Below are 119,435 nucleotides of genomic sequence, written 5' to 3'. Positions count from 1 at the left end.
TGCTAGTCGCTCATTCATGTCTGACTCTTCGCAGCACCATGGAGTGTAACCCACCAGACTCCTCTGTCCCTGGAATTCTCCAGGCAAGAATACTGGAGTAGGTTGCTAGGCCTCCATATCTAGACTACTTATAATACATAATACAATGTAAATGCCATGTAAATAGTTGTAAATATAATGTAAATAATATGTAAATAGTTGCTGGCCCACAACAAATTCCAAGTTTTTTTCTTTTTGAAACTTTCTGGAATTATCTTTTCTGAATATTTTCTCTGGTGGTGGTGGTGGTTTAGTTGCTAAGTCGTGTCCAACTCTTATGACCCCATGGACTGTAGTCTGCCAGGCTCCTCTGTCCATGGGATTCTCCAGGTAAGCATACTGGAGTGGGTGCCACTTCCTTCTCCAGGAAATTTTCCTGACCCAAGAATTGAACCCAGGTCTCCTGCATTGCAGCAGATTCTTTACCAACTGAGCTCCAAGGATGCAGAACCGGTGAATACAGAGCACCAGCTATATTTTTCATCTAAAATTTATTTTTAAATATATCTAAGAAAAACACTAAACTCTTGTTAGTAACAACTATACTAACAGTATAATTGCCTTTACAAAATGCTGTGACTACCTGAAAACTTGAGGAAATCCAAGGATTCTCAAAAGCATAGTCATGGGAGGTATATGGAAGTCTAAGTAATTGTTGAGCTGATATATGTTGTCTATTTAATAAACATTGGTTTGCATTAGGTATCTTCTTATTTCAAGGCATAGTAATGATATTTTTCATTTAAATTGTTTATCTACTTTGGAGGTTGATCTAATTTAATGTTTTAAATGTATGTGAGTCAAGTTTTTATCATTTCTTGCAGCAACTAATTCATCTGTGGGTTCATATTTTGTTGTCTATGTGTGGTAGGCTGAAAAATTGTCCCCCCCGAAGATGTCCACATCTTAATTCCCAGAACCAGTGAACATTATCCTTTATACAGCAAAATGGACTTTGCAGATGTGGTTAAGGCTATTGAAAAGCAGAAATTATTCTGGGTTATGTGAACCTGAACTAATCATATGGGTCTTTATAAGAGGGAGGCAAGAGAGTCAGAGAAGGAGATGTAACAGTGGACGCAGAGGTCAGAGTGATATGCGAAGGAATGCAGGCAGCCTCTAGAGGCTGAAAAAGGCAAGGAAACTGATTCCCTCCTGGAGCCTCCAGAAGGAATGCAGCCTTGCCAACCCATTTTAGATTTTCTACCTCCAAAACCATGAAATAATAAATTTGTGTTGTTTTAGGCCATCCTATCTGTGGTCATTTGAAACAGTAGGAAGAGAAAACCTATATAGATATGTTGATTTGAGGGCATATTATATTACTGCCAGTACATGATTTGTGTGTTAGTCACTCAGTTGTGTCTGACTCTTTTCGATCCATGGACTGTAGCTCACCAGGCTCCTCTGTCCATGGAATTCTCCAGGCAAAAATACTGGAGTAGGTCACCATTCCCTTCTCCAGAGAATCTTCCCAACCCAGGGATCGAACCCAGGTATCACACACTGCAGGCAGATTCTTTACCACCTGATCCACCAGGGAAGCCCACATGATAATTTTAAAAGTGTTCATTGTACAATAAACACAAGAGTCCATATTATGGTGTTTTCATATTAATATCCAATTATAATAATGAGGATTGTTGAATTAAAAATAGCTACTTATTGGTAGCAGCAACTGTAAATTAAGCTACAAATCTTTATAATGAGCAATATATGTTATCAACAGTAAGAAAAACATACTGATCCCCTACTGAATGCTAAGCATTACACTAGACACTAGCAGTCAACAAGACAAAAATGGTCCCTTCCCTTGTGGAGGTTAGCAGAGGAGTTAGGCATGTACATTAATCAGAGTCATGCCAGGTGTTATGTAAATCTACCAAAGGGAGTGTACTTAACCTAGTCTGGATGGCTAGGAAGGATTCATATATGAATGATGTTTAACTGGGACCTTAAAGATGACTTGGAATTGGCCAGGAGGGAAGATGAGGGAAAGAAAAAGAATATCTCAGAGAGCTGGAACACCAAATGTAAAAAGCCCAGCAGCGGTAAAGAATTCAAGGCATTTGAAGAACTAAAAATAAGAAGTGAAGAGTTTTCAATTCAAGGTAGTTGAGACCTTCCCCATACCACTTCTCTCAAAAATAAAAAGGAGGGCAAAAAACCCCCACAAATTTCATCTTTATTTAAAGTTGATAATCACCCCAAACTACACCACATGAAAATGGAAAATGGATGGAGGGCAGCAAAGGACTTAGAAGACCCAAGGAAGGTCAAATCTCAGTGGTGAAGAAGGAGAAACCACGGAGAAGCAAGGCACATCACCAGGAGGAACCCTGAAAAGCCTCCAGAATTGGAAGCAGGTAAAACGCAGGAGGAAGTTAGAGGAGTGGAGATGGAAGGACTGTAGCACTGGAGAGATTTGTTTGAAAATATGTTTAAGAAAGCGATCAGATCCCCAGGTCCTGACTCCCACCTGATATAATCAGACTACTACTTTTACCATCATGTGAAACAAGAAATGTCACCACTAATATAAGTAAACCAAAGGAGTTCTAATGTGGGGCATAGAACCAGGCATAGATCAGAGTGGGAGTGAGACATCGTAATGAAAAGAGAGGAGCTAAGTCTGAATTTGAAAATGAGACACCAGATCTCTTCTTATTCTCATAAAGAACATCACAGCCACATTCTAATCTCTAGCAGAAAATAAACAGTGCTTCTCAGGAGAAAACAACCATGCCAGAAAAAAGAACCACAGACACTGACATTTAAGGGACCCAGAGGAACAGCCTACAGTGAACCCCTTCAATTGACAAGACTCACACACACACTTGTGGCCCCCGATCAGCTCTGAGGCCATTTCTGAAAATATAAGTGGGCCACAATTCCCAGATACTGGATGTGTGTGTGTGTCAATCGCTCAGTCAGGTCCAACTCTTTGCAACCCCACGGACTGTAGCCCGCCAGGCTTCTCTGTCCATGGAATTCTCCAGGCAAGAATACTGGAGTGGATTGCCATTCCTTCTCCAGAGGAACTTCCCAACCCAGGGATTGAACCCTGGTCTGCTGCATCTCAGGCAGATTCTTTACCATTTGAGCTACAGGGAAGTCTATAAATCCTGGATTTATGTTGAAGATTAACTTCAACATAAAATAATTTAAAATCTCCAATACGTAAGAATCGGGGGAGAAAGGAATCGCAAGAAACAGAGAGGAAGCGAGGAGCATAAAAATACTTCAAAAAAAAATCATAGTATCATCAGAAAAGCATTACATCCATGAAACAAGAACAGGATGCTAGAAGAAGAAATCATCTAAGAGCAGCTGGAAATTACAAATAGCTTAAATAATTAAAATTCAGTAAAAAATCATGTACTGAAAGAGACAAAGAAATCCTCAAAGTATAATGGCCTTGGAAATTGTTATGAGTCTGAAAGAGTCATGAGAACATTCTGCAAGCTAACTGGCTGATCTCTTTTAAAAACTGGTATTATGGGAGATAAAATGGTGGGCAGATGTGGAGCATTGCCCTAGATTAGAAGATGCTAAAGAAGGAAAACAACCAGATACTGTGTGTGATCTTTGGATCCTGGTTTTAAAAAGGAAAAAAAAAACAAACCTGCTATAAAAAAGTGTTCTGATACAGTCAAATACATTCTTTGTGGAGGTCAAAGTAGTTAGAGAAGCAAGAGATGAGAAAGGGGCTTGGTGTTCATTGGAAGGTAGTTTTGCTTATTAATTGCTAGTTAAGTATGTGAAAAGCTGGGCTTCTTTATTATAGGACTTACTTTGGCCCTTAATATGCCAAATTAAATTTGGGGTCTGAAAATGGAAATTATATTACATTACACTAAACTTATTTGACTCTAGGATAGAATCATCTTTAACATCTCCTGCGATGTTCATGTTGAGCAGAACATTTTTGTGTGTGCAGCTTTCTTCAGAATAGAGACATTGTCACAATCATCATTTGGCATATAGTGTTTAGGGGCTCAATGAATGGTTATTGAATAGAAATGAATTATGAATTAGAGGCTTTTTAAAGCATTTGTCAGAGCCTGATAATTACATAGGTGTTTATTTTGTATTGGAAAAAGGATGGATGTTGCGTGTGAGTGATTTATTTAGTAACTTTGGGAAGGGAGCCTTGTAACTTGAACTTCCTGGGACTTTGCTGAGTACTGTCATAATTATTTCAAAGTCAGAATAATAAAGTTTTATCTGAAAATGAAAAAAAAAAAAAAGTGTTCTAGAGAATTCCCTGGTAGTCCAGTGGTTAGGACTCTGCACTTCCACTGTAGAGGGCACAAGTTCAATCCCTGGTCAGAGAACTAAGATGCTGCAAACTGCATGGTGCAGCCAAACAACAACAAAAACAAAAAAGTGTTGAGGAGAAGTGATTGTATAAATTGTATAAATTTAAATTTGCTGTACTTAGAAAGTTTTACCTTTTATATGATATAAAATTAGATGTATGTGATTAATGGTCTCGTTTCTTTACCCTGCATCCTACATCTCTTCCATGACTTCATGAGATGGAAGCAGGACTGACAGTGGATTGGTTCCTAGGCCGGAAGAGGCCTGGTGTGTCTCTGCTCTTCCTTTCGCACCTTGGCCATCCCCATGGAAGAGTTTTCCCTGGGGAACTGCTGCCCTTCAGACTAAGCATCAGAAAGAATGCAACACAAAAGGCAGCAAAATGTCAACAGGCTAGAATTAGACTCTCTTTTTACCCTGCCTTTCTCCCAGAGGAAGAAAATTAGAGCTTTATCATCCAAATCTTCTGAAGAACCATAAATTACTTTTATTCTGGCGGGGCGGGGGGGGGGGGGGGGGAGTACTAAAGAAATGAAATAATGAACTCTTTGTGCAATAAAGTAATTCATATTTGTTTCTCCCAAGAAATGACTATATCAGAATGCCTTGCACACAGTGGATAGGCAATAAATATTTGTAGAATGAAAAAAGGAACTCAACTCACTTCTCCTGGCTTCTGCTGCAATTCTTTGTTCTTTGTCTTTCCTTCCCTTCTAAGACCAGCTTCCTCCCTCTCCCACTCCCAGTTTCTCTCTGCCTTTCTGATTCCTCCTTTCCTTCCCTACCTCTTTGTCATTCTCTCTTTTCCTTCTCCCCAGCTCTTTTTGTTCCTATATTTCTCTCTTCTTTCTTCTTTCTTTTTTCCTTTTTAGTCTGATATTGCCTCCACATTTCCTTCTTTCTGCTCCCCTTCTATATCCTTGGGATTTCTCCCTCTTAGCTAAACATCCTAAACAGTTATGTGTTTGTTTTTCATTATAAAGTTTCTCAGACCACAAAGGGACCAGGATGCATGCTTTGGTAAATAAATTTTGTCCTTTTTTCATTTACTGAATGTTTGGGGAAAGGAGAAAGTGTGATCTGAGCAAAGAAAAGAACCTCAAGGTTTTATGTGGTGGCTCAGTGGGTGGCTAGAATCTATTTTGTGAGCCTAAATGTCACTGGTTCAAATCCTAGCTTGAAGAATGTATATTTGGGGTCTTGCCTTTTTGTTTTCTTTTCAAAATGCAGTTTATTTATAACCCATATAAGGTTAAAAAAAAAAAACTTCCCAGCATTCTCAGTATTGAGCTCAAGAATGAGACTTGTTTGTTGGTAAACAAGGACAGTGGTCAGAGCTGGTGGGTGAGATTGGAAGGTCAGAGTCTGTAAACTGGTAAAAAGGGTAATGAGAGATAAACATATCAATGGTTTACACACAGCCTCTGCTGAAGTCTGGGATAACATATATCTACATTTTTTGACTCTTCAGTCTGACTCCCCACAGGACTTCTGTTTAAGAGGTTTATTTGATTCTTGACTCTCAAGCTGAGCATTCTATTCTCTGTACTTTTTTTTTTTCCTCTGTACTTTTAAAAAGTCATAGAATTCTGAGATGAAATTATCTTCCCATGTAGGATAGGAAAGGGAGGGAATTCTTGCCCTCAACAAAATCTCAATGGAAAATGTTAATAGATACTCCCCTGACCTTTATTGGAATTTAACCATTAAGCATCAAGAAATTGTTCTAGTCTCCTTATGTTTCCTCATTCCATTTTACCCCTTTAACGTTCAAAATACACTCCTACCTACTTGTCCATTGCCTTCTAAAAACAGACAGTATCTAAATAAAATTCCCAAATTGTAATTCAATATGGAATATCTTTCAAAAGTTTTCTAAAAAGCGTTTTTCTTTTTAAAGTAATTTAACCTTAATATTTTCCCAGGATACCAAGTGGATACATTTGCAAATAGCTCATTGTGAAGAAAATATTATTTCTGCTCTTGGGTAGGACTGGCCTCTAGTTACAGTTTTTCTTTAAAAAAATTTTTATTATCATAAAATAAAACACAGAAACCAAAGACAAGACAAAGAAAATGTTTGCCTTAATCAGTAATTCTAAGGCAAACACCCTTGTAATCGCCATTGAGTCAAGAAACAGAACTTCAACACCTACCCTTAGGAGTCCCTTCTGTCTATCACTTCCGAGTCACAGCCGTTTCACCAACAACGAACAAGTAACCATTACAATAACCACTTTCACTTCCTTTCTAAAAATGGTTTGACACCCAAATGTTCTCCCCTAGACAGTACAGGTTTCCCCCTACACACATACACGCATTTTTGAAAAAACTGAACTTTTAAGTCTTGTTTTTTTTTTTTTTTTTAACTTTACAAGTTTTTTCTTGAAGAAAAGAGGACTTTTGACCTGTAGAGTCCTCTGCAGTCGGGACTTCACAGATTGTGTGATTCATGGTGCAGTTCAACATGTCCCTCTGTTCTCTGTTTCCTATAAATTGGCAACTATATCTCAAGTCTAGACCCACTTTAGGTTCCGTCCCTCTAGCAGCATTTTAGGTGGTGGGGTGGTCTTCCCTTAGGAGGCATATAATATCTAATTCTCTCTTTTTATAATCTTAGGACCTATTGATGCATAATGCCTATATCTATTAATTCACAGAGGACTGCAAAATTAGGATATTCTATCATTTCTTTTTTACTTCATAGTGGAATAGTCTGATGTAGATTCACTTACCTTTATCTCCTATTTGGTTACCCAAATAACCAAACTTAACTTTTTAAAAGTTCCCTTAGAGGAAAGACCCTGCGGTTGTCATCTTTGTAATTCTCTTGGGGTCCTACACCTTTGGACTATGGCTATGTGTTTGTTGAATTTGCAGATGAAACACAGTCCTATAAATGAGACTAAATGGCATACTGAAGTTGTATGTAAAGCATATGAACATTAATAAAGATATAGTAGCAAATTCTAGTCACCAAGAACTTATAATTCTTGCTTCTCTGGTTGATTATGTACTTAAGGTCCAATCTGTTTCCTGCTGGTCATAAGCCTTTGTGACTTTAATGAAGAGATTGTTAAATGAAGGTGAACAGATGAAAGTGAAGTAAAAAAGATTCTTGTGAATCTACTTTGGGTCAATATGCAGGGTTCTGTCCCCCTCTAAAAAGTCAGAAATTAAATAGTCATTTACATCTATATTTGAGCATAATTTTTTACTCCTAAATGAAAGTGATTATTCTTTCATAAAGTCTCATTTGATATGTCTGCAGATCTAGAGATTATACAACCTAAAGCATTTAAAGAAATTGTTTTTGCAAATGTAATTCTTTTGAATGAGTTAAAAAATCTTGGCATTTGGGGGATTGTTTTTATATTTACTACATACAATGTAGTATATAAAGGGGATAATTAGTTTCTTATATGATTATTTGATAATAGCTATTACTTTAAAATATTTTCATTCTAAGATAGAGTCAACCTTATTTGGTTTTAACAGTTGAAGGCATTTAGGGTGCCATCTAGAAGTGCTCAGGAGTTCACCTAGAAGCAGGTGGAGCTGCCACTCACTCAAGCAATATCAAGCAAGAACTTCGGGGTCAGCTGGTCTGAGTTTTCAGCCCACCAGAACCACTAAGTATAATGACCTTAGATACTTTACGTGTTTATGTCTTGTTTTCCTTGTTTGTGTATTTGAGTAGTAAAATCTATCTCCCAGGTGTCAACCAAAAAATTATGCAGGAGGCTACGAATAAGAAAAGTTTACTTAGGTCTTAAGAACTGTAACTGGAGACATAGATTTGGGTAACCCCAAAGGAGTGTTCCTGGTGAGAAAAAGAGTCAGAGGCTTATAAACACAAGAAGTCATGAGGTTGTTAAAAGCTGTCTGGCAAAAAATGGTGATTAACTCCAATGCAAGTCAAAAAATATTTGTCTTTAAGGAATCATGAGTTTTTTAGGATGAGAGTCCAATAAGTGGATACACTGTCAGCAGTTTCTGGCAAATGTTCTGAATTACTTCATCAGATCAAAAGGTCAGATTCCATCCAGACTGAGCATGCATAGTCACATCCTCAGTGGCCTCCTGGCTCCATTTTAGAGAGCTCTCTCAGCAATACCAGCTTCATTTTGATTTTTCTTTCACACAGGCTTTTGATAAGTTGTCATGAGAAATACTGTGGAAAGTGCTTTGTAATATTTACTGGTAGTAGATGTTATATTTAAGGAACTTAAATAACACAATCAAATAAACTGTATTGCCTTTTGAATTGGCCATTGTGACAATCGAAAATTTCTGGTTTAAAAAAAAAAAAAAGAAAATTTCTGGTCTGCCAGTTTGACCTTAGAAAGGTTTCAGCTCCAGATACAAACACATCTGAGAGATTCAGGTTTTGGAGATTCATTAAATTAGAAATAAATTGATAAAAATCAGTTTTCTGTGACCATACAGTTTTCATACTCCATCTCCTTAATGTCTTACCCCCAAAATATCAGATCTGATTTGCTATTCATTATATGAAATTTGTTTTTATTGTTGTTTACTCGCTCAGTCATGTCTGACTCTTTTTGACCCCATGGACACTCATTAACAGTATATGAAATTAGAAGCAAAAATAGAATAATTTACTCTTAACTCCTAATTAAAGGACGCAATAGTTAGCCTAATTCTCCAATGCTGGGGCCAGATTTTTGTAATATATTACAAATTTGCTGAGAGAAACCTTTCCAGAAAGGGAGAATCTGTTTCAGGAGCTGCCTTACATGAACATCAAAAAGTTCTTTCTTTTCACTCAAAGGACATGAGAAGTGAAATATTTCCTGCCATATCAGTAAACAAGGATGTCACAGTAATCAGCAATTGCAGCCCTCCAGTTAAGTCAGTGAGCTTGGAGGACACTCAGGAAGGAGAATCCCTGCTGTCTAGCAGCCATCACACAATGGCCACTTCCCACAAAGAGCCCTGAGGAAAGGAAGCTCGATGTGTGTAAACCTTGGATACTAGCCCCAGATGCTGAAGTGCATAGAAAAGGGATGATTTCAGTAAGCCCAGACTCTTGCATCTTCCCATACATAGAAAAGTGCTAAATTCCTTAACTTGGAATATTTGGTTTTCTTTAATTAACAATAATCATTTGATGTTCAGACTGCCTGCCCTTTTTGCAAACACTGTATAACCTGGCTCCTCTCCCTCACCTCCTCGATCAGCAGTAACCCTCACATCTCAGGGTTACTTGAGATGCTTGCTGTCTCCTGGGTTTCAAATCCTAAAACTTCTCACCAAGTAAAATATAACCCTCAACTTTTAGGTTGTGATTTTTTTTTTTTTAAAGTCAACAGACATAACACTGTACTTTATTTAGTTTGAACAATTCTCTATGTTACTCTGGTTGTAAAGCCTGGATCCTGTAACACTTTTAAATTGGTTTATATTTATCTTTACTATTGAACATTGTGAGAGAGGCAATGCTGTGTTTACCAAATCTTTTTTTCCTATTCCTTTTCCCTAGCACACAGGAAGTTGTATCTCCCAGCCTTCTTGGAGTCAGTCAGGTTTGGCCATGTGACTAGCTCAGGCCAATGAAAGGTCAGAGGAAATGAAAGGACCATATCCGGAGGAGGCAAGGAAAAGCCTCTGCAGGATCCTTCAGTCTAGCTCTTCTGCCATCTCTGATGTGAAACCTCAGGTTGGGTTGGCAGAGCCAGAGATGGAAGCAGCTGGAAATGCTGAGCCACCACGTGGAGGTGAGCTGCCCTATAGAGTCACCTGACCTACAGGTGACTAGTGCAGTACTATAACCTAGCCCATCCTGATTCAAACACAGTTGTTGTTCAGTTGCTAAGTCGTGCCCAACTCTTTGTGACCCCATGCCAGGGGACTGCAGCATGCCAGGCTCCTCTGTCCTTCACTATCTCCTAGAGTTCGCTCAAATTCATGTCCAGTGAATTGGTGATGCTATCTAACCACCTCATTCTCTGCCACCCTCTTCTCCTTTCGCCTTCAATCACTCCCAGCATCAAGGTCTTTTCCAATGAGTCAGCTCTTCGCTTCAGTTGGCCAAGTATTGGAGCTTCAGCTTCAGCATCAGTCCTTCCAATGAACTTTCAAGGTTGATTTCCTTCAGGATTGACCAGTTTGATCTCCTTGCTGTCCAAGGGATTCTCAAGAATCTTCTCCAACACCGCAGTTCAAAAGCATCTTTGGTGCTCAGCCTTCTTTATGGTCTAACTCTCACATCTGTATATGACTACTGGAAAAACCATAGCTTTGACTAGATGGACCTTTGTTGGCAAAGTATAGTTTCTGCTTTTTAACATGCTGTCTAGGTTTGTCATAGCTTTCCTTCCAAGGAGCAAACATCTTTTAATTTCATGGCTGCACTCACCCTCCGCAGTGATTTTGGAGCCCAAGAAAATAAAATCTGTCACTGCTTCTACATTTCCCCCTTCTATTTGCCCTGAAGTGATGGAACCAGATGCCATGATCTTAGTTTTTTGAATGTCAAACACAATGCTGGATGCTTTACAGTCATTATAAGTGAAGTGAAAGAAGAGAATTTGGTAATTATCCTCTCTACACCTCTAAGATAAAATTATAATGAATAAACTATAGCCTCAATTTTTTAAAGTCGTTGCCCTTAAGGAGGCAGTTTTGGTATACAGGTATCCAGCAACCACTGCAAGCTACTGGAATGAGATATTTTCTCTTATTCCTTCCATTGCAACTCTAATCCTAAACTAGTTCTTAGACTCTTAAGTAACAAAAAAGTGCACTCAAAATTTAAGAAATTGTGCTATTATTAATTTAATTGGTTTTTAAAACAATACTTTGCATAATAACTTTTATTAACTTTTAAAAGTGTAGAGCATGGGAACCCACTACAGTATTCTTGCCTGCATAATCCCACGGTCAGAGGAGCCTGGCGGGCTATATAGTCCACCGCGTCGCAGAATCGGACATGACCCAAGCGACTTAGCACACAGCATGCACTAAGTAGAAAGCACGACAGAAAGGACTGGCGCTATTTCTGTCCTTTTATATGCTTTATAGGTCACGGGGTATACATAGATTTTTTGAGTGTTGAAGTATTTTACTCATAACACAATTTTCCAATAATTTGCTTCAGGGTGATTAAACATTTGTAATTCAGCTGTTTGCCATAGTATGTAGTTTCATTAAAATCAAGATTTGAGAAAAACGTGGAGCTTTCCACCCTTCTTTCGGTCAGAATGCATATCCAGTATAGGGATTTACAAGCAAAACGTGCTTAAGGAACTCCATTATTCTTATAAACTTCTCCTTCCAGATGTATGTAAAAATCCGGGCTCCACAATTTTCTAAAAGTATTGGCTGTCCTGGGTTCGATCCCCGGGTTTGGGAAGGTCCCCTGGGGAAGGGACCGGCTGCCCACTCTAGTATTCAGGACCGGAGAATCCCAGGGACTGTATAGTCCCAAGAAAGAGTCGGACACGACTGAGCGACTTTCACACTCACTCACGCGTTGGCTGTCCCGGGGCTGCGCGCGCTTATTTCTCAATTCAAGTAACTACTAACTTATCCGTTTCAGACTTCCAATAATTGAAACAGGGCATCCACAGCTCAGAAATTGACCTCTCGTGGCTGTGCAAGTGGGGGAGCGCCCTCCTTGGCGCCGTGGGGCGTGTCGGGAAGGAAAGAGGACACCCGGTGGCCTGCGGCCCAGGGGGCGGGCCGGAGCCCGGCCTTCCCGGCGTGCCCTGCGCGGCGAGGGGGACTCTTAACGTGAAGCGCCGGGTGACTCAGCCGCGTGGCCGCGCGGGCCGGGCCGGGGGGTGCGGGGTGCGCGCCCTGCGGCACGGCCGGTCCCCGCGGCTGCTGCTGGCGGCGCCGTGAGCGCGCGCGCCTCCCGGGCGGATTCGGGCACCGGGCTCCGGAGCGCGGCGGGAGCGTCAGGTAAGTGGTCCGACGCGAAGAGCCGGCGGGGCGAGTGCGGCGGCGGCGGGCCTGGCCCCGGGAGGTGCCTTTGTGTCGAGGGGTAAGGGGACCCGCTCCTCTGGACGGCGCTCGGGCGGCAGCCCTCTGGGTCGTACCCCCATCGAAAGGCCGCGGCGCTGCAGTCATCTCGAGGAAAAACGTTGGCAAACGGGTTCCAGGCGCCGGTTTCCGTGCTGAGGGTAAAACCTGGTAATCCGGAGAAGAAGGGGGGGCGGGGGGCGCTTTGCGTGGACATTCGTCTACACAGTCGGGGGACAGCTGAAGTATAACTTGACTTTCCTACAGGCCTTTGGTGTTTTTATCCCACAGGAGGAGAAATAATGAGAGCCCGGGAGTGTTTATTGATAAAACACTTGCCTACTTGGTTTTGTTTTGTTTTGTTTTCTGTCAATTCATTGAATTCACTAAAAATTAGGTAGTTGGGTCGGACTTCTCGCTCTTCGCACCCCTTCTTCAAAGTTTTCCTTCTCTGCCACCCACAAATTATCAGCTTTCATCGGTGCTGAAGAGCTGGGGGAGACTGAACTGGTAATTTTCTTTTAAATAAAACCTTTTTATAGCGTTGAGTGTCTTCAGTTTGATTAGTTCTGCACTTTTCAAAAAAATCTCTTCTCTTTTGGAGTTTGTGATTCATTCTGAAAATTCCGGGATTGATCCCGATTTATTTTTAAACGACAAACCATTGAATAAACTAACAAGATAAACAGGCGGCAATAAACTGTTAAACCGGGTTATGAAAATGCATTTTTCAGGCCCTTTAATTGTCCCCCTGTTAGCTGTTAAACAACTATCAACAGCTGTTACCTGAGAAGAGTTTTTAATGGTCCCCAAACAGTGTTGTTATCGCAGCTGAATTTGATGAATCCAGTCAAAAGAACTTCATCCTCAACTTATTCTCACCCTCCCTGCAGAGTCTGGGACAGTTGTTAAACATGAATTTGTGCCTTGAAAATGGAAATACGCATCTCCCTATTTTTTGTATATATTAAAATTGTTTATATAATTTTAAAGATTACTTTCCACTTGCAGTTATTACAAAATATTGACTAGATTTCCTGTGTTGTACTGTACATCCTTCAACCTATCTTACACCTGGTAGTTTGTACTTCCCACTCCCCACCCCTTGGTTACCCCACTGCTACCCTGTGATCACTAGTTTTTTCTCTATATCTGTGAGTTGGCTTCTTTTTTGTTATATATTGGTTGTATTTTTTTTTTTTTTACATTCCACATGTCAGTGATACCATACAGTATTTATCTTTCTTTGTCAGACTTTTCACTTAGCATAAAGCCCTCCGAGTCCATTCATGTTGTTGCAAATGGCAAAATTTTGTTTTTCATTTTTAGTTGAGTATTAGTCCATGGCATATATTTACTACCTCTCTATCCATTCACCTGTTGATTGACATTTAGGCTCCTTCCATATCTTAGCAATTGTAAATTATGCTGCTATGAACATTAGGGTACATGTATCTTTTCCAATTAGTGATTTTGTTGTTTTTTTTTTTCAGATGTATAGCCAGGAGTGGAGTTGCTGGGTCACATAGTTAGATCTGATTTTCGTTTTTGAGAAACTTCCATACTGTTTTCCATAGTGGGTGCACCAATTTACATTCTGACCAATAGTGTAAGAAGATTCTCTTTTCTCCACATCCTTGCCAGCATTTGTTTGTGTTCTTTTTGATAATAGCCGTTCTGAGAGGTGTGCAGTGATAACTCATGTGGTTTTTATTTGTACTACTCTTAGAAAATTGATTCTGGAAATCACTGATGGGTCCTGAGTCTGCATGTTAAGCAAGCACCCGCTTTCTGGGTCTGTTATTGGTGATCCAGGGACCATACTTAGCAAAACTGCAAAATAGACTGGCCTGAGAATTTTTAGAACTGGCCAACTTCCTTATCCTTTTGTTGATTTTTATTCTCCTTTGCCCCCTAACCAATGATAAGCCAAGAAGTTCTGAGTCTTTAGAAGGAAACTAAAGAGTGCTTTCTTGGGCTCTGCCATCAGGGTGAGTGAGTGAAAGTCATTCAGTAGTGTCTGACTCTCTGCGAACCCATGGACTATATAGTCCATGGAATTCTCCAGGCCAAAATACTGGAGTGGGTAGCTCTTTCTTCTCAAGGGGATCTTTCCAACCCAGGTCTCCCGAATTTCAGGCGGATTCTCTACCATCTGAGCTACCAGGACATTGGGGTAGGAAATACATATTCTAATGCCTTAGAGATGCGTACTGTGTGCTAAGTTGCTTCAGTCATGTCCAACTCTGTGACCCGATGGCCATAACCCGCCAGGCTCCTCTTGTTCATGGGATTCTCCAGGCAAGAATACTGGAATGGGTTGCTGTGCCTTCCAGGGGATCTTCCCAACCCAGGGATCGAACCTGCTTCTCTGATGTCTCCTGCATTGGCAGGTAGGTTCTTTACCACTAGCCCCACATTGGAAGCCTGCCTTGGAGATAGTCTGTGCCTGTTAATCTGTCCTTTTATCTTTCGGGGGCCTGCTTCCAGTATCATCAGCTCATTAGAAATGCCATTAGGCTAAATCTCCCCCCTCCCAACTAGTTTCAGTCTTCTTCCCTTTAGAACCAGGACAGCTAATGCTGTGTAATTCCCGTGGCCTTGAACTCAGATTTCCTGTTATATAGCAGTACCAGTAGCATTTACGAGGGCTTTCAGTTCATCTGAACATTAATTCAGTTATCAGATACCCCAGTAATGCCTATTTTGTAGTAGGCCATTTTAGCAACACCATTACAAGGATGTCACAGAGTTGCATTGCTCCCTTGAGGCAAATATGAAGGCTGGATAACCTCTGCTGCCAAAAGCTTTTTCTGTTTCTTAGCCCTTCAAATATTAATAGATATATAGGGATGAGGTTAGAGTTAGGCTATGTTGTTCTCTGACATTTTTTTGTCTTTGGTTTCTTCTTAGTGTCTCACTTTTCTTACTAACCTATTTCTGTTGATTCACAAAATGCTGTTGTCTTTCCTTCTATAACCCTGGGCTTCCTGATTATCGCGTCTTCCTCTGCCCTTGAATCTGTACATGCCTAACCCTTTTTGGCTAACTGGAGTAAAAAGTGTAGGGAAATTGTTGGAATGCTGAATGATTTCTAGTGGGAAGACCCACAGTCATGGAACTATGAGGCTTAGAGATATAAGGGAACCTATTACAAATTTATATGGTGCAGTCCTCTTGCTTTTTTTCCCCCTGCCTGTTGCCTTTTAAGATGAGGAATCTAAGAGATGAGATGGCAGTGAGGACCCCTGGCTCCTAGCCCAGTGTTCTTCCCACTAAATCATCTCAAGACAAATGCTTCAAAAATGGAAAAGGTTTAGAGAAATTCAGTTATAAGTAGATGAAGACAACTGAGACTTTCATATGAATACAAAAGCAGTATTTGGAAAAATGGAGATGGAAGAAGAGTGTGTTCTAACCACATAAATCAGGAAGAGTGGGAATACTAAAATAAGGAATTCTGAAGCTTGAAATAATGAGCAAAGAGTTATCTTGTAAGAAATGTTATAAAGTTGGTATTTTTTAAAATTCAGTAAAGGTTAAGATAAGTACATTGAATTTTTATTAAATGTTGGATGTTCGAGCAAAGTCCAGAATTTTTGAACTTGCCATGTAACTATACTGTTGTCCTTACTCAAATTATGAGGTATCTCTGTTGGAGACAGAAAGTAAGACTGATCTAACTGCTAATCTGATTCTGTATACCTCTTAGGAGAAATGAGATTATTGGAATAGTATATGCATTTCTGGAATGGTAGGAACGAAAGAAGTACAGATGAAAGAAGAGAACCCCGTGCTATTTTTTCTTAGAGTCCCCAAAGTAGACGTTTTTGGATGGTTCTTGTATAGTCATGAAAGTAGAATTAGAAATAGTAAGGATTTGGAACTTTCCTGGCAGTCGAGTGGTTAAGACTCTTCACTTCCCTAGCAGTGAGTGAGGGTTTCATCCCTGGTGGGGAAACTTAAGATTCAGCTCTCACTGGGGTGTGGCCAAAAAAAGAAATAATAAGGACTTATTAATTAGTAGACACTGTTGTGTACCGGATTGGTTAGTAGACATTGTTATGTACCCGATTAATTAGTAGACATTGTTTTGTACCAGACAATTTGCTCAACGTGTCTACATCTCTCATTTAATTACCTCCATTTTAAATAGCCAACGAATCTAAGACATAAAGAGCTTCAGTTCAGTTGTTCAGTCATGTCCAATTCTTTGCGACCCCATGAACCGAAGCACGCCAGGCCTCCCTGTCCATCACAAACTCCCGGAATCTACCCAAACCCATGTTCATTGAGTCGGTGATGCCATCTAACCATCTCATCCTCTGTCATCCCCTTCTCCTCCTACCCCCAATCCCTCCCAGCATTAGGGTCTTTTCCAGTGAGTCAACTCTTTGCATGAGGTGGCCAAAGTACTGGAGTTTCAGCTTCAGCATCAGTCCTTCCAATGAACACCCAGGACTGATCTCCTTTAGGATGGACTGGTTGGATCTTCTTGCAGTTCATGGGACTCTCAAGGGTCTTCTCCAACACCACAGTTCAAAAGCATCAATTCTCCGGTGCTCAGCTTTCTTTATAGTCCAACTCTTACATCCATACATGACCACTGGAAAAACCATAGCCTTGAGTTTGCCCAAAGTCATAAACCTTGTAAGTGGCTAAGCCAGCGTTCAAACTTTGACTCCATCAATTAATATTTATGCTCAATAGTGCCCTCCTTATTCTTCACTGGGCAGTGGTTAAGAATGTGGGCTTTGGAGCCAGTTTTTCCTGAGTTTAAATCCTAGCTGTTTCGTTTACTAGCTTGGATATTCATCAGTTTCTTTCTCTGAAATAGAGGTTGTAATGGTAGCTACCTCAGAGGGTTATTACGATTGAGTTAATTCATGTAAAATGCTTTGTTCTGCACTTGATTATTATGAGTTCTCTGTTGTGAGGAGATGCTGACTGTTAATTGGCTTTTTAAAAATAAGATACTGTTGATATTTTCTTTAGATTTAGATTGTCCTTTTGAGTGTTGAAATGTTAAGGCTTTTGTAGTGTAGATATAAATTAAACTTTATCTCTTTTCTTACTGTAACATGGGGGAGGCAGGGCTTACTAAAATTTTGGAAAGCCCTGGGGTGTTGTAGAAAGATCTGTGACATGATCTGGTTAAGGTTACTAGAGAAAGTTCAACTCTCTTAGAATAAAACAACCAATGATCTATACTTCTATAGGAAGGCTACAGTATATACCTTAAAACCATGTATAAGATTCCTTATACAGTGTATTTGCCTTAAATCTCTTTTGGTGGGAAAGGATAACATTTTAATTTCTGCAGTTATATCTGTGTATTAGTTTGCTGCTGCTTCTGCTAAGTCACTTCAGTCATGTCCGACTCTGTGTGATCCCATAGACGGCAGCCCACCAGGCTCCCCCGTCCCTGGGATTCTCCAGGCAAGAACACTGGAGTGGGTTGCCACTTCCTTCTCCAATGCATGAAAGTGAAAAGTGAAAGTGAAGTTGCTCAGTTGTGTCCGACTCTTAGCAACCCCATGGACCACAGCCTACCAGGCTCCTCCATCCATGGGATTTTCCAGGCAAGAGTACTGGAGTGGGGTGCCATTGCCTTCTCCAGTATTAGTTTGCTGGGACTGTCATAACAAAGTACCAAAAACTGTGTGGCTTAAACAGAATTTCTGGAGGCTGGAAGCTCAAGTTCAAGGTGTTGGTGAGGTTGGTTTCTTCTTAGGACTTGCTCCTTCGCTTGTAGGTGGCTGCTTTCTCCCTGTGTCTTTACATGGTCTCTCTTCCCTCTGTGCCTCTCTTGTCCTCATCTCTACTTAAAAGGACACCAGTTGTATTGGATTAGGGTCCACTAATGACTTCATCAGGGCTTCCCTAGTGGCTTAGAGGGTAAAGCGTCTGCCTGCAATGCGGGAGACCTGGGTTCAATCCCTGAGTCGGGAAGATCCCCTGAAGAAGGAAATGGCACCCCACTCCAGTACTCTTGCCTGGAAAACCCCATGGACGGAGGAGCCTGGGAGGCTGCAGTCCATGGGGTCGCAAAGAGTCGGACACGACTGAGAGACTTCACTTCAGTGACTTCATTTAATCTTGAAAAGTGTTAGTCGCTCAGTCGTGTCCACTCTTATTTTTTATTTATTTCTTTTTTTTTAGGGACCAAAATAGTTTTTTATTAGCATCATAAGAGGATTATTTATGAAAAGAGCTTATTATTTTTACAATATATATAAATTATAATAATAAAGCACACTCATTTGATGCATACAGTTTGAGTTTTAACAAATCTGTACCCTTCTCTAAATACTGCCACAAGTAAGATGTAAACATTTCCACCACCGCCAAATACATTTTTAATATTGAGCTTTCTTAGAATTTCATCATAAGGCTACTACTTTACATCATTTGGTCTTACCCCTTATGATCCAGAACTAGCCAGGGGCCAATAAACAATAATGTGTCTGGGTATATTATTTTCTGAGATGTTTTCTGCCTATAACTCTAACAAGATTGTTTTTCTGTTTTGTGTTTGATCTACTGATGTTTCTGTAGCTTGTGGCGCTGGCACAAGAAACATGGATGAGCACCAACAAGGGAGTCTACATTGGAATCTCTGTTACTATTTTGGCATTGTTGCTCATGTTTGTGGCTTTCTGGATTAGGAGAAGTAAGTCACCTCAGTATTGAAATATTCAGGAATATTTTTGAGCCCACAGGAGTATTCTTGAGCCACATGATTTCAGTTTCACATAACTTCCTTGGTTCTTACCATGTTCTTTTTCTATTTTTCATTTATCTTAAATTTATTGTTCCATAAGCATGAGAATTTATATACGGAGAAATAAGCACTGGTTGTGTAAAGCTGATATTTGGAAGTCAAAAGCCACTGTAATATACAAAATTTGTTCCCTCCCATTTTGTTCTTTTCCCATTCCCTCAATAACAAATTTTTATCCCTATTGGGGGTAAAACTGTTGATGGTTTTATAACACCCACTTAATAGAAGAAGCACAAGAGACATTAGGAGGGTACATGATTTCAGAGCTAGGAAAGAACAAAGGGTTTCACATGACAGTCATCCGACACCTCCTGGTCTCCTTCCACCAGTTGTGTGTGTATGTGTGTGTAAAACCTGTCATCTATGGGTGAAGCGCAATATTCAGGGGTTTGTTTGTTTTTTTTTTTTTTTTTTTTCAGTGAAATATAATGGCATTAAAGTAAGCTAGGGTATGTAGGTCAATACACTAAACCTATGAATCACAAGATACTTTACACCAGGGGACTTACTTGGCTCTTAGAGATTCAAGAGAAATTACCTGGAGTTATCAGGTTAGGGTCCAGATTGATTTTTTTTCTCCTTCTTTTTAAAAATATTCTTTCTTCTAAATTAATCTTTTTTAGACTCTGAGAGCTGTACTGATTTTGCTCATATTAAAGTAATAATCATAATAATATACTGGTTTGGAAAAAAATCTCATGAACTCTTTGGCTTGCATGTTTAATTTTCTCTTCATTTTCCCTTCAATTTAGGATATTTTTGCCTGGGTAGCAAGGCGGAGCTACTACGGTAAGTTTGAAATGGTTTGTGTTAGTAATGCCTTTTGATGTTCTTACTCTAGTAAACATAAGGAAAATTTCTCTGTCCCTCTCCTCTTTTCCTTCCGAGTTCTCCATTTTATACTCTGGATCATGAAAAATCTAGTATATAGAGCACCTCCATTGCTGTTCAACCTTCCAGTGATGAGTTTAGCATGTCTATGCTGCTGTTCCTGCTAAGTCGCTTCAGTCGTGTCTGACTCTGTGCGACCCCATAGAAGGCAGCCCACCAGGCTCCTCCCTCCCTGGGATTCTCCAGGCAAGAACACTGGAGTGGGTTGCCATTTCCTTCTCCGTGTCCACTCTTTTAAAGAGCCACCACCTCTTTAAAGGAGGATTTAAGGTAACAGACTTCAACATACAGATTTTTAGGGAAACACAGTTTAATTTAGCTCATAACAGTCTGTTTGGGGAATTAAATGCTAGGTAATTTAAATGCCAGGTAATCCGTCCCTGGTGGCTCCGTCAGTAAAGACTCTGCCTGCAGTGCACACCTGGGTTTGATCTCTGGGTAGGGGAGATCCCCTGGAGAAGGGAATGGCAACCCACTCCAATATTCTTGCCTGGAGAATTCCATGGAGAATTCCAGAGGAACCTGGTGGACTACAGTCCATGGGGTCACAGAGAGTTGGACACAACTGAGCAACTAACACCATCTGAACGTTCTGTTGTCCTTATTGTTGAGCGCCCTCTGTCTTGGGACTTGAACGTCATCCTTTATCCTGTGCCTACTCACCTGTCCTACCTTCCACCTGTTCCTTAGAACTTGCTGTTGAGTACCCTAAGAAGCACATCACGCCTCCACTTAAGTCCTTGTGTTGAATTTAAAGCTGTCAAGATTATTCTGTCATCCTATTGCTTAATCTGCTTGAGGAACTGTTTCATGTATTTAACCTAAATTCCTAATTTGTCTGGTATTCCTAATATTTCCTCTTGAATCTAGATGGGAAAAAAATGTCAAGATCTCTTAAGTAGTGATGTGTCACTTTCTTCTTAAACTTTAAAAAATTTAAAGTATTCTAAGATTTTTTTAAAAAATTCCACCATTTTCTTGAAGAGTTCCCTGTTTTTAGAGGTACATTTTCATTTTTCTTTTTCTCATTTTAAAAGTAGTTAACACATTCATTTTAGAGACTTTGGCATATTCAATAAAACAGTTTTTTAAAAATCTCATATAATAAGCCTGTAGTTTAGGAAGAATGTTAATATTTTTAATCTTTTTCTATGACTAGATTGTTTCAACTTGCCTTTTTAAAATCTAGTTTGTCAATACTATTTCATGCTATTTTAGTTATTATAAAACATTTTTTAGTCTTTTCATGTGATGAATTAATTTTTAGAATGTTAAGCTGACCTTTGTAATAATGTATTATCCTTTTTTATGTATCTGGGTTTGATTTTGGGGGGGGGTGGATTTTTAAAAAAAATAATTTGTGTAGATTTTTGTGCTTATGAGAAGAAGTGGTCCATCATGCTTTTTGGTAATGACCTAGTGAAGTTTTGAGCCAGTGTTACATGCTGGCCTCAGAAAATGAATTGGGATGTATGCCCTCTTTTCCTGTTCTCTGGAACAGTTTATATTGATAAGATTGATATAATTTCTTCCTTTAAAGATGTGGAAGAATTTGCTAGTCAAGCCACTTGGTCCTGGAATTTTTCTCTAAAGGATGGTTTTAATTGTGTATTATGGTTCTATGTATTATTTATATACCATCAAAATAATCCATATCATCTATTTGTATATAAATACAGGCACATATATATATATTAAGCTATCTGTTGAAGGGTGTTGGTATAGTATATACCATGTGGAGATTGGACTAGGACATCAAGAAGGGCAGGCTTGGGACTCTGGGCAGGAGTTGAAGCAGCATTCCAGTCAAATTTTTTCTTCCTCAGAGAACCTCAGTTCTGCTCTTAAAGCCTTGGAATTGGTTGGATCAGGCTCACCCACATTACCTAGGATAATCTTCCTTATTTAACCTAAAATGATTAAGTACTTTACAGTAACAGCTAGATTAGCGTTTGCCTGAATAACTAGGACTGTAGTCTGTGGGTTGCCATATAAAACTGACCATCACAGCTCCTCCACAGTCTTGGCTCTCTTGCTAGTTGTCTGATGCCTTCAAACGGATGTGGGTTTTTTATGTTTTTTTTTTTTCCTTTTTTGGTTTCACCCATCCCATTCTGATGGATGCATTATTCTAGGCGATAGGACTTACCAGTGCATGGAAGTCAAGGTGGGAGCAGGGAGGAAGGCAGACTTCAGCTTGGCACAAAGGGAAAAAAAAATCCCCCCCCCCCCCCAAGCATTAGTGGCCAACAATAGGGTGAGCTAATAATAAGCAAGAGATTCTTATTTTGGAATATTTTTAGCTAGACTGGACTGAGCTAATAGTGTTTTTGTAGTCCTAGATGGAAGGTGATTTGGACCCCAGGTTTTTTTGAGATTTATGATTATGGGGGTAAAATTAGCCCATCATCAGGTGACCAGCATTTAAAAACAAAACACCTATCATTTTTTGCCACCATTATTTTATAAAAGAAAAGACATTTAATATAAAAAATGAAGTAAAACTTAGTTTAGGTACCAAGAAAGCGTTAAACTAACATCTGCCACAATTCTTTAGTTCACATTTTAATATTTTTAAAATCAGGCCATGTCTTAAAGTCATGTATGTATTAATATGATAGTACTTTCTTGAATCACTTGTTATTAGGTTAATGTCTTAGTCAACGTCAGCTGTCTTAGAATTAGGATAATAATTGTGTTTGTATGTTTGTGTGCATGTGTTACATTATCTCCGTTGCCCTCATTTTTGCTGTCAGTGAAAACTTGCAACATTGATTAATACTGGTCCTTGAATCATCTTCTGACACAGTGACTGTGGATTGTCTCCAGAATTTTCAACATTTGTTCTACTGCTACAGTACTGCTTCATAGATCTGTCCTCTAAGACCGTCAGATCTTGTTGTACAAGAACTCAGCCTTTCTTATCAAATGGCCTACTATATTGAATAATACATTTAAAAATTTTAAAATTGTACTCCCTTGTACTGTTTTAAGACGTTACTGCTAAGAGTATAGCTCTTGGAAATTTCCTGGAAGTTTGCCATTGAGTAATCTTAACTTCAGTGTCTCTTCCTGTTATATACCTTGGATTGTTCCTAGCTTAAAGTTGTCATTAGAATGAGCATAACGAGTTGAATCCATCAGAAGATAGAAGCACCCTGTGTGGAAATTACAGAATTTGATCTACTCTGTTTTTAGATAATAAATTTGAGAGTTATAGCAGAATTAAGTAAGGTCTTAAACTCAGGAACTCAAGACTGTAAAATCAACTGCTGTCTGGAGTTAATTGATTTAGAGGTTGTTTCGAAGCAACTATTTAAACAGAAAAGGTGCTAGGAGTGTTCATTACTGGCACAGAAAGATCGTATGTCTTGGCTCCAGATCTTTGGCTTGAGATCATATCTCCAAACTTGGGAAACTTAACATAGAATTCATGAAGTAAATCAGAAGTAAATCTCCAATAGGCAGAGATAACACAGCTTAAAAGTACCATGCGTTTGACTCTGAAGCCAGAAGCCTGTGTTTGAAGCCTAGCTGTACTTTTTATTAGCTGTGTGACTGTGAGAACTTTTCTTAACTTCTTTATTCCTCAGTTTCCTCATCTGTAAATGAGGATAATAATAGCAGCTACTTCATAAAGGTTTTTTGTTGTTTTTGTTAGTTTTAATTTCAATGACATTTATAAAGTACTTAGAATAACATGTAGCAAATGATATATGTTAAAATCAACAAAGGTTAGACTTAAGATGGACTGTGGTAATTTGGCATATTGAATCTCAACTGATTAATTAGTGATTCTAATGTAAAATGTGTTCTTGAGTAATTGGGTTTAGATTTGGTTATTTAAGGATGTAAGAAAACTTTGCATCTTGAAAGGGGTTGCAGTATTTAAAAACTTCTTCAGATAAATTAATGAATCTAAGTTTAAGGATTTACGAAGGTTTTTTGAGTACTTTAAGATTGGCTTGGTAGGCAGTTGAAGTATTAAAACAAAAAACATGTTAAAAGGTTAAAGGCCTTTAGACAGTTACAAATTGAATGTAAGGTCTTTAAGTCTTAATTTAAATTCAGGTAACTGTGATATAGTCTCTTCTGGCACAAAAGCTGTTTTTAGACCTAAGTTTATTGACAGAAAGGTTATAAGAGCAGTAAGTTAGGAATGTCAAGTAGAGAAGACAGGGAAATAGATCTAGGCAGTTATAATCTTGTCACTACTGTCCTTGTGCTTCTGTCTCCCAGTCTGCTAGCCTGGCCTCTGCTAGCAGTTCATACACGAAAATGGAGGAGAGGCTGTGGCATCAGAGGCGCTCTGCCTTTCTCTCCTGCATCTCCTAGGTACTACCCTTCTTGCTGTCAACCCACTGAGCTCCTTTCACAACTAGACCGTTCCAGTAACCTCTTACTCTGCTTGTCCATCTGTGGTTTTATTTATTTTAAAGCAACATGTTGAATATGAAACTTCTCTATGTATAAACTTCACCTACAGGACAAAGTCCTTAACTCTATTTTACATTATAATTCAAGGCCTCTGTAAATTAGCTGCAACTTGTTTCTCAACCTGTGTTCTCCTAGGGCTGTTCTATACAGCCATCTAAGTTGTGTGTTGTATAGCTCCTTAAATGATGGTACGCATGAGGTTCCCTGAAGTTCTTTGGTATGATGGTTACTCTTGTTTTCTCCCACCCTTTTGTATTAATCCTTCACTCTAACCTGGCTGGTCTACCCCTCCACTCTTTTCTTATAGTAATAAAGTGCCTTTTCATTCTTACTTTTCTACCTGTTATACATCATTCACCCTGTTTTATACCCTTTCTTTTCTTTAATAGGTAGAATGTAAAACTTTATTAACATCTAAGAGTGGAGTATTAAAATTAAAAGAATGAGGAAGATTTCTAATCACTCCTGTGGGGTGAATTTGAGATATATTATAAAGAAAAATAGCAGAGTACAGAACTGGATATGGTATTCTGTCTTTTGTATGAAAAACAGAAGAATTAAGAATTTATATGTATGTACACACATTATCTATAAAGAGAAACACGAAGGATAAACAAATTAATAAAACTAGTTATGTGTAGGGAATAGATAGGAAAATAATGGAGGGGAAGGGAGAGACATCTCTGAGCATTCCTTTTTTGTAACACTAACTTTTGAACCATGTAAATGTTTTACATAATCAAAAATTTAAAAAATGAAAAAAAATAAGCTGTAATTGAGTGATTAAAAAACAAAAATGAACCTAGATTACAGGACATACAGAATAAAATAATATAACTAAAAATAAACATAGTATGCTGACTATACATAGTGAAATGTAATTCAAGGACAAAACAAATTAGCCCCCAAAAGACACTTAAACTTAGTGGGTTTAAATGTTAGTAACATTAATGTTATAGTTTTAAAACTGAATTATGAACCAGGATTTTAATTGTGAGAGAAAAGATGTAGTACTAAGGTAAAATAAGTAAAGAAAAACCATAATGTCGAATTTGAAGTGAAAATATCAGTTTGTGTTTTAAAAAATCTCCAGGTTTGCTTCTAAACCATTTCAGTAGACTGTGACACCCCAATAAATAAGACACCTGGTGATCAGATCTTGATTTATAAATGCTTTTGTCCACTAAAAAGAAGAAAGGCTTCTGGAGAATTGGCTGATTGTAAGTCAGGGTCAGAGATGGTGAAAGATGAGCTTAGAGAACTTATATAGGAAGTAGCCTCAAAAAACCAGTAGAATTGTGTTTAAATGACAGATGAAGGCTTGAAGGGAATCCCACTAGCCATACCTGGGATAATTTGAACCCATAATTGGAGAAGTTTAAAAAAAAAAAGAAAGATGGTAATAGATCATTTTAATACATTAGATTAAAATAAATCTTTGAGTTCATAATTATACTTAAAAAGGGAGAGTGAGGTAGTAGTTCTACTTAACAGAAGAATGCTAGACAGTAAATGTAGGAAGAATGATAAAATTAGAAAGTCATCATTTTGTAGTCCCAGGTATTAAAATTGGTTCAAGCAAGAATCATCAATAGATGCTGAAACCACTGGGTGGAAAGTTCTTGGGAAATAGGATATCAAATCTCTCTTTACAACAGAAAGACCTGTTGTCACCGCTTTAACCACATAATCAGACATTCCCTGTCGTGGCATTATGTGCCTCTGATGTGTTGGCAGTTTGAAGGACACAACTGTATTCTTGTTTAAAGAAAATTTAACTTGTACCTCATCACATGGAAACAATGAGATGGATGTTAGAACTAACCTAGACTTTTTAATTTAAAATAATTTTTATTGAAGTATAGTTGATTTATAATATTTTATTTGTGCACAGCAAAGTGATTCAGTTATGTATTTTTTCAGATTATTTTCCATTGTGATTATTATCAGCTATTGAATGTAGTTATGTGTTAAATAGTGAATCCTTGTTGCTTATCTATTTTATGTAGTTTCTATTTGTTAATCCCGTTCTCCTAATTTGTCACCCCTCCTCTTTCCGCTTCGATAATCAAAGTTTGTTTTCCATGTCTGGCAGTAACCAAGTTTGTTTTCCATGTCTGGCAGTCATTTCTGTTTTGTATATAGGTTCATTTGTATTATTTTTCAGATTCCACACATAAGTGGTATCATAATTGTCTTTCTCTGACTTAGTATGAAATTCTCTAGGTCTATCCTCCATGTTGCTGCAGATGGTAATATTTCATTCTTTTTTATGGTTGCGTAGTACTCGGTGTGTGTGTGTATCTGTATCTATATATCATATTTTCTTAAACCAGTCATCTGTTGATAGGCCCTTGGGTTGTTTTCATGTCTTTGCTATTGTACATAGTGCTGCTGTGAACATTGGGGTATGTGTATGTTTTTGAATTAGTGTTTTTGTCTTTTCTGGATATGTGCTCAGGAGTGGGATTCCGAGATCATGTGATAACTCTATTTTTAGTTGAAGGAGCCTCCATACTGTTTTTCGTAGTTGGCTGCACTAATTTATATTCCCACCAACAGTGTAGGAGGGTTCCCTTAGTCAATTTCATGTAAAACAACAGTCCCTCAAATTGTGGGGGTAGGGACAGCAGGGTGCAGAATATGAAAGATTAAGAACAGCCAAATATAAGGAATGAGCCTTGATTGAATTATGGATCCCCAAAAAGATTATGCAGGAAAATATTAGGCCAATTGAGTAAATTTGATTATTGATTATATATTAGTATTATACAACTATTCATTTTCTTAGATGTGAGAGCAGTACTGCTGTGTGTTTTTTTTAAGAGAATGTTCTCATTCTTAGAACGTGCTTGCTAAAGTAACTTGGGTAAAGTGTTGTAATGTTAAATTTTAAGTGATTCAGAAAAACTTGTGTGGTAGGGGGAGCAGATGATCATTGGTAAATCTGAAGGATATATAAGATTTTACTGGTTATAATGATTTTTTCAACTTTCTGTAGATTTGAAAAGTTTCAAAATAAAAAGTTAAGGAGAAAATCTTTGCTTCAGAGCCCAGCTCAGATTTTATCTCATATGAAGACTTCCTTTTCCCAACCACACTGTCTAGAGGGGATTTGCTCTCCAACTTTTGTGTTTATTTTATAATCCCCAAACCTGAGTGCCACATAAGAGCTGCCTAAGAAGTTGACTTTTTAATTTTTAATTACAAATTCCAGATGCATTGTAAGACTAGGCCCGAGAATCTGGAACCACTGGTTTGAACCCGTATTCTGTATTTATTACCTAGAGTTGCTTGTCTTTTTCACATAGCCCCACCTACTCAGTGGGAGCCTAGGGCCAGCCCTTGAGAACGTGGCTCAGTCGTTTGTGTTGCTCAGTGCTGGCGCACAGTACGGTGTGCCTTCCACACACTAGGGTTTGGTAAATATATGCTGACTATAACACATATGTTGGGACTAATCTGCTGATAATCTGAAGAGACTACCAGAAACTTCTCCATGGTTTTGAGAGATTTAAAAAAAGAAGAAACCTAGCTGATAAAAGTGCTTAGTCAGTACAAAAGTCCATTAGAAAGATGTATAGTTTTTAATTCTAAAACTATAGGTTTGGTTTATAGAAATAACATGATTGTTACCAGCAAATGTTTGGATTTTAGAGTTAACAGTGATATCATAGTTGAGTTTTATTACCTCTGCGAATGGATGTATAAGGACTCTAGTACTTGATCTCTATAAAAATACAGATACCCAGAGATACAGTTTTTTCCCTTCTACATTTATTGATATGACTGACACATGGCACTGTATATGTTTAAGATGTAAAACATAATTTGACTTACATACATAATGATATGATGACAGTAGGTTTAGTGAACATAAATCTCATATAGAAACAGTACAAAAATAGAAAAAAAGAGTTTTTTCCCTTGTGATAAGAACTCTTAGAATTTACTCCCTTAACAACCTTCATAGGTAAGGTAAAGAAAGCAGTGTTAAATATCTGTATCATGTTGTACATCTCCAATACTTATTTATCTTATAACTCTAAATGTGTACCTTTTTTTTTTAATGCTAAGATGATTTTTTTTTAATTGGATAATTGAGAGTTTTTGGTATTGGAATTGAGATAATGAATGACGGTTGAGGTTAGGTGTTAATGCAAGAAAGAAGAAACAATTAGAGATTTAAAAAATAAGGTCTTTGAAGATTTTTATAGGCTTGAAGCTGGTTTTGAGTATATAAAAAGTAATAATGGCTAACATTTTTGATTTTAGTGTTTATACAAGCCATAGATTGCTTTAGCTGAAGTATTCGTAATCCCTAAAACAGGTCTTCCAAGTAGATATTGATGTATAGATGAGAAAATTGATTCTCAGAAACGTCTGTCATGTCCCTAGATTCACACAGCTAGTACATGGTGGAATCAAGAGCCAAACCAGGCGGTGTGGGTTCCAAAGCACTTGCTGGTAAATATGGGAAGCAGAATAGCTTGTGACTAAATGTAGCTTACCTTAATTTGAGACTTAGTGAGGAAATGGTATGGGAAATGGGAGAACATTTCATAGCATTAGTTCTTTGAGAAGAAAAAAAAAAAAACAGAGAAAGGAATTAGGGGAAGGGAATTGATCTTTACCAGGGATTAATTATACAGTTGCTTAGACCCACAGGAAGAGTATATAAAAAAGGCAGGTGTATGAACCTTGACCAGTATTCAAGAAAAGCAAAATCTTGCACAGAAAAGTATTCTAGTATAGCTGCAATATTAACCTAACCTATCTTTAAAGTATATAATGTATTTATGTATATTAAAATAGCTGAAATAAACATTTTCACTTTGAATTAAAAACTTGATTTAACACTCTTAAAAATAAATAGAAAAAATGCTCTAGTATTAATACGTCTAATTATCCACACATTTAAAAAATATTTCATTGGAATGAATTATGGCAGTAATATTTTTAGGTAAAGCAAATTTTTACGTCCATATAGTAAGACAGCAAACAAGGCTACATTATGAGTAATAAACCGGTATGTGTGCAACTGCCATCTCCATTAAATTTAATGCTTTATGAAACTTCATAATTCTAAACTAGCAGTCACTGCAGGAAAAAAATGAGTGGTTAAGATATAATTTTAAAGATTAAAGAAAAAATTTCCCTGTTGACAACTTAAAACCATTCTAGAAATTCTAGATAAATGACATAGAGAAATGATGTCAAGATTGTTAAATTAGACATTGTATTGACAAAGAAATAAGATTAATCAGTGGAACAGAGTTGAAAAACCAGACCAAGCATAAATTATGTTAGTATTTGAATAAAGTGCTGTCTCAAATCAGGGGAAAAAACGGACTCTTCAGAATATATTAAGGCAGTTAGTTGGTTAGCCATTTGGATTTTGTTAGATCTGCACTAACTGGGCTTCCCTGCTGGCTCAGCGGTAAAGAATCTGCCTGCCGATGGTAAGAGACAACAGTTTGATCCCTGTGTCGAGGAGATCCCTTGGAGAAGGAAATGGCAACCCAATCCAGTATTCTTGCCTGGAAAATCCCATGGACAGAGAGGAGCCTGGTGGGCTATAGTCCATGGGGTCACAAAGAGTTGGACAGGATTTAGCAACTAAACAATAACAAATTCCTGAGGGGAAAGTGGAAAGACATAAAAAGGTCAGGTTCAAAAGGCAAGTTAGGCAACTGAGGCAAAAAATAATTCAGAGAATTCTAAAAGTAGTAGTTGTTTAATCTATGTCATGTCCAGCTCTTGCGACTCCACGGGCTGTAGACTGCCAGGCTCCTCCCGTGTCCATGGGATTTCCCAGGCAAGAATACTAGAATGGGTTGCCATTTTCTTCCCTAGGGGATCTTCCCAACCAGGGGATCAAACCCACATCCTGCATTCCAGGGGGATTCTTTTCTGTGAGCCACTGGGGAAGCCCTGAAAGCAGTACCATGTGTCATTTCGCTGAATCAAAAGGAGAAATGTAGCTGAAATCAGTAGAACCATACAATAGAACATAAAAAGTATATTCAAAAGTGGAGGATGGGCATGATGTGCTTAAACAGCCCAAAAAATGGTAACTAAGCAGTTTTATAAGGGAGATTCATATAACAAATGTGTCTCTTGCTTTTGTGTAGCACTTCATGCTTTTTTCCCCATACATTTTAATTGAGAGAGGATTATCTAGCTTTGTAGTGGCTGATATCATCCCATTTTTATGGATGAAAACACTGACGCTTAAAGAACATTTTCTTGGTTGTGAGGCTTAATTATCAATAGTAATAACACCAAAGCCAGAGACTGCTTTGCCTCAATCAAGTGGGTGGTCTTGTCATCATACTTTGTCATTTATACTTCCAGGGAGATGAGAGCTAGCCATGGAAAGAAACATCCTGTGATTCTCGTCAAGCCTGACAAACTTGACATGAATAAATCACTATTACCCAATGTTTACCCAGCATGGGATTTTTTCCCCCTGCCTACTGAAATCTTTTAAGGCTCTTCAAGGTGAAAATTTCCAAGTGTTGATGAAAATGAATGACTTTTTGCTTTGTGACAACCTAGAGGGGTGGAATGGGGTGGGAGGTGGGAGGGAAGTTCAGGAGGGAGGGGATATATGTATACCTCTGGCTGATTTATGTTGATGTATGGCAGAAGCCAGCACAATATTGTAAAGCAGTTATCTTCCAATTAAAAATTTTTAAAAAAATGAGTTTTAAATGACCACACTAAAATGAGCTATCATATTTCACTCTAACTAGCAAAGATGAGGAAGATTGATATACTGTTAGCCAGAGTTCTGGAGAATGGATGTTCCATGCTGCCAGAAGGAGTATAAATTGTTATGTTTATAAAGGACAGTCTGGCAGTATACATCAAAACTTATTTACCTTTTTCCATAGCAATTTTATTTCTAGGAGTTTATTCTAAGGATATAATGGAATATGTGCCCAAAGATATATGTGCATGTATTTTACCACAGCTTTGATTTTTAAAGTATTTATATCTTTCTATATTGACTTTATTGAGCGTAGATTGCTTTTATAAGCAGTAAAACACTAATGCTATTTTATTTATGGAAAAATATAATCTTTCTATCACAGGATTCTTGCATTATGACTATAACTCCTATTTGATAAGAACTACAGCCAATAATGACCCTGGAAACTACTGATTTTCTCTTTAATCTCTGACAAGCAATAGAAGGAAAAACTTCTAGAATCATTACTGGATGAAAGGCGGGATGATTTGGGGGAAGCAGTATGATTAGATGAAAAGAATATGGGAATCAAAAGACCTAGATTTGGAATCTATCCCTGCTTCTTAGCTGCAGTTGTGATTTAGGCAAAGCTGCTAACTTTTCTAAAGCCTTTTGTTGTTTTATTTCCAGCAGTGAAGTGAAGATAATTGCTGTCTTTCTCCGAGGGTTGTTTCAGTTTCAAATAAGATTAGATTTCTGAAAGTTTCTTTGCAGATTCTATGGCTTGGGAATAACGATAGTCAACTTTATTGAGTACTGTGTGCCGTGCATTGTACTAAGCACTATGAGAAATTGCCTCATTTCATGCCTTGTATCAGCCCTGTGTGGTTAATGGTTATCATCCTCTCCTACAAGTGAGGAAATTGAGACATAGACCTAGAAGCCTGCCCAGGGCAACAGCTGTAAGAAGCGGAGCCATGAGAGAGAATCATATTTGGGGAGCAGTGTAGCAAGAGGTCTCTAAGAAGTGTTCATCTCAGCAGTCTGCTAGGCTTCTTTGATGAAGACAGCAAGTATGAGGGAAGGGAGAACCCAGTGGAAATAACTTAGCAACAAAGGTCTGTTTTCTTTGTTAAACTATTATGGGTTTGGGAACATACTGTAGGGAAACTATAGGATTTAGAAATCATACAGATAGATTTTATATGGGCTTATTAATACTGGAGTGGTCTTAATATTTTTAGAAATAATCTAGAAAAAGAAAAACCATAAAACAGAATTTCTTCTGAGATTTGAACATTAAGAATACACATGCAGAGGAAGTGAACAGAAAATCTTCAGTGGAGTTGGGTTAAACATATATCTACCCAGAGTCCATCTTGAAGATGGCAGGCTCTTAGCCATCAGTAACATCCTAGAAGGAGATCATGTGGATATTTTAGATCGTTCTCTGTCACTTCTGTTGTCTCTCCTCTCACCTTCACCCCTTTTTAACCTATTCCCAGAGATCCTGGGTATCATCACCAGAAAGCATATGTGAAGCAAGACTGGAAAACCTATTCCCCTTTAATAGAACACATTAGCAGAGTTCTCCTTACTGTGAAGTAAGAAAAAAGCATAATGGAACTAGAACAAAGTCAGTGATAAGCAGTTAACATAGTTAAACAAATGTAGTGGTTTTCACCTAAGAGCAGACTGAAAGGACTAGGATTTGTCAGTCTGGAATGAAGGTTTGGCAAAGATATAATTACTTTCTGAATTTAAGTGTGGAGTATAGATGAAGGGTGGATTGGTTCATTTACCAAATTCTGTGGCATCTTGCCTCATCTTTACTATCCAGCTTTTACACAGAGAGGAGGCATGATCCTGAAATATAAAAGGATCCTACTTTGTAAAAGATCATACCCTTGTATCATTAGCAGTCTGAAAGCATTATGCTTTTGAGATATATCCATGTGAAATTTGGCCCCATAGGCATTGCAACTACATATTCAAAATCTGAATAGTTCAGTTGCAAGATCTGAACTCAGTACACAAATCACGTTTCCATAATCTTGTTTTCTTCATAAATCATTGATTAGAGGGAATTGCAAGTAAAAAGAAGAAAATACATACTTTATTATGGATTAATACTTGAGATGACTTTGTTCTAGGGAGAAACCAACATGTCATTTTTTTATGTGCAAAGACTATATGGAGAAAATTTGACTATCAAAGATTGTACGCAAATTTTCCAAGGTGGGGAGATTATAATAAAGGTTTTGCTGTTCCGGGTCAGCTAGAGCAACACTTAACAAAATAGGGGCCTTCACAGGAGCCTGTGAAATAGATAAATAATAAAATATATATATTTGTGTAGCTCTTTAGAGTGTTTAAAAAATGCTTTCACATACTGTGTGGAAGTGATGCTTGAGCTGGCTTGCTGGATGTTGGTTTTGTTTCATAGGTATACAGGCAGAGTTCCATTACTTATGTATCTCTGATTCCTAGTAGTTCTTTTCTGAAGCCGTCTCCTCAGTTTGTTAGGTGTGCCAGGGGTGTGTCCTGATCCTTTCGTTCTTGTCGTTGTAGTGCTATGACTTTTAGATCTGTGTTGGCCACAAGTAGTTTTGTAGCAATGGAGAACTATATTGTTCAAGTGCTTTGCTTATTTCTTTCTTTCTTTTCTTTTTTTCTTAGATCTGTTCTGAGGACCAAGATGCATTTGGGGGATGGTTACAGAAATGAGCCATGGTAGGCAATAAAAATATACATTCAAAGTTGAATGAAACATCCATCCTGGAAGGGGAGCAGACCCTTACCATAATGTTGAAACTCATTGCCCCATTATTTGTTGAAGAATTCAGTGTCTGTCTGTTTGCTTCTTAGGTTTCATAGATCAACAGTTTTCTTCTGTCATTCTAGGATTATAGAAGAATTAGTTTATAAGGGACTTTGAGAAATGATGGTGGTTTCTTAAAGTACATACCATTTAGCATTAATCCTGAGATGGTTTCTTGGGGGGAAAAATGTTTCTAGGCCAAATTCTTCTGGGGAAGCTGCAAATTAGGTCCTCTCTTAGAATTCCATGGTACACTCTGATCCTATTTATTGAAACATTGTAATGGTTAGAAACAACTTAATTCATAGATAGGAGAGCAGAATCATAGGATATTACACAACAGTTAAAAAGAGTAAACTAGATAGATGTGTCTTCTAACATGGATGGATTTTTAGAATGTTAATTTCAAAAAGCATATTACAGAGTGAGAATGTATAGTTTGTATGTTTTTTACAAATGATATGCTTTTATAGTATACATGTATAAGGCTTGAATTTTTTTAAGAGGGAAAATTTTCATGTTTTATTTATAATAAAAATTAACTAAAGATGCTTACTCCTTGGAAGGAAAGTTATGACCAACCTAGACCGCATACTAAAAACCAGAGACATTACTTTGCCAACAAAGGTCCATCTAGTCAAGGCTTTGGTTTTTCCAGTGGTCATGTATGGATGTGAGAGTTGGACTATAAAGAAAGCTGAGCGCAGAAGAATTAATGCTTTTGAACTGTGGTGTTGGATAAGACTCTTGAGAGTCCCTTGGACTGCAAGGAGACCCAACCAGTCCATCCTAAAGGAGATCAGTCCTGGGTGTTCATTGGAGGGACTGATGTTAAACCTGAAACGCCAATACTTTGGCCACCTCATGCGAAGAGCTGACTCATTTGAAAAGACCCTGATGCTGGGAAAGATTGAGAGCAGGAGGAGAAGGGGACAACAGAGGATGAGATGGTTGGATGTCATCACCGACTCAATGAACATGGGTTTGGGTAGATTCCGGGAGTTAGTAATGGACAGGGAGGCCTGGCGTGCTGCGGTTCATGGGGTCACAAAGAGTCGGACACAACTGAACTGAACTGAAATACAAATAAAATGCTTGTTGAGTGCTTAGCAGGTTACTTTCTTTTTCCTCATTGGAGATATCTGCCCCTGATAATTTTCAAGCATATCTTTCTGTTTATTAATTCATTGTTGTAAGTTAAACTGAATTTTGAGCCCTGGTATTTACAGACTGGGAAGAAAATATTTTCATTATAGTCTATTATAATGAAACTTTTTCACACATTGTAAGGAATAAATGAAGTAACTTAAGTAATGGTCTAGTCTGTGCAAATTCTCAAGAAATCAGGTTATTCAAAGTGGTTCTGTTCCAAGAGCTATTTTGAAGAGCAACAGGAAGAAGTTTGAACTTGGTTCTGGAGCAGCTAATGAAGAGTTAAGGAGCGCAAGTAGACAGAGTGGAACAGGGTTCAAAACCAGTTAAGCTGACAGAAGCAGACCGCCTTTTGGTCCTTCCGGCATTACGAATGCTTTTTCCACTTTCATGGATCTTCTTTATCCTATTCTCTAGACTTGATTTTCATTTTGACATCTTCTGAGTCAAACTTGAAGGCAGTGGTGATTCTGTTTGACTTTACCAGTTGCTAGGGATCAATTTTAAGGGGCCACATTTTTTGTGTGAATACACAAATACATTTTTCTTTAAGAAAGGGTAATCTGGAAAAAGCTGTAGCCATATGTCAGGTTTTCCAACAGAACGTTCACTTTATCTCCTCAGTGTGCCTTACGTTGTAAGAGCTTTTGTCTGAGAATTTTAAGATTTCATAAACTGTGAAAGTGTCTCTTTAAAATTATTTGCTTTCAGGCATCTGTATTGGCTCCTTTTTTAAAAAGGGCTCATTATTATATTGATATTTCTTGCAAGTTAAAACAGGACTAAATGATCAATCAACTTTTTGCTCAAAAATGTACTAATATAGATTATGAAGTTATTCAAAATTGAATAACTTCAATTGGCACCTCTACATGCTTGCATGTCAGGAAATTCAGAGTATTATTAAGACATGTTCCTGATCTTAGTGACAAAACTTCTTCCTAAAACATATCTTCTTCCTCCTGTATTGTTTTCATGCAATCCATATGCATAAAAATTGCTAGTAATATGTTTCTTCTACTAGAATACCTGGTGGAACCTAGTATAGTATAAACTGTGAAAGTGCTAAGTAGGGTGAATTTCAGGACTGTTTTCAGCAGTTGGGCAGCCCCAGAGAATGGAAAGGCTGCAGGGCAGGGTGATTACCTAGAAGAGAGATGTGAGGCAGCCATTCTGCCTAAGCAGCGAATGCGTGGCACACGGCATTCCCTCAGGAGGTGGTGTTCACGATGGCTGTGCACTGCTTGGGAGAGTTATCTTCTAACCAGTGACATCTTGGTGTAATTTTGAGATGGGGTCAAGCATAAGGTACAGAAAGTGAAAGAGAGAACTTATAAAGAAGAACTTGAGCACCATACGTAAATTTATTATTTCAAAAAAATTATTTTTAGTGCCCATGACTTCCGATTTCAACTGTCATACTAGCATTGTAGTTGTGATTCTCATTTCCTAGTGCTTAACTGTTGCGGGAATGTATGTCTCAAGTTTTTGAGACATATGGGCTAGTTTTCTTTAATTAACAAATTGAACTCTCTGTCCCTTATGTGAATCTGTGGTATAAACACCACCAAGTTATTTTGCCACCAGTTAATATGCAGAAAATTATTCCCTAGTAACAAGTTTATCAGTATTCTTAGTGATTTGGTAAAGATAACTTAAGTCAGCCCAGTTCCTCTCAGTATAATGTTTAAGATGTCAGAAATGTTTAAGATGTCATTTCTTCTCAAAACAAGAACTGTCTGAGAGTTCTCTAGTTCTAAATCATGCATATTCCTGTCTTCCAGGATTTCTCTTTGATCAAGCAAACAGTTCGGGATACACAGTCCAAGGATGAATGTTCACCGCGGCACTGAGAACGACAGGTTATTGCGGCAGGAGGCCAGCTGCCTGATGGATGAAGCTTCAGCTGCAGCTCAAGAAAAAGAAGCAAATAGTCCAGCTTCCTCTGGTCTTCAAAATCTTACTTATCCTCTAGGTCCCAGGAATGATGGTATGATGATTAGCTTCTGATTTTGTCTGGTGGGCTTTCTGACCCCTGAGCACCTATTCTCCTAGAAGGCATAAATGTTCTTACTCTAAATAATATATCCAGTCAATTGGCTTAGCTTACATATCACAATTATATAAAGCTATTACCAAAAAAATCTCCACTTTAAAAAAAAAATTTTATTTATTTGGCTGTGCCATGTGGCACATGGAATCTTAGTTCCCTAACCAGGGATGGAACCTGTGTCCCCTGGATTGGAAGCACAGAGTCATAACCCCTGGACAGCCAGAGAAGTGCTTTTTTAAATTGGAATATAGTTGCTTTAAAATCTCCATTTACTTAATCAGTTTAGTACATCTAACTTGGTGATAATAGTATAAGAAAAATAGTTTCGGGTTTGGAGATTCACATTCTAGCTGTAACCATGAATGAGCGCCTTACTCTTTCTGAGACCTGCTTTCTTAGTCTAGACAACAAGGATGTTTATATTCTCCTTACCTTGCAAAACTAGAAGACTAGTGAGTTAATAGATGTCAAGGCTCTTGATAAATTGTTAGGTTCTTTTTAACTTTTAATAAAAACAGTAGCAACAATAATAATAGCAGTTGCCATTTATTGAGCACTCACTGTGCTAAAAGTTTATTTTTTTTAGATCAAGGGTGGCAAACTGATCAACTCTGAACCACTGCCTATTTTTATAAATAAAATTTGAAACAGCCATCATGCCCATTTGTTTACATGCTATCTATGGCTACTTTTCTGCTTGTGGAAGAGTCTGACCCACAAAGCCAAACATAATTACTTTTTAGCTCTTCACAGAAAGTTTGCTGATCCCTGCTTAGATTAATCTTTTTACAGATGGGGAAGCTGAGGCTTCAGAGGTTATTAGTAACTTGCTCAGGTTCACACTGCTAAAGGCAGGGGGACTGGGAGTTAAACCTGTCTTTCTGGCCAGCCCTTGCTGACAGAAAAGCGGAGTGTGCCTGCCACCCTCGAGTGCCCGTCACAGAGAATTTAGGCGGCGAACCTCCTCCTGCTCACCCAGTTAAGGCGGACGGAGCCTGAGGCACCCTTCAGGAATCAGTCCGATTTAATTGCCTCTTCGCTGGGAAACCAGTGTTCCGCAGAACTGAGTCAAATTGGGTACCTAGTTTCATTTTTAAAAACAGTACTTACACTGTTGAAAGCCTGTCTTGGTGATTAAAGTTTTTCTTGCTACAAGCTTGCCCAAGGATTGTGTAGAAACTTAACTCTTGGTATCCAGAGGGCCACATTGAAAATTTACCAGAGGCTGTAGGATGTGAACCTTAAACAGGTTTTTGGTCTAAATTTTGGTTTCCTTTTCTCTAGAAGCAAATGGGGAAAAATCAAGTATACTCTAGCTAACAGTTTATTTGGTTATCTTCAGTGCCTGAAATAAAACTAATTTCTCAGAGGTCATGGGCAGTAATTCTGTTCATGAATTATTGTAAACAAATTTACAAGACATGAAGTGGGAGTGAGACATTAAATTCTACCTATAACATAACATTTCTTTCTAAAAAAGGTTGAAGAAAATTTAGGAAAATGTTAACTAGCCAAATCCCAAGTGATGTATACATACTGTATTAACTCTAGGTTTTGATATATTTGAAATTTTTCATTAAAAAACACATTATTTTTCATTAACATAAAACATACTAGGAGAGCTCCCTATTTAAAAGAATTTTCTGGGACTTCCCCAGCCATCCAGTGGTTAAAACTCCACACCCCCACTGCAGGGACTGTGGGTTCAATACCTGGTCAGAAAACTAAGATCTCAAATGCTGCATGGTGTCACCAAAAAATTTTTTAAAAGAATCTTCTGGTAATCCTTTTGAAAATATTTTCTCAAAAAAAAAAAAGAAAAATATTTTCTCCTTATCGTCTTCTGTATACAGCCAGATTTCAGATATCTAGTTTTCAGCCTGTTTGCATGATGTGGTATTATACATTTTTAAGTGCTGTTGCATACTTTATTTCAGTTGATAGTCAAACCAATCCTCTGAGGTAGATGGAGTGAACGTTATTTCCACTTTACAGATAATGAATCAGGTTTAGAAAAGTCAAATTCTTTAAGGAAATGGCTCTTTGGTGACACGAGAACAAAAACTTTGATTCCATGAATGAATTCTAATCCAAGACCATTTGCATTGGAACTTTTCCATTGAGAGCAAGATCTGTCTGTTCATAAAATGGTGTTGGTAATATTAGGATTCCCCTATGCATAATGAAAATGCATTTTTCAATGAATTTCTAGGAAAAGTGGGGCAATTAGAGACTATCACTATCCTTTTTGGAAAATAAAACTTAGAAATGTTTTTTTAAGAATGTGGGAAACTAATAGTGTTGGCTAATGAAGTTATCAAGTTTCTTAAATAAAATGCAGTAAATATGGGTGGTATTTAGAGATAGAAGTGAAAATGAAAATAAAGTGCCTCTGAAACAAGACTAGCTGAGGTTTAAAAATATGGCAGAGGATTGCTTGCTTCCCACAGAAATTCTTCTCCAGTGTTCAATGATTTTATTTTTTAGCCATGCCCCATGGCTTGCAAGATCTTCCTTCCCCAACCGGGGATCAAACTTGGGGCCCCCAGCAGTGGAAGCAGCGAGTCCTAACCACTGGACCTCCAGGGAATTCTCTAATAGTTACATTTTTAGAGGGTAGGCATTACTGCCTTCATTTCCCTCTCCCCAGCACACAGAAACACACACAACACAGAAGAAGCAGCTCATGGGCATCCAGTATGAGTCTCTAGTTTGTTTTTTCTTTATGTGCTCTAGACAAGAGTTTTTGTGTTTGGATACCTAAAGTTTGGGGATTTTTTTGTTTAATGTTTTTTGTTCTTGTTGTTTTAAAAGGAACAAGGTTTATTCTTCTCCCAAGGCTTTTTGCTGGCTGTCAAGTTATTTTGGTTTGTTTGTATCCTGTGATCTTTCAGACCTTCCACTTGACTCTGCCTCTCAGCCAGCAAATCTTCCGTTCCCTCACATGATGTCACTTCCCGAAGATGTCAAAGGCTCTTGCTTCCAAAGTGGGAATAAACGGAACCATGAACCCTTCATTGCTCCAGAGCGATTTGGAAATAGCGCTGTGGGCTTTGGCTGTAACGTTCACTCTCAGGCGCCAGAGAAAGTGACACTTCTTGTAGACGGCACACGTTTTGTTGTCAACCCACAAATTTTCACTGCTCATCCGGATACCATGTTGGGCAGGTAATTGATGATAATTTCCTTCCAAATTCACACTGTTCTCTATGAATAGAAATACCTGCTGTTTGCTTTGCATTAGATGTGAGAATGAAAACACTGAATTGCTTGCTTTTCTACCTTGATACTTTTGTGAAACAGCATAAAAACCTTACATGTGTTGGTGATTTTCGGGGGTAGGTACTTTCATTTACAAAGCCAATATAGAGAAATGAGCCCCCACAAAGGAAGTGCAAAAGGTCCAGGTGGCATCAATTTCTAAGACCTCCGTCACTAATCAAGCTTTCTAAAAGTAGACCTTTGTAGCTGGCTGTTTTGTGTGATGACGGCTCTCTCCCTTCTTCATGTTCCATTCTCTGTGCTGCTTCATTCAGAGTGTAGTCTTATTCTCCCCTCAGCATCTCCTGCCTCCAGCTAGCTTTTTATGACCCGAGTTTAAGAAAGGAAAGCATCTGTTGAGGATTACCATCCCACAAGTATTCTTAGAGCCTGGGCTGGGAGTGAGGAGCTCTCCTTCTAGCCAGCTGTACACACCTTAGCGTGTAGAGCAGACTGGGATAAGAGTGAAATAATTTGTGTATATGCACACAAACATTTGGCTTTTCATCTAGTACTTACTAGTGGATCTTATCTAAAGATTTAACCTCTCTCCAGACTTTGAACTGATTTTAACTGAATTAGAAATCAGAATGGACCACACCATTTGCTGAATTTTAGGCTAAGTGAAATCTAGCTATTAAAATATGTGTCTACTTACATATATACAAATTCATGATGAACCAGCCAGTTTTAACTGGAGCCAAACCTATGTATTTCTTAAACACATGACTTAAGATTAAGCAGAGACATTACTTTGCCAACAAAGGTCCGTCTGGTCAAGGCTATGGTTTTTCCAGTGGTCATGTATGGATGTGAGAGTTGGACTGTGAAGAAAGCTGAGCGCCGAAAAATTGATGCTTTTGAACTGTGGTGTTGGAGAAGACTCTTGAGAGTCCCTTGGACTGCAAGGAGATCTAACTAGTCTATCCTGAAGGAGATCAGTCCTAGGTGTTCATTGGAAGGACTGATGCTGAAGCTGAAACTCCAATACTTTGGCCACCTGATGCGAATAGTTGACTCATTGGAAAAGACCCTGATGCTGGGAGGGATTGGGGGCAGGAGGAGAAAGGGACGACAGAGGATGAGATGGCTGGATGGCATCACCGACTTGATGGGCATGAATTTGAGTAAACTCCGAGAGTCTGTGATGGACAGGGAGGCCTGGCGTGCTGCGATTCATGGGGTCGCAAAGAGTCGGACACGACAGAGCGACTGAACTGAACTGAAGATTAAGCTAGAACATTAAAACATTTTCTAAATTGGCCCTGTTTTATCAGACTTGACTTCATGTCTTCAGTCTTGGTATCTCCACCACCACTTCTCCCCAGGCCCCCCAAAAAAGGTGCTCCTTGGGGTAGGCTGGCCGTCTGAAGTGGGCTGCCTCCAAAAGTAGTGCTCAAGAAAAGAAAGGCAAGCATTTTCTGGGTAATAGATGCCTTTATCTAGGTGGCTCATCAGTGAGTCAGCCGAGGTCATGAGTTCTGAGTTTCTTGGGTTTGTTCTGTCCTGTGGCTAGCTACATCGAGCATTCATATCCCTGGCCGCTGAGCATCAGATGTGGGCCACTAGTCACAGGGGCTGAGAAACAGAATGATTAATGGAGATTCACGCCACTCCTGGATGAATGGCTCTGAGGGGGGGTTATATTTACGGCATGTTGTTCACTATTTTGATTCATTGCTGTCTCAGCTACACTTCACCCAAAACATTTGAGAAAAAAGTCAGCATTCTTTGAAGACTACTTATCAGATGGATTTTTTATGTACAGTTTAGAGATTTGGAGAGCATGTGACTTTTTTTCAGACCTTGGAAAGCAGCCAGTTCAGGGTGGAGCATAACAGTTTTGAACAGCCGGAGAGCAGGGCTTCCCAACAGGTTAAGGAAGGAAAAGGCAGTGAGTCCCCATGGGCAGACTGACGATCCTGCCCGCCCGCCCGCCCTGTCCTTTGTGCTGGCTTCTTCCACGGCCCCTGCGCAGACATTCAGCAGGGGCAGGAGGAGTCATGGGGCCAGTTTTTCTGGAAGGGATCTGAGAGACGGAGGAGGGATGGGACAGATGAGTATAAAAGCAGGGTTTCCTCCCCGTGCCTCCATGGCCTCTGAAGTCAGCCCAGAGCAGGCCTGCCTCTCTAAAACATGTCAAACTGTTGATGATCCAGTTCTTCCTCTCCTTTTCGGCTTGACCTGAAATTCCCATCATGAGTTACTCCTTGGATTGAAGAAGGGTGTTTTTTTCCAGAGCTCGGCTGTTAAAATGCACCAGGAAAGGGGAAGCACTAACATCTGCATGTACTAATACAGATTTGTCTATCAGATTAGATGTTGAAAAGCAAAACTCGGAAACGTCGAGGATGGTGTGCTGGATGGGTGCATGCTGGTGGGTGAGGAGGAGGTGACGCTGTCACCCGGGAGCCCGGTGCTCCGGAGACTTTCCAGGCGCCAGCTCCACAGGTGCCGCTGTGTGTCAGAAGCTCACTGCTGGTGACCTGTGGAGGCCGCTTTGTTCCTCGTTGCAGGCAAACACTAAAAGCAATTGCTGCCTTTTTCTGTCTAAAGGGAGTTTCCTAAGACTTAAGTGGGCCTTACAGGGGTTGAGTCCTGGTGCTCTGTTTTAAAGTTATATTGTAAGAGGGGAATGGAGTCGTCCAGGATAGGTGAAGAAGGGAGAAGTTTCATCTGTGGAGAGTCCTGCTGGAGAGGGTAACACTGTTGCCTGGGTATCTTTCAGGATGTTTGGACCAGGAAGAGAGTACAACTTCACACGTCCCAACGAGAAGGGCGAGTATGAGATTGCAGAAGGAATCAGCGCAACTGTATTCAGGACGGTGCTGGTGCGTAGTGACCTCTTGTTCCATCCCCTTCCCTGGGGGCTGTGTAGTCAGAAGCCTTCAGAGTTCCATCAGGCTGTGCTCTGACTTCAGGGTTTGTCATTTCTAGTTATTGCCTTTCCTGCTTTATTTTCTCTTCCTGTAATTCTTAAGTCCTTCTTGCGTGTGTGAGCTCAGTCAGGTATCAAGTTGTGATTAAACATGTCAAGATGGCCGGGAGCCACTTTACTGTCTCATGAATCACCAACTTGGTGGTAGGTCTAGTAACCCAGCACTTTACCTGAACCAGGAGTGAATGAGTCAGGGTTGAAGAGGGACGCTTTCATCTTGTTCTTTGACTATATTTCCTCTTTTTTCTCTTTATAGGATTATTATAAAACTGGTATCATCAATTGTCCTGATGGCATCTCTATACCAGACCTTAGAGATACGTGTGATTATCTCTGCATTAACTTTGACTTCAACACTATCCGATGTCAAGATCTGAGTGAGTACAGGAGAAGCTGCCAACTGCATTTGAGCACCTAAACTTTGAATTTGCTTAGAGTTGACATTTTTATTACTAAACAGAAAGCATTTCAAGTGTGGGTTGGAGATCATCTGCAGAGAAGAGACATGGTGCTAACCATTCCCTCTCTTCCTTCAAAACTGTGAGGAAGTAGAGTAAACACAAGAACATGAGGGGGTTCTAAGGCTAGCTTGACCCCGTGAGTCACCAAGCTAATTGCTTCGTCTCTTCGGACCTTGGTATCTCAACTCTTTAACAAATAAGGATGCTCATCTTCAGATGTGAGGGAAGGTTCACTAATAGTCACAGGACATAAATTGGCTGGTACTTCTTACAGTTTATCATTAACTTAGTGTTTGTTAAGTGCTTTATAGATGTGAACTTGCATTAATTTTCACAATTAACCCTTGAAAGATGGGTGATAATCTCACTTAACAAATGAAAAGATGGAGAAATTGGCTTGTTCAAAGCTGTAAACTTCAAAGCTGGGATAACTGATTGAGTGCTCTTACCATTATCTAAGCTTTGTAAAATGATTTTAAAATTCTTTAAAATTCATGATACATTTTCCTTCATATTCCATGACATTCTCTGGATGTGTGGTTTCTCTACTGAGTCTAGTACCCACTTAGAGAAAGTCCTTTGGTGTCCTCAAATCTTAGATTATGCCTCTCCTGTGGTACTCTAAATTGTAGTCCAGAGCATCTTCAGAAGAGGTGCTATAAAGAGTCATCCCCAAATGATGGTTCTATCTCTTATAGAATTAATGTTTATGTTCTGACATTGCATGTTGAAAAAACCCTCAACTGTTCAGAATGCTCAGGGTTTATTAAACAGAAGATTGGTAGAATGTGTAAAGCATGTAACAAATTCAGCTTAATTATCACCTCAGAGCAGGAAACATTCTCTGCCTTGAAATGAGCCACTTTTCTGGACCTTACCAATGATAATAGCCGTTACCTCATAATCTTTTCACTCCAGTAATACCTGCATTTGAGCAGAGAGGATGTTCACTTTGCATTTTGTCTCCCAGGTGCTTTACTGCATGAACTGTCTAATGATGGTGCTCACAAGCAGTTTGATCACTACCTCGAAGAGCTGATCCTGCCCATCATGGTGGGCTGTGCCAAGAAAGGGGAGAGAGAATGCCACATTGTCGTGCTGACGGATGAGGATTCTGTGGACTGGGACGAAGATCACCCCCCACCCATGGGAGAGGAATATTCTCAAAGTAGGAGCCCCCTGCATGATGTCGATGTTTTCAGCAAGAAACGTGCTGCCCAGAGTCAGAGCTAGATCTTAGAACCAGTGGGCTGTCACTGGGGAGCTGGTGATCAGCACACTCACCTGGATGGTCAGTCTGGTGATGCAGGTCTTCCATGCTGGGGAGTGTGTGAGCATGCCTGTGCTTCCCACGCCTGCCCCTGGTGTCCCTGCTGGGTCAGCACCGAGGCCACAGGTTAAGTGGTGCTGTCATTCCTTTCTCCACTTGTTTCATTTTTAAATCCTTTTGAATTGGTAGTGATTCAAAATTCAGAAAATACAAAAGGATATACATTGAGAAGTTTTCTTCCCACCCTGCCTCATCCACGTAGTTTTCCTCTTCAGTTTCTTTTATATCCTTCCAGATTTATTCAGTGCACATACATAAGCAATTATGTACATGTTTTTTTCCCCAAAAGATACCATATTGTAGAGGCTATTCTATATCATGTCTTATATTAAAAAGCTTCTACCATCTCTTTAATGACTGTATAGTATTCCATTGCATGATTGCCATAATTGATTTAACCAGCCCTCTTGATGACCATTTAAGCTATAAATTATGACTGATGCTCCAGTGAATTATCTTTTTAAAGAAAGTCTTTTCACACATGTATATCTCTGTAGAATAATATTCCTAGAAATAGAATTTCTGTGTCAAAACCTTTGTGCTTTTATGATTTTAATAAAATTTGCCAAATTATCTTCTCTAAAGGTTGAGCCAGTTTATAACTCACAAAACAATATATGATGAGTTTATTTCCCATTTTTCACCAAGACACAGTTTTACTGAAATTTTATATTTACCACTCTGGTACGTGAAAGACGGCATCTTGCTGGAGTTTTAATTTGCATTTCTTAGTCCATGAATGAGACGGAACATCTTTTTAAAAGCCATGTTAATTTCCTTTTCTGTTAACTGTAATCATGCCTTTTGCCCATTACAAAGTTGGATTGTTAGTCTTTTACTTAGTGGTTTGTAAAAGCTCTCTTTGTGACTACTCTCTTTATAGATATCAAGGAAATTAGCCCTTTGTAATAAGAGTGGCAGATATTTTTCTCAGTTCGTTGTCTTCTTAGCTTTGTTTGGTTTTGGGTAAGCAGAGATTTTTTAGTTTTTCCTTTATGACTTCTAGGTTTTATGTCATATCCAGAAAGCCTTCCCTACCCCTGAGGCTATAAAAATTTCTTAACATGATTTCTTATGGTTGATTTATTATTTAACATTTACTCTGTGATCCATATGAATTTTTTGGCATCATGGTTCAGGTCATTCATCAGTCTGAATCTGTTAGCTCATCTCCTTTTTCTTACAGAGGTATTCACTGCATGACCTTACAGAGGTATTCACTGCATGACTAACCCCAGACTTATTTTTTCTTTTCCAGTTCTTTATAGCTCTAAGCTCTACAGATTTTTCAAATACATTGAGAATCGGGATGTTGCTAAAACAGTGTTAAAGGAACGGGGCCTGAAAAACATTCGCATTGGAATTGAAGGTAAAGAACAATCCCGTCAGTATCCAACTTGCATGGCTTGTGGATATAGTTGGATATGTGGCTATCTTATGTCATTAAAACCTGGTTTCTGAGGGCCTAGAGAATAGACACACATGGAAACCACATTCCTACCCAAGTTTGAAATTCCTGTTTTTGTTTTGCCCATACATTTTCATTTCCATTTGAAAATGCTTTAAAGCAGCTGTAGGAATAAGTTCCAGTTGACTGCCTCAAGATACAGAGCAGTCAGGGCGAAGGACACTGGAGGGAAATGCAGGGCTCGTGGGCTCACCACGTGGGAGGGTATCTGTTTAGTCAGCAGTCCTAGTGAGGACCTTTCTGGGATCTGAAAGGGTCCTTCTGAAAACTAACTTAGAGACTCGTTTTATTCTACTGCATACCCCTGAGGAATGTCTGGGTATATTGACAGACCTGCTTTAAGTGATTGGAGCAGTGGCTCCCAACCTGTGATCTCCATGGAAGCATATTGGAGACGGACTTGAGAGAGTGCGGAAACCATTCTGATCTCCCCTCCGTGGGTCTTTGACACTTGTTTTGCTGTTGTAGCTGTCTCGGTGTTGCCCTCAGAACCTGTCACTGTGTCTGACTTCGGTTGGAACTTAAAGTTGGAAGAGATTTTTGAGATCATCTATTAAACCTCTTTCTACTACGTCCTCCTTTATCTCTTTGATAACTATAGGGACAGAGGGAGAGGGGTCACTCCATTTCGCAGAGTAGCCCATCATACTGTCCTACCATGAGAACACTCTTCCACTGTTAGTAGATGACCTCCTCCCTCTTCCGTCTTCCTTCTAGTTCTAGTCTGTGAAGTTGAATAAGATTTCTCCCATTTCCATGTGACAGCCTTTTAGATACTGTAGGCAGCATCCCAGTTTTTCCTTTAGATTTAAACATTTCACATTTCCTTACCTATTCATACAGGATGCCCTCTAGGCCATAGAATGAGAGGGCCATAGTAGCCATGTCACAGTAGGATTTTTGTTCTATAGTGTTCAAGCCAGTAAAAGAAAGACTTCTGAAATTAGTAAGAGGCTTCTCCCCCTTCCATTAGGAAGAATATAGTTTTTGTTATTTCTCTTTCAGGGACAAGACCTACTTAACCTGGGCAGCTGGGGCTGGGGAATATGGTCTCCTCCCTGTGGTTTTCACATGGTCTTGAGACTTGGGAGGAAACTGATGTGGTTAGAAAGAAGGAAGTATGGGAACTCGAGTGAGTGATTTTCTGGGGTTATGATGGCCTTTTTTCCCCCCGTTTCAGGTTATCCTACCTGTAAAGAAAAAATTAAGAGGAGACCTGGCGGCCGGTCTGAAGTAATCTATAATTATGTGCAGCGCCCCTTTATCCAGATGTCATGGGAAAAAGAAGAAGGAAAGAGTCGCCATGTGGATTTCCAGTGTGTTAGAAGCAAATCCCTCACAAATCTAGTAGCTGCTGGAGAAGATGTCTTGGAGGACCAAGAAATCTTAATGCACCATCCACCCCAAGTGGATGAACTTGACCGGCTGAATGCCCCACTTTCTCAGATGGCTTCTAATGACTTTCAGGATTAGGGCCGGCTGTGGGTCTGTCCCTCTGCAGGCCTTGTCTCTGTGTGGGATGCCCAGCCAGTACTCCCCTGTTTGTCTCACATGCTTCTCCCCCATCCTTTCCTCTTTCCCCATAATTAACCTGTATCCTTTTCAGTAAGCCTGTGCCTCCGGCAGAGGATGAAAAAGCATTCGCTGGTAATTCAACTACCAGCTTTGCAGCAGCCCTGGAAACTTGAAAATTTGGGGTCTGGTGCTGTTCACCAAGTCTGCATAACTGTGGAAGCAGAAAAGGAAGTCAGGACTCCTGTTGCCTCATATTTGGCAAAGCAGTTCTCGTCCTTCACACTCTGTTCTTGGTTGTTGTTTGTTTTGTTTAATACCAGGCGAATTACTTAGCAGCAAGGGACCAAACTTAAAAGGAGACAATCTGTACCTTCTACAAACACACACTGATGGGATGCCCATTAGAGGTTAGTGAAGGTACCATCCTGGTGGCATCTGTGCCCAGGCTGCATCTGGGAAGAAATAGGCTCTTAACACAAAATGTTCAAAAGGAAATTCTTTTTTTTTTTTTTTTTAATATTTATTTATTTGGCTGTACCAGGTCTTAGCTGCAGCATGTGGGATCTTCAGTGTGAAGTCTTAGTTGTGGCACGTGGGATCTGGTTCCCTGAGCAGGGATCGAACCCAGAGCCCCTGCATTGGGAGCCAGGAGTCTTAGCCACTGGGCCACCAGGGAAGTCCCGAGGAAATTCTTAAGAGCTTCAATTCAGTTTTGTTTTTCATTATAGCAGTGAACAATCTAAAACCTCACAGATTCTTTGACAGGAAGGATAATGCGTAACAGTGTTTATGAAACCTTTTTAGCTGCAAGGTTTTTGAGTCTAAACAGATTATTATTGGAATGAAATTCACAACCCAAGTTGAAGAAGCTCTCCAGATCAGACCACTTTGATTCTCCTGGCTTGGAATCTGGTGTGAAGCTGTAGCCTTCACCCTAGGCTAGCATGTTGCTGTGGGTGTGTCTCGGAGACCTCAGATATGACCTAACAGGCTTTTAAGATGTGAGCAGTAAGTTTCCAAAAGTGCTCAGTTTCTCAACAGGAAGACTAGTAAGAGCTTGGGAAGAAAGATTGGGGGTGAATCTGAGTGGGGAAACGTCACCTGGTTAGGCTTTGTCCCAGCGTAGGATTTTTTGTTGTATGTTCATTTCATACCATGGAATATTTTAGGTATCAAGGTATTTTGATTTTTTAAACAGTCTGTCAGTTGCTCACACACTAGGTAGGAAAACCATACTAGTGTCAACCCCAAAGGAAGAATGGGTAGAAGGGAATCCAGCTCAGTGATCTGATTGCTGTCGGCTCTGTGTTAACAGAGCGTGGTCACTCCTCTCTGTACTGATGTCCCCGTGGCTGTGAACTGTAGAGCTTGGTTCAGAGTTTACAGCCAGACACGTCTTGAGACTTTCTCCCATTTTGTGGTAGAGGCTGGCCTTCCAGTCACTGAGCCTGAGCATTTAAGAAGGGACACAGTTTCCTTCAAGTTATTTAAGAACAGCCCTTTTTTAAAATTCCATATGATACTGTGTCTCATTTCCATAAGATACTAGTAGGGAAGCTACTCAATGCCATTTTATGACTGCCCTAGTCACAGTCCTCCAAAGGTAAAGTCAGGAGTGTGCTGACAGCTACTTTTTCCAGGCTTGATGAACAAGAGTGTTCTTAAGGCGTGTGTTCTGTGCATGTGACCACACATCAATGCTCTGTTGTTATTCAGAAAAATTAGTAGCAAGGGGTTAAACTGAGCCATCCCCCAGCTACATAGTCACTCTGATGAACACTGGCATCCATTTGTATGGCTGATGGCCAGGATTGCTGTTGAGGGTTAGTGTTACTTTGTAGCCCAGAGGGTAGTTTTAATTCTGTGAAAAGAACTGGCTCATGTGTGAGGTCAGGCTTGGCTTTGACCTTCCTGGGACTGCATTTACACGTGTGAGTAGTTGACCAGCCCAGATTGTTTAATGGTGCTTCCTTTACAGTTGACTTCCATGCCATCACAAAGGAAACTGGAGTTAAACTTTCGTGTAGTCTGTAGTAATTATGTGTAATTTGTTTTATAGCTTACATATTAACATTTAGGGGCAAACATGTCTTAGCTAACACAATTATTCCTTGCTTAGGTAAAAGGCTAGGTATGAAAGTATGGCTTGTACTTAACACTCTGCTCTGTGTAAATAATTTAATTTCCTCAGGCTTTTAAAAACTAGGTCTTTTTTCCCCCAGAATTGGGTTGACGTGCTTTTGGACCCAGCGCTTCAGGTGTGAGCTGGAAATGTGTGGCGGTGTCACCAGGGGGTGGTGGCCGGGGGGCAAGCTGGGCCTGCAGGCTCCCTCTGGTGGAGAGGGTATCTTCGGTGGCCCTCCCCTCCGGCCTGGAGGGAAGCATCGCTGATTTGGTGGCTCCTCTCAGCCACAGCTGCTGTCCCCAGGGCCAGGACATTCCGCAGTGGCAGGACCTCACAGTCTCGCAGGGCCAAGAGCTGGGTTACAGTCACTCTCGTCAGGAGTCAGCTACTGGCCAGCTGGGCAAGAGGTGTTTCTCATGAAAAAGGTAGCACTCAGGTTTGTTGTTTTTTTTCCTAAGTGCCTAAATAAGAAAGCCAGACAGTTTGTACAGAAACATTTTCATAAGAAGATGGTTTTGCCCAGACTGTCTTACTCAGAGGTATCTGTGTCAGCACGCAGATAAACCTGAATGGAGGCTGAGGATCTGAGTCTGTGTGTGCACCCGGTCATACTCAGCCGATGCGGAAACAGTCGCCATTAAGGAACTGGGTGCAGGTTTGGAGACTGTTGACCTGTGTCTGAGATGACTTAGTGGTTTCTCCAAAGTGGAGAAGAGGTACTAGAAGAGTGACAGAAAGAAGGGTAAGGGTGCTAGAAAGTAGCTTAATTTATTGCACAACATGCAGTAGCCAATGCTGTTTTGAACTAAATTCTGCGTGGTAACCTAATGTATGCAGGTCTGTGAAAGCACTGTGGAATAAGCCCAGGAAGGATGGACAGTGTTCCAGCTGATCCTCCTCTGAGGAAACACAGCCAGAGTGTGATGGGAGCCTTTACTGAGTAGTAGTCAATAGAAAGTTAAGAGTCAGTCTTGGTGATTTACTCAGTGCCACTTCTTGCCATCATTTTGAAATTGTTAAACTGGGCATAGTTCAGCAAGCAGACCTGAGGCCTTTGTGGGAGATGGAGCCACGTTTGTGCTCTGGCGGGATACCCTCTGCAGGAGAACATGACATTTCCTCTTTAAGGCAAAATGCTCATAGGTTTTGCCTCTTTACTTTGTATTTATGTTTAAAGTTGCACTTGTTCACCTACCAGTGTTTACGAAATCCTTATATTTGGGATGCTTTTTCTATAATAAAATGTTATCCTTTGTGTCCATGTTGTTTTTGTTGTTGCTGTTTTTAGCAAAGACTAGGTTTGGAGCTGACAGTAGCAGCACACAGGCTGTCCTGGAGGGTCTCTTCCTTTCCTGCGGCAGCTGGGAGCTCACTTGCAGCCCATGTCTGCTTCCCCACCCTGCGGTTCCTTGTAATTCGTAGGTTCCAGAGCCCTAACAGTCTGCCTTCTCAAGTGTTTGGTTAACTTGCATTCAAGACCACTTGAACCCTCAAATCCAACTAAGGACCCCACAAAGCCAAATGTAAAATAAGGTAAGACAGCTCATACCTCTATGCTCTAATTTTGGTTTAGAGCAAGTGAGGAAACACAGCAGGAGTGAAAGGTAAGTAAGAGGCTGGGTCCCTGGAAAGCACTGCTGTGGGCATCTTGCTCCTCCTCTGCTCTGTCTCGGCCTCTTCCACTCGGGTGCCTCCTGGACTCCCGCTCACTTCGCCTGGGAGCTTATTGGTGATAGTGATGACTTAAAGGGTGCTAAGCAAGCTGGCCTCCCTGACAGGCCTGCCCTTAGCAGCACAGAGGTTCAGAACATGCTCTGAAGACATGGCCTGTTAAGTATGTTCAAGGGCAAACACTGCTTAATCATGGGGACACATTGCCTAGGACACAATTCCTCCCTTCAGAGGGCTTTTATAATTGCGTGAAGACAGATCCATAAATAGTTGAGGTCACTTGGGAATCCCAAAAGGGTAGAGTAGCCAGTTCTTACTATGAGGATTAGAGGAGAGTTCAGGAGAGGATTCTATACATGACGTGAACCAAACTGTGAAAGACAAACATAGTGGTTTTGGATCCATGAATCTAAAAGGAAGAATTCCAGACCAGCTCAACTGTGTAATCAAAGATGTGAAGGTTGAAATAGTTGCCTACTGTCATGAGGGAAGAGGACGGGGGCATGCAGAAATGAGGCCAGAGTAAGGAAGGACCCCTGTACCTCAGACAAGGTGTTTGGTCTCACTGCATAAGCTATTTGGGACCCTTAAGGGTTTTATCAATAACCTCAGATATGCAGATAACACCACCCTTAAGGAAGAAAGTGAAGAGGAACTAAAGAGCCTTCTTTGATGAAGGTGAAAAGAGGAATGAAAAAGCTGGCTTAAAACTCAACATTCAAAAACCTAAGATCATGGTGTCCTGTCTCACCGCTTCATGGAAGATAGATGGGGAAACAATGGAATCAGTGACAGACTTTATTTTCTTGGGCTCCAAAATCACTCCAGATGGTGACTGCAGTCATAAAAGATGCTCCTGGGAAGAAAAGCTACGACAAACCTAGACAGCATATTAAAAGGCAGAGACATTACTTTGCCAACAAAGGTCTGTATGGTTTTTCCAGTAGTCATGTATGGATGTGAGAGGTGGACCATAAAGAAGGCTGAGCACTGAAGAATTAGTGGTTTTGAACTGTGGTGTTGGAGAAGACTCTTGAGAGTCCCCTTGGACTGCAAGATCAAACCAGTCAATTCTAAAAGGAATCAATCCTGAATATTCACTGGAAGGACTGAAGCTGAAGCTCCAATACTTTGGCCACCTGATGCGAAGAGCCAACTCATTGGAAAAGACCTTGATGCTGGGAAAGACTGAAGGCAGGAGGAGAAGGGGATGACAGAGGATGAGACAGTTGGATGGCATCACTGACTGGACGGACCTGAGTTTGAGCAAGCTCTGGAGTTGGTCATGGACAGGGAGCCTGGCATGCTGATGTCCATGGGGTCACAAAGAGTTGGACAACAAAGAATGAGTGAACAACAATGGGTTTTATGCAGGAGAATGACATGACCAGATCTGAAATTTAAAAGAATTTCTTTGGCATCAGGGAGAACAACAGACTTGAAAGGGGAAGGAATAGGAACAAAGAGGCCAGCTAAGAGACCACAACAATGGATTCGGCAAGGAATGATGAAGACTGGCTGGATGGATGATCACGTTCAAGAATTATACATGTTCACTGATGGGAGTTGTGTAAGAAATTTCTGGCATGGACAGCAGGAAGAATGAGCTAGAAAGACGCCAGTGGAAGCAAGAAAATCTCCCTAAACAGTTTGTGCTTGTAAGAGGGCTTCCAGATGGTAGTTTCTGATAGGGACTTGTTATGTGGGATCTAGAGTTCTGGGGAGATATTCTGGGCAGGATGGTCATTTTGAAGATCTCATCACAAAAATGGCAGTTGAAGCCACAGTATGGAGGAAGTCACAGGAGTGAAAAGAAGGCAAAGGCACTGTTCTGAGGAGACCCAGCACTTAGGCAGAAGTAGAACTACAAACGGTAAGTCAAAGAGGTGAAGCAGTTGTTTTTAAATCAGCAGTGAAAGGGCCGCAGAGTGGTCAGGTAGATGGGGGCTGAAGAGAAGCCAGTGCCTAAGGCAGTTAGGACACCAGTGACCAGAGGAATGATTTTAAAAAGTAGTAGCATGTTTTGCACATGGGATAATTAATACTAACACATTTCATACAACTGGAAGAAACCAGAAGCAAGAGGGAAATGCAGTAACACTGAGAAGTGTTCTTTAGAAAGTAATACTTATTCGTAGCTCCATGCCTCAGTCACTGCAGGGGAGCATACCTACCAGCCTCCCAAATCCTGGCCTGCACTTTCCCCTCTGCTAAATCACTGCTACTTAAAAACATCTCTGAAAGTGTCCTCAACCTTCCCAGGAACTCAGGGTTGGCTTAACGGTACTGTTACAGCAACACTAATATAGTAGTAACTTTATAGTTGATGCCACAATTCTCTTAAGCCAATTTGCTGGCTGGGAACTCTTTCCTCACACTGATCTGTGGTTCAGAACCATCGTGGGCTCCCTATTGCTCCCCTGTGTGCCTGGGACTGAGCTCTCTTATGTTATGGATGCTTAAGTATTATGTGGGCAAGATGTTTATCTCTGAAAATATGCCTGAAAAGCATTGTAGAGCCTAAGTCAGTGTTGGCTTTGATAGACGATTCCAGGGAAATGTTGCTAACTAGGAAAGGAAAATACCATTCACTGAATCCTTTTTGCATTCACTTAAAAACACCATTTGGGTGACACACAAGAGGCCCAGCAGAGAGTAACACAAGGTGATCCAAGAAATATATTTTCCAGATGATTCAGAGAAAGAGTATTCACAATCAGTGGCAGAGGATTCTTATGTTATATAGATGAGCACTAAAATCAGCCATCTGCTAGTCAGTGCCTATTAATCCCAAAGGAATTTGCCTCTTACTTTTGAAAGTAATTCTTAAACAGGCACTGAAGAAAACTCTGCTGTACTCCTGAATCAAGGAGACTGACTGACATCAGTATTCGGTTCTACTTTAATACGTGGTACAGTTAAGGTCTATTATTTTCTAACTCCCCCTAAGAGACAGAACCCAGAAACAATGGTTCCCGATATTTCTTGAAACTCCTGAGCCATGGGAAGACAACACATTCTGTTGAAGCTGCATTTAAACATGCCTGCAGATCCCACCCTGCTTGCTCTTTGCCCCTGGCTCCTTTCCTGGACCCAGAGAAGACTCCTCACTTACAGGTCTCGAGCAGAGAGCCCTGCACTGGTGGACCCCAGGAGCTGAGGTGTCCATCTTGGGAGCTTGTGGGAAAAACGGGGCTGGGCTGAGCTACAAACAGCTGTACAGAGAGTCCTTTGGTCAGCGGGTCTCCCCTCGGCCTTGCTGCACTGAACTGCAGGAGTGCCCGCCGCCCTGCGACCGAGCCAGGTGCAAGGAGCAGAGGCTGGGGCCAGCAGACGTCTCTTCACACGAGCTCCAGTTCAGAAGGGCAGGCTCCCATCTTCCCTGAGGCAGTAAAGCATTCCGCCTAAAGATGTTCACTGTTCCAATGCTTTGCAGACAAAGGGGTTTAGAAGCCACCAGCACTCTGCCTCGGTATTAACGAGCCATGTTTGCTTTAAAACACACAAATTTATACAGCTGTTTTCACGCAGTTTATTCAGGAGTTTAGAAGTTAAATTGTGGGCATCCCCCACCCCCAGCCCAGGAAAAATCATTCCATGCCGGTTTCCAACAAACAGACTCACGCCCCTATTCTCATTACCCATGCTTACCACGCACTTGCAAAACACATGAGGGTCAAGACCCCAACTATTCGGTGATCCAAAGAAACTACACAGTTACACAAAAGACTCTCACTTCCTCTTCACCAGCAAACCATGAATGAAAGAATAAGGGGCAAACACAGGATCTTCATCCAGAGTTAATATTTCCCTAAAATTCTTTTTCCTTCCTCTAAAGCAGTTTCACTTACTACTGTCACTTTGATATTCCTTTTTTTTTTTTTTCCTGAATGGCTAGCCTAGAACATACTTTCCTTTCATAGCTGATGTTTACAACCTCAAGACTGGCAGGAAGCAGTCTCCCAGTTGTGACTTGGCCACGACACTCTGCAATATGCAAAGTTACCACATAGGTGCAAACGACGCTTTAAGAGTCATCAAAATTTTTTAAAGCAATAATGCATTAATATGGAGCCTCCACATTTTTCTGATGCAGCAAAAGTTCTCTAAAGGTGGTGGCAGCTGTGAAAGAAAAGGCACTTCATGCTAAAATTCAGAGGGTCTCTCTTCAGAGACCACCCCAGCAGAGAGGCCGGGTCAGCCCAGGCCTGCAGGTGACCCTTTAGGGTGGAGAGGACCATCCCCCAGGAAGGCATCTGCAAAAGAAAAATTTGTAATCATGATTCCAAGGCAAAATGGTTCCTTAAAGTTGGGAGAGGAGAAACACTGAGAATACAAATACGGTCACACCAGGGACAGAGGAGTGAACTGTACAAGCATCTGCAGGCTGGCTCTGCACTGTGTACTGGGCTGGTTCCCTCACAGCTTGCAAGGAGGTCCTGGAGACAGAACAGGAGCAGCACCTTAGCCAAGAGGGTTCCAGGCCGCCTGCTTCTGCCCAGGCTGCCCCTGATGTGTTCCCAGGAAGGAGCTGAGGTCCTGTTGGCAGCACTTGTGGGTATTGCTGGGCCATGACAATATCCAAAGGGATTTTCTGATACAGTCGTGAAGAGGTGAAAATTTTCCACATGATCTGTGACTCCTTGGTGATGCCCAGCAGCCTTTGGCCTTCTAAGAGCAATGATGGATCAAGCTGGCCTCCTCCATCAACACTCAGAAAAGCAGCAGGAGTATTTTAGATGGGCAGGAGCAAATAAATCAAAATGGATTGAGAGTCTTTATCCTAGTACCATAAATAAAGTGCACCATGATTGAAGGCTATAAAAAGCCATTTGCCAGAGGCTGAGGTCTGGGGAGAAACCACCATAACCATCCATTCAGAATGGTGGATCATTTCCTTCAGCCAGAATGCTGGCTGCTGACGCTCTTTATTGCTTTATTTCCTTTAGTACTACGAACTTTTAGCCGTAAAGAAAAAAAAAACACTTGGTGGGCTTGACAGGAAGCATGTCACAGAAACCCAGAACTGGCTGATAATAAGTTTATGTTACAGTCTCAAAGTTAGATGATGGCTGTTTTTCCCCCTTCATTCTGATGAACTTGGGAAAATTTGAGGTTTTTTAAAACATCAGATTGGCTCATGATGCTTCTAAAGAAGGACAGCCGTTCATGGCCAACACAGTAGAAACGGTTGTCTTTGTTCTACCGGTCATCAGATGTGTTATGGAAGAGAATCCACTTACTATCACCATGTTCACCACGTTGGTGGGTTCCATAAGCTTCCTGGAAACTCTTTCAAAAGTAGGTGAGAAGAAAACCATGATGTTGTACAAAGAACTCTGCTCGATTTAGGATCCCTTTTCAAGGAACACTATTTTGCTGCTTTCATGTAGGAAGGTATCGCCCCCCGGGCGGTCAGGCCCTCAAAGCGCTTGTAGGTGTAATTGATGAAGACCCAGTCTTTGTTCTTGTAGTCTGTCTCAGGGTGATTACTTGTTGCCACTGGGGAAGAAACAGATGTGAGAGTTGATTCACGGCCTTACCCTGACAGACTACTCAGTACTGAAGACGTGACATTCTGGAGAACATTCTGCAGATTGTCTACATTTGCTTGCCTATGTTCCTTGAACCTCATATTTTTCACAATACTTTTAAAGTTTTATTTTCCCATTTCTGTCATTTCAGGTTACCTAGCCTTTAATTTAATAAAGAGAGCAAATCTGTGTGGTTGAGCCGTCTAAACGTGGGCGTTCGTATTCACTTTCCATTTGGCAAGGTCTCACTTGCTGCCCAGCATTAACACTGGAAAAATACTTACAAAGCGTCTGAAGAACTGAAGTTCCTCTCCGTGTTCTCTACTCAGATTTGTAAACATCATCGCTTCTCGGCCTTTTGGCTAAGATCAAGTGTGATTTGTAAACATCACACCCAAATTTGGGGGAAATAATACACTGATAAGGCAGCCTGAGGTGGTGGTGGTATTACCTGTTGGCTTAAGAATATCAGATTCTGGAAACTCATCGAAGTTTGAGGTATCATCAATGCTTTTGATTTCAATAGATATTGCAGCAGGTCTCTCTCTGCCAAGAACAGATGCCAAAAATTACCATGGTTAGTAATCATATGGGTCACAACTAACAAGTCCGGGAAAGACCCCTGATCTGACTGGCAGGGAAACACTGTCCACTGACAGGCAGCCTTTATTTCCTTTGAAAAGCTATGACCACTGACAACCACACTAGCTGACTAAATCCAAACAAAATTGTGATGAAAAAATATAAGTTATCCATAGCTAGGAAGAAAGACAAGAAAAATAAAGTGCAATTAAAATTCAAAGTTAGCATACTCCTGACAGCCTGCCCTGTCTGCTGAAAAGGGAAACCCAACCTCTACACATCCCTTCGTGCAGGGCTCTGCCCTCTTCTACCAGAAGTGCCACCAAGTAGGCTAAAAGGCAAAGGTTAAAAATCACAAGCATGCACATTAGGGACAATGATGAAACAGATACAACTTCATCTTCTGTTTAGCAACCAGGGAATGCTGGCTATGGCGGTGTGGGCAGATACTGGCAGCGCTCTACGACCCACCCCCCACAGCAGTTTCATGCTCCTCTTCCTCCCCTCTGTGCCTCCCGGCCCCCCATTCCTTTCTTCCTTCTCTACCCCCCAACAACAGCCTCCACCTGTGGGCACAGACTGGCTGGCTGGTGGCCCCCAACACTAGAGACTGGTGTGTCCGAGGTAAAAAGCAAGTGGAACACGATGCTCAGGCAGTCCTTTCACCATGGAATCCAAAGTTGTTTCACTTTGGAAACAACTGCTGGCTTCAACGAATCCTGTGGCACATGGCCGACACGAAGTCCCAACTCCCAATCCTTAACAGGAATAAAAATCAGGACAAGACCCTGAATTTCTAAGAAGCTCTCTTCCCATATTTGGCATGCCAGTAATGGCTTCTAAATTAGTATTAAGTAAACTATAGACTCAAATTATCCTGAAAGCTTTTATATGGATATACCTGATATGTTCCCAGTCAACACCTTCAAAAAAAGAATTATTTTTGATTTCCTCAACTCCAGGGGCTCCAATTCTATGTTCCCATTCACAGCAGAATCTGGAAAAGAGAGGCCTTTCAGCACACCTCAAGTAGTCTTCTCAGAAAAAGAAAGGAATAACCTCCCCCTTTTTTAAAAAAAGAGAGAAATGGGAGGAAGCAGAGGGCAGGCAGACCTAGAAAATGATGAAATTTCTTAAAAAAAAAAAAAAAATGGATTCATTCATCTCAAAAGGCCTAGGTGGGGGACAGGGGAAATGTTCTCTGATACCTCAAAATTAGATCCTTGGCTTTCTCAGAAATAGGAACTTCTGGAGGAAAAGTCAAAGTTTCTTTCCAGTTCATCACCTTCTTATATGTCTCTTGAGGGGTCTCAGAACAGAAAGGTGGGTAGCCTGTAATGAAAAGGGAACTTCGGAGCTTTCACATCCCAGAACTCTGAATCTGAGTGAGATTATTCCACTTAATTTGATTCTAATAGAATTTTAATGATCCTATGTATCCTTTCCTATGTGACATGGACAGGATTCCCACTCATCCCAGAAAACAACTAAACCAATTGTTCATTTCCTCCCAAATCCAAAGTGAAGTTGTGCTTCTGATACCATGAGGGAGCCAGCTAGGCTCAAGAGGAGGGAGGACAGAAGCCGAGCTGTAGACACAGGGCTCCCTGTGCCCCAAGAGGGAAAAGAAAGGATGTGACACTAAGAAACGACCCCTTCTAGGAACATCCTTATTTGGGAAAAGTGACCCCACGCCTGAGAACTGCAGGGGAGAGGGCAGTCACAGCGTGTTACTCCACCTGCCCCTCACACAGATCACATCCCCCTCCACAGGCAACCATCCCACGTTCCGAAGACAACAGCCAGACGCTGCCACACCATCATTCACACGGACTCGCTCTAGGCCACCACTGACAGGGCTCTCCTAGGGCTCAGGCATATGGCAGCCCCATGGACATGTCCCCTAAATACAGATACACCAAGCAAGAGGGAGAGAGGTCAGAGGGGTCCATGCTTTGAAGGCTTTGAGAGAGAAGGGGGACAGCAAGTAAGAGCTTCTAATACTGCCCAGTGAAGGCTCTCTGAATACAGTGGGTGTTTAATAAATGTCAGTGAATGAAAGAGCTGCCAGATGGAGAGGATGGAAAAGTCAGAGAAAACCATGATAAATGATCAGCAAAGCCATGACAGGGTGCCCATGGGCCCAAATACAGTGGGATTCATTTGATGACCCAGAGTTTTCTACCTGGGAAACTTCTCAGTGAAAGACAAGGGGGGAGAAGTGCTCACTTAGTACCCCAACTGAAACAGTCTTATCAATGCAGGGCTCTTTCCTGACCCCACAGAAAAAGTTCCTGAAAGCACGCGACTTACCAATGAGCATTTCATACATGATCACCCCCAGCGACCACCAATCACAGAGCTTGTTGTACCCGGTCTGCATGAACACTTCAGGAGCAATGTAGTCAGGAGTACCTACTGTGGAGAAGGCCTGAAACACGCACCACATGTCAGGGAGGCCTGGCAGGAAGGCAGACGCCCAGAGTTCTGTCCTAGAGACCAGAGGCTTTGAGACCACCTAGAGCTACTACCCACAGACTAAATAAGCAACAGCCCTTCCAAAATGGAAATAAAGCCTTGTCAGTGAAGTGAGAGGCCATTCACTAAAGGCAGAGGTCAGAGGCATCTGTCAGGTGTAACACTACCGAAACAGACTGGGCACCCAGTGTGTGCCAGGCTCTGATACTTTTATGCTTATGAGCCCATGACAAAACTCAGCAAAGAGGACTCTGAAGATAAAACTCTGACGCCCAAAACGACTTTGCCTAAGGCCTCAGAACTAATCAGGTGGTAGATCCCCGTTTGAAAAGTAAAGGTCAAGTTATAAACTATTGGTCAAAGGTTTACAAATGTCTACTTACCAAACTGAAACATGTATGTAATAGTTCTTAGGTGGTCATTTTCTAAATTCAAGCAATCTACTCTCACACCAGGACTGCACTACCAGGTGAAGCGCAATCACAGCCTTCCTGTGCTCAGCGTTTGAGGGCTTACCAGTGGGGAAAGCTCAGATCTAAGCGCTGTCAAGTTATACAACTTGTAAAGTTAAAAGCCACAGTTGTGTGGGGTTTTAAAAAATATTATGAAACACTGCAAACGTATAGAAAAAAAAACCGCGGACAATACAACATCCATATACCCATTACCTATATTAAAGAAAGGTTAATAACCTGTGATATGTTTCTCTCAGGTCATTTGTCTTTTTAAAAAAACTATGTAAACGATTGAAGTGAGACTCCTTCCCTCTTCACTGAAGTCATAACGACGTGAAGTTGCTGTGTTATGATTCTATAGAAATCGCATAAATGACGTATTACTCCTTGTATATTTCAACTCTTAAAAAAGGGTTTCATACTATGCTGTATTATTCTACAATACTACAACTTGCTTTTTTTATTCCACATTATGACTTTGAGATTTATTCATGTAGCTCTTAGTTCACCCATTTCACTGCTATACACTGCTGTGACATTATACAAGAGTCACAATGTTTTTTATCCATTCTTCTGTAAATGGACACTTATGCTGCCCCAGTGTTTCACTCTAACAAGTATAAATACCTGAATAAACATTGTTGTAACACCTCCTGAGCACTGGGAGTACTGCTGGGTCTTCCATTATGAGCATCTTCAACTCAATGGGATATCTTTCAGTTGTCCTCCAAGGTGGACAAGTTGTCCTCTTTAAACATGCCCAGTGGGGACAGCTCTTGGTGATCCATTTTCACCAACACTTGGCTTTGCCAGACTCTTCAATTTTTACCAATCTGATGAATATGAAATAGGATCTTGCTGTTTTCATTTGCAAGATCTCTAGTAAGGCTGAGTGCATATTCATCTGTTAATCAAACATTCAGTTTTCTTTTTTTTGGTGAACTATTGTTTAGATCCTTTGACTATTAGCTTTTTTTCTAGTTGCATCACCTTTTATCATTGATTCACTGGAATTCTTTTTAACTTAAAAAAAAAAACAAAACTTTTTTTGGCCTCACAGTTAGTGGAATCTTAGTTCCCCGACCAGGGATTAAACTCTTGAGTCTGGCAGTGAAAGCTCAGAATCCTAACCACTGAACTGACACAGAATTCCATTCCTCTGATTTTAAAAAGTAATTTTGCCACGAGTCTCTCAAAATGAGATCTTAGTTTTGAGCTTTGTAAAAATGGTATCATCCTACACGCAATCTTCTGCTTGCTACTTGATTTTTCCTCTAGTTTATTTTTAAATTTGATCCATAATGTCACATGTGGCTGTTGTTCAATTATTTTCACTGCTATAAACAATATTCTGTTCCAGAATGTAACCATTTTCCTACTGATGGACATGGTTATTTCCAGTTTTTTGCTATCATGAAAATGCAATAAACATTCTTATACATGTCTCCTGGTTCAGAGGTGCAGGAGTTTCTCCAGGGCATCTGACTAAGGGTAGGTACGCACATGAACATATTTCTCAGTATGTTACTTAAGAAACTTCCTTACTGAAGTCATACACATATTGCCCCGTATTTTCTTCTAAAATCTGTAAAGTTCTATTGTCCATCTATAATTTTTTTGTGTACACTGTAAGGTAGGAATTCATTTTTTCCAAATGAATAACTGTACATTGTTTTCTTTCAAATATCCATGTTAAATAACATAAATGCCACTTCTTTTTTTAATCTTTCAAGTTTGAAATATGGATTGGGCTTTCCCCAAGAAGCATTAATATTTTAATTCTAATTATAAAAGTTAAGAAACTATAGAAACCCTTCAATTTAGACTAAATATATTCCAGCAAAGCTGGATGTTAAGTAAATCCTATTTGTCTGAAGATTTCCATTGTAAAACTGAGATCTCTTGCTACAAAAAAATAACTTCAAGATACTAAGGTACAAAAAGAAATCCTGGAGTTCCAGGATGCAGGCAACAGCAGGTTCCAAACTGATGTAACGGTCTCACCTGGCAGCCAGACAGAGCCCCTCCTCGAGAGCCCACACTCACTGCCCCACCTGCTAAGTACAGGCAATCAGGGACCGCCCCCTTCCCAACCTCTGTTTTCCATGCTGACGTGTCCTCCAACTTCAAGCTCTTAATACCTCAAATCTATACTCTTCTTTTTCCTTTTGTTGTCTGAGTGTTGTTTACAGTGTCAATTGCAGCTGTGCTCTAAAAAGTTTTGTTCATTGTTAAGAGTAATTTCAGATGTGTTCCAGCTTACTATTTCATTTAGGATTTTAAGGGAAATAGCAATTTAATTTCTTTCTTAATCACTTCTGTAAATTTTACACTTAAAAAAAATTTATTGACAAAGGTTAGACGCATAGACGTACTTCAACTTTTACCTCTGTTTAATAAATAAAGGTTGACTCATACCTTGTGGCTCAGTTGGTAAAGAATAAGCCTGCAATATGGGAGACCTGGGTTTGATCTCTGGGTTGGGAACAGCCCCTGGAGAAGGGAAAGGCTACCCACTCCAGTATTCTGGCCTGGAGAATTCCATGGACTGTATAGTCCATGTGATCGCAAAGAGTTGGACACGACTGAGCGACTTTCACCCATACCTATGTCCTAATCGGTTACTGGCCTAACAGTCGCCCAGGACCATGCTGGCACTACAAACATCAGAGTGGAATTTCAGCGGCCAGAGAGGAAGGTGCAGCCTCCACTTGTTTCCTGTGATTTTCAACAGACTGAAGAGGAACAGACTGGGTGAACAATTACATATGTCAGGCTTACCCTAGAGTAATAAATTTATACTAAGCATTAACTTATATTAACCTTCTATTAGCAGAACGGGATCACTTATGAAAGGTCAAAAGCGCACGGTTAAATGACCTTGTGAAGACTAAAGGTAGCTTTATTTTCAAGTTATCAAAGGAGGTAATATGAGGATGACCACTTCCACTGTAGATAAAAAGGCAAGAACCTTAACCAGAGCATGAGAACCTAAGTTTATTCAAATTAAAGAATAGCAAATATTAAAAGACATTTAACTCCAAATGTAGAACTTGTGGAACCTCCTTCCTTATAAACCTATAAGGCATTCCTAGTAAGTTTGACATGACTCTCTGGTGTATGTCAAAGGGCATAAAGCTTCTCAGAGTATGAGGATAATTTAAGGTATTTAAGATTAATTACCCCCAAAATAAAAGTGGCCAAAGATTAAATCTTAGTTTGCTTTAAAAAAAAATTTTTTTAATCATAGAAGATTCCTTACCTTTTGTTACCTTCCAAAACACAGATAAGTATCAGTCTCCCAGGATTGCAGGAGCTACTGTCTAAGAAACAGTTTCCTAGGTAGACGGTCTCAACTTTGACTGCACAGCAGAATCACCCAGAGCCCCATTAAAAAACCGGGTACCCAGACTATATACCCCAAACCAGCTGCATGACAATCTCCTGGGGTGGGACCCAGACATCAGTATATTCTGAAGTTTCCCAGGTGATTCTGGCGAGCAGCCAAGGCTAAGATCTACCGCTCTATGACAGACAACAGAAGCATCTGAGAAGATTTGTTCCCAATGTTCCCTAATCCTTAACAACCTATGTAAACGGTGTTCAACCACCTATAAAATTTAAACATTTAAAGAGTATCAGAGTTCCTAAGAAGGCTATGATGTGATTAGGTATACCAAACTTTAGTATCCTGAAATTAATGTTAGAAAAGATATCAAAGATTAATTTCATTTATTATATTTCCAAAAGTGTTTGGTTTAGGTTAATGCCTTTCCCAGGGCCCAGGTTTAACATAAAAATCATAATATTCAAAACATGGTCTTGAATGGGCCTCAAATGAATCCAAAAAATGCAAGCTTTTCTTTGATTCTTTCTTAATCCTAAGGCTTCCAACTTTCACATATGACTAACAGGTACTTACTAGCAACATATTAAATGAATTATTAGAAATACCATAGAGAACCCTAATTCAGTATTTTACTAAGGACTCTGGCCAAAACACAGTATTTGGCAAACCTGCCAAGTTACAACTGTGTACACCAACAAGCAGAAATGCCACCATTTCTAGAAATACACACACATGATCATCATTCCAAGTTAGTCACAGTTTTCCATCCTTGCCATTCTTGCTTTCTAATGACCCACTGCCAGTTTAGCTTTACTATTTTCAATTTGCTGTTGGGTTTCTTGCAAAGCCTAGTATGTAGGGATATACATTCCTATTACATCTGGTCAATAATTTCCCGATAACTAGACACTGGGATATGTGCATTGCAATTTATGAACCAATGAATCAGAATAAAAGTTTGCCTAGACAGAACATTTCACTGGTAAATTTGCACTATTTAAATAAGTTCCACCATGCTACTGAGGTAAATGCAATAACGTTACTTATTTTTAAGCTTATGGGGCATGATTTTATGTGTATATACATGAACTATTAAAGTAAGCATTTCCCTTAAATTTCTCTCCAATTTTTAATCACCAAGTTCTTTTTTCTGCCATAACATAGGAAAGGGTGGGGCAGGTGAATTGACTAAGTCAATCACAAGTTTGAGAACCACAGCCTTGAAGTTCTGGGTAGATATTTGTACTTAGTTTCAGTTTGAGAGAACTCCACCTCAAATATAACCCTTTACCACCATAAATAGAGGGAAAACATAGAAGAGGAAGGAAAGCAGTTGTCACCAATGTAAAAGGTCAGAATGAGGTCATCCACTGAAAATGTCACAACCAAAACAACCTCATTTTATACCTGCGATCCTTCAAAATACCACTTTTGGTGCTACCAATATGACAGGCTTCTCTTAAGGTAATTTAAAACAAGGAATAGGTAAGCTGCAAACATTTATCAAATGCAAATTTATGTGCATATTTCTAAACTGATTCATAGTTGGTTTGTAGCATTTAAGAAGCCACAGATATTACTTACTAGCTGACGTCTATTTCTTTTCCAGGTTTCTGCTTTCCTTTTGGAATTCATGTTCTGAAAAGCTGAAAGTAGAGAAAAGAAGTTCTACTAAGCAAAGCTCAGGAATGTTTACTCCTTTTTTAGGCTCTGGTTCAAGCCACAGGAGACCCTCAAGTCTCGCTTTTCTGTCCACACACCAAGAACGCTACAAGATACATTTTCCACCAAATCCGTAAGCCCCAGTCAGAGGCGCTAAAGCATTAATTCAAAGTATCACACAGAGAGTTGTAAGCTGCACTTCCCTGGAGATAATATGACCAGAGAGGAGGACAGGCCTTAAACAGAATTACAGGGAATTGAATCAGAATCACAGGGAATCCAGTCTCATCAGAGAGAGGCGAAGGTCCCAAAGTGGACCTAAAACACGCACAACTTTTCAAATTACTATCAAATTCCCCCCAAGAGTAGTAACTCTACATAATCAGAGACTTCTGTATAGTATACATTATATACTATAGACATAGCTTCCCAAGGATGAAATGTAATTTTACTACATAGTTTCAATGGTTTGGGGCTTCCCTGGTGGCTCAGATGGTAAAGAATCTACCTGCAATGCAGGAGACCTGGGTTCAATCCCTGGATTGGGAAGATCCCCTGAAGAAAGGAATGGCAACCTACTCCAGTATTCTTGTCTGGAGAAATCCATGAACAGAGGAGCCTGGTAAGCTACAGTCCATGGGGTCACAGAGAGTTGGACACGACTGAGTGACTAACCCTCTCACTTTCAATTTTCAACAGTCTGACAGAGTGAAAGTAACTCGCAAGCTTCTTTCTGCCTTGACAGCACCAATGGTGAATCTAACCTGGAGTTGTTCCCAGGATTTTTTCCTCTACTACTTTTGTTTGCCTGCTCCTTGTTCATCCCTTGTAACTTTCTCAGGAGAGCTCCAAAGAATGCTTGTTGGGACATCTGCCTTAACACATTTGGTGGCCTTCATCTTCTCTCACCACATAGTACAAATCACAGGCAAATCTGGGAAGGTATTTTTATTCTCGAAAGACTTGAACTGTGAGAATCTCCTACTCCATGCTGCATATTCTGGTTACCAGGGGGAATAGCTCTTCCAGGGATAAAAAGGCTACCATCACTGTTAACACTTACTGAAATCACTGGGGAGGCTGTGGTTCAGATTCCTATAAAATTCTGTCCTATGTGCTTTTTTCAGTCCTGTGCAAAGGCCAAAGTCAGAAAGCTTCACGTGGCCCTATGGAGAGGAGACAAGGGCAAGAACAGATGAGCATTTACGATGTGGAAGAGAACACTATCATCTCCAGCTTTGTGCATTACCCGTTACAGCTCCACAACCAAAGGATGCTGCTGCTGCTTTTATTATGGGGAGAAATATATACCAGCAAACGAATTAAAGATCACTCCAAATCCTATTATACAAATATTATATGTTTTGGGTGTATCCACAGCATCTAATTTTACCTCTTAAACTACCTCAATCAATATTCTGTGTTTCTTCAAAGATTTTTTTAACGTCTATATAATATTCAAATGACTCAGTACATCATTGTCTACCTATCCCCCCAATGCTACTTAATCCAATCTCAAGTCATGTGGATTACAATAAGCATCCCTGAGCCAGAGAGAGCCCGTGTTCCCAACCCTAGTCAGGCATGATACATAGAATGGTCTTTACAAAAGGCTGTTTGAGCAAGTCTTTATTCACATAGCTTTTTCTCCACTTGAATTATTTCACTGGGATAAATTCCAAGGAGTAAACTATTCCAAAGACAAAGAGAATCAACTTCATTGTACAGTTCTTGATAAGTGTTGCCATACTGTATTCCAATCATAAGTCTCTGACTTCACCATTCTCTTCAAAGAAAACTCATACCTCCTATGAGCCAGGCACCACGCCTTTAAATGTGTTGTCTCATTTATAATTCTTAAGCCACCTTTCATAGACTCAGAGTCATTAAACGACTTGCTGGTGAAATGGCAGCACCAAAGCCAGAAGTCAAAGCTCTTTCTCTCCAACCCCTGATCTTATCTGGAAAATGCGAATCATGGTATCTTCCTGGCACAAATGGTGAGAATTAAGGCTTGTAAGGCTCCTTCCCTGATTCTCTAAGGTAGAAGAGGGTGTTCGAGGGGTGGTGAGATTTTCCACTACAGGACATTTGATCCACACCAAAAGGTCCTTGGTATTTAGTTCTGTCTAAAATGCATGTTTTGGATTGGACCAAATTTCAAGGAACTTTTGTCATGAACCAAATGGCCATAGTCAGGACCAAATGTTCACCTACCAAAATTTTAGGTTAGATAAGGAGGTAAAACCAAAACTAGGGGAGCAACTCTTGCTGCTGGGAGCAACTCTATAGTGCTCAAGGTCACACAGTCAGAAGTGATGTGGCCAAGGACTGAGCCCTAGTGACTTCCCCATCTGTGGTCTTTGGTCCCTAACATATAAACATCCCAGGGTACAAGGCTACAGAAGCTGTGCTTAAGAGCAGCTTTCTGTGCTGTTGTTTCTTTTTAATCTCATTAGGTTTGGCTCTCTGTGTGTGTGTATACACACACGCAGGCTTAAGCATAAAAGGTAAACTACCAAAGATGGCTTTGAGCCTACTAACCTGCTATTTCCCTTTCAGATTTGCAAATAACCTGTTCCACAAGCCAGGGAAGTGTTTCACAGCTTTAACTACATGTTTTACCTAGACAACTCCAGAACAGTCTTAAAAAACAGTGCCTGGAGCAAATGCTGTTCAAACCTAGATTTTCAGAGAATTCTGTAGCTCTTCTCATTTATACAGCAAGAACTTAAAATGTCTACATTTTCACTTTTACAACCAATATGGCTAAACACATAAATGAGCCCTCCTCTACAAGTCTGGGCTGGCATATTGTAGAGAGCATGTCTGCACCAAACAGGTGTCCCCGGTCCTCCTCAGCTAGACTGAGTCCCCAGCTCTTGGCCTTCAGTATGTTTGCTGGCCTTGAACACAGACTTAGCCTACAATGAGGCCAGCAGTAAGGCACTGGGTACAGGACCAAGGCATCTGAACCCAGGACAACACAAAGTAGAGCTACTACTTTATTAAAATATACATGAACTTAAGGACAGAAAAATAATCTCATACACGTTACCATTTTAAAAGCAGAATACCAAGCTATTTTACTTTGAGGATGCTAACTGTACATAAATTGACACAAAGAGAAAGCTACTGAAGCTATTATACTAAAACAGCTGTTACTGGGACTCCCCTGGTGGTCCAGTGGTTAAGAGTCTGCCTACCAATGTAGGGGACACGAGTTCAGTCCCTAGTCGGGGAAGATTCCACATGTCATGGGGCAGCTAAGCCTGTGTGCCACAACTACCAGGCCTGCGTGCTGCAACTGCTGAAGTCCGCCCGCAGAGAGCCTGTGCTCCGCAAGAAGAGAAGCCTCCACAATGAGGAGCCCACACATTCCAAGTGGGGAACAGACTCCACTTGCCGCAACTAGAGAAAGCCTGAGCACAGGAACGAACACCCAGCACAGCCAAAACTACTTTATTTATTTAAATAAAAAATAATAATAATAATTTGAACAATGACATTACATTTTCTTCTTTATAGCTCTCTGTATTCAAATTTTCCACTATGTATGTATGTTATTCTTATAATGAAGAAAAAAACTATTAACCAGAAAAAATTACTGGACAAATCTCCTACTCTCTCGAAACAGAAAGATTAAGGTTTTCAAAGAAAGTAGACTAAAACTTCAGATTTTTTCCAAAGACTGTTATCAAAAGACAGTAAGAAAGGAAAATACCCTATGAATTAAATTTACTTTCCTACTTAAAAGAAGAATTCAATCTAGACAACAATTCTATGTACCAGAACACAACAATCTAGAATTTTAAAGCTGGAAGGGACTTTGGAGCGTCTCCCAATTAATATATTCACTTCACAGATGAGTGAGGTCCAGACGGTGGAGGAACTTGTCAAGCAGCATCAATAACATAGCAGCACAGGGATTCTCCTCTGATTTGTCAAGAGTTTAAGAATCAGGCAACTCAGTTCATGAGCATATGTAAAGATAACTACAAAGAGGCCATCAGCGAGGCTGAGCAGGGCTCTGCTTTAAGCACAGGGCACAGGGTTTGGAAGCTGAGCTTTGTACAGATTACTGCTGCTGTCACCGTACTTCCTAGTTCTGAGCTGGGATCCTCAACAGAGGGGTTCTTGACATGGGATGCGTTAGTGTAGTTAATCATCTGAGAAGATGACTATCTTTGGCTTCATTACAAAATAACTTAAATCAATTTTATGCTTAATAATTTTTCAAAATGTTCTTTAAGAGGAAAATTTAATCAAATTATGGAATTCATAAGCCTTTCTTACCTTTAAAAAAGAAAAGAAGAAAATACCCTAGGGAGCTCACAGCTCCCCGACTGATTAAGGTCATGCGGGTGTTAGGCAGAGGCTGCTCAGGGAGGTAAGGACACACTGGTCAGCCTGCACTCCTCACAGTACCTTGCTGTCCAGGAGAAGGTTGTCTGGTTTGATGTCTCTGTGGATGAATCCAAGCTGGTGAATAGAGTCTATGGCTAACACTGTTTCTGCTATATAAAACTGAGTCTCCTCTTCTGTCAGCGTGTCTTTTTTCATCAACAGGGTCATCATGTCCCCTGGAAACAAAAAGATACAAAGTACATACACGCACACACACAAACACACAAAACAATGTGAGTAACAGCCAGTTTTCAGATATGTCCTCCCTACCTGCCACCATAAGGCGGTGCTAAATAGGTCTCTGCTATATCCCAGAGATGACCTACTATGGGCGGAAATGCCTGATATGAGCAGAAATGGTAAGCAGTTTCTAACATTTAAAAGATAAAATTCACAGCCATGGATGGCAAAACACTTTCACTAAGCTAACTGATGCTGACCCCTGAGCGGTGATTTCCACTTAACTTTGGAGAAAGGAAATGTCTCTCACACTAAAATAATAAACCAATCAATCAATAAATTTGCTTAAGACAATTTTTTGGACTGGGGAAAGAGCTACTTTACTTTTCACTTGGCACAAATACCTGCAAACTTCTCTAAGGCGTTTCCACATTCTAACAATGGCTGTACTGCCATTATTAGAGAGGCTGAGTGAAGTGAAAGTCACTCAGTCGTGTCCAACTCTTTGCGATCCCATGGACTATACAATCCATGGAATTCCCTAGGCCAGAATACTGGAGTGGGTAGCCTTTCCCTTCTCCAGGGGATCTTCCCAACCCAGGGATTGAACCCAGGTCTCCTGCATTGCATGTGGATTCTTTACCAGCTGAGCCACAAGGGAAGCCCAAAAATATTGGAGTGGGTAGCCTATCCCTTCTCCAGCAGATCTTCCCGACCCCGGAATATAACAGAGGTCTCCTGCAATGCAGGCAGATTCTTTACCAACTGAGCTATCAGGGAAGCCCAAACAAAAACATAAACATCTGGGGAGGCTGAAAACAAGCTTTCCAATGTCTATTCACAGAACACTAGAACATATATAAAAAGGTAGGATTTAGGAAGCAAAGTGTTAGTCAACAAAAGCTGTTGTAAATATGAAAAGAAAGTGCTACAGACTAGGATGTGTAATAACTGCCTCCCAAACGTGCATAGTGAACACCTCCCAAGATCAGTGGGGTTTTTTTCTCCAGTGCTTATTGTGGGTACTTAAATATATACCAAACTTTTACAACACAATGTCAGTATTTTAGCAGTTAAGCAGTAACTTCCTTAGTTTTCTGCAAAGTCAAAATTTAAGTATTTCTGCTTAATACCATCAACATACAATGGTGAAAAAAAAGATTCTGATCCAATTCAACAGTCAGATGAAAGCAAAGCAAATATGAATAAACATTATAAAGGTAAAAGAAACAGGAAAGATTCAGTTCACATCGCATAGAAAGCAATCTATGTTAGAAAACGGAAAAGAGACAGAAACCTCAGATTTTAATAGTGTGTCATGCTGCTTATTTCTAACTTTGAGGGAAGGAGAAAAGTGGGTATTTTACCCTTGGGCAAAAATTAAGCCACTTATTAAGATGCTCCCTTTTTTGCCCCAAAACTTGAAAAACATGATTTCCTAATCACTCCTGGCCGCCAAAGATTCAATCTGGAGGCACATCAGTGGGGCCGGCTCTGAGGTACCTGTGTGGCCGTAACACAGTGGCCCAGGAGAGCAGCCAGTGGCCTCACCTGTGCAAGCGCGCCCAGATGATCAGAGCGCTCAGGCCAGAGGGTCTGGGCTGTGCAGGCCAGCCCCACCGAGTACAAAGGGCAGGGTCCAGGGAACACGGGAAGCTACAGAAGACAGTGCAGGTAAAGCTTGTGGAGACGCACGTCAGGGGGCTGGCTGGTTCTCACTCCTATTTAACTGACACCTAAATGTTATAAGTTTCTCCTCATTCTGTGATATAGATTCTTTTCTAATCTTCATCAACTGTTAATAAAAAGTACTGATGACCCTAGATATAACTAAAAGTTGTCACCAGATCAAATATTATGCCTCAATTATATTAGCTTTGATATAAAAGCATAAAAAGAGAAAGCTTTCTTTTTTTCCCTACCAGTGTGCTCACAGTTTATCTGCTCATTGGGAAACAGACTGTGTTCCCCAGAACAGACGCATGTTCTATTCTGGGTTTACTTTGGAGCAGTCTTACAAGATGTACATGCCGAGTTACCAAAAACATGAAATTTCAGAAATAAGAAACAGATTGTGACTACTAATATATGTAATGAGAAATTCACTCTTTATAATTTACGGGGGGGGGGGGGGAGTTGAAGCAAGGAATGTAATAGCTTCAATCAATCTTGTCACTTAGGTAAAGACTTATTCCCAGGGACAGGAAGACAGGCAATGCTCCTAGTATATTTCTATATATTTAAAAAGAAAAGAAATATCCATCTGAAATCATGAGAATGAATGAGAAGGTTATTTTTATGGCCCTAAAACTGTAAAAAGGCACCCAGCACAGACAGATTACTGACCTCCTTTACAGACCTAAAAAGATACAGAAAGCAACTTTGTGAGCACGGTTAAAAGTAGAAAGGAGGGTTAATCCATGTAAGAGAGAAACCACAAAACAAAAAGGAAAAATGACCTTTCATCGTCAAGTAATTACCTCCAGGCAGGAACTCCATGATTAGGTAGAGGTTTAGCTTATCCTGAAAACTATAGAACATTTTCACAACCCACAAACTGTCTGCCTCCACTAGAATGTCACGCTCCGCACGAATGTGGCCAACCTGGAGGTACACGCATTGGATTAATGACAAGCCTTGCTCTGCTTTATCAGACTGCATATTTGCTTAAACAATTTAAATACTGTTGAGTATTAAATTGTGATGATGCAAAAGATACAGCTTATGCTTAGGCAAACCTACGAACTCAAAATTTGACAACATTTGACTTGAAGGTATTCGGTAATAAAAACTTGAGTGATGAAAGACTTGAAAGTGGCAAAATTCAATGGTTTTAATGCAAATGGAAACTTTAACAGTACTATAAAGTGAACCTCTGATTAGTTAAAATTACCATTCTTTTGCATATCTTTTTGATCTAATAATCCTTTTTTAACAAAAGTAAGTCCCCAAGATGAGACTCTCTATAAGCAAATCCTGCCTCGGGTCTTCAGTGACATCTGCCAAGACGGTGCCTGCTTGACAATCCCAGATACTGTGATGCCACAGTACTCGGCCACGGCTGTGCACACAGGAGGTGCTCAGTTCTTACTGAACTGAAACACGAGAACAGCTAAGAAGAGTTGTCTACTCATTTATGACACTGCCAGTTTTCTATTTTTACTGAAATATTTAGCTAGGGAGACCAAGTTGCCAAAGGTTTGGGAGGATTTCTTTATTAATTTATTAACATCAAGTTGACTTCATCTACTTTAAATATACAATAATAATCAAAACACTGTTGCATATCACCAAGTCCCACCCCTTTTCTTCTTGTATAAGTGCTGTTAAGTTGCAAGACTGTGTTGAATCAGCTCTAAATTTATTAAGACTCAGGCTGATCCTTGAGTAGAGGTTTTTATTTTAACATGCGCTCCAGCCCGGGACCTCCTACAATGTTTGGAGGTGAAGATATACCAAGTTCACAAACTGGCACTTCTACTGGCAAACTCAGCCCCTGGTTGTTGTTTTGTTTGATAGGATGTTCTGCGTGCTTGTCTTAATGGAATGTCTTCAGCAAAGCCAGGCGCTCTCCATTCCATTCGGACACAGACCCCAAAGCCTTCTCTCCTGTCTTACACCTAACCTGCCTCATCCTTCCATGCTCACTCCTATGGGCCTAAAACTCCTATTGAGTTTTCAGTTTCTACGAAAACTGTTTTCAAGAAAATTTTTAAGTAACTTCAGTGTTTTAGAAATTTTACATTTTTACATCTCTACTTATGGCATGAGGGTGGGAAAAATGGCAGAAGGTAACGGTGATAAGGAATGGTGTTATAAAATTAGAATGAAGCCCAGTAAAGATGTGAGGAAATGCTCATGCCACTTGCTGGCTCTGACCCAGTCAGTTACTACACAAAGACTGCACGGAGCTGACTTCACCCGCCTGTTTCCCTTGGCTCCTGTGAAGGCCTCTGCCTACTGCAGGGACGCACGGTAAAGGACAGGCATGACCACCATCACCTGTCACTCACCTTAGAGGGCAGGACTGTGACTGCAACATTCCCGGTTTGTCACAGGGCAAGCTGTAGGCACGGTGACCACACCCTGCCCTTCTCTCCCAGGGCTGAGACAGCAAGTCAAGAACTCAAGGTCTAGGAGTCAGGCAATTTTACAGGAGGGGTGGGCTCTAGACTCCCTTCCCCTGCTCCTTAAACACTGAGTGGGGTGTGGATTATGTGCCAGCTGTGAGCCAGGGTACTAGGAGAGCAGAGGGAACAGTCGGTCTTTGGGCCCATCCTAACCCTACATGGGCATCACAACCAGAGGCTGTCCTTTTGCACAGGAAGAGAAATGGGAAGAGATTAGCTAAACATTGGTCTCTTATCCTCTAAAATTCATTTTCCAGGTAGCAGAAACTTCCATCTTGTGAGGAATAACAACCGGAACTCTAAATGGGTAGCTGTAATTCCTGCTCAGTTTTGTAAAAGCAAATAAGAAGTTTTCCTCTGGAGAGGGCACCTATACCTACAAGAAGTCAGACTATGAATCTGTACTTTGTCAGCCCACTCAGAAGTGATGGATTTGCCCCATAAAGCTGCTGCCGGCTTCCTCAGGACAGCTGCCCCAGGTCAAGTCTGTGGCCGGAAACTTTAACTGGACCATGCTGAGATCAAACCTAGGGAGCTGAGTCCATCAGCAAGAGGAGCTAACGATTTAAGTTAATTCATTTAAAATTCTAATTCGAACAGAGACTTCCTTTATCTTTACGTAGGAAGTCTTTAGAAACTGATTTTGAAGAAGGTACAGTACTTGAGAGAATGTCTTTAAACAGTATGTTTGGATCATCCTCTGTTACCACCTGTTACCTCTATGAAGGATTAGTAAGTGGAAGTTATGACATGTACTTCTTTTTACAATTTTACTCTACTATTCATTTGATAAAGAAATACTGTGAGTCTTGGTTAAAACTATAGGAAATATATCTTGTAAAAATAAAATTTACTTGTGACATACAAACTATATGGACTAATCAATACAGCTTCACATTCTCCTTTCTAAGATTAACTGAAGCTCCTTCAGTGTCAATACCCATATCACACTGATTTTTAGATACATTAATAGTGCTGGTGTGCATTTTGAGTAAGGTTGGTGTTAACATATAATGTCTGAAGATCTACTGCCAGGGTATTTGCTACTTCTGACCAAAATTCCTGGGAGTCTAAAGCTTTAAAGAGAAAATTAAAATCCCAAATTTTGAGCTAGCACTTAAATGAAGGGCAGAAAAGCCTCAGTGATTATAGCTCCTCTCAAGCGGCTGGAAGGACTGGGTATGGGGCCAGCCTCCATCCTGGCTCTGGGTTTTGTATCTGGAGCTCTCCTTTCCAGGGGGCATCTCTCTGCCCTCCTGTAATAACTGGTATTTTATAGGATATTTGCAGGCATCGCCCACTACAATCTGTTCTGCTAAATTAAACCAGATTTATAGAAAATCTGCATTCTCACTTTTAATATATACTAATATTTAAAATCTTACTTATTCTGCATAAAGTACTGAATGCAGCTTATAAATCTATTTGCAAAGTGGATTTGAAGTTTGAGAAAATATTCTTAATCATTAAATGAAGCGTCTGCAATGCTGTGCCACCTTCATTTTATTTTTTCAAATTCATTCCCAAACAAGACTGGCCTCTCTCACATAGTGACAAGCCACTCAGAAGATCCAAACTGGGTCTGCGTGAATTTACAGAATGAAGCGTATTAACACCTATTTTAGATCAAACTCCAAATTCTAATTCCTAAATCTCAGTTCCAAGGTATAATACACAACTTTCCTCAACATTCTGTAAGGAACATGCTACTACAGTAAGTACCACCTCAAAAAACAGCGCCTAATGACAAGGACAGCTTGTGATCAACTGCGAAACACAAATATCAGACGTTTCTCTAGTAGATTTTCAACTTTAAAAAAGACTGCACATAATGTCTTAGGTATTATTTGTACCTAAAATATATATAACTGCTTCTACGGGGGAGGGTGGGGGGTGCAAGAAAGCAAAGTAATATTATATGACAGGGCTAAAGAAAACTAAAAGAGGAATATACACTTCAATTAAGCAAAAAGAACAGTTTTAGAAGACAAAAATTCATAAGATGACTAAAATCACTGCTACAATTGTGCTTTACCTGCTCTTTTTCAAGCATATCTGCTTTACGAAGTATTTTCATTGCATACACATGGCCCGTATCTTTCTTCTGAACAAGCCGCACCTAAATATTGTAAGAGAAACGCCAAGAGTTTATGATGCCAAATTAATGGTTTCATGTGTAACAGGAAATCATATTTAAACTGAAAAAGTACTGCAATTTTTATATAAACAATAACAAAGCAGAAGAAAATGCTTTTCAGTGTTTCAAAATGGATATATTATACACAGGTCAGTGCCGAAACATTCTCAGATATCTCCACCTCTGAATAGCTCTGGCTCCCGAGTTGAACAGATCAAGCTAATTCAAAACCCTCACTTTGGACTCATTAAACCCATGACATATGTCACCCAGTCAGCTCAAAAAAATCTAAGGAAATGTTTACAACAATGTCTAAAACAACAGCAAAAGCTAAGGCACATGAAAAAAATGCCTGGAAGTGGGTGAGGAACTAAAATGTATACTTAGGGAAATAGAGTTTTCTGCAGCTCTCCTTTCTCTTTTTTACTTTCCTTTTTTTTTTTGAGAGAGAGAACAGATAATTTGTGATGAAAAGAAATGGTCTGCAAACCCAAACACAACTACTCGGCAAGTCCCTGCACATCCTCTCCTCCTCCCCCAAGACAAGTATGCTTTCTTCTCCCTGAAACATTCCTATTTTCCTCGAGTCCCACGTCCCCCCTCTCAATGAACATAAAGCTCTTTTAGACGTGGTCCTGTACCTTTTCCTGTCTCAAGAGGCCAACAGGGATTCTGAACACTGAGGGATCAATTTAATCTTTCACCTATGCCTTTGAATATGTACTCACATTTCCCCTAGGTGCTGGTTTTTTATAATGTGCTGCTCCTTTTGTATTTATAATGATAGTGAAACTATTGCATCAGTAGGTCGTCCACTTCGGGTGTTTTCCACAAATGGGGAGGATCTTGCACAGGCTCATTCAAACCCTTCCCAGCAGACTGCTCTCTCTTGTGATCAAGCAGGACGCATTTGACCAACCAGCTGGGACAAAGCTGCAAATACTTTCATTCTCTACCACCACTCACATTAACTTATTTCTAGAAATTGTTTCCCAGGGCCTCTTTTCAGAGCTGTACCAATCTGGCAGGAAGAAATAAAGGGTGGAAATATGCTGGAAGTTTGCTCTTGGAAAGGCAGTGTAATGGGAAAAGCAACAGCTTTGAGATCAGGAAGACCTAGGCCCTGCTTTGATACCATTGCCCAATGGATGTGTGACACTGGAACATTATCTATCCCCTCAGGTTTAACCACATCATGTATAAAATATTAGTCATGATTCTAGGAAAGAAGCACTAAGTAATAAATATTGACTTATTTCTACCTATCAACTCTCCCTCTAGATGAATATTTAAAGCATCAACATCATCTCTAGCAAAACAGAGAAGAACAACCAGATCCCTGGGACAGTGAGAGGGCAAGAAAACGAGGACAGAGAGCAGGTAAGACGTGGGGCTCAAAGAAGGGCCCACCCACGCCCTGCTACAGTTCTATCAGCCAGCACAAGCTCATGTTACGTTAGAAGCTTCGATGTGCTGTGGCATTCCTGTATTTGATAAGTAGCTGTGGTGTTTTTACCTCACCAAAGGCTCCTCTGCCTATTACTTTTAAGGACTCAAAATCTTCCAGTCCAAGTCTTGTTCTCTTCAAGCGAAGAAATTCTGTTTCCTTCCGAGCATGCGCTGATCTCCGGAGTCGTTTCTAATGTTTAAACAGAGAGGGAGAGAGGTGGGAAGGGACTCTGTAACAAGTCTTATTTGTGGTTTATCCCACCCAGAAAGCAGGGCCCCGCCAGACTAAACACCATCTGTTCACACAGGAAAGCACCGCAGAAGGACCCTAAGGAGGTCAGCCCTGCCTCCCCGTTCTCAGACACAATAACCACCCTGAACAGAGGACGAGGATGAACCTGCTTCACAGCCCGCTACTCTAATGTTCCTAAAGTGGAAGGATAAACAATCAACATTTCCCTTTAACTTTTCTTATATACAAGTATGGTTTTTATTTTTTTATTTTTTTCTCATATACAAATATGGTTTTTAAATTTCTCTCTGAATTTTTTACACATTATGGTTCATTCTATTCATTAACTTCCTATTGTTCCTACAAGTCTTGGGTATTTTTCACCATTTTCCTGGGTTCTATGATTCATTTCTCCTTTTGAGAACACCTCCACAGCCATTTCAGTTCTTTCCGTAGTTTCTTATTAATTATATTTTCTGCCACATCTGTGGGCACTGGGGGGAAAAGGCTGATTCGAGAGGTATTTCACCTTGACAAAAATTTCAGAAATTTGCTCCACTTCTATGGAGCGTTTTCAGTGAATTAAAAATGCTTATTTGCTTTTTAAAATTTTATTTCATGTCTTTCTTTTCTTGGAATTCTAAAGCTAATTAATTTACTACTACAGAGCCTAGAAGCCATCCTTTCCTGGTATTTAATAATCAACTTCTCCCTCTGCATGAGTACCTAAATCCAGAAGCACACCTGCCCTCATAATTTCCTGTTATAAGTCAAAACCCTTCCTCCATGCACCAATGCTAACAACTTGCTACACAAGACGTGATCTGTCAGGCTTGGTTTCAAGGAAAATTTTTCCAATATTAATTACCTCTTCATCCTTGAGGCCTTCTTCTTCCATCACTTTTTCTAACTTCTTTTGTCTAAAAATAAAGACATATGAAATTAACATTTGAATGATAACTTTCTGTTAATCTATGTATAATTTTTTTTTTAACTGATAGAAACAGGTAAAACTCAAAATGCTTCATTAAAACAACAAATTACAGTTACTAAGGCAAGTGAAAAGATTCTCATCCTTTGTTAGTTCTACATTTTGACAAAAATTGTTTAAGATGTTAATGCAACAAAGAACCTAATTTCGAAATGTAAAGTTCTCACTCTTTGTGTGTGGTAGTTCCTCCTCAACAAACCACCAACAGCTGGTATCTGATAACCTCTTCTATCAGGGTGTTTCTCTCCCTGCCCCAGACTGAAATCTACTTCCTTTATTTTCACATCTTCCTCCTCCTCCCTGCCACAAGCACAGTAATAACAAAGGTAAACACAGAATTTGAAGATTTAAGGGGGGGGGAATGTTGGAAAAAGGTGATTAGCAAGCACTGATAAAACTTAAAAGCCACATGGACCAGCCAAAACAACAAAACAATACCAAAAAAGCACCAAGGAAAAAAAACCCAAAAACAAAAAACTTGAGATTCTAAATCCTTGGAGTACTATACATTAGAAACTGCATTCAAGAATATTTCTGACCTACACTCTTATACTGATTTGATAAAACTAAGAGAAACAAGCAAAATTTCCTTGTAACTAGTTCCACACATCTGTTATTTATTCTGCATAATAAATCAAAGCACAGGGGCTAGAGTCTCCTCTATCCCTGTCAGCATGCCCAGCTGAGCAGGGCAGAGAAGAACAGACATATAGGGTACATGAAGCACATCATGTGGTCTAGCCCAGTCGAGGCACCCTGCACTTCGAACGCCACACAAGGATGGCTGACTCAGTCTGTAATTAGGAACTACTAGAGACTTATGCACAACGGAATGGTGTGATGAGGTTTCTCTTTTGAGAATGGCAACCTGTAGTAATGAGCTGATGGACTATCAGGAAAAGCAACAGACAGAAGAGAGAGGAGACAGGAGACAGAAGTAGGAAGGGACTCTGGAACAAGAAAAGTTATCATGAGTCAGATGGATAATAAAGATGGAACTAGGGCTGGAAACTCAAAATGTGACCACAGTCACTGCAAAGATGACCAGCTGACAGAAGGAATCAAGCGAACAGTCCTGGAATTTCTTGTGTGGGAGGATGATGGTGCCACTAACCACGACAGGAACACACAGAGAGGAACCTGGGACAATAAGAGTTTTATTTTACTCAGTGAATATTTACTGCAATACCAGTATTTAGTGAAAATGAGTATTTTTATTTAATTATATTTATTTACTATTAGAAATCATATTACAGTACAAATCCACAGGCTCAGATGATAAACAAGAATGTGTGTCCAAACTCCCAGGAAGTGAAAGGATCCACTCCAACTCTGAAGGAAGAAGAAAGCATTTCCATGACTCCCAGTCTGCCCACTCCTCTTCTCCTAGTTCCCAGAATGTCTGGGGATATGCGTCTATGTGTGCACACAAACTGGAGAAGGCTGTACCACTGGTAACTTCAGGAGTGAAAATTAATTTCATTTTTTTGGTTAAATAATTGAAGTTGGGAAGAGTAAGAAGAGTAAACACATGGTAAGAACTATCAGAACTCAACCCTGGTCAGCTACTTCTGGGCTCTGAGTATCAAACACCATCATACTTTCTGACTACATGTTCTCTGAATGATCACACCAGACTGTGACAGCAGTCTAACATGCTATCGCACAATGTGTGTTACAGAGATGGCTCCCTCTGAATTTTAAATCTAAATTCAAACTGGAAAGTATTCTACACTGCCGCTGCAAGTGTAATTAAACTGGTCTCAGTAGATAATCTGCCTGAGAGTAAAGTATTCAGCAGCATCAGCATCTTGAACACAACCAGATTCTTTTCTTTTCTGGCCACTGCGTGCAATTTGTGAAATATGAAATCTTAGGTCCCCGACCAGGGATCAAACTTTTGGGCCCTCAGGCAGTGAGAGCTCGGAGTCCTAAAACTGGAATGCCAAGGAATTCCCCTCAGATTCTTTTATTAGAGAAAAACTCCATAAAAAACCTACCATGCAAAATGATCCATGGTAATGATTCACCGGGACCAAGTCAAAGATCTTGAAGACACCAAAAATGGCAAAACACAGTGACATCTTACAAAAGGCGTGTGAATCACATCCTCTGTGAAACAACACCACAGAGCTACTGACTTGTCAGACTCGTGTCGGCACTGTGATGACAAGAAAATGGCCATGCTTTTGGAGATGCATATTGAAGCAGACAGGACTCAAAAGACAGATGTTTCAAATTTGCTTTAAAACACAATAGCACGAAAAAATAAAATGGAATAGATGAAACAAATTTAGCAAAGTCTTGACAATCACTGAACCTAAGGGGCTGACTGTATGGGGCTGACTATATTAGTCTTTCTACGCGTGTGTTTGGAAGTGTCCACAGTGATGAACAAAGGCGGGCTCCCTCCACTGCACGTCTCTGGTGGCAGAGCCAGGTAGCTTAACACCCCAGCCTCTGATGAGGTCACTCCAGCTCAGCTCCAAAGTTTCAAACCAGGACCCTGGGGGGGAGAGGCACTTCCATACATAGAGGCCACACCCAACCCCACCCAGCAGGGCTTCCATGAGCTCCCTTTATTAGCATGTGAGACCATTTCCCACATGAGACAGTAAGTTCTTTTGAAGACAAGGACCACATCTGAATCCTCCTTCTCCACTAAGAATAGTGCTTTGTACACAGCAACTTTTTTAAGATATCTCTTGTATGTCAGTCACTTAGTTGTGTCCAACTCTTTGTGACCCCATGGGCTGTAGTTCACCAGTAGCCTTTGCCCATGAAGTTTTCCAGGAAAGAATATAGGAGTGGGTTGCCATTTCCTTCTCTGGATCTTCCCAACCCAGGGATTGAACTTGAGTCATTGCTGGCAGATTCTATACTCTGAGCCACCAGGAAAGCCCAAGATGTATTTACTAAATTTAAAAAAAAAAGTGTCAATGTACACACACATTCATGACTACTTCTTGTAATTAGCCCCCCTTACTATACCTAATTTAGACTCGCCTCAAACACAGCTTGATTCAAAGGCAACAGGGATGGGAGGAAAGGCTAGTCCACTATACAAGCAAGTTGAGTGGACAATATTTCTAATTTCTGCAGATGAACCACTTAAAACCAAGGAAAATGGTATAGAAATAAACAGTGGGTATCTCCATGATCAGAACTGAGAATTCTCCAGATTTACCCTAAAAATGAGTAATACACAAATCTTTAAAAATCTCAACAAATTAGTTTGACTGATATCTGGTCAGTTCAATTCAGTCACTCAGTCGTGTCCAACTCTTTAAGACCCCAAGGACTGTAGCACGCCAGGCTTCCCTGTCCATCACCAACTCCTGGAGTTTACTCAAACTCATGTCCATCGAGTCGGTGATGCCATCCAACCATCTCATCCTCTGTTGTCCTCTTTTCCTCCTGCCCTCAATCTTTCCCAGCATCAGGGTCTTTTTCAAATGAGTCAACTCTTCGCCTGAAGTGGCCAAAGTATTGGAGTTTCAGCTTCAGCATCAGTCCTTCCAATGAATACTCAGGACTGATTTCCTTTAGGATGGACTGGCTGGACCTCCTTACAGTCCAAGGGACTCTCAAGAGTCTTCTCCAAAACCACAGTTCAAAAGCACCAATTCTTCAACGCTCAGCTTTCTTTACAGTCCAACTCTCACATTCATACATGATTACCGGAAAAACCGTAGCTTTGACTAGACAGACCTTTGTTGGCAAAGTAATGTCTCTGCTTTTTAACATGCTGTCTAGGTTGGTCACAGCTTTTCTCCAAGGAGCAAGTGTCTTTTAATTTCATGGCTGCAGTCACCATCTACAGTGATTTTGGAGCCCAAAAAAATAAAGTCTGTCACTGTTTCTATTGTTTCTTCATCTACTTGCCATAGATTGATGGGACTGGATGCCATGATCTTAGTTTTTTGAATGCTGGGTTTTAAGTCAGCCTTTTCACTCTCCTCTTTCACTTTTATCAAGATGCTCTTTAGTTCTTGACTTTCTGCCATAACGGTGGTGTCATCTGCATATCTAAGGTTATTGATATTTCTCCCAGCAATCTTAATTCCAGCTTGTGATTCATCTAGCCTGGCATTTCCCATGATGTACTCTGCATAGAAGTTAAATAAGCAGGGTGACAATACACAGCCTTGATGTACTCCTTTCCCAATTTGGAACCAGTCTGTTGTTCCATGTCTGGTTCTAACTTTTGCTTCTTGACCCACATACAGATTTCTCAGGAGGCAGGGAAGGTGGTCTGGTATTCTCATCTCTTTCAGAATTTTCCACAGTCTGTTGTGATCTACACAGTCAAAGGCTCTGGTGTAGTCAATAAAGCAGATGTTTTTCTGGAATTCTCTGGCTTTTTCTATGACATCCAACAGATGTTGACAATTTGATCTCTGGTTCTTCTTTCTTTTCTAAATCCAGCTTGAACATCTGGAAGTTCACAGCTCATGTACTGTTGAAGCCTGACTTGGAGAATTTTGAGTATTACTTTGCTAGTGTGTGAGATGAGTGCAATTGTGAGATAGTCTGAACATTCTTTGGCATTGCCCTTCTTTGGGATTGGAATGAAAACTGACCTTTTCCAGTCCTCTGGCCACTGCTGAGTTTTCCAGATTTGCTGGCATACTGAGTGCAGCACTTTCAGAGCACCATCTTTTAGGACTTGAAAGAGCTCAACTGGAATTCCATCACCTCCACTAGCTTTGTTTGTAGTGATGCTTCCTAAGGCCCACTTGACTTCGCATTCCAGGATATCTGGCTCTAGGTGAGTGATCACACCATCGTGGTTATCCGAGTCTTGAAGATCTATTTTGTATAGTTCTGTGTATTCTTGCCCCCTCTTCTTAATATATAAGTCTAGACTCACCCATTCCTGGGGCCCAAATAAAACTGACACTTGTTCACTAGTAATAATCAAACATTGCATTTGCTCACTATAATAACCACACATTGCAGAACTCAGTATCAGATCAGACTCAAAGCAAACAGAAAAACCTGAGTAAGAATATGGAAGAGAAGTAGCAGCAGATGCTGGTTCTCAGAGGGTAAAATGTAGAAGAATTCTTATATGATCTAGGGGGAAGAAAAGGGAAAGCACAAAATTATTGCCTATTAAATTAGGCTTTTAAAAAAAAGAAGAAAATAAATTAGGCTTTTGTGGCTTTAATTAATCCACCAAAATAATATTCATAAAGAACAGAAACAATACAGATCATCTTGTAAAAAGAAATGCCAGTTGCCTCAGTTTTCATTTCAAACTGCTACAAATTATCCAAACCATTAATTTTCTATGAACAACTAGGTGATTATTAACACATATCTCTCTTTATGGATACCTAGGATCACATGAGAGAACAGGAGAACTGCTATTGCTAGAGAAGCTTAATGCAGAGGCCAAGAAAGGCAAAAGACAGATTTAAAAAATATGATTTGCACTACTGGATGTATTCAGTATAAGGAGCTTCAATAAGCATTCTGCCACACTAGACTCAGGAAATTTAACTGTTTAAACCAATATGTAGGATCACTGTAGTGTTTCTATGAAATAGCCCAATGTTCTCTATTCTACTTTTATACAGGAGACAATTTCCAAATGATTTTCATTTTTCCTTCTGCCTTTCAGCTTTGATCTCACTTCCCTCTGCAGTAAACCCTTTGTTCAAATATAACCAACGTTGGACTTCCCTGGTGGTCCAGTGGTTAAGAATTCAAGGTTCCATCCCTGGTCTGGGAAGACCCTACATGCAGAGGAGCAACTAAGCCTATGCACCACAACTACTGAGGCCACATGCCTAGCTCTGCAACAAGAGAAGCCACCACAATTAGAAGCCCCACACTTGCCGCAACTAGAGAAAGCCTGCATGCAGCAATGGAGACCCAGGGAGCCATAAATAAATAAAAAGTTGCAAATATAACTCAGTGCTCTACTATAAACAGAATGGCACAAAAGTTGGATATAGGGACCTCCCTGGTGGTCCAGTGGGTAAGATACCACTCTCCCAATGCTGGGGACCTGGGTTTGATCCCCGATCAGGGAACTAGATCCTACATGGCCCAAGGAAGACCTGGCAGAACCAAATAAGTAACAATATTAAAAAAAAAAAAAAAAGTTGCATGTAAGTGGGAGAAAAACTAGAGATTTTAAAGACAAGGCATATACAAACAAAAATTTGTATTACAACCTGATCTCTTTTATTAGCCCCCAAATTTACCAGCCCAATACTTATTATTTCAAACTGCTCATCATATGTTAGCCACATATTCACAATTAAATGTTTCTTAACCATCAATTGTCTCATATCATTAAAACTCTGCTTATTTTTCAAGGTTCTGTGATGTTGCCCCCATAGCATCAAAACTCTTAAAAATCTATCTCTGACAGTTCCATTCTGAGTTTACTGACTACTGTAGTAGCTCCTACCAATCACCGTTCTTTAAATTTTTCAAATTTTCATAGTTTTTAAAGGCTACAATTTATTTACAAATATCACAAAATACTGGCTATATTTCCCATGTTGTACAATCCACCCTTGTAGCCTATCTTACATCTAATAGTTTGTACCTCCCACTCCCCTACCCTTTTACGACCTCTCCGCCTTACTGGTAACCACTAGTTTGTTCTATCTCTGAGTCTGCTTTTTTCTTTGTTATATTTACTGCTTTGCGGTATGTTTTAAATTCTACATACAAATGATGTCACACAGTATTTGTCTTTCTCTATCTGACTTACTTCATTTAGCAATAACGCCCTGTAAGTCCACCCACATTGCTGAAATGGTAAAAATTTCATTCTTTTTATGGCTTAGTAATATTCCATTGTGTGAGTATGTATACATACATCACACATCTTCTTTACACAATTCTCTGTTGATGGACACTTAGGTTGCTTCCATATCTTGTCAACTGTAAATATTGCTACTATGAACATTGGGGTACACAGCTTCCTGAACTAGTGACTCTGGTTTTTTCTAATAAATACCCAGGAATGGAATTGCTGGATCATATGGTAACTCTATTTTTAGTTTCTTAAGAAACCTCCATACTGTTTTCCTCAGTAGCTACACCAATTTACATTCACACTGACCATGTAGGAGGGTTCTCTTTTCTCTACATCTTTGCCAATAATTGTTATGTGTGTTCTTTTTGGTGATAGCCATTCTGACAGGCGTGAGGTGATATGGTGGTTTTGATTTGCATTTCCCTGATGATTAGTGAGGTCGAGCATCTTTTCATGTGGCTGCTGGCCATCTGTGTTTCCTCTTTGGGAAAATGTCTACTCAGCTCTTCTGCCCAGTTTTCAATCACAATGTTTGACTTTCTGATGTTGAGCTATATGAGCTATTTATATACAGCTTTTCTTTTTTAATTTTCTTGGAGTGATAAAACCCCAAATAAGACGGTCTTACCAAACTGTATCAACAAACTTAAGACCAAATATCAACTCACGTCCAAAAAAGAGGGCACTAAGGAAATGCAAAAACTAGAATAAGGTATCACCTCACACTGGTCAAAATGGCCATCATCAAAAAGTCTACAAACAATAAATGCTGAAGAGGCTATGGAGAAAAGAGTACCCTCCTACACTGTTGGTAGGAATGTAAACTGGTACAACCATTATGGAGAAAAGTATGGAGCTTCCTTAAAAAACTAAAAACACAACTACCATATGATCCAGCAATCTCACTCCTGGGCTTGTACCTGGAGAAAATCATAATTCAAAAAGATACATGCACCCCAATGTTCACTGAAGCAGTATTTACAGTAGCCAAGACATGGAAGCAACCGAAATCTCCATCAACAGAGGAACAGATAAAGAAGATGTGGTACATATATGCAATGGAATATGACTCAGCCATAAAAAAGCAGAAAATAATGCCATTTGTAGCAACATGGATGGACCTGGAGATTTTCTTTCTAAGTGATGTAAATCAGTTAGAGAAAGGCAAATCATATGGTAACACTTATATGTGGAATCTGCTTCTCTTGTGGCTCAGCTGGTAAAGAATCCATCTGCAATGTGGGAGACCTGGGTTCGATCCCTGGGTTGGGAAGATCCACTGGAGAAAGAAAAGGCTTCCCACTCCAGTATTCTAGCCTGGAGAATTCCATGGACTGTATGGGGTCACAGAGTCAGACACGACTGACTGACTTTCACATATGTGGAATCTAATTAAAAAATGATACAAATGAACTTATTTACAAACAAAATAGATTTGCAGATCTTGAAACCAAACTTACAGTTACCAAAGGGGAAACGTGGAGGGAAGTGATAAATTGGAGATTGGGATTAACATATACACATTACTGTAAATAAAACAGATACCAACTATTACCAAATAAAACAATTTAATCAGAACTCATAAACATTTCTTTGTAACTGCAACACCAGAAGCTCTGATTTCAAAAGAGCAGTTGTAAAAAAAAAAAAAGAGAGCGAGCGAGCAGTTGTATTTTAAAATAACCATCCCCAACAGGTTTCACATGCCTAGAGCGTGCAAATTTATTTTTGAATTCCCCATGCTCTTTTTTGTCCCAGTGAACAAAGCTAGCCACCACCACGTATAAAGTATCTTGCTATTCTGCATACAAAGCTGCATATTTAAAATCAAATCATATATCCCATGTAAATTATGATTTATACCCTCCTGTAAAAAATGATTGCAAAATCCTTATCCATACCCTAGCACAGAGAATCCATCAATATATAGAGAACAATGCATTTTGACCAAGAGGGTTTTACCTCAGGAATGGAAGGTGAGTTTAACATTCAAAACTCAGTCCATGTAATTCACCACAGTTAAAGAATAAAGAAAACACAAGATGATCATCTCAAAGATGTAGAAGAAGCATTTGACAAAATTCAACACCCATTCATGATAAAAATTCTCAAATAGGAACATAAGGAAACTTTCCCAGTCAATGAAGAGCATCTTTGAAAAACCTACCTTAAGATCATAACTAACAGAGAAATAGTGCTTTTCCCTGTAAATCGGGAACAAAAGATGTCTACTCCCATCACTTACATTCCACACTGCACCTGAAATCCTAGTCAATGTGAAAAGGTAAAAAGAATGAAAATGTGTACAGACTGGAAAGGAAGATGTAAACCTCTATCTGGGTATGATTCTTTACAAAGAAAATTCTAAGCAATCTACAAAAAGGCTACTATGAAAGTAAATTAGCAAGTTGCAAGGTTTAAGGTCAATACGCAAAATTCAGTTATAGTTCTATATACTAGCAACAAAGAAGTGGAAATTGAAATTTCAAATATCCACTTACAACAGCATCAAAAAAAAAAACCCAAAAATATTAGTAACAGACAGACAAAACACATGAAAGGCCTCCACCCTAAAACTAGAAAATACTGCTAAGAAAAATTAAATACCGAACAAAAATAGAGAAACACGCATCAAAAGATTCAATATTGTAAAGATGTCAACTCTCCCTCAAACTGATCTACAGATTCAATACAACTACAACCATAAATCCATCAGACTTTTCTGCAGAAACTGATTAAGCTGATTTTTAAATGTATATGTAAATTCAAAGAACCTAGAATATTCAAAGTAATCTTGAAAAAAACAAGAACCACCACCAAGTTGAGGGCTTATACTGACTTCAAAACTTACTACAAAGCTCCGATAATCAAGACAATCTGATACTGGCATACAGACAAATAGATAAATGAAACAGAACATAGAGCCCAGACAGATTTACAATTATATGGCATTTGATTTTCAAAAGTGCCAAAGCAATTTAATGGAGAAAATAAAGTCTTTGCAACAAAGAGTGCTAAAATAATTGGATATCCATATGGAAAATATATTTCAAACCCCACCTCATACCCCACACTTATCAATTCAAGATTGATCACATAAATTTAAAAACTAAGCATAAAACTTCCAGAAGAAAACATAAGAGAATTATCTTCATGACTGAGGAGTAGGCAAAGGTTTCTTAGAGGTCACAGAAGGCAATAACCACAAAAGAAAAAAAAATGCCAAATTAGATGAACAGGAAAGCCACAGACTGGTAGAAACTTTGCAAAACACATCTACAACAAAGGATCAGTATCTAAAGAAATTCCAAAACTCAATAGTCAAAAAATTTGAACGAACACTTCACAAAGGAAAATATGGCCAAAAGGCATATAAATAAAAATGCTGAACATCATTTAATCATCAGGGAAATGCAAATTAAAAAAACAGTCAAATACCACTGAGCATCCACATAAAGAGCTAGTTAAAAGACTGACAATACCAATGTTTAAAATATATATATATAAAGCAACTAGAACTCTCATACATCATTGGAAATACTTTAGAAAAATGTCTAGCAACTTCTTATAAAACTAAACATATACTTATGTATATTTATGAGCCAAGAGCCAGCTATTCCATTCCTAAATATTTACTTAAGAACTGAAAACAAATGTTCGCAAAAAGATCTACACATAAATGTTCGGAGCAACTTACTCAGAACAGCCAAAAACCTTAAAAAGTCTAAATTTTTACCAATAAAAGAAGATATAAGCAAACTATGGTATAGTCAGAAAACAGAATGGTACTCAGCAATATAAAGGAACAAACTATGGACACAACAGCAAAATGGATGAACTTTTAAAACACTAGGCTGAGTGCAAGATGTGCTTTATTCAAATGAATCCATTTACATGTTCCTTTTGTATGGAACAGACAATATTAATCTGTGGTAGGAACAAAACCACAACAGCAGTGGCCAGGGGTTGAAGAAGAATCTCCAGGAAAGACCTTTCTGGGGTGATGGTAATATTATGTCTTGAGAGAGGTTTAAGTTACACAGGTACATGTTTTTGTCAAAACTCATCGAAATGTACCCTTAAGATGGTGCATTTCATTGTATGCAAACTTTTCAACTCCCTTAAAAAAAATATATCTCAAACTCGTTATACAAGCAGAAATATTCAGAAGTAAAACAAACAGACATCTGCAACATACTTTGAGGTACAAGCAAAAAGATTAAGATGAATTAATAAATGTATTAAGGGATGAACAGATCAATGTATGATAAATGATAAATGTAGAATCTATATGATGTCTGTATGGGTATTTACTTTATTGAAAACAATTCTTTCAACTTTTCTGTGCTTCTGAATATTTTCATAATAAAATATTCAGAAAAAATTTTAAATAATGACTTACTACATGGATAGTACACACTAGATCAGTAAAAATACCTGCCACTCTAATAGGGAAGACCCTTTATATTCTATTACAAGTTAATCACTAAAGGGATGTTGCCTATAAGCTTAAATTATATGTAATGACCCATCTCTGATAACCCTGTCTCTCAAGTAATGAGCATTAAACTAAAAGACCTTTGTTTAGCTCATAGGAACAATCATGACCAGGCCCACCTGTGAATGACTGCAGGGAGGAAGAAATTAAAACAGCCCCTCTGGAAGCTGACTGGAACCAGGAAATGTCTGACTTTACTCCCTCTCCGGTTTGTGGAAGAAAAGCCTTAGGCAAGATGGTTCCTTAGAGGCATGAGTCCACCATCTTCTCAGTTTTCTCACTTTCAGAACAAAGTCACTATTCCTTGCCCCAACAACGCGTCTCTCAGTTTACTGGTCTGTCAGTGCAGCGAGCAGTATGAGCATGGACTCAGTAACACTACCACCACCGTTCACGTGATGACTAGGTGTGAGGCACTTCGGTGGGTACTAACATGTGTTACATCTAATACCCACAGCAATTCTGAAAGGCAAGTAGTACTCTCCTCATTTTCCAGATAGGAGAACTGATGTGCAGAAAGACTGAAAGCCTGTTCTAATCTCATACACCGACTGGATGGTAAAGGCAGGATTCTAAACCCAGATCTGGCTCCATAATACTGCTCTTTCCATTATATCGCAGTGTCTTAATGATGAACTCCAAGGTTTTGGTCCAATTAACTCCTTATAGTACCATGGGATTTTATGTTCTTGACCAGTAAACAGATATAGAAATAAGTGGGTTAATAGCAAGGACCTTGGAAATCAACGACACTGTTACTCCACCGTAATGGAATTGGTTAGAACATGGTTGCTGCTCCTCGTCTCCTTTCAGTCATATTACAAATGTGATTCATAAAACAACAGAAGGATCCCAAAACCATGACTCAATTTTCTCAAAATTCTTTACCTCATTTCTCGTTCTTCATGTTGAGCAATAAGGTTGCTATAAAAATTCTCCAGGGTCACTTTGGTCATTGTCACCCTTTCCTTTGTGTGACTACTCATGGACGAGCAAGGTGTTGAGCCTGTCATTGCCATGGCTGCTAGAAACAATGAAAAAAAAAAAACAGGTATTAGTTTTGGAGACAGAATCCACCAGTTCTGCACTCTCCTACCCAACTGATAGAAATGTAAATTGACCTAAGTTTTCTGGAATACAAAAACAGTATTAAACAAAACCCAGACAAACAGAATACTTGGTGAAAACAAGTATACATTAATGTTTTTTGACACAGAAATACCATGCCTAGGTATAAGGCCTTAGAGAAAACTATCACACAGGTTCCTTTTTAACTTTTCTTGTGCCAATGGAACCTGTGCCCCCTGCAGTGGAAGCACAGAGTTGAAACCACCAAACTGCCAGGCGACTCCCCTCAACTCCACACAGGCTCTTAAGGGAGCATGAACAGGATGTGCACTACAGAAGATGGTCCTTATGCCATCAACTGTGTTAGGAGAAACTGGAAGCAATTCAGTAAGCAAATCAAGAAGCAAAATGTTGTGGAGACATACAAAGAAATAACCATATAGCAGTCAAAAGCGACATGAATATATCCTTAAGGAAGAGCGTTGCATTTTTCAGAAAGAAGGGAACAAGACCACAATACCAGACACATGCATTAAGAACATTAACACAGACAGTACCATTCTTTGCCATCTAGGAATCTACCTTGAAGGAATCAAAGACCCACAAGGATTCACACACAAAGGAATTCAATGCAGCATTGTAATGACAAAGAAAAACTACAAGTAACTTGAATAATCAAGAACAGAATTGATTAAATCATGGAAAAGTCCTACGATGAAATAACATTCAGACAATTAAAGTATGTTCAAATGTTTATCAGGCAAGCCTTTAAAGAATAAAACAAAAAACATTTTTCAGGAAAAATATTTCCAATCTAATTGAAAATAATAGGTTATAAAACAACATATACCATTTCACTTTTATGTGTTTACTGTATATGCACAGAATTATTAGAAACATATATCAAAATGTTACCAGTGGGAAAAAAATATTATTAGTGGTCTAACTCTAGGCAGTGAGAATACAATAGATCATCTTTTTGTCTGTGCTTTTCCACATTTTCTTCAATGAGTGTGTACTATTACCATTAAGTTACCAAGAACTTTTAAATTTACAATTTCTATAGTTTAAAAAAAAATCTATGACTAAAATCTTCACCTACAAGTATAAATGTACTGTGACATGGCTTATGGTATTCAACAGATGTCTGCTATCTATTTGAGTTGACAAGTTAAAACAAAGACCTATGATGGAAACAATACTACAAAAGAAAAAACCTAAGTCATAACTTTAGTGATGAAAGATACCTTAAAAACAAGAAGCCCTAAGTTCCTAGTTTTACATATTTGAAAACCAATGAGGTTTAAATAGCTTTGTTGTTGCTTAGTCACTCAGTCGTGTCTGCCTCTTTGTGACCCCATAGACTGCAGCATGCCAGGCTTCCCTGCCTTCACCATCTCCCAGAGTTTGCTCAAACTCATGCCCACTGAATCGAGGATGCTATCCAATCATCTCATCTTCTGTCGACCCCTCCTCCGCCTGTCCTCAATCTTACCCAGCATCAAGGTCTTTTCCAATGACCGGGCTCTTCACAGCAGGTAGCCAAAATATTTGAGCTACAGCATCAGTCCTTCCAATGAATATTCAGGGTTGATTTCCTTTAGGATTGACTGGCTTGATGTCCTTGCTGTCCAAGGGACTCTCAAGAGTCTTTTCCAACACCACAATTTAAAAGCATCAGTTCTTTGGCACTCAGCCTTCTTTATGGTTCAACTCTCACATCAGTACATGACTACTAGAAAAACCATAGCTTTGCTATATAGGCCTTTGTTGGCAAAGTGATGTCTCTGCTTTTTAATACACTGTCTAAGTTTGTCATAACTTTCCTTCCAAGGAGCAAGCGTCTTTTAATTTCAAAAGTTTTCTTAAGGTTCTCCTCTTGATACTTCGCAACTTTTAAAATTGTTTTGGAAATTAAATGCAGCCTTTTAAGAAATGTGTAAACACATTACTACTAAGAAAAAAGGCTTAACATTAAGCAATTTTACAAAAAGATACTGGGGGGGAAATCACATAAAGAATAATTTTTTCAGAGAAGAGATTCAAAATCAAGGCTCTACTTCAATGTCAGTCATTCATGATGTGCTAAAATGATCAGTAATCACAAATTCAAGACACTGAATTCATCTCAATCTTACTATAAAATGTTATTTTTTATGGGGAAGTTTCTCCTAACATCAAAGCAAACTCAAATGTTTTTAGGATATCAGAATTCTTCTTAAACCTCTGTCTGGTTTATGAAGCTTGGGTGTGGTTCCTTATTTGTCAGCCTGTACCCCCTCCACCCACAATGAAAACCACATGCTCTCTAAGTTTGGTGAGGAAATTTTAAAACCAGATTTAAAAACAAGTCTGAAGCAAGAGAGTACTTAGTACTCCTCCCTTTTCTGAAAATTTCCAGAGAATGTTTCTGTCTGTCTGTGTCTCTCTCTCTCTCTATATATATATACACATTTTAACAAATGAAATTATTTCCACATAAAAACACAACTAGAGAGTGTTTAAGCCTAAGAAAAACAATGCCCTCCATATAATAGTTAGTAAACATAGATTGAGCAAATTAATGATTTTCAGAAAAAAAAAAAGATTTTCAGTTGTCAACAAAGGTAAAGAACAAAATTACATTTATATTAATGGGTATATAAAAACTGGAGAACAAACCTTTTGACCTATATAAGTTGCTAGCATGACTTCCTAAACTCTGTAAAAGATCAACGGGAGATTAAATACACTCAAAGATACTCCTATAAAAGGCCAACAATGTTTTTTTTTTTTTTTGGCCAACAATGTTCTAACAGAATGGTTTTCAACCTTCATTCAGTCTCTAATGCAATAGCTAAGGTTACACTGTCCTTCCCTTTGGCCTTTCTTCAAACCCTCCTCCCCATCCTTTTCCTCTGCTCATAAATTCATAACTGATAATTCTAATAACCTTTCATCAAAAGGTACTATTGCCCTACAGCAACTTATAGGTTTTCTGGGTCAACCAAGTACTTTACGTAAGATGGCTTTCCCTCAAGCTTTTGACAACTCAAGCCTTCTTGTCCTGACCTATAGGCCACTGGAGGCCCTTGCCCTATTTGTTTCATTCTCCAACTCAGAATTAAGAAATGATAGGTAAGCAAGAAATCTTAAAAGTTAAAAAAGAAATGTAACAGAAGAATGTGATCTTCACAAGTCAGGGCAAACATTAAAAGGAGATCAAATAAAAACTATCATTGTGTCTAGAGAGTTATGCATGGTTAACGGACTGACTTTACAAAGGTACCCTGTGAACTCCATAAATATCCCCTTTCCTCACCAATTCTTTCTGTCTTTGTGACTGACAACCCAGCATCTTTCATTTGGACAATTCAACACTGGAGCTGAGACTATTCCTTAATAGTCACATATCTAATTTTTCCTCCTGGAACTGTAAGACACTGGAAAGCAAGCATCCTGTCCTATAATGCTTTTAATATTCTTCCCCATATCGCAAACAATGCTACGCACTTAGTTAAGTATCTTATAAAAGATTTGCTAGGAAAAACTGGTTTCTTATGCCCACTACTAGGAGCCGAAAATATGTATGTATGACGGGGGTGGGGTTAGGACATGGAATGGTTTTCTATTCCAAAGAGCGGGATAGAGTTGACCTCATCCCCTTAAGAGGAAGCTGCCATCTCTCGCCTGGGGGGAGACGGGAGCCTGTTATTGAGGTGGTGGTTGTTCTACGCTTGGGGAAACCACATCCACTGCCTGGCTAATTCTAACTCGGAGTTAAAGTGCGCTGAAAGGGAGAGGAAATGCAGTGGTCTCCACTCCAGCCTTCCCCCGTACACTTCAAAAAGAACAAGATTATCTTTGTGTCTGTTGGTCTAGTGAGAGCTCTGGTCTCACTACCTGCCATTCTGCACACTTAAAGTCTTTCTGCACAGACTCTGCCCCAACTCCTTACTTTCCTTCTCCACTCTCTTCTTTAAAAAAAACTTCACTACATTTTCCTGTGGTTTTCAGTTGGATTATCTGAAGCCCGGTACCCTAACACTAGCCATAGGGAAGGGGGCAGACGCAAAAGTACCGCCGCCCCCCAAGGTGGGGAAGAGGGTGGCTTTCGACAACTGCCTCAGACAACACCTCTCAGATTCTTAAGACTCCAGGAAAAAAAAAAAGGAGGTGAAAACTGGTAACGACCGACAGACATCCTGGAGAGGAAAGAGCGGTGGCAGCGAGCAGACAAAGCAGGCGACAAGGAAAGAAGAGAGCCTGGCACCCCGCCCCAACCGCACGCGAAGACAGAGAAAGGACGGGGTGCGGAGCCTAGGAAACCATGCGGAGGATCGGCCAGGAGCCTCTGGAAACCCGGAGGAAAAGCACTGACAGGAGGGGTCGAAAGGGCAGGGCTGGAAAGAAGACGCCGGCGGGAAAGGGAGAACCCCAAAAAAGAGTCACGGAAAGAGGAGAGAAGGGAAAAGGCGGGGATGGACGAAGACAACGGCAGCAACACACTCACCGGAGCCCGGGGCTGAGGGGAGAGGCAGGGTTGGGGGCGGCGAACAGCCGCAGACGCCGGCCGGTCCAGCGGTCTCGACGTGAGGAAAGGCGAAACCCCCCGCAGCAGCTGCCAGCCGACCGGAGGATGGGAGGGGACGCGTTAGGGACTCTGAAATAGGGGGCCGCGGGGCGGTTGCGGGTGTGAAGGCAACAGGAAGAGCCCCAACTGCCGGAAAAGACGGCAAGCGCAGGGGCCAACGCTGCCCAGTCCCCCACGGCGGAGACGGGCTGGCTCGGCGGCCAGGGCGCCGGACTGCGCAAGCGTGACTTCCCGGAGCCGCGGCGCGGGTTCCGGGTCTGCGCATGCGCCGCCCCGCCCCGCCTCATTCAGGCCGGAGAGGCCGGGTGGAGCGCAGAAGTCTGAGGGGTGGGGCATTTCGGAGTGGGCGGGACCGGGCTGGGCTCGCGGGGAGAATCCTTTTGGGTTTTTTTTTTTGTTTTCTTTTTTTCGTTTTGAAATAATTATAAACTCTCCCCCAACGTGACAGAACTAGTACAAAAAGGTCCCTTTTACCCATCACCCACCCAGCTTCTCTCAACATCTTACATAATACATTGCGTTATCAAAACCAGGAAATTAATATCGGCGGAGTACAATGGACTAGACCGATGCAATTAACTAGATGACAAACCTCAGATTTAACCACTCGGGCTTGCACTCATTTTTGCGTGTGACCGCGTACTCGCGTCCATCTGTGTAGTTCCATGAAGTTTTTTCACCTGTGTAGTCAAGGTCCCCTACCAACTCTTGATTTCCATCATAAATAGGTCCCCCGGAGCCCTTCCCCACCCCCCACATCTACACTGCCTTAAAGTAAGGATTAGCATACTCTGCCTTGGATGGGGTGAGCTCTCATAGGTTTGGACATCTGATACCGGGTACGGGGAGGATACCCCAGTGTGCACAGAACCTGCTTTCCAAGGCTACCCAGCTGCGGAGTCTGTCCCATCCCTTGGGTTAGCGAGGACCCAAGACTTTTGGACGCTCACTGGTTCCTTGAGAATGGAGCGCAGTGCACTTAAGCAGAAATTATCAGGCTCCTGGAAACAAAGATGACAATGCCCCTGCCTGCCTTCAACGGAGGCCATCTAGGCAGCGAAAGAAGCACGTGTGCAAGTCATTCATTACTGTTTTGTGGTATTAGGGTGCCCCCAGGCTCTTCTGTATCTGTGTAAGACCTAAAGCTTGGTTTTAATCCTTCAAGCTTGGGGTCCTAGGCTTTGTTTTCTTGATGGCCTTAAAAACATAGGCTTTCCTTGACTGCTTTCATCTTGCTAGACTTCAAAGTCCAGTTTCCTTTAGTCTCAGCACACAAATACCACTTTGATTTTCATTCCCGCACCCAGAGGCCCTTCTTCCTCAGTGCCTTTTGTTAAAGTCCTCCCTATCCTTAGGGACTTAGTTACAGTGCCAGACTTTTGCATAGCACTTTTCAGTTTTTGAACCACATGCAAGAACTTAATCTCAGGTGATCCTTACAACTCTTTTTTTTCCTTCTTCTTCCGTAATTATTGAGGTTTAATTAACATATAGCACTGTATAAATTTAAGGTGTCCAACATAATGATTTGACCTATCTCACGAAATGACTATGACAATAAGCTTAGTAAACATCCATCATCTCATATAAATACAAAGTCAAAGAAACAAAACTTTAGGGCTTCCCTTGTGGATCAACTGGTAAAGAATCCACCTGCAATGCAGGAGACTCAGGTTCAATCCCTGAGTCGGGAAGATCCCCTGGAGAAAGAAAGAACAACCCACTTCAGTGTTCTTGCCTGGGAAATCCCATGGTCGTAGGAGCCTGGAGGGCTACAGTCCATGGGATCACAAGAGTCAGTCACAATTTAGCAACTGAACGATAACAACTTTAGTGAGGAGGATGCTGCTGCTAAGTCGCTTCAGTCGTGTCCGACTCTGTGCGACCCCATAGACGGCAGCCCACCAGGCTTCCCCATCCCTGGGAGTCTCCAGGCAAGAATACTTGAGAAGGCAGTGACTGTTTATTCTTCACAGTGATTGGTTACAGTATTAGACTTTTCTTAAATGATAGGGAATTGGTTACTGGTTACCTCATAAAAATATTGGTGAAGAGTTTAAGTTGTGCCTATGATTTCCAGAGGCATAAGCAAGAAGTGACCAAGTCAAGTTAGTCTCCCTTGTCTTGCTAAATAAATTTTTTTGATAAATATTTTTAAAAAGAAACAAAACTTTCATATATAATATACTTTCATATATAGTATTCATATATATATAGCAGTGTTAATTATATCTATCACAGTGTCCATTACATTCCTAGTATTTAAATCTGGAAGTTTGTACCTTTTGATCACCTTCATTCAACTTCCCCTCCCTGCTCTGGTAGTCACAAATCTGATACCCTTTTCTATAAATTGAGTTCATTTATTTGTTTTTGATGTATAATTGATCTACAACTTTAGATCCTGTTCTACAACATACTGTCTCAATATTTCTATACATCTCAAAATGCATGTGTGCATGCGTGTTCAGTCATGTCTGACTCTTTGCGACCCTATGGACTATAGCCTTCCAGGCTCCTCTGTCCATGGGATTCTCCAGGCAAGAATCCTGGAGTGGGTTGCCATGCCCTCCTCTAGGAGATCTTCCCAAACCAGGGATCAAACCTGTGTCTCCTGTGTCTCTTGCGTTGCAGGTGGGTTCTTTACCACTGAGCCACCAGAGAAGCCCACATTTCAAAATGATGTAAGTCTATTTACTAGTGTCACCATACAAAGATATTACACAGTTATTGACTATATTTTTCACACTGTACATTTCAGACCTATGACTCATTTATTTTGTAACTAGAAGCTTGTACTTTTAATCTCCCTTACCTTTCTCCCCCACCATTCTTACCTACCTCCCCTCTAGGAACCACCAACTTGTTCTCTGTATCTATAACTCTGTTTCTGTTTTATGTTTGTTCATTTACATTTATTTTAGATTCCACATGTAAGTGAAATCATATGGCATTTGCTTTCTCCGTCTGACTAACTTCACTTAGCATAATATGGACCTCTAGGTTCATCCATGTTGTCACAAATGGCAAGATTTTGTTCTTTTTCATGGCTGAGTAGTATTCATATATGAATACTATATGTATATATATACATTACATCTTTATTCATTCATCTATTGTTGGGTACTTAGGTTGCTTCCATAACCTGGTTGTTTCAACTAATGCTGCAATGAGCATAGGCATGCATACATCTTTTCTAATTAGTGTTCTTGTGTTCTTTGGATAAATACCCAAGAGTAGAAGCTGAATCAAATAGTGGTTCTATTTTTAATTTTTTATCATAATAGCTGCACCAGTTTCCATTCCCACCAATAGTGCATGAGGATTTCCTTCTCTCCACATCTTGTTATCTTTTTGATAACAGCCATTCTGATCTTCACATCCCTTTGGCAAGTCACAAAGGATAAACTGCTGTTGTTTTACTTTTCAAGATCAAGGTCTTGCCCTTTATTTTTATTTTTTTCTAACATTTACTTTTTAACTTTTATATTATAGTGGACTATAATTGATTTACAATGTTGTGTTAGTTTCAGGTGTACAACAAAGTGATTCATTTATACATATAAATATATCTATTCTTTTTAAAATTCTTTTCCCCACTTAGATTATTATAGAATATTGAGCAGAGTTCCCTGTACTATACAGTACGTCCTTTTTGGTTACAAAGGTGAGTTTGTAGTGTTAAAAAGAAAACCATAGGCCCAAAATGGCATCATTTATGCTGAAGCCCATGATAACAAACTTAGATTTAATATCTCATCTAACTGCAGTTTTTACTTTTCCTGGGGAATGTAGTCTCAGTCATTCATCCTGGAATTTTCTGATGAGCACCAACAAGGTAATCTGTCATTTGGACCCTCTCCATCCCACCCTCCACAACCCCTACAAAGGAAGAAGATGGAATCTGCATGATTCAACCTCACCCTTTCCCCAAATAAGGTGATCTGGCGTAAACAATCCTTTCCTTTCATTTGCTAATTGCTTCCTTGCCCACCTATAAAAACCATTCATTCTGCACCAGGTCTTCGGGCTCCTGTCTCTTTACTAGCTGGGATACTGCCTGATTCACCAAGACTGAGCAAAGTCAATTACAACTCAAGATTTACTTGGCGGAATATTTGTTTTTTTAACAACAGATAACTGGGCAATGTGCCTTTTAGACAGTGCCAATATATAATTTCCCTGGAAGATAAAGATTCATACAGAGTAGACTAAGTCAGATGACCTGGGGTATACTGGGCCACATCTAATGGAAGTTCTTAAGTCTTACTATGACATTACTAATGCTGCTGGCTATGTTATTTGTATTTCATCTGTTACAAAATTGCTGTTTCTTACACTGCCAAATGTGTGACTGAGGCCTCTGATAAAATAATACTTAGTTCCATGTGAGATCGATGATGGTAACAGTGTAACTCTAGATATGGGAAGAAGCAACAAGAGGGAATGTTTTCCTGGACCAAGAGGCTAGTAAGACAGGTGGTCCAGAGAATTCTGGATACTGTTTTGTGGCCTAGTCCGGTAACAGCACACTGAGTGACCTGTCAACAAATCTCTGCCAAACCTGAGAATGGACATTCTCAGCACCATGGGATAAAATGGTCATGAAGTGCCCCCCTCAGAATCATGGTCAAGTTTATGAGTGAAAAGGGGCTCTGCCAACTGAAAACCGACATTTGCCATCTACATCCACAAAGATTAAATCATGGCCACTGCAACTGCTGACCTTCAGCTCCCCTGAAAGGAGTTCAGGGTGAAAGTCAGGAATGAGGCACTCTGTGATCTGGGAAAAATTGGCAGAACGGGTCTTCAGATAGTTAGATCTTTTCAGGAGAAGATTTTACGAATCCCAACTCTTGCATTTTCTCCTACCTAGAGAAACACTGACGTCATTAATGGTGACATTTGCTTTGGCTATTAAGGAAAATTTTACAATTAAAAGTCAAAATAGAGTAGCTATGGTTCAGATATCCTGGGAAATAACTAGGTGATGTTATGGGTGTACTTTCAGATTAGACCTCGTATTGCTAAACCCTTGAGTTTTCTGAGTCATCACAGGCTTGGATGCCCCCATTCTCAAAACAATGTCTGCTGAAGCTAGTAACTGCAACCTTACTCTTTGTAAAACTAGGCAACTGGCTACCTGGCTATAAGTCTCCCCGAAGTGACAGGTCCAGACTGGGTTTCAGGCCTATTCTTCTAAAAAGAAATAAGATTTAATTTGTCTATTAAAATTCCAGTTATCACTCCTCCAACTACTTCTAATTAGGTATGTTACACCAAAATGGCAGACCAAGGGATTGAGATTTTAATCATACAAGACTCAGATCTAGAACTTGGAACTCAGGAATACTTCCAGATCAGTGTCTATTCTCCAAGCTGAGGCAGTCCTATGCCCCATTTTGACAGGAAGTTATCACAGTGATAATTGCCCAATTCCCTAAATTAAAACTAAGCAGAATTCTGTGGTGTTCTGGAGTACAGATCTGTTTGTCCATTTCTTGTCTGTTGGATACAGGCTTCATTCAGCCTCCTTGACCCTTCCTGAGTTCCAAAGGGTGGATTCAAACAATTGCTAATCAGGGAAGGGAGGGGATACAGAAACAGAGGAGAAACAATCAAAGGTTGGTACAGCCTCCAGACAGTGGCCTGATTCCTACTTAAAGAAATATGCATAACAATGTCTTTGAGTTATTCTACAGAACTGGAGCCCTGACCCAGGTAGAGGATGGTATCTTCAAACTAAACACAAGATTCTTGGAGCATAGCTCTGTTGCCTTACCACCAACAAATCAAATAAAAAAAAAAAAAAGAAGTCACAAACCCTGCAGCCCTCACCCCAAATGTTGCCTCCTGTTTCTGGGGACCAGTGATGACCATCCTGTTAGGTCTCCTGTTTGGCCCCTGTCTATTTCATCTCTGAGAGGAGCCAGCAATTTCTAACTAAATTGCTGTTATTACAAGGGTGAATGCTGGTTTCAGGCAAAAAATACCTTGGCTTAGATCAGGTAGAGAGAGACTTCGGCTCTGCTAGGCAGGCCTACACCCATGCACAGCAGGAACAAGTTACAGAAGAAAGACCTCCGCCCTATTCCCAAGAAGTATCTTGAGTATGAAGTCTCTCCGGGGAGAGTTGTTAGGGAAAGAGCACTGACTGAAACCACCCACCCTGGCCAGGCACCGTAGTAACCATTTGCTTGAGTTGTTTTAAGGCAGGAGGCCCTGGTAAGGAACACAGAACTAATAAGCCACCACCAACCGGAAGAGTTCCGGAAAGGTCCAAAGGAGACCCCACATGTCCGACCACTTCCCAGAATCCTCTCTGGCATCCATCTTGGCTGAACAAGGCGTACACCACCAGGAAGGACTCTGAGTCAGAATGATTGGCTAAGGACAACCCGGAAACTAATCCCATCACCGTAAAATCCGAGACTGCAAGCCAGTTCTGCAGAGCTGTTCTCCTGGGTTCTCTTACCCTCCTGCTCTCCACCCGGGTGCTCTTTCCCAATAAAATCTCTTGCTTTGTCAGCACACGTGTGTCCCCGGACAATTCATTTCCGAGTGTTAGACAAGAGCGGTCCTCCTTCCTGCAACACTTCAAGCTAGGCTTCAACAGTATATGAGCTTCTAGATGTACGAGCTGGGTTTAGAAAAAGCAGAGGAACCAGAGATCAAATTGCCAACATCCATTGGATAGTAGAAAAACCAAGGGAATTTCAGAAAGACATCTACTTCTGCTTCATTGACTACTCTAGAGATGGGAATACTAGGCCACCTTACCTGCCTCCTGAGAAACCTGATTGCTGATCTAGCCCTGCATGGACCCAAATGGTTACATTTTACCATGACTCCAGTAAGTGTAGAGGACACATTAAGTATAGTCATTCTTTTTGACCATCAAGCTCCTGAATCCTTTCCTGTATTTTCCACTTCTTACTATCAAAACTGAAAATTACAGATAGCCTTTTTTTAGGCTCCATTGCAGCTAGAGAGTAGGCACAATACCTAAGTGCCACCAATCATTTATTCACCTTGACACCCACCCTCCACCTCCCACCCTGCCCTCACCTGTGAGTTGGAAATTAGGGTAACCTGATCCTACTCTTATTAATACTTAGCTTTATTTGCCTCACTCCAAAACTCTGGTGTTGGCAGATCTGGCTTTTATTTCAAATGTTATTTCATTCATTATGCATTTTTTTTTGCATTAACTGGTATTTTTTTAAAAAATATTGCATTGAAATATTACTTTGATTACTGATTTTTTGCCACCGTTATAAATCTTATGCCAAGGTGAGTGTCTAGCTCACCTCACTTTAACCCGACTTCAGGCCCTGGAAAAATCACTCTGAATCTGTTCTGGTAAGAGTGGTGATGGCTCCATGTAGTTTCTAGAGACATCCACAGAGGTCTCATTGGCCAGAATTGCATCACATGGTCATCCTCCCTTGGAAAGCAAACTCAGCTTTTTATAATCTTCTAGAGAGGCAGGCAAAGAAGAAAGAGGTTAGTGAGGAATGAATATTAGCTCATACAGCCAATAATGTTTGTCATGGCAGTATATATTACTTTGCTGTTCTCTTTTAATCTATTTTACTTATCTAAACGGAGAAAGGGACTCCCCTCATATCTCACTCAGTAGAGAAACTGCCTGCAATGCAGGAGACCTGGGTTTGATTTCCACGTCGAGAAGATCCCCTGGAAAAGGAAAATGGCAACTCACTCCAGTATTGTTGCCTGGAGAATCCCCTGGACAGAGGAGCCCGTTAGGCTATAGTCCATGGGGTTGCAAGAGTCGGACAGGCCTTAGAGACTAAACCATCAAATGGAGAACAGACATAAGGCACTTAGCAGGACCCTTATTAATTGACCTCTGGTTAATGGGAACACTGAACAGAGTCATTCCCTTTGTATTTTCTATTCTATATTATCTCTCTTTTTATTATTTTGATATAATTCACCAAATCCAAGCTTCTGTTTTATAACAGTTTTCTTTAAAAAACTCTTGGATAAACAACCTTATAGTATATTGTCATTCTTCATCTCCGTGGGACTTGAATTACTTGGTTCAAATATTAGCACCTTTTATTTTTTTTCTTCTGTCTTGCTCCTTTTCCCAATTTCAAACCCATTAACCTTTTCCTTCTCTTTAAACATTGCTCTGAATTGTTCTTTGTCCCAAAGGTAATACCCGCTCTTCCTCTGTCAAGCTGACCTGTGATTGTATCACCAACTGAAGCTCAGCCTCTTGGCAAAGACCACAGACCCTTGGGGAATAGGCATCTTATCCCTGGCAGTGTGTGTCCAATCCTCTGGTGGCCATGACATCCACTGCTGCTGAATATTCCCTCCAGTTGAGGGCAGGAACCGTGCATGGTGCCTGCTAGCCCAGTGTTTCTCAGACTTCAATGTGCAAACAAATCCCCTGGGATTCAGTTAAAAATGCAGATTCTGGTCCAGTGGTTAAGACTTCTGGCTTCCACTGGAAGGGGCACGGGTTCTCTCCCTGGTCAGGGAAGTTCAGCATGCTTCGTGGTACAGCCAGAAAGGAAAAAATGAAATAAAATGCAGTTTCTGATTCAGAAGGTCTGGGACAGAGCTAAGATTCTGAGTTTCAAACAAGTTCCCAGGTGGTTCTAATGCCACTGGCCCACATACCTTGGAGTAATGAGGAATTTAAACATATATCTGAGTGAGAAAGAAGGAGACAGTGCCCACAATCCATCAGGGCAAAGACAGAGGCAAATGAGGCATTGAGGGATGTCTCCAGCACTGAAGAAGGCCCTGAATTCAGGTAGAGCCCCTGCACTAGCATGCTCTTAATCCTGTGAGTGTGTTTCCTTACATTGTGAGTCCTAACACCTCTCTTGCCCACCCTACTTCCAATGCCAGCCCCAGTCACTGCCAAGCAACATTTTGATAGGTGTTCCTTCAGACTGCTTCCTTCCTTCCCTCCTTCCCTTTTCTTTTCTTTCCTTCTAGTATTTTGTGCTTTCTGCTGTAGCCCTGAGAGGTTGCTGCCAAAATGGGCAAGTTCATGATACCCCGAATGTGATGCTGGTCCTGGCTGGTCACTACTCCGAACGCAAAGCAGTCATCATGAAGAACATTGATGATGGCACCTCAGACCGCATCTACAACCATGTTCTGGTGGCTGGAATTGATTGCTTTCCCTGCAAAGTGATAAGTGCCATAGGCAAGAAGAAAACTGCCAAGAAGTCAAAGATCAAGTCTTTTGTGGAAGTTTATCATTCCAATCAGCTCAGGCCCACAAAGTACTCTGTGGATAACCCCTTGGACAAAGCTGTAGTCAACGAGGACGTCTTCAGAGAACCTGTTCTCAAACGCAAGGCCCAGCGAGAGGCCAAGTTCGTCTGAGGAGAGATACAAGGCTGCAAGAACAGATGGCTCTCCCAAAAGCTGCAGTTTTAGGTCTGTCTGTTTTAGTCCCTAAAAACAACCGCCTCCCCCCTCCCCAATTATGTTTTATTTATTTTAATGAACTCCTTTTAAGCAACTAGATGGCCTCACCTGGCTGAAAGTTATCATCGCAGGTAATAATGTTTATTGTGAGTGTGTAGAGTAGTATATTGGGAATCACAGATTTCAGTAGAATAAATTAACTGCCAAGTGGTTAGCAATTTTCCTTTCTCTTTATATCAGTTTCAGGCATACAGATTACTTTCTAATGCACACATAAACACAAATGGGATCATACGGTACATGATTATTACTATGTGTAATTATACCTGTAATATTTCACAGACACTATTGTACTCTTTTTTAAAATATTTATTTCTTTATTTGGCCGTGCTGGGTCTTAGCTGCAGCACATAGGGTCTTCCATCTTCGTTGTGGCATGCAGGGTCTTTGGGTCCTAATCCCCTGACCAAAGTTTGAACGCAAGCCCCCCACATTGGGAGCCTTAGCCACTGGACCACCAGGGAAGTCTCCAGTATCGTACTTTTGTTATAGTATTTGTCCATTTATATCTAAGTTATGATAGTTTAAAACCCTCAAATTAAATCCTCAAATTTAAAAGCTTAATATCAAATCCATTTACTAATCCTATTACTCAAATATGTACAGTTACTTCCTCTGAGTTGGAAGGATTATGAGTGGTTATTATCTCTTTCTTATACTTTTCTATACTTTTCAAATTTTTCACATTGGACTCATGTAATGTTAATTTCAATTTTATTTTTATCGAAGTAGTATGGACTTGAAAAACACAAAATTATCTACAATATTATAATGATAAATAGCAGTTCCTTGCCCCACTGCCACTGGAGTTAATCAGCAAGCAGCTGCTTTCAATGCTTTTAGTTGTTTCTTCTGTTATTTATCACCTTGTTTCTAAATAACATTGCTTTTTCTTCAATTTCCAATTTTAGATATTTTTTAACTTCCTCAGTGAAGATGAAGATTTTACTTAGCTGCACCACAACTTCCATATAACTTCTTCCACCACTGTCATTTTCCTTAAATCAATATTTTATTCTAAAAAGAAGACATACAGATGGCCAACAGTACATGAAAAGATGCCCAACTTTGCTAATTATTAAAGAAATGCAAATCAAAACTACAATAATGTATCACCTCACACCAGTCAGAATGGCCATCTTCTAAAAGTCTACGAATAATAGATGCTGGAGAGGGTTGGTGGGAATGTAGGTTGGTGCAGCCACTATGGAGAACAGTATGGAGGTCCCTGAAAAACTAAGATGATCCAGCACATGATCCAGCAGTCCCACTCCGAGGTACATATCTGGAAAAAACAAAAACTCTAGTTCAAAAAGCAGCACTATTTACAATAGCCAAGCCATGGAAGCAACCTGAGTGTCCACTGACAGAGGCATGGATAAAGAAGATGTAGTACATACATACAGTGGAATATTACTCAGCCATAAAAAGAAATAATGCCATTTGCAACATCATGGATGGACCTAGAGATTATCATACTAAGTGAAGTAAATCAGAGAAAGGTAGATATCATATGACATTGCTTATATGTGGAGTTTAACAAAATGATACAAATGAACTTATTTACAAAACAGAAACAGATGCACATAGAAAACCAATTTGTGGGTACCACAGAGGAAAGGAGATAAATAAATTAGGAGCTTGAGATTACCAGATGCACACTCCTATAGAAAAAACAGATAAAACAGGACCTACTGTATAACACAGCAAAGTATATTGTAATAATCTATAATGGAAAATAATCTGAAAAAGAATATATGCGTATTTCTTATATATATGTAAAGCTGAATCACTTTGCTGTACGCCTGAACCTAACACAACACTGTTAATCAACTGTACTTCAATTATAAAAGATTGTTTTTAATTCAGTGTTTATAACTGAACCAAATGACTCTGTCCTTTTTTTTTTTTTAATATTTATTTATTTATTTGGCTCCACTGGGTCTTAGTTGAGTCACTCGGGATCTTAGATCTTTGTTGTAGCATGCAGGACCCTTAGTTGTGACATGCAGTGTCTTTTAATTGCAGCATGCTAACTCTTAGTTGTGGCATGTGGGATCTAGTTCCCTGACCAGGGATCGAACCCAGGCCCCTGGCATTGGGAGTGCTGAGTCTTAACCACTAGACCACCAGGGAAGTCCCACTATCCTGTCTTCTTAAGCCATTTTTTTTTTCCCTGAAGTTAACAATTGCTTCGATTTTTTCCCTTGCATAGTTTTGTTTTAAGATATCTGTCACTGATTTATCTGCAGGTTCTCTGTCAAACTGGATAGCTTTTATCAGATTATGGTCAAACAGCTCTTTTTTTTTTTTTGCTGTAGGATCATCCTTCCTAGAGTTCTCTGTGTTAGCCAGCACTCTCCAGAGAAACAGGCAATAGAGTAGAGAGAGAAACAGATTTGTTTTAAACATCAGAGTTGGAGAGAGCCAGCAAATTCTAAATCTGTAGGACAGGCTGGAAACTCAGGCAAGGGTTTGCAACCTTAAGTCTGAAATCCACAGGGTAGGCAAATAAGCTGGAAACTCAGGCAGGATTTTTATCATCTTGGGGCAAAATTCCTTCTCCCTTGGCAAACCTCAGTCTTTGCTCATAAGTCTTTCAACTGAATGGATGAGGCCCACCCACATTATGAAGGGTAATCTGCTTAATTTAACAGTCAAGTGATTATACATGTTAATGATTCTAAAATATACCTTCACAGCAACATCTGGAATGTTTGACCAAAGAGGGCACCATAAACTAACCAAGTTGACACATAAAATTAACCACCACACCCTCCATTATCCTACGTAATCTCTTTCCCATTATGTTTACTTTTTTTTCTCTTTGGTTATTTCCCTCCCAGTTAATTTCATGGCCTTCTCTTTAAAATTCACCCACATCTTTCAGTAAATATGTCCCAGGTGAATTAAGACAACCCACCGAAGAGACTTGCCTGGTGGTCCAGTGGTTAAGAATCCGCCTCGCTGGGCTTCCCTCGTGGCTCAGTGGTAGAGAATCCTCCGGCCAGTGCCACATGACACAACAAAGATCTCTCCAACCACAACTGAGACCCAACGCAGCCAAATAAATAAATGACAACCCGTCAGAGAACTGGTGCTAAGGTAGGCAGAGTGGGAGAGTCGGTGGGTATCTCCTCCACCCCCATCCAGCTGCCTTCTCATTTCCATGTCTTTCCCACTGTCCCAGGAGAGCACAAGGGGACACCATGTACTGTGTGGTGACTGCCAATAATAAAGGCTGGTCAGGATAAAAAGAATTTACTTGCAACTGTAGTTCTTAAGGGAAGCCTTAGTATAATCAGCTGGCCCTGCCACCTGGTCAGTTTTATCTTAATGCTTAGGCTACAAACCTGAAAACTCAAAAAAACCCCACTAAATGCAGAAGTGACTTTTCATATTGCTTCTCAGTTTCAGACTTCTAGATATACCACCAATACACTGTACAATGATAGCTTTGGTCATGATTTTGCCTACTTAGAGTTTTTATTTTCTTTGAACTGAATGCTTAGTAATGGGGCTAAAATAATTGAGAAGTCTTAAGGAAAACAGATTTTAAATTAATTTTTTCCAAATGACTCTGTGTGTGTGTGCGCGCGCATGTGTGATTATGAGTCAGTGTTTCTTTGGGAATTGAGGGCAAAAAATCTCAAAAACAAATGCAGAATGTGAAGTGTGGCACATTGCATACACTTTTCCTACCTGTCTGTTTTGAGAGTGAAAACATTCGGAGGGAGAGAATTAAACCTTTTGCAGCAAGGAGAGAAAGAGAACTACAATTTCTGAACAAAAAGGGTGACAGAAGCAAGTTCCCAGAAGAAAAAATAAGTCTGAAAGTCAGAAGTGAATAGGATAAGATGTCCATTGATCTCTGTGTACTTAGATGGGAACCTTCCTATAAAATGAGTGAGTTTCTGAGGCTCCCATTGTTGAAAATTTTTCTTTCAGTTGGTGGGGTGGAGAGACGAATCACAAGACTTTCAGGCTCCCTTAGGGATGTGCTCAATCTTCCCATGTTTGCAGAAGCCCCAGAACTGTCCTAACTGCCAGATGATAGCTGATCTCATGTATTCCCTAAAAATAGAGGCATGTGAATCCCGGTTGTTCTAAATACAAGTAATAGGACACACCAAAGTGTTCCATATATGTAAGTTTGGAAAATGATGGATTAAGTAAAATTATGTGAGTTTCTTTTTTCCATTTTTTCTTTTCTTTTTTTCTTTTTTTCTGGGGGGCCATGCCGCATAGCTTGTGGGATTTCAGGTACCTGACCAGGGATTGAACCTGTGCCACGGCAGCGAAAGCACCGGGTCCTACCCACTGGCGTGTGTGCATGCTAAGTCGTTCCAGTCACGTCCAGCTCTAGGCAACCCTATGAACTGTAGCGCACCAAGCTCCTCTGTCCAATGGGATTCTCCAGGCAAGAGTACTGGAGTGGGTTGCCATGCCCTCCTCCAGGGATCGAACCTGCGTCTCTTACGCCTCCTGCACTGGCCAAGTGGCTTCTTTGCCACTAGCGCCACCTAGGAAGTTCTCCTACCCACTAGACCGCCAGAGAGTTCCCTATATGAGTTTCTTTATTGCAGGACTTAGGTCCTTAAATATCACTGTGACTCTCCATCAGAAATGTTTATTGAATAGTGAAGAACACAGATCTAACTAGTGATCATGGGGGGTGGGGGGGGGGTTGTAGGAGAAAAGGGCCAAGAGGATCATTTGCTCATTCTTGTAGCTTCAAGTCAAAGGAACAAAGTTCTCATAAATTCTCCCTTTGTTCTAAATTGCTAAGAGCTATTTCAGACTTCAGTCTTATCAGAGCTTGAGATCATTTCCTCTAATCCTTCCATGTTACAGATGTGAAAACTGGCCTAAGGAGAGTTGCCTGAAGTCATAGGTGAATTAAAATATGAAGTTCGGTTAGACCTAGCTTTCCTGACTTCCTGTTTATTGATCTTTGTCCTTCCCTGCGTCTCCATGAGAGTGAATCCACAGACTAGTAAGGAGCTGCTACTGCACGGTTTTGACAAATCTGTCTATAATCAAAAACAAGATCTAAGCCAAGCTGATGGCCCATGTTATTTCAAACAAATCTCAATGTGGCAAAATAAGTCCTACTGCCATGGGCATTTGAAGCAGCAGGATTTGACATGTGATTTCAACACCAGATTCTTCATTTATCTCTGAGCCCATCACCTCAGGATGTCTTCTTTGAAAACTGAATTGTAAGTCATATAGATGTCACGTCTATCTGTCTTTGAAAGTGTTAGTTGCTCAGTCTTATCCAACTTTTTGTGACCCCATGGACTGTAGTCCACCAGGCTCCTCTGTCCATGGACTTCTCCAGGCAAGAATACCGGAGTGAGTTGCCATTTCCTCCTCCAGGGGGTCTTCCTGACCCAGGGATCAAACCTGGGTCTTCTGCATTGCAGGCAGATTCTTTACCATCTGAACCACCAGGAAAGCCCCCATCTCTCTTTACAAAGCTTTTATTTTTTAATTAAAAAAATTTATTTTTATTAGTTTTGGCCATACTATGCAGCATGCAGGATATTATTTCCCTGACCAGGGATTGAACCCATGACACCTGCAGCAGAACTGTGGAGCCCTAACCACTAGACCACATGGGACATCCCTATACAGCTTTAAAAAAGGTTTGTGTTGCTCAAAAAATTGTTCAAGGATTATAAAAGGTTCAAAGTGAAAAATCTCATCCTCCTTCTGTCTCCTACCCTCTCATCCCTCACCTTCCCTCTCTACATAGTTAGCTGCTATTAGTGTTCTGTGTATCCTTTTTGAGTTCTTTATGTAGATATGGGCAGAGAGATGGTCTTTTCTCCCATATTTATAAAGCCACAAAATGGCACTATCTCATTGTTAGGCAAGACTCTTCCCCTTCAGCCTCTTTAGAAAAAAGAGGATTATACCAATTCTCTTCAAGGGCCCTTCTCTCTGACCTTCTCAGAGGCTGGGAATGTTTTAAGCCCCTTGCTGCTTGACGCAGTTTGACCTTTTGGAAAATCACACTTGCACGGCTGGTTTCGTTGGTGACCTCAAATTTAGGGCATTCAGGGTGTGGCTTGCAGACTCTGGTATTTAAGAAAATCCAATACACAAATGTCAACATTTCCAAAGCAAATTAGGGAGTGGCTGTTTGTATTACAAATGAAACTTGCAAAATGATTCACCAAAGGCATCTTTTACATGTTTACATATATTTACTTACTAAATAAATAGTACTTGGTACAACATTCAGAAAAATATACAATGAAAACTCTGCCCTGATCCCAGGTCCCCAAGCTCTCCTCCCAACAGGCCACCTTTGTCACCGGTTTCTTGTTTTTTCCATATTCTTTGTATATGCAAAATATACCCGTATTAGAGCACGCCAAACATACTGCTTTGTACCTTTGTATCTTTCACTGAAAAAGATATCGAAAAATCCTTCCACATATGGACAAGTGGAACTGCCTCATTGTAGTTTTTCAGTGATGGACATACCAAAATAAATTAATCTAAAATGGGTCATTTGGGAATTCCCTGGAGGTTCACTGGTTAGGCCTGGGCACTTTCATTTCGGGGCCCAGGTTCAATTCCTGGTGGAGGAACTAAGATCCCACAAACTGCACAGCATGACCAAGGAAAAAAAAGAATAAAGAAAGGGGTCTTTCTTTTTTAACAGTGAACTCCATTCATCCATGGATAATCTGATTTAATCCGTAACATCCTGTTTTCAGTTGCACTCTGTTACGGAAAGGAGATTCTCTCAGGGTGCTTCCCTTTCTGCACATCAGAACAGGCATCAGTGCCTATGGATGTCCGTGAGTTCCTGCTCAGTCAAGTCCAACTCTCTGTGACCCTATGGACTGTAGCCTGTCAGACTCCTCAATCCATGGAATTTTCCAGGCAAGAATGCTGGAGTTGGTAGCCATTTCCTACTCCAGGGCGGTTGTACCTGCGTCTCTTGAGTCTCCTGTATTAGCAGCAGGCGGATTCTTGACCACTGCACCATCTATGGAAGCTCCGCCTGTAGGTGAACTTGTTCCAAACAGAAACTCACAGTTTTCACCTCCTAAATCTTTTTTTTTTAACTGACAAAAGTTCTCACATATTTATTACTGAGTCAATCAACTAAGAGAAAAATCATTTTCTCAAGAAAACACATCTAACTGTCCAGACACTGATGTTTTCAGTGATATGGTAGAAAACAAGTGACTTGATATAGAATAAAGGTGTTCCATCTCCTTGTGCAATTCCTTATAGACCCAGCTTGTTCTCCTCTTGGAGTTCTATCTAATTCAGTTTTCAGCCAAATCCACTGCCGAATGGAACGACTCTGCTTTTGTTTCTTGGCCAGGAATTGCTGATCCTGAATGTCTTGTGAGAGACATGGTGATGAACAAGAGTCCTCACCTCCTAAATCTTAAGATTGAATCTCAGACTGCTTCAAGACCCTCAGATCTTAATCTTTTTTTTCCCCTTTGGCTGTGCCATGTCACATATGGGATCCTAGTTCCCTGACCAGGGATTGAAACTGTGCCCCCTGCAGTGGAAGGATGAAGCCTGGACTGCCCAGGAACTCCCCTCAAAGCTTAATCTTCAAACTTTTTAGAATAAGCTGCTTTCTCTCTCGCTGTCTCTCCACCTGCTCCTCATTATTGAAGCTGAACAAACTAGTGTAGCGTTTTTTTTTAAGCACTGAGCTTTGGATATCTGCCTCCTTCTCTGAGACTCTAACCACTAGCAGTGCTTATCTGGGTGGTCCCCAGCTCTGCCCTCATAAGAATAAAAATTCTCTACAGTCATACTCAGTTAATATACGATTGGTTAGTTGAATGATGTAATCAGGCACTATGTACTCTATAAATAGTAGGTACTATGATTATTGGAGATGGAAATGGCATCCCACTCCAGTACTCCTGCCTGGAAAATTCCATGGATGGAGGAACCTGGTAGGCTACAGTCCATGGGTTGCAAAGAGTCGGACACGACTGAGTGATTTCACTTTCTTTCTTTCTATAGCTCCTTTTGGAGAAGGAAATGGCAACCCACTCCAGTGTTTTTGCCTGGAGAATCCCACGGACAGAGGGGCCTGGTGGGTTACAGTCTATGGGGTTGCAGAGAGTCGGATACGACTGAGCAACTAACACACACTATGATTATATCTTGTGTTTTGTATCCCAACCCAAAGAAAGAAGACATGATACCCACGAATATTTTATAATCCTAATCCTGGTTGACCTCTTATTTCACTTAAAATATTCACTTCCCTTAGTTCTGTGACGTGACATTCTCTGGCTTCTCTTCCTACCTTCCCAGTTTCCTTTGCTGATTCTTCTTCCTTTACTGGGTCTTTCCCCAAGTGTCATGCTTTTTCCTCTTCGCTCTCCTTGAGGCCTGTCCATGACTCCTGAGGCTCCAGAGACGAACCCTGTGTTCTGATCAAGGGATGTTTACAGCCCACATCTCTTCTCTGAGTTCCAGGCTCCCGAACCCAGCAGCCTCCCTGCCATCTCTTTTTGAATTGACTGAGATGAAGCCTCTGCCACCTAGAGGAATCAGAGCTCAAAACAGAAATACAGGTACAGAGACAGAAGGCTTTGCTTGTGCAAATGGAATTCATACCAATTCTACTGGCTATTTCAGATCTGCTTTCTCCAATTCTTTGATTTCACTAACCCTTCCCACCCACTGACCCACCCCAGTTAGCCACTTGACACCCCTGTCCAGCCTTTTCTCCACCTATTTAGGCCAGTTTCCTACATGGGCTTCAGTTTGTGTCACTTCCTACCTCCCATTTGCTAATGAAGGCCCGCCCCCCTCCATCCTCTCTCCTTCGCCTGCTCTCTCTACTTGGGCTTCCTGTCAATGTCTATTACAGTTCCCCAACCTGAAAGCCTCTTCCTTTGACCTCCTATCCAGCTCCCACTACTGCCTTTTTACCATTCTCTTCACAGCCAAATTTCATGAAAATCTCTCTTTCTACCATCTTTATTTCTACACCTCCCACATCTCAGCCTCCCACAACTTTTCTTTCTTCCCTCAATCTACTCTTGACAAAGGCAACACAGTCTCCCGTGTTTAATCCAACAGTCTTCGTGTTGCTTTGACCTCTCTGAAGCATTTGCCACTATTGACCAGTCCTTGATCCTCCTTCCCTTGCTGTTTTTCTCATGATGCTCTTTCATAAGTGGTTCTGGGTGGCTCACCGGGTAATTGCCAGTCCAGGGACTGCATTGTCTTCTACCTTCACAAACAGCTGTCTCTAACTCACCCTTCAGGTCTCCGCTCAGGGCGTCCTTCCCTGTCCCCCCAGACCAGTCTGCAGGGCTTCCTGTGTGTGCTTTGCCGGAGTAGCAATTATCACAGGTTGCAATTAGATGTGAGGGTCATTCTACACCAGTGGATCTTCCCCTGAGTCATATCTAATTTCCAGGGACTCCTGTAGTGACAAGACACAAGGGGGAGTGACTTTCTGCTCCTGAATATCACCGGTGATGCTGGCCAGGCTGAAATGTACTGAGAGCTCATGGTCTTTATGAACCCTAGTTTTTATAGGGATCTCAATGTTTCCCTTCATCCTCCTCATGTATTTACATTTCCCCCCTGCTACGTTTTCCGGACTTTGTCCAAAGCCATCATTAGGAATGATTAAAGCAGCAGGGTGGCCTGATAGTGGCCACACAGCCTCTTTGTGTGAAATTTTGCCTAGCAACCACTGAAGACGCCAAAACAGTTATCAGGGAGCTCTTCTCATCCCATTTCTAAGTCCACCCAGAAGGCCTGGTCTGATATTGTGGGCACAGAACCGGGCCTTGTGTGGAATGCACTAGCTCCTGAGTTCCCCAGTCACCCTCTCCTCAGTCTGGGGACCCTGAGCTTATCCAGAGGTCAAGTCAACTCTGGCCAACCTTCCGTGTTGTCTCCCCACAGGAGTCCTTCTTTCTGTTTCTCAAAGCCAGGAAAAGACTCCTCTTTCAGCAGAGTCCACCCTTCCCTGAGTTGAGACAACAAACATTAAGTTCACCAAATGGGGGGAAAGACCAGAGAGAAAAGAAGACGCTGGGAACAAAAGCCACCAGTTAATACTGCAAAGCAGCCTCCCGACATAGGTGCTGTGGATGAGAATCAGGGGAAACAGGGATTTAGAGGCAATAGATGCATCCAGAAGTGGCTGATGCCTTTAGTTGATAAATAGACATAGTGGGTCAGATGGGAAAGAATCTGCCCGCAATGTGGGAGACCGGGGTTTGATCCCTGGGTCGGGAAGATCCCCTGGAGAAGGCAATGGCAACCCACTCCAGTATTCTTGTCTGGAAAATCCCTTGGAGAGAGGAGCCTGTTGGGCTTACTGTCCACGGGGTCAAGAGAGTTGGACACGACTGAGTGACTGACACTTTGAGACATGACAAAGGAAAGAAATCGTTTTGCCAGCGAGTAGGAAAGGGGCTGTTTCATCTTCAGTGTTACACAGAGGAATTTCTGGGGGGAAGTGTGAAGAGTTTGTGATGGTTGAATCACAAAGGGTATGAGTCATTGTAACTATTAAGAAAAATAAAACGTGCTTGTGCCTACATGTAGGTAGCCAGAAATTTAATAATCACCCACATATCTCCCCTTAATTACCTAATTAATCTAATTACCTCCTACCATCTTTTGATTTTTCTCTTTCCACACATCCCCACTTATTTGTTATTACCTAAATGACACAACAGTCACCTAAACAAAACAAAACAAAAAAACCCTACACAGGTTGCCAAGAGAAGCCACATGTTTGAGAAAGACTCCCGTTATATTTTCATGTAACTCTATGTTAACATACCTCCTTTTTCTAGAATCTCAAACTCTGAAAGGAGAATATAAGATGTAAGTGGAAGGCAAAGTGACCTCATGCTTTTCTGCAAATACTGTTGGTTCTCTAGGGGCAGGAAGCTGACTCCAGAAGCCTCTTGCTTTTTGATAACCCGTCAGGACACAGCAGAACAAGCATAAAGTGTCTGAATACAGGTGGCTGAACCTTAACTCTGCCAGCACAGAATGTGTCCAGCTGCCTGCTCTCTCAATACCAAAATGCATCTTGAAATCTGCCCTTTTTGGTTTATTGAAAAAAACTAAAAAATTAAAAAATTAATTAAAACTAAAAAATTAAAATTAAAAACTAAAACTTAAAACTAAAAATTAAAATTTTTTTAAAATTTCTTTTTGGCCATGTTGCAGAGCACACGGGATCTTAGTTCCTTGACCAGAAATCAAACTTGCATACCACCCCACCCCCCCACCCTCCCCCCGCAGTGGAAGTCTGTAGCCTTAACCATAGGACCGCCAGGGAAGTCCTGGGTTATTGAGAAAGACTTTAAAGAGTTAAATAATTTTTTCTTCTTGTTGACATCCACGCCTTGGAAATCTGGCCTTCAGGGACCCCTGCTGCAGACTTTCTCCCTTGATACCCTTCTCTACTTCTGCTTTGTTTTTTGGATGTTCTGCTTTCTTACGCTTACTTATACCTCTCTGGAGAGAGAACTTTGGAGAAACCAAAATAATTGGACTCCAGGGAGAGCTGAGTTGCAGAGCTGGGGTTAAATGAATCGAGAAAATAATTTTTCTCCATATCATGTTTTTATTTTGAAACCTTGCTTTAAAATTGGATTCTAAATGAAGCATTCTTTTAATTATTTTTATTATTATTACTATTAACAAGTACTTATTGAGTACCTAATCAGGGAATATCGTATTAGGTTCTTCAGGTGGGGTTTTTCAGCTGATCGTCTGGCAGCCAAGAGAAATAGGAATCGTTACTCCTATCTCAGAGACTATAAAACTGAGTGTCAGAAACAAGGGGCTGATAAAAGGCAAACAGGCAAATAAACAGGAAGCTAAGGAAGCTTAAGCCCCAGAGCCCTCTCTTGCACGGGCCCCTTTCAAAGTACTGCTATTAATTCTGAATCCATGAGCTCTATTCTGCTCCTTAGGAAGAGCTTTCAAAATTGCATAAAACTTCGGTTCCCACTGGGAAAGAACTCTCCTGCAGTGTGGGAGATCTGGGTTTGATCCCTGGGTTGGGAAGATCCCCTGGAGAAGGGAATGGCTACCCATTCCAGTATTCTGGCCTGGAGAATTCCATGGACTGTATAGTCCATGGGATGGAAAAGCGTAGGACACAACTGAGAGACTTTCACTTTTCGGCCCCCAGAAGTCTGGATCTGTCCCTGGTGTGGAGTAGGTATATGAACCCAGAATTATATGCCTGGGAAGTCTATGCTGTTCACACAGAACTACTGTTCATTGTGACATATGAGTCAGAAAATATAACTGCTGCTCCCTAAATCTGCTGTAACCTTGAATGCTCCAATAATCTTAACAGAGCATTCTGTTCAAATACAACTTGAATCACTCTTTTGGAGGAACAGAGACATCTGTCAGCAGATACTTACCACCATGTGGCAGGCAGGGTGAGAGAGGCCCTGTAAGAGAGTAGTTCAGAGGATTGTCTTTGAAGCTAGCAACCTGGGTTAGAATCCGGGTTCTCCCACTTTATCCATAGCTGAGTGTGCTTAGGCAAGTTATCAAACCTCTCTGTGCCAGAATTCTCTCTTCTGAAAAAAATGGATACAATAACAGTTTTTAGCTCAGAGGAGTGTGTATGTGCCTCTGTGTACACGTATTAAATGAACCAAAAGGGTTTCCAAACTAAAGGTCAAGACTCGTCAGTGGGTCATGAAATCAACTTAATGGGTTAACTGTATTTTCAAAAAATGAAATAGAATCAGAATACAATCTAACAGAAGATATCAGAACGCACTGCCCACAGTCAGGATAGGTAATTGTCTCCTGAAATCATTAGTCTCCATTGTGTATGTATGAGGGCTGTGTGCCTGCTCAGTCGCTGCAGTCCTGTCCGACTCTGCAACCCTATGGCCTGTAGCCTGCCAGGCTCCTCTCTCCATGGGATTCTCCAGGCAAGAATGCTGGAGTGGGTTGCCATGCCCTCCTCCAGGGGATCTTCCTGACCTGGGGATCAAAGCCGAGTCTCCTGTGTCTCCTGCACTGGAGGCAGATTCTTTATCAGGAGGCCCCTGAGTTGCATTGCTCTGTAAAATACATGTCTTATGGTGAGTCACCACCCTAAATGTTTGAAAACCTGAGTTACTACAGCCAAAGCAGTTAGAAATATATGGGGCAGCTCCTGCATGCGTGCACGCTAAGTCACTTCAGTCCTGTCCAAATCTTTGCAACCCTATGGACTGTTGCCCACCAGGCTCATCTGTCCATGGGCTCCTCCAGGCAAGAATACAGGAGTGGGTTGCCATGCCCTCCTTCAGGGAATCTTTCTGACACAGGGATCGAACCTGTGTCTCTTATGTTGCCTGCGTTGGCAGGGGGAGAGCCACTGGGAAGCCCCAGGCAGCTTGTGAACCCTCAGTAAATGTTAGTTATCATCACAGCCCTACACAATTGTGCCACAATTAAGCCACAATTGTGCTTAATATACTC

At 40.4% G+C, this 119,435-nt stretch overlaps 2 protein-coding genes, 1 long non-coding RNA gene and 1 pseudogene across 11 annotated transcripts; 3 read left to right on the top strand and 1 right to left on the bottom strand.

Annotated features, from left to right (window-relative positions):
* The first annotated feature begins 12,137 nt into the window (after nucleotides 1-12,137).
* On the top strand, nucleotides 12,138-51,545 carry KCTD20 (potassium channel tetramerization domain containing 20). 7 transcript variants are annotated; one of them, XM_070456535.1, is made up of 11 exons: nucleotides 12,138-12,291; nucleotides 18,910-19,024; nucleotides 19,888-19,924; nucleotides 33,840-33,893; nucleotides 36,918-37,123; nucleotides 40,081-40,354; nucleotides 43,176-43,278; nucleotides 43,642-43,762; nucleotides 44,817-45,014; nucleotides 46,435-46,545; nucleotides 47,825-51,545. In XM_070456535.1, exons 5-11 carry the CDS (start codon nucleotides 36,964-36,966, stop codon nucleotides 48,115-48,117), a joined length of 1,260 nt encoding a protein of 419 aa, XP_070312636.1. In that variant the 5' UTR covers nucleotides 12,138-12,291; nucleotides 18,910-19,024; nucleotides 19,888-19,924; nucleotides 33,840-33,893; nucleotides 36,918-36,963; the 3' UTR covers nucleotides 48,118-51,545. The 7 variants fall into 7 exon arrangements, with proteins under 7 accessions (XP_070312636.1, XP_070312638.1, XP_070312635.1 ...); XM_070456536.1 differs by lacking the exon at nucleotides 12,138-12,291 and adding an exon at nucleotides 14,616-14,744; XM_070456537.1 differs by lacking the exon at nucleotides 19,888-19,924.
* A 3,928-nt stretch (nucleotides 51,546-55,473) lies between these two features.
* Nucleotides 55,474-96,679, bottom strand: STK38 (serine/threonine kinase 38). 3 transcript variants are annotated; one of them, XM_020875802.2, is made up of 14 exons: nucleotides 96,384-96,679; nucleotides 91,712-91,847; nucleotides 79,419-79,470; nucleotides 78,386-78,508; nucleotides 76,768-76,851; nucleotides 73,083-73,206; nucleotides 70,444-70,598; nucleotides 67,079-67,181; nucleotides 65,938-65,999; nucleotides 60,385-60,502; nucleotides 59,280-59,403; nucleotides 58,973-59,068; nucleotides 57,941-58,035; nucleotides 55,474-57,457 (listed from the first exon to the last, which is right to left on the bottom strand). In XM_020875802.2, the coding sequence occupies exons 2-14, from the start codon at nucleotides 91,840-91,842 to the stop codon at nucleotides 57,327-57,329; spliced, it is 1,398 nt and encodes a 465-aa protein (XP_020731461.1). In that variant the 5' UTR covers nucleotides 91,843-91,847; nucleotides 96,384-96,679; the 3' UTR covers nucleotides 55,474-57,326. The 3 variants fall into 3 exon arrangements, with proteins under 3 accessions (XP_020731461.1, XP_020731460.1, XP_020731462.1); XM_020875801.2 differs by having other exon boundaries at nucleotides 91,712-91,844; nucleotides 96,384-96,678; XM_020875803.2 differs by lacking the exons at nucleotides 91,712-91,847; nucleotides 96,384-96,679 and adding an exon at nucleotides 81,542-81,562.
* Nucleotides 76,400-79,440, top strand: LOC110126252 (uncharacterized). Its single transcript, XR_002310363.2, has 3 exons — nucleotides 76,400-76,446; nucleotides 78,151-78,249; nucleotides 78,627-79,440. It is a non-coding gene; the product is annotated as an uncharacterized lncRNA (long non-coding RNA).
* An 8,810-nt stretch (nucleotides 96,680-105,489) lies between the features above and the next one.
* On the top strand, nucleotides 105,490-105,842 carry LOC110126263 (large ribosomal subunit protein eL27-like; annotated as a pseudogene).
* Nucleotides 105,843-119,435: the final 13,593 nt, after the last annotated feature.

The sequence above is a fragment of the Odocoileus virginianus genome, chromosome 27, assembly GCF_023699985.2.
Source record: "Odocoileus virginianus isolate 20LAN1187 ecotype Illinois chromosome 27, Ovbor_1.2, whole genome shotgun sequence".
NCBI classification, from domain to species: Eukaryota; Metazoa; Chordata; class Mammalia; order Artiodactyla; family Cervidae; genus Odocoileus; species Odocoileus virginianus.
Note: the sequence above shows the minus strand (reverse complement) of the source record. Positions and strands in the feature narration are given on the sequence as shown.

Coding starts and splice junctions, on each gene's coding strand:
- KCTD20 (XM_070456538.1), top strand. CDS start 36,964: ATGAATGTTCACCGCGGCACTGAGAACGACAGGTTATTGCGGCAGGAG. Junction 40,355..43,175: donor CCGGATACCATGTTGGGCAG/GTAATTGATGAT, acceptor GGTATCTTTCAG/GATGTTTGGACCAGGAAGAG. Junction 46,546..47,824: donor CATTCGCATTGGAATTGAAG/GTAAAGAACAAT, acceptor CCCCCGTTTCAG/GTTATCCTACCTGTAAAGAA.
- STK38 (XM_020875802.2), bottom strand. CDS start 91,842: ATGGCAATGACAGGCTCAACACCTTGCTCGTCCATGAGTAGTCACACA. Junction 66,000..67,078: donor CAGCCTCCCCAGTGATTTCA/GTAAGTGTTAAC, acceptor CTCTACTTTCAG/CTTTTCAGAACATGAATTCC. Junction 59,404..60,384: donor CATGTATGAAATGCTCATTG/GTAAGTCGCGTG, acceptor TTTTCATTACAG/GCTACCCACCTTTCTGTTCT.